This window comes from Bos mutus, chromosome 6 (genome assembly GCF_027580195.1).
Source record: "Bos mutus isolate GX-2022 chromosome 6, NWIPB_WYAK_1.1, whole genome shotgun sequence".
In the NCBI taxonomy this organism is placed as follows: Eukaryota; Metazoa; Chordata; class Mammalia; order Artiodactyla; family Bovidae; genus Bos; species Bos mutus.
Window position 1 is genome coordinate 71,167,835 of NC_091622.1, and position 125,966 is coordinate 71,293,800.

Sequence of the window (125,966 nt, forward strand, 5' to 3'; positions counted from 1 at the left end):
CTGTCCCCTTGTCCAAGGAAAAGTTCTGAAAATCATTCTCGACTTCTCCCCGTTTTCAGTTCCTCTCACATCCGTTCTTCCTGCAGCTACCAGAATGGTCTTTATAAAATGCAAATTTTTATCTATGTCCCACCTTTGCTAAAAACCCTTAAATGTTCCCTACTGGCCTGAAGATAAACACCTAACTTCCCTCCATAGACTTCCAAGGCTCTTTCATTTGCCCCCCACACTTTCCTCTAGCCTCTCTTCTCTTCACCAAGTCCATCTCTCTATCTCCAGCCATGGTCCTTGCTCAGTTACTCTGACTTCCCCCAGGTACGAGAATGTCTTTTGGCCCACTCCACCTGAAATGCTCTTTTGCTCTTTCATCCCTGGCTAGCTCCTACTGTCCCATCAGGCCTCTGATTTGATGACTTCCTCCAAGTAGTCCCACTGGCCCTCATAACACCTTACCATAACCCCACTACAGCCCTTAGCATACAGTATTGTAATAACCCATTTTCCTCCATTTGGCCACTAGACTAAGCTTCTCACCTGTGTACCCTGGAGGAAGCTGTGTGTAGTAAGAGCCCAAGCTTTCAAGTCAGAAAGACTAGTTCCTGCAAGTATAAGTTGTGTGTACCTCAACAAGTTTTTCAGAGAAGGCAATGGCAACCCACTCCAGTACTCTTGCCTGGAAAATCCCATGGAGAGAGGAGCCTGCTAGGCTGCAGTCCATGGGGTCGCTAAGAGTCGGACACGACTGCGCGAGTTCACTTTCCCTCTTCACTTTCCTGCATTGGAGAAGAAAATGGCAACCCACTCCAGTGTTCTTGCCTGGAGAATCCCAGGGACGGCAGAGCCTGGGGGGCTGCCGTCTATGGAGTCGCACAGAGTTGGACACGACTGAAGCGACTTAGCAGCAGCAGCAGCAGCAGCAAGTTTTTAACCTGTCTGGGTCTCAGTTTCCTATCTGTAAAGAAAGACCACTATAAAGATTAATGAGACATCATGTAAAGTATTTGCACACAGCCAAGCACTTTTTGGGCTTCCCAGGTGGGGCTAGTGGTAAAGAACCCACCTGCCAGTGCACGAAATGTAAGAGACACGGGTTCAATTCCTGTGTTAGGAAGAGCCTGGGAGGAGGGAATCCATGGACAGAGGGGAATGGTCCACTCCAGTATTCTAGCATGCCCTGGCACCTCCCATGGACAGATCGTGGGGAGAATCCCATGGACAGAGGGAGCCTGGAGGCAAAAACTATGATCCAATGCAGGGGCACAAAGAATCAGACATGACTGAAGCAGTTTACGGGCATGCAAAAGTGCAGTGGGGTGCCATTGCCTTCACCTATATAGATACTAAATAAATAGCAGTTACAGATGGTAACAATTCTGCTGCCAAATCTCCTCCATAAACTGGACTGCTCCAAGAGAATGAACACCCTCTTATCACTACCAAGCAGACATAGATGAAAGAGAAAAATGATTTTTCTGACTCTCTTCCAAAAAGATACTCATTAGCTATATATACTTAAGGAGGTTATCTGACTGGTTTTCATGCCTCCATTTATTTATTTGAAAATGCCTCATGTGATTGATCTAATCATATGATACACATGAAAATATTTTTAACAAACACAACATCTTGAAATTATACATTCCTTTGCTTATTATCAATTGAAAGAAAATTAATTTGGGGGGGCAAAATTTTTTGGTTTGCAGGATTTTAGTTCCCCAAACAGGGATTGAACTGGATCTCGACAATGAGAATGCAGAGTCCAAACCACTGGACTTCCAGGGTAATACCCTCAAAGAAATATGGTTTTTAAACATTAAAATATTGAATCTAATTGTAAGCTCAGTTCAGTTCAGTTCAATCGCTCGGTCGTGTCCGACTCTTTGTGACCCCATGAATCACAGCATGCCAGTAAGCTGCTGCTGCTGCTAAGTCGCTTCAGTCATGTCCGACTCTGTGCGACCCCATAGACGGCAGCCCACCAGGCTTCCCTGTCCCTGGGATTCTCCAGGCAAGAACACTGGAGTGGGTTGCCATTTCCTTCTCCAATGCATGAAAGTGAAAAGTGAAAGTGAAGTCGCTCAGTCGTGTCCAACTCTACCGACCCCATGGACTGCAGCCTACCAGGCTTCTCCATCCATGGGATTCTCCAGGTAAGAGTACTGGAGTGGGGTGCCATTGCCTTCTCCGGCCCCAGTAAGCTAAGAGACCATAAATAATGTAAAACAGTAAACCCTCACTTTCAGTCATGAGTCTTAATATTTTCCTTTCTGTAGTCTTTTTTGCCAGAAATGAAGTTGTAAAGCAGATTGTTGGGAATTTCACCATACCTTTTGCCCCTATGTGTTCTGACAGTAGGGAACCAAGCAAGTGAGCAGCTAGTAGAGGAAGCCCTAGTAGTTAGGGAGATCTATATTCTGTGCAGCACAGCCTTGCATAATTGAGATTAGATTTTTTACAATCTATCATCCATCTTAGATTCACAGACTATTAGAACTAAAAAATACATTAGCATACTGGAGAAAAATGTAAGATCAAGCACATATTATATATTTAATTTCCTTCCCTCCACATTCTTCCAAAATGACAGTAAAAAGATTGTGTTAAGATATACAAGATAAAAAGGATGGGAGAAGAAGCATAGCAACAAAATACTGTAAGCCTGAAAACAGTGAATGAGTGGTAATTAACTCAGATAGCTCACTTAGACCTAAATCCTGAAGCTGCAGAGGGAAAGCTGAGAAGCAATCCAGTTCCATTACAGAATCCCAGGAAGATCCAGATCAAGGTTGGCAGCACCAAGTGCCTCTGAAATAGGGGCAAACAGAGGACAATTGAGGGAATGAGTTGATTTCTGTTTAAGAAGCATTAGACCCTCAGATCCCTCTCTCCCATTCAATGCAGCAGATTAGATGTTTCTCCACCACCCCATACAAATTCTGGAAGTTTACTCTGTGGAGATAGAAAGCAGAGCTTCTGGACTAGGGGACGCTCAGCCCAGTTGAGAGTCCTTCAGTACTCAGAAATGTTAACAGAATGTATACTGAATGTTGACAAGACCCTACACACAACCCTCCCCAATGTTTTTTCTGAATGAGCTCCAGTTGAAGGGAATCAGGGCTATATCTTTGAACCAGGAAATTGGAAAATATTTCTCTAGAGAACCTGAGTAGTCCAAAATAATATCTATAGATTCAACAAATTTTTCCAGCCAGGTCATCCTTCAGTGAATCTCATAATCAACAAACCCAGACCTTCCAATCTGCTCAGAGCCCTTAAATATGAACAGATGACCAAGGATCACCAGATCTCCAAAGGAAAGTCTGTGGCACAAAAGACAGAAACTAAAACAAAGGAAGTGGTTGGGGGGAGCCAGCTTGGGGAAAAAAGAGACCATGGAGGCAAAATAATGCCTTAAATAGATGTAGTTAAAGTGCTCAGACAGAGAGGAAAATTTATTTCACCCCAGAAAAAGAACAAGGCACTATCCAACTTCAAGACTTACTATAAATTTACTTAGTAATCAAGACAGTAAGGTATTGGTGAAAGAATGAGCAAAAAGACCAATGGATCAGAATAGAGAGCCTAGAAATCGACCCCTATAAGTACACTCAACTGATCTCTGAAAAAGGAGTCAGTTCCATTCAGTTCAGTCGCTCAGTCATGTCCAACTGTTTGCGACCCCATGAACTGCAGCACACCAGGCCTCGCTGTACATCACCAACTCCTGGAGTTCACTCAAACTCACGTCCATCGAGTCGGTGATGCCATCCAGCCATCTCATCCTCTGTCGTCCCCTTCTCCTCCTGCCCCCAATCCCTCCCAGCATCAGAGTCTTTTCCAATGAGTCAACTCTTCGCATGAGGTAGCCAAAGTACTGGAGTTTCAGCTTTAGCGTCAGTCCTTCCAAAGAACACTTAGGACTGATCTCCTTTAGAATGGACCAGTTGGATCTCCTTGCAGTTCAAGAGACTATCAAGAGTCTTCTCCAGCACCACAGTTCAAAAGCATCAATTCTTCGGCGCTCAGTTTTCTTCACAGTCCAACTCTCACATCCATACACGACTACTGGAAAAACCATAGCCTTGACGAGACGGACCTTTGTCGGCAAAGTGATGTCTCTGCTTTTGAATATGCTATCTAGGTTGGTCATAACTTTCCTTCCAAGGAGTAAACGTCTTTTAATTTCATGGCTGCAATCACCATCTGCAGTGATTTTGGAGCCCAACAAAATAAAGTCTGACACTGCTTCCACTGTTTCCGCATCTATTTCCCATGAAGTGATGGGACCAGATGCCATGATCTTCATCTTCTGAATGTTGAGCTTTAAGCCAACTTTTTCACTCTCCACTTTCACCTTCATCAAGAGGCTTTTGAGTTCCTCTTCACTTTCTGCCCTAAGGGTGGTGTCATCTGCATATCTGAGGTTATTGATATTTCTCCCGGCAATCTTGATTCCAGCTCGTGTTTCTTCCAGTCCAGTGTTTCTCATGATGTACTCTGCATAGAAGTTAAATAAACAGGGTGACAATATACAGCCTTGACGTATTCCTTTTCCTATTTGGAACCAGTCTGTTGTTCCATGTCCAGTTCTAACTGTTGCTTCCTGACCTGCATACAGATTTCTCAAGAGGCAGGTCAGGTGGTCTGGTATTCCCATCTCTTTCAGAATTTTCCACAGTTTATTGTGATCCACACAGTCAAAGGCTTTGGCATAGTCAAGAAAGCAGAAATAGATGTTTTTCTGGAACTCTCTTGCTTTTTCCATGATCCAGCAGATGTTGGCAATTTGATCTCTGGTCCCTCTGCCTTTTCTAAAACCAGCAAAAGATGGTCTAATGGAGCAAAGCTGTTCACCTCAACAGATGGCGCTGGCACAACTAAACATCCACATGCAGAAAAGGCGTATAGACACAGACCTTACACCTTTCACAAAAACTAACCCAAAATGGATCATAACCTAAATGTAAAACACTGAACTATGAAACTCTTAGAAGATAACGTGGGAGAGAACCTAAGTGACCTTGGATACAGTGATGTCTCTTTAGATACAACATCAAAGACAAAATCCATGAAAGAAAGAATTGATCATCTGGACTTCATTAAGATTAAAAACTTCTGCTCTGTGAAAGACAATACCAAGAGAATGAGAAGACAAGCCACAAACTGCAAGAAAATACTTGCAAAAGCACATCTGATAAAGGACTGTTATGAAAAATATATGAAAACTCTTAAAGATCAACAATAAGAAAAAGACCAACTCAATTTAAAAATGGACAAAAGACCTTAACAGACACCTTACCAAAGAAGATATACAAGTGACTCATAAGTATATGAAAAGATACTCCACATCATATGTCACCAGGGAAGTGCAAATAAACAATGAGCTACTACTACACACTTATTAGTGTTGCTGAAATCCACAGCATTGAATGAGAACATGAAATGCGAACAAGAATGTGGAGTAACAGGAACTCTCATGTACTGCTAGTGGGAATGCAAAAGTGGCAAACCACTTTTGAAGACAGTTTTGTTTTCTTACAAGATTAAACATATTCTTACTATACAATCCAACAACAATGCTCCTTAGTATTTACCCAAAGCAGTGGAAAACTTACACCCACACAATAACCTGCATAAGGTGTTTATAGCAGCTTTGCTGATAATGGTCAAAATTTGGAATCAACTGCGATGTCCCTCAGTAGGTGAATAGATAAACTGTAGTGCATCCAGACAATTGAATATTATTCAGTGCCAAAAAGAAGTGAGCTATCAAGCCATGGAAAGACATAGAGACATAGAGTAATCAAAAAATGCATAATACTAAGTGAAAGAAGCCAATCTGAAAAGGCTCTATGATTCCAATTGTTAATATATGACATGACATTCTAAAAAAGATGAAACTATGAAGGTAATTGACCAGTGGCTACCAAGGGTAACGGTGGGTGGGAAGGGAAATGAATAAGCAGAACACAAAGGATTTTTAGGGCTGTGGAAATACTTTGGACAATATTACAGTGATGGGATTTGTCATTAAGCATTCGTCCTAACATAGGGTGTACAACACCAAGAGTGAACCATAATGTAAATTATGGACTTTGGGTGATTATGATGTCAACATAGGATTATCCTTGGTTACGCCAAGTACCACTCTGGTAATGTTGATGTGTGAGGGCAGGGAGTATATGGAAAATCTCAGTACTTCCCTCTCAGTTTTTTTGTAAACTTAAATCTGCTCTAAAAAATAAAGTCTTCTAAAAAATGCAATGTTAAAAAAAAAAAAGAAGTTCTTTTGAAAAAGAAACATGAATATTTGATACCATCGACCAAAATTTCTTGGAAATTACATGTATAGTAGCAGAAATTAAAGCTCAGTAGAAGGGCTAGAAGATAAAATTAAGGAAATTTTCCGGAAAGTAAAAAGCAAAAACATGCAAAGTGCTCACGTCAGCAGCACATTTATTAAATTGGAATGACATAGAGATCAGTATAGTCCCACACAAGGACAATGCGCAAATTGGTGACACTTCTAATGTTTTTTAAAAAGAAAGGAAGAACAAGTAAGGATGTGGAGAAATTGGAATTCTTGTGCATTGCTGGTAGCAATGTAAAATGGTCCAGCCCCTATGGAAAACAGGCTGTTAGGTCCTCAAAAAAAATTAAATTTAAGTGTTACCACTTAACACATACAATCCAGCAATTCCACTTTCACATTTATACTCAAAAGAATTGAGAACAGGACCTAAACCAGGTATTTGTATACTCATGTTCACAGCAATATTATTCACAATAACGAAAAGGTGGAAGCAACCCAAAAGTACACTGACAGATGAATGGGAAAACAAAACCCTGTATATACAAACAATGAAATTTTATTCAACCTTAAAAAGGAAGAAAATTCTGACACATACGACAGCAGGGATAAACCTTGAGGACATGGTATCAAGTGAAAGAAGCCAGACACTAAAGGACAAATATTGTGTGGTTCCACTCACATGAAGTTCCCAGAATAGTCAAATATGTAGGGACAGAAAGCAGAATGGAGATTTTACTAAGGACTGGGGGTCAAGGAAGCTTACACTCTAATGGGTACAGAGTTTCAGTTTGGGATGATGAAAAAAATTCCGGAGATGGGTACTGATAATGATTGCACAACAGTGTGAATATACTTAATTCCATTGAACTGTATGTTTAAAATGGTTAAAATCTCATGTATATTTTACCACAATTTTAAAAATGAGAAACTTAAGCATATAACATAGAGACACAGGGGCAAATATGAAAAGGAAGAGAAGTTGGAAGTGTTTTCCTTTGAATAACGGAAGTGGTGGGGAAGGGATGCTGTTTTCAAACAAGCTTTGTAAAACTACTTATCTTTAAACTATGTGCATGTAAGGTTTTGATAGTACTTTAAACAACAACCCTAACTAATTTGAAAAAAATTTTTAATCCTTCAATTTTACAGACAACCAAATCATAGAGAGAGTAGAGTCCTTGGCCAAGGTGATCTAAAACAGTGAGTAGCAGATTAAAGAGTTGAACCAACATGTTCTAAACCAAAGTTCAGCATCTCATCATCACAGCACAGTGCTCAATACTCAGTCATGTTAGACCCTGTGAGACCCTTTGGACTAGAGCCCACCAGGCTCCTCTGTCCATGGGATTTTTCAGGCAAGAATACTGAAGTGGGTTGCCATTACCTCCTCCAGGGGATCTTCCAGGCCCAGGGATCAAACCTGGGTCTCTTGCATCTACTGCATTATAGGCAGATTCTTTATCTGCTGAGCGGTCAGGAAGCCCATCACAACACATGGTACCTTATGATAGCATCTTCCTGAATTTCTAAGAAGAACTTCTGGGAGTCTTGACTTAAGCCTTCTTAAAATATTTTTCTGCATGTTTTGTTGAATGTACAATAATATTACAGATTTTCCTGTTTTTCCTAGCATTATGTGTTAAAAGTGAATTTTTTTCTAATCCAAACACACATTTGAAATAAAATACATTTCCAAATCTGCTCCTCTATCCTCATAATTCAAACTGAACAGGATTTTTTGAATCCTGCATTCAATGTTGTTCTGAATAGCCACAAAAGCTTTGCTATTGATTAAAAAACACCATCCTTTTTTGGTACTGAGTCTAAAACCTAACCATGGTGACCTTTCAGATCAGATCAGTCGCTCAGTTGTGTCTGACTCTTTGTGACCCCATGAATCGCAGCATGCCCGGCCTCCCTGTCCATCACCAACTCCCGGAGTTCACTCAGACTCATGTCCATCGAGTGAGTGATGCCATCCAGCCATCTCATCCTCTGTCGTCCCCTTCTCCTCCTGCCCCCAATCCCTCCCAGCATCAGGGTCTTTTCCAATGAGTCCACCCTTCGCATGAGGTAGCCAAAGTACTGGAGTTTCAGCTTTAGCATAATTCCTTCCAAAGAAATCCCAGGGCTGATCTCCTTTAGAACGGACTGGTTGGATGTCCTTGCAGTCCAAGAGACTCTCAAGAGTCTTCTCCAACACCACAGTTCAAAAGCATCAATTCTTCGGCACTCAGCCCTCTTCACAGTCCAACTCTCACATCCATACATGACCACAGGAAAAACCATAGCCTTGACTAGACAAACATTTGTTGGCAAAGTAATGTCTCTGCTTTTGAATATGCCTTCTAGGTTGGTCATAACTTTCCTTCCAAGGAGTAAGCATCTTTTAATTTCATGGCTGCAGTCATCATCTGCAGTGATTTGGGAGCCCAGAAAAATAAAGTCTGACACTGTTTCTACTGTTTCCCCATCTATTTCCCATGAAGTGATGGGACCAGATGCCATGATCTTCATTTTCTGAATGTTGAGCTTTAAGCCAACTTTTTCACTCTCCACTTTCACCTTCATCAAGAGGCTTTTTAGTTCTTCTTCATGTTCTGCCATAAGGGTGGTGTCATCTGCATATCTGAGGTTATTGATATTTCTCCCGGCAATCTTGATTCCAGCTTGTGTTTCTTCCAGTACAGCGTTTCTCATGATGTACTCTGCATAGAAGTTAAATAAACAGGGTGACAATATACAGCCTTGACATACTCCTTTTCCTATTTGGAACCAGTCTGTTGTTCATGTCCAGTTCTAACTGTTGCTTCCTGACCTGCATACAGATTTCTCAAGAGGCAGGTCAGGTGGTCTGGTATTCCCATCTCGTTCAGAATTTTCCACAGTTTATTGTGATCCACACAGTCAAAGGCTTTGGCATAGTCAATAAAGCAGAAATAGATCTTTTTCTGGAACTCTCTTGCTTTTTCCATGATCCAGCAGATGTTGGCAATTTGATCTCTGGTTCCTCTGCCTTTTCTAAAACCAGCTTGAACATCAGGAAGTTCATGGTTCACATATTGCTGAAGCCTGGCTTGGAGAATTTTAAGCATTACTTTACTAGCGTATGAAATGAGTGCAATTGTGCGGTAGTTTGAGCCTTCTTTGGCATTGCCTTTCTTTGGGATTGGAATGGAAACTGACCTTTTCCAGTCCTGTGGCCACTGCTGAGTTTTCCACATTTGCTGGCATATTGAGTGCAGCACTTTCACAGCATCATCTTTCAGGATTTGGAATAGCTCAACTGGAATTCTATCACCTCCACTAGTTTTGTTCATAGTGATGCTTCCTAAGGCCCACTTGACTTCACATTCCAGGATGTCTGGCTCTAGGTCAGTGATCACACCATCGTGATTATCTGGGTCGTGAAGATCTTTTTTGTACAGTTCTTCTGTGTATTCTTGCCACCTTTTCTTAATATCTTCTGCTTCTGTTAGGTCCATAGCATTTCTGTTCTTTATCGAGCCCATATTTGCATGAAATGTTCCTTTGGTATCTCTGATTTTCTTGAAGAGATCTCTAGTCTTTCTCATTCTGTTGTTTTCCTCTATATCTTTGCATTGATTGCTGAAGAAGCCTTTCTTATCTCTTCTTGCTATTCTTTGGAACTCTGCATTCAGATGTTTATATCTTTCCTTTTCTCCTTTGCTTTTCGCTTCTCTTCTTTTCACAGCCATTTGTAAGGCCCCCCCCAGACAGCCATTTTGCTTTTTTGCATTTCTTTTCCATGGGGATGGTCTTGATCCCTGTCTCCTGTACAATGTCACAAACCTCATTCCATAGTTCATCAGGCACTCATCTATCAGATCTAGGCCCTTAAATCTATTTCTCACTTCCACTGTATAATCATAAGGGATTTGATTTAGGTCATACCTGAATGGTCTAGTGGTTTTCCCTACTTTCTTCAATTTAAGCCTGAATTTGGCAATAAGGAGTTCATGGTCTGAGCCACAGTCAGCTCCTGGTCTTGTTTTTGCTGACTGTATAGGGCTTCTCCATCTTTTGCTGCAAAGAATATAATCAATCTGATTTCGGTGTTGACCATCTGGTGATGTCCATGTATAGAGTCTTCTCTTGTGTTGTTGGAAGAGGGTGTTTGTTATGACCAGTGCATTTTCTTGGCAAAACTCTATTAGTCTTTGCCCTGCTTCATTCCATATTCCAAGGCCAAATTTGCCTGTTACTCCAGGTGTTTCTTGACTTCCTACTTTTGCATTCCAGTCCCCTATAATGAAAAGGACAACTTTTGGGGGTGTTAGTTCTAAAAGGTCTTGTAGGTCTTCATAGAACTGTTCAGCTTCTTCAGCATTACTGGTTGGGGCATAGACTTGGATTACCGTGATGTTGAATGGTTTGCCTTGGAAACGAACAGAGATCATTCTGTCATTTTTGAGATTGCATCCAAGTGCTGCCTTTCGGACTCTTTTGTTGACCATGATGGCCACTCCATTTCTTCTGAGGGATTCCTGCCCGCAGTAGTAGATATAATGGTCATCTGAATTAAATTCACCCATTCCAGTCCATTTCAGTTCGCTGATTCCTAAAATGTCGACATTCACTCTTGCCATCTCTTGTTTGACCACTTCCAATTTGCCTTGATTCATGGACCTGACATTCCTGGTTCCTATGCAATATTGCTCTTTACAGCATCGGACCTTGCTTCTATCACCGGTCACATCCACAGCTGGGTATTCTTTTTGCTTTGGCTCCATCCCTTCATTCTGTCTGGAGTTATTTCTCCACTGATCTCCAGTAGCATATTGGGCACCTACTGACCTGGGGAGTTTCTCTTTCAGTATCCTATCATTTTGCCTTTTCATACTGTTCATGGGGTTCTCAAGACAAGAACACTGAAGTGGTTTGCCATTCCCTTCTCCAGTGGACCACATTCTGTCAGATCTCTCCACCATGACCCACCCGTCTTGGGTTGCCCCACAGGCATGGCTTAGTTTCACTGAGTTAGACAAGGCTGTGGTCCTAGTGTGATTAGATTGACCAGTTTTCTGTGAGTATGGTTTCAGTGTGTCTGCCCTCTGATGCCCTCTTGCAACACCTACCGTCTTACTCGGGTTTCTCTTACCTTGGGCGTGGGGTATCTCTTCACGGCTGCTCCAGCAAAGCGCAGCCAATGCTCCTTACCTTGGACGAGGGGTATATCCTCACCACCGCCCTTCCTGACCTTCAACGTAGGATAGCTCCTCTAGGCCCTCCTGTGCCCGCGCAGCCACGGTGTGGGGTTGGTCCTCCGGGCCACCGCCCCTGGCCTCGGGCATGGGGTAGCTCCTCCAGCCTGCCGCCCCTGGCCTCAGACACAGGGTAACTCCTCTCGTCGCAACCCCTGACCTTGGACGCTGGGTATCTCCTCTCGGCCGCACCCCCTGACCTGGATGTGGGGTACCTCCTCTCGGCCGTCAAATCACCTGTTTAATATTAATTTTAATGTTAATTTTTTCTCATTAGAAAAATGATATAATTAAAAAGAGTAGCTACACTAAGCACTGATATATAATTTACCAGGTTTAATTCACACTTTAGAATAAAACTCCATGTGGACACTTCTTCCAACAATAATCCATCAGTTATAAGTTGAACACATACAAATGAGTATGTTTAAAATAATATTTTAAAGAACTGTAAAGATCTGTCGTAAGCATGTCCTCCAACACTGACAAAAGTACCTTTTCCCAGAATAATGTATTTGATAGGTCATCAGTCTTAGAACTCTGTAAATAAAATGTATTATCATTTTAAGGTATCACTCCTTGTTACAGTAGTGTAAATTATTGTATGTGGTTTCTAATCTTATGTGACTGCCTCAACCAGGTTGGATGGGCCTGAAGGCAAGGTGGCCCAGACTGCATATGTAATAAATGCTCATTAAGCATTTCGAGTGGCTAAATAATGAATCAGAGTATGGAATCCTGGAATGTTAAAGTGGAATGTGTCCCAGGGATCTACAGATCTAACTTCCTCTTTTCACAATTAAGGAAATATTAAAGAAACCCTTGAGTGTGTACACTGAAGTCATACATTTCGTGTGCATTTGCTCATGGCAGCCCCACTAGACAGAGAAGGAGAAAGAGTCAGAGAAGTTCAGTAACGTGCCCCGGGTCACACAGGTAGTCAGTGCGAACACTGGGACTCTGACCAAGGTGATAGGAGACCGGAGCATGTGCTTTGATGAAGCACACAGACAAATGTCTACTGATTTATGGTGATCTTACAGCTTTGTCAGCAACTTTGGAAAACTCAGCAGTGGCCACAGGAATGGAAAAGGTCAGTTTTCATTCCAGTCCCAAAGAAAGGCGATGCCAGAGAATGCTCAAACTACCTCACAATTACTCATCTCACATGCTAGCAAAGTAATGCTCAAAATTCTCCAAGCCAGGCTTCAGCAATATGTAAACTGTGAACTTCCAGATGTTCAAGCTGGTTTTAGAAAAGGCAGGGGAACCAGAGATCAAATTGCCAACATCCGCTGGATCATGGAAAAAGCAAGAGAGTTCCAGAAAAAGATCTATTTCTGCTTTATTGACTATGCCAAAGCCTTTGACTGTGTGGATCACAATAAACTGTGGAAAATTCTGAACGAGATGGGAATACCAGACCACCTGACCTGCCTCTTGAGAAATCTGTATGCAGGTCAGGAAGCAACAGTTCGAACTGGACAGTTAGACCTGATTCCAAATAGGAAAAGGAGTATGTCAAGGCTGTATATTATCACCCTGCTTATTTAACTTAAATACAGAGTACATCATGAGAAACCCTGGGCTGGAGGAAGCACAAGCTGGAATCTAGATTGCCAGGAGAAATATCAATAACCTCAGATATGCAGATGACACCACCCTTATGGCAGAAAGTGAAGAAGAACTAAAGAGCCTCTTGATGAACATGAAAGAGGAGAGTGAAAAAGTTGGCTTAAAGCTCAACGTTCATAAAACTAAGATCATGGCACCTGGTCCCATCACTTCATGGCAGATAGATGGGGAAACAGTAGAAACAGTGGCTGACTTTATTTTTCTGGGCTCCAAAATCACTGCAGATGGTGACTGAAGCCATGAAATTAAAAGACACTTACTCCTTGGAAGGAAAGTTATGACCAACCTAGACAGCATATTAAAAAACAGAGACATCACTTTGTCATCAAAGGTCCATCTAGTCAAGGCTAGTTTTTCCAGTGGTCATGTATGGATGTGAGAGTTGGACTATAAAGAGGGCTGAGCGCAGAATTGATGCTTTTGAAATGTGGTGTTAGAGAAGACTCTTGAGAGTCCCTTGGACTGCAAGGAGATCCAACCAGTCCATCCTAAGGGAAATTGATCTTGGATGTTCATTGGAAGGACTGATGTTAAAGCTGAAACTCCAGTATTTTGGCCACCTGATGTGAAGAGCTGACTCATTTGAAAAGACCCTGATGTTGGGAAAGATTGAAGGCAGGAGGAGAAGGGGATGACAGAGGATAAGATGGTTGGATGGCATCACTGACTCAATAGACATGAGTTTGGGTGGGCTCTGGGAGTTGGTGATGTACAGGGAGGCCTGGTGTGCTATGGTTCATGGGGTCGCAGAGTCAGACACGACTGAGTGACTGAACTGAACTGAACTGATAGCTTTCTGCTGACAGAGTCAGATTGGCTGACTGCCCAGGGCAGTAGCTCATTGTCAGATCCATTAGTACATGTATTAAGTTTAAAATGAGTTTCTGTCTGGTGATGCTCTTAACTATAATTCCTCATTTTTATATAGTAAAATTTGAGAAGACTGTACTTGTAAATTACTCCTGCAAAATGGTTTCTCTGAAACACATATCTTGGAACTGAAAAGTGTCAGCTTTGATTCTCTTTCATTTCTTAAATAAGGCAACAGAGGCCCAGAGGGAAGAAACAAATTCAAGATCATGCCACAGCTAAGGGAAGATGTGGCACTGGGACTGGGTCTCCTGTCTCCTGAGGCAGGGCTGCCCTGCCCCTCCATGCCCCTTCCCCTAGCACAACACACTCTTGTTCCATGTGTTAATAGAGACCTCTGTCTCACATGCTATATAAATCCATGTTCCAGACATATAGTCCTGGAACTTTTCATCTCTCCAATTACTTTCATTTGTATTTACAAATATTTCCAACCTCTGATTTACTCCTTACCATTAATAGATGGAAAAGTGGAAACAGTGACAGATTTTATTTTCTTGGGCTCCAAAATCAGAACAGACAGTGACTGCAACCATGAAATTAAAAGATGTTTGCTCCTTGGAAGAAAGCTATGACAAACCTAGACAGCATATTAAAAAGCAGAGATATCACTTTGCTGACAAAGTTTAGTACAGTCAAAGCTATGGTTTTTCCAGTAGTCATGTAAGGATATGAGCGTTGTACCATAAAGAAGGCTGAGTGCCAAAGAACTGATTCTTTCAAATTGTGATGCTGGAGAAGACTCTTGAGAGTCCCTTGGACAACAAGGAGACCAAACCAGTCAATCCTAAAGGAAATCAACCCTGAATATTCATTGGAAGGGCTGATGCTGAAGCTGAAGCTCCAATAGTTTGGCCATCTCATGGGAAGAACTGACTTATTGGAAAAGACCCTGATGCTGGGAAAGATTGAAGGCAAAAGGAGAAAAAGGTGGCAGAAGATAAGATAGATAGCATCTCTGACTCATTAATAGCAAATTAATAGCACATTACTTTGAGCAAATTCCAGGAGATAGTGAAGGACAGTGAAGCCTGGCGTGCTGCAGTCCATGGGGTCACAAGGAGTCAGACATAGCTTAGTGACTGAACAGCCACATTACTTTCTACATCAGATGCAATTTATGGGCATCCTCACATGGTCTTTTTGCTACTTGTCACTTGAAAAATCTGGCCCCTGCCACCATTGCCTGTCCTCCAAGCACTGCTGAAGTCACGTCCTTCTAAGTGGAAGACTGGAGGCTAGTGTGACTTCCATCATAGCAGAGCCATGGCAGCTCTTACAGACTTACAGAGGCTCTGGGCTGCGAAGCATGGGATACAAATTTCCCATTGGATGTCCAATGGGGGTCAAATAACACAACAAAAATGGGGCAAATTTTGACCGATGAGAGTCATAAGGAGGAAACCAACAGATAAATTCACATCTTTCTCACAAAGAACTGCTTCAATGTGCAGGGGCTCCAGGCCCACCTGGAGACAGCTAATGGGACCATAGTTCCAGCTGTTTTCTTTTGAAGCCTGTGGCCCGGGCAGTAATTATCCACCCTCCCTCTCTGCCTCACACACCCTTTTCCCTCACTCTTGCTGTCCAGGGATTGCACTAGCCTCTCCCAACCGCGCCCCACAATAAAACATTCACATGAATGCTTTGTCTTGGGCTCTGTTTTTCATCCAACTCATGTCATAAGGGTTCAAATTCTGGAGAAGCAAAATTCTAGAAATTAAAAATATCCTTTCACAATGTCAGCTGGCAATTATTGTGGGTAAATGTTTTTTGCTTTTGCTTTTTTTTTTTCCTGAGATCTCCTGGTGGAGAGGCAATGGTGCGGGGAACAGAAGAGGCAGAGAAGAGTTCACAGGCCCCCACTTTTGTCTCCAGTTTAAAAAGTACTTTCATATCTTTGCTATCCACAGATATATGATATTTAATAATGAACCTAAAATCTAGAAGAGAAAGTCTTCAAGTGAGGTAAGGAGCTCCGTGTGTATATTCTCTTAGGATATCTAGAATATGTAAGCAATCACTTCTACTATAGAGTCTTTGAATTGTTATTAAGTTCAGTGAATAGGGCAGAAACTCTCTCCTTTTGAAAGGTATATGTTAGCTACCCTCTCTGACACCAAAGGAGGGAGGAGGTTTATTTATAGTTCAGAAAAGCAGCTTGAGGCCCTTGGAACTCAGAAATACCAGCCCAGTTATATTTTTTACCATTAAATTTTACACTTTATTATTTTTTTGATGGAGATTTGTATTTTGGAAGTACAGTTGACTTACGACCTTGTGCTTGTTTCTGGTGTATAGCAAAATGATTCAGTTATATATATTCTCATTCATATTCTTTTCCATTATGGTTTATTATAGGATATTGAGTATAATTCGCTGTGCTATACAGTAGGACTTTGTTATCTTTTTATATATGGTAGCTTGTATGTGCTAATCCCTAACTCCTAATTTATCCATCTCCCCCCTTCCCTTTAGGTTACCATAAGTTTGCTTTCTGTATCTGTGAGATTGTTTCTGCTTCATAAATAAGTTCATTTCTGTCATATTTTAGATTCCACATATAAGTGATATGAAATATGTTGTCTGACTTCCTTCACTCAGTATGATTATCTCTAGGTTCACGCATGTTGCTATAAATGGCATTATTTATTCTTTTTATGGCTGAGTAGTATTCTGCTGTATTCTGAGATGTGCACCACATCTTCTTCGTCCATTCAGGGACATTTAGGTTGTTTCTATGTCTTGGCAATTGTAATAGTGCTGCTATTGGGGTACATATATCTTTTTGAATTAAAGTTTTCTCTGGATATATGTCCAGGAGTGGGATCACAGAATCATGTGGCAACTCTACTTTTAGTTTTTTTAAGGAAACTCCATATTATTTTCCATAGTCAGCCCAGTTGTATTAATCATTATTTTTTATATTTTATGATGCTTTGACACTGGGGTGAAGGGATTGCAGACCCCAGAGGACTGCTCTTCCCAGTGTTAGCTAATTTCTAGAGATGGAGAACAACTTGCCAGGAACATATCTTTATATACAAAGCAATCAATCCAGAATCCACACCCCAACAACCTCCTTTATCAAACTCTCACACCCCAGCCAATATGCCCCCTGCCCCAACTCACTCCAGAGCCAGTACCTGATAGCTAGGAACCACTCCTATAGCCCAGGGCCTGAATAAATTATTCAAACTACTCAATCCTAAACTGTGCCCTGCCTTGCCTTTCCTGAAGAGATCACAATAAAAGCTTGTGCCCATGCTTTCTCCTCTTCCTCCGGTTTCCTGACCCACCCTGGTGCTTCCCTATGTGGCCCTGCATAGAATGTTGTGCTGTCTGTTCCCAGACATCTATAAGTATAAACTTCCTCCTGCATGAAAATCATTTCTGTCTGCATGTCTTACCGCACCCGATTCAAAACAACCCCAGATACACTTTTCAACACACAAGTCTAACAGCACCCCTCCTCAGAGACCGGACTTTCAGCTCCAGGGGCTTCTCCTCTAAGTTTAATAATTTCAAATTCTTAAATTTGCTCCCCTAGTCCTGAGGTAGCCATTGCTTTCCTGCTGCATCCATGATGCTGAGGGCTTCTTTTATCTTTTCAGGTAAAGATTCTTTATATCTAGTCAACTGGTGTTCATATTACATTTTTTGCCATCAGAATAACGTATTGTGTTTTCTGCCTCTTGACTAGACCCTGACGAACACACAGCTTTATGGTTAATCTTGGCACTTCAGTTTGCTTCAGAGCTTAATAATTTATCAATAGCTCATGAGATATTGCCAAGGTTGGAGGCAGGGTGGGGGAGGAATTATGGAATAAATCCAGCCAGTCAAAATTCTGGGAAATCAAAAAGATTCAGATCAACTTACAATATGTTATTCTCAAGGAAATAATGCTAAATTCTTCATAACTGCCAATTCCTCATCTTATGCAGAAATGCTATTCTAAATCTTCACTTTTTACTAGATCGATAATGGAGACGTATCAAAGTATCTGTTGTCAATAAAGGTCGTGATACATTTCTAATCTTATGAAAATCAAGAGGGTTTCAAAAACACATGTCATTGTTAGTTGGGGCCATTACAACAAAATGCCATAAATTAGGTGGCTTATCAACAAGCGTTTAACTCTCATCATCCTGGAGGCTGGAAGTCTGAGATCAAGGTGTCAGCGTGGTCAGTTCTAGTGAGAACCCTTATCTGGGTTAGAGACAAATGACTTCTCCTTGTGTCTTCAAATGATGGAAAGAGAGTAAGCTAGCTGTTCAGTTCAGTTCAGTTGCTCAGTCATGTCCGACTCTTTGCAACCTCATGGACTGCAGCACACCAGGCTTCCCTGTAGCCTCTTTTTGTAAAGTCACTAATCCATCATGAGGGCTTGTCTCTCATGACCCATTTACCTCCCAAAGACCCTACCTCCTAATAGGATTTAACGTAAGAATTTTGGGGCGACATAAACATTCAATCCACAAAAACATATATAATAGAGAATGAGATCTTGCCCCATGAAAGGACAGCCTTAACTCCTGCTGCTGCTGCTAAGTCACTTCAGTCATATCCGACTCTGTGCGACCCCATAGACAGCAGCCCACCAGGCTCGCCCATCCCTGGGATTCTCCAGGCAAGGACACTGGAGTGGGTTGCCATTTCCTTCTCCAATGCATGAGAGTGAAAAGTGAAAGTGAAGTCGCTCAGTCACGTCCAACTCTTCAAAACCCCATGGACTGTAGCCCACCAGGCTCCTCCGTCCATGGGATTTTCCAGGCAAGAGCACTGGAGTGGGGTGCCATTGCCTTAACTCCTAGGATGTAAGAATGACTCAGGAGTGCCAGCTATTACTGTGATGGTAGGTAGTGAGAAGTTCTGGTGGAGTAGGTGGCAAAGTGCCTGGTTCTAATCCAGCTACTTCACACTTCACACTAACTTGGTGATCTTGGAAAGAGCATTAACTTCCCTAAGTCTCAGTTTTGTTATCCTTCAAATGGGATTATTAATACAACCTATTCCACATCCCTTACCGGCTTACTCAACTCACTATTTATACATCAACTATAGGCAAGATCTTGTGGCAAGTATTCCAAGATAAACAAAGAGAGCTGAAACATGGTCCCTGACTTCAAGGAATTTATAGTCCAGTATTTTTCTATACTGCAGTCCATGGGGTGGCAACGAGTTGGACACGACTTAGGGACTGAACAACAACAACAGATTCTTCTGTGCGTTCAACAGTATGGAACACCTGCTACCAGGCACTGTGCTGGGAACTAAGAATGTGTGTTCAGTCACTCAGTAGTGTCTGACTCTTTGTGACCCTTTGGACTATAGCCCATTAGGTTCTTCTGTCCATGGGATTTTTCAGGCAAGAATGCTGGAGTGGGTTGCCATTTCCTCCTCCAGGGGATCTTCCTGACCCAGGGGTAGAACTCACTTTTCCTGTGGCTCCTGCATTGCAGGTGGATTCTTTACCACTGAGCCACTGGGGAAGCCCAGGAGCTAAGAATACAGAGGTGTTTATGGCTCTCTCCTTCAAGGGGTTCACAGTCTGATAGAGAGCTAAAACAAGGACACAGATGACTAGAACAAGAGGTTAAGTATGTGATTAAATTTGAAAAAAAGTCAGTGTGGCAGTTCATAAAAGGGAAGGCTTACACCCAGTTGGAGAAGACTCTTGAGAGTCCCTTGGATTGCAAGGAGATCCAACCAGTCCATTCTGAAGGAGATCAGCCCTGGGATTTCTTTGGAAGGAATGATGCTAAAGCTGAAACTCCAGTAATTTGGCCACCTCATGTGAAGAGCTGACTCATTGGAAAAGACTCTGATGCTAGGAGGGATTGGGGGCAGGAGGAGAAGGGGACGACAGAGGATGAGATGGCTGGATGGCATCACTGACTCGATGGACGTGAGTCTGAGTGAACTCCGGGAGTTGGTGATGGACAGGGAGGCCAGCATGCTGCGATTCATGGGGTCACAAAGAGTTGGACATGACTGAGCGATGAACTGAACTGAACACCTAGTTGAGAGGGTCAAGAGAAGCTTTGTGGGTCTGGTGGCATTTGAACTGACCATGAACAAAAACCTGAAACAAGGAAAAATGAACTGGGTGATCAGAAAAGTGAGCCTAGGTGACGGTCAGTAAGAGCCTGAAGTAGAGTGGAGTTGGTAGAACTCAAATAGAAGCAATTAATATAAGCGATATGAGATGAACACTGCTTGGAAATCCAGGGGGATAAACATCTAACAGTAACTGAGTTACTGATAAGGATACAGAGGTGAATAGGTGGGCATGGCCTCTTTTCCAATGATTAATTAAGACTGGGAAACATTTTTTAAAATTCCCCAATATGGTGTCTGTTTTTAAATATAGTATAGAAATAGTACTTTGGAGGTTCAGTAAGATCAGCAGGTCAGGAGATAATTGCCACCGAAGAGACAGTTTGTAATATTCACAGATCCCAAGAGGAGGGGTCATGCCATGCCACACCACAGGAGGCTATTCAGAGAAGCACCGAGCTCTGTCAGGAGGCAGAGGGGGAGGGAAAAACCATGAGCTAGGATGTTTACTGTAGTTTTCAAAGGAAGGAACAAAATAGGGTAAGCAGGCTTAAGATTGCCTGGCTTGATTACTTTCAGCAGACGCTGGGGCTAGCAGCTATTCCTGGTGGATCAGACAGTAAAGAATCTGCCCGCAGTGCAGAAGACCTGGGTTTGATCCCTGGGTGGAGAAGATCCCCTAAAGAAGGAAATAGCAACCCATCAGCATTCTCACCTGAAGAATTCCATGGACAGAGGAGCCCGGTGGGCTAGTCCATGGGGTCACAGTTGGACACGACTGAGTGACTGACAGCTATCCCTAGATGTCTGGCCCATGGCCTCAAACGATTATGCCAGGTGGGCCAGAGTATGAAAACCTGATAAGGAATGTGATGGAGGTGTGACCTTTCTAGGGTCAGCAAGGCCCCAGATGTCAAACCAAAAGAATACAGAAAATAAAGCACACCGTTAATACAGTCTCCTTTAAAATGTAGGAGTTTATTTAGTTTTGTGTCCCTAACATCCACCATGATCCTTCGTACATAATATGGAGAGATACTGTAAAGGTTTGTTAACACATCCCCTCTTTTGACTCTTAAACTTTGTTGGAGTTGGACAACTCCAATATATGATTGTGTGTCATTTGTGGTGGTCACTACGGAAGGTTCTCAGACTAAGGTAGGTGTCCCTGAGATGGACACTGCAATGCATGCCCCAGTCCCCCTTCAGTGAAGAAGGGCTCACAGCAGACACCTTCTGAGTCTGCCTTTGGGAGACTGTAAACAAGAGTTAAATAAGTGATCCTTTTAAAAATTAAAGATACTGTTAAAACCAAAAAATGAATGAATGAGTGCTTACTTCTTAAGTGGTAAAACTACTTTCTAACATAATTAGTGTTCTTTCAATTTCAAGAGACAGAAATCTAACTCAAACTTGCTTAAGAAAAATAAAGGGAGTTTACTGATAATATGACTGGAAAACTGTCTTCGGGCAAGGCTAGTTCTAAGGAATCAAATGACTTCATCAGAATTCTCTCCATCTTCGCTTGTCTCTCACATATATTTATCTCTATGCATGACCTCATCTTTGTGTTTGTGTGTGTGTGTTTTTCTTAACTCAAAATAGCTTCTCTGCATTTGGGAACCATGGCCTCCAGCTTACTTTGTGCTTACAGCTCTCAATTCTGTAAGGAGAGAACGATCTTTTTCCCCTAGAATCCCTATGTAAAATTTCAGAGAGGAAACTGATGGACCTTTTCATCAGTCAGTATCCAGTCTGGAGACAGAAACCACAACGGCTATTTGAACAGAGAACAGTTACAAAACAGCAGTTATTAACTTTAGATTAAGGATGGCTGAACAATAAAAGACCAAGGTTTACGGGAATTCCCTGGCAGTCCAGTGGTTAGGGGTAGAAGGCGATGGCAGCCCACTCCAGTGTTCTTGCCTGGAAAATCCCATGGACAGAGGAGCCTGACAGGCTACAGTCCCTGAGGGTCTTGAAGAGTCAGACCTGGCTGAGTGACTTCACTTTCACTTTTCACTTTCACACATTGGAGAAGTAAATGGCAACCCACTCCAGTATTCTTGCCTGGAGAATCCCAGGGACAGAGGTGCCTGATGGGCTACCGTCTCTGGGGTCGCACAGAGTCGGACACGACTGAAGTGACTTAGCAGCAGCAGCCAGTGGTTAGGACTGACACTTTCATTGTCAGGGGTGCAGTTCAATCCCTGATCAGGGAACTAAGATCCCAAAAGTCTACCAGGCTCCTCTGTCCATGGGATTCTCCAGGCAAGAACACTGGACTGGATTGCCATGGCCCCCTCCAGAGTATCTTCCTGACCCAGGGATCAAACCCAAGTCTCCTGCAGCTCCTGCATTGCAGGCAGGTTCTTTACCACTGAGCCACCAGAGATCCTGCATTCTAATTCATTTAAGAGACATTTATTAAGCACCTTCTATGAGAGGAGCTCATCCTTACTAGTCCTAACATCTTTGTGGACACAGGCTAAATTAAAAGGTCTAAAAATGAAAAGGCAGCTGGAAAAAAGACTGAGACAAGAAAATGATACCTTTATAGATTAAATGTCCTAAAAGATAGATCTACACCTTCATAGCAAAGTTTTAAAATACCGCTGCTGCTACTAAGTCGTGTCAGTCGTGTCCCACTCTGTGCGATCCCATAGACGGCAGCCCACCAGGCTCCCCCATCCCTGGGATTCTCCAGGCAAGAACACTTGAGTGGGTTGCCATTTCCTTCTCCAGTGCATGAAAGTGAAAAGTGAAAGTGAAGTCACTCAGTCGTGTCCTACTCTTAGCGACCCCATAGACTGCAGCCTACCAGGCTCCTCCATCCATGGGATTTTCCAGGCAAGAGTCCTGGAGTTAAAATACTACTCATGGTCAAATCAGAACAAGGCAGCGTGACCCCATGGTTCAGAGGATTAATCTTGAGCACAATTGTGGCCATACAAATCTAGTCTCATTAAAATGTGACATGAGACAGGTAAGCGGTTACTTATATGAAAACTTTCTTAAATCTAAAATTTGAATAACAATAATACCTACCTCGTAGGACTGGTGGGAAGATTACATAAGCTAACATCTGTAAAGCTCTTAGAATAGATCCTGACACTGAATAAATAACCAATATGCACGTGTGCTAAGTCACTTCCGTCGTGTCCAACTCTTTGGGACCCTATGGACTGTAGCCCACCAGGCTTCTCTGTCCCTGGAATTCTCCAGCCAAGAATACTGGAGTGAGTTGCCATGTCGTCCTTCAGGGGATCTTCCCAACCCAGGATCAAAACTGCGTCTCTTTTGTCTTCTGCATTGGCAGGCAGGTTCCTTACCACTAGCCCCACCTGGGAAGCCCTAGGAATCACTATATGTTAGCTCTTACTATGAAGTTGCTATTACTAGTTGGATATCAAGTAAATGCGACTTTCTCTCTGTTAACTAATTTGAAATTCCTTTATCTCCAAAATTAAAAAAAAACTTCTTTGGAAGCATCTAACTGCTATATCTATTTTAGCACTCACAAAAGAGGCCATTCTATAAAAAATAAGTTTATTATATTCATTACCTCTAACATTAAAGTAGTCTTTTTATGAACATAAATCATGTATTCCATGGAACCAAATTTAAACAAAACAAAAACTGGTTCCTCATGTTATTCTATAGACTATGGAAGAAAATACAAACCTTCCCTTTTTCTTCTTTCTTTAAATGTTTGTGCAATTGTATGAAAATACAAACTCTTTCCTGAAAATCGATCTGTATGTATATCTTGTCAAAAGAAAATTTTTTTCACAGAGTACTTTTAGAACTTCTTTTTCATTTCTAAAAGCAAACTGCCTCTGTAAATCCAATGCTTTATAAAATGACACTAGAGTATTTCGAGCAAGAAATGTACTCCCTCTCTGGCTGAGTCAGAGAAGCCCTTTCCTAATGAATACTCTGGCACTGATTGTGAACTGCCGAAGCCTTCCTACTCTAACACATTTTGCAATATTAGTAATAAACCAAAGTCCAAGGTACCGAGACCCTCAGAGAGTCCTCATCGCAGAATGTTAAGAGGTCAGGGAAGAATGGGCATGAAAGGAAGGAATTACATTGCTTTTCTTCTCAGGGACAGGGCTATGCTCTCTAGTAACTCTTATAACAGACAGAGTTAGGGGACTATATGGAGGATCCATAACCAGAAAAAAAGCAAATAGAAACAAAAGAAAATATCTTACAAAGCACATCCATTTAGAATCTATCCTAAGTCATCAAAGCATGTACACACACACACACACACACATACACAGACACACACACACACTCACTCACTTCCTGTGCAGGCTGCCATAACAATACCACAGATTGAATGGCTGAAACAACAGAAATTTATTTCTCATAGTTCTGGAGGCTGGGAAGTTTAAGTTCAAGCCAACAGATTCAGTTTCTGGTGAGGAACTGCTTCCTGGTTCTTTTCCTTCATCCTCCTCACAGAAAGGGCAAGGGAGCCCTCTGGGGTCTCTTTTTTTAAGGACACTAATCACATTCATGAGAGCTCCACTCATGACTGAATCACCTCCCAAAGACCTCAGTACCATCACACTGGGGGTTAGAGTTTCGACATATGAATCTGGGGACATAATAAACATTCAGTCCATTGTACAAACTCATGTACACACACATGCACACACACATACAATATTCCTAAACTAGAATTACCAAGCAATACCTTGATTAAAGAGCAAATATTTGCTGGATTAAAAAAAATATACTATGGTATAGTAATAGAGTTTTTGTGTATAAAAAGGTTAAATATTTTAGTACCAACATGATCCTCATTCCTTCAAATAAAAGTTTAAGAAATATAACATAAAAGATTGGCATTTTCCAATCTGGTATATAATCACACACAGGAAGGTATTAAGTTCAGGGTCTATGAATGCATATTTGGTTGCAATAACATTTTACTACTAAAGATATTCTTACCAAAGATAGAAGCAATAAATAAGTATGAGACAGAGATGCATCATCTTCCTCATCAAACTTTGAGGAGGCTACCATGCTTCCACAGAGTACTCTGCTTTCAAAGAGGAAAACATGGGGACAATCACATCTCTCTCTTAGTTTTTTTTTTTTTTTTTCTTATTTTTGTTTTTCTTAGCTTTCTTGAAAGGTTAAATGACATAAGCCAACACACAGGGTCCGGCATTTATTCCTGCCAATTAACAGTATTTTGTCTCCTCTCCCAAAGGCTACTCCAAGGCCTCCTTGTATGAGGATGGACAAAACCACGACATTTTGCTGAAGCAAAAGGGCTGTGGGACGTGAATCTGATGAAGACACAGAGTTAGGGCCCAGCCTGTATTCATAGTGTTTACCACTACCTCCTCCAGCACCCACAGAGAAGTCCTGAGAAGAGCAGAACTTTTGTCAGTATTCTCCCAACTAGTTCAGGCCTGTAATTCCAGAAACCAATGAGTTACCTTAGCCCTGAACTCTGTGGAGACCTACCCTCCTATAATGTGCCAAAGGGAAAAATCCGGGTATCATTTGAACATTGTGATCCTGTTACTTATGGACAGATAGGCACTTACTCCCTGATTTCTTCAGCAGATAAATAATTCTGTGGTTGCAAGAGAATGTAAGAATTTTAATGACTGTGTAGGGAAGTGATTGAAGCAAGATACCAAAACTGAAAATTAAAAGAAAAAGAGTTCCTTGGTCTATGAAAAAGAATCATAAGAATAAAATAGATCCGGACAGTTCATAGACTTAGAAATTAGAGTCCACTCTTGTGGGTCTTTTAGAATCCAAGCTACAGTTCCTCAGTTAACACAGAAGTTCATTAATCTATGAGTTATAGGCAAGGAAGTCTTTTCTTCTGAGTAATTCGCCTCCCTGTGTACCCGCTGGGTTATATCTACATGGACAGAGCTTCACAACATTCTTTCCACAGAATATGTTCCTCCATTTAAATACTTCCCTCTCCAGATCTTCCGCCCATAGCACTCTCTGATATTCTCCAGGTACAAATATCTTTTCTGTATTCCTTTTCCTCTTGTGTCATCTATCACTTTTACATATTTACAATTATTTGGTGTGCTCCTCTCTTATTAAATTACAAACGTCTCAAGGATAGGAAATTCAGCCTCCCAAGAAACAGATACCATGTTTTGCCCCAGTAGGCACCTAGGGAATTCTTTGGGAGTAATGAAATGAATAACATTACAGGGAGCCCATTTTAAAAATAATTTGGACCCAGGAATTGATGGTGACTCTCCTGAAACAAAGGTCTAGATGAATTGCAGAAGAGGGAAGAGAGGAGGGAAAAAGACTTGTTGGAAGTGTCAGGAGCAAGCACAGAGGCATTTTCTCTCACGGGTGATAGCAAATTTCTTAATGGAAGATGATCCCAATCAATAGAGCCAGACAGCTGATTTATGTAATGGAATCACACTGAAGGAGTGGTCTTCCCCTGCAGAGCCATGTGAAAGGGGAAAAGGGTTACTAGGCTAGGGAGACCAGCGGACTCCACAAGTGTATCTGCTGGTGTTCATAAATATGTTGCCCATCAACAAACCACAGGAGAGCTCTAGAGAGCAGCCTCCTTGAGCCTGGATGCTGGAGAGTGACGGTGGGGCTGGTGCGGCTGCTGTATTTTGGCTGCTGCTGCCGCTGCTGCCACTGGGCAGATACCGCAGTGAGGGGTCTGACCGCGCTGAGTGCTCTCAAGAGCCTGGGTCTGGCCAGGAGCGAGAAGTTGAGAGTGAGGGTTGGGAGGTGGGCAGGACTCACCGAGGAGCTGCAAACCAAAATAAGAAATCTAGGGAGCAGAAGGAGAAAAGAGAGTGCGCTGGAGCCAAGACCTCAGGCCAAGTGGAACTGGAGGAAATGTCATCATTGGTAAAGGAGGACTTGGAGAAGAAACTGTTTAAGCCACTCTCACAGAATCTGTACGAGTTTATTGAAATAGAGTTCTCGGTCCAGGACAGGTATTACCTCTGTGTGTCAGGTAATCTGTTCTTTCTGTTATCATTTCAAAATGTAAATAACCCTGAGAGGCTTAGGTGATAGAGGGGCATTTGAGGGTGTTTACTTTCTACACAGTAACAGCACATGTACCTTCTTGTGATAGAATTTAACTATGCCAAGGTAAAGAATTTGGATTTTACAGCATTTTTGTAAGTGCTAAAATGTAAGGCAAAATGTATTGTATTAGTATTTTGGTTAATTGTTCAGAAATGAAACTGGGTATGTGCTTTTTCTGATCTGATTAGTCTCCAATCTTTTATTCAATTCACTTGCATGGCAAACAGTTTTATTTGTGTATGAGCTCATTTTAAAAAATTCAACAGAAAGCTCTCTGAATATTTTTAAACATATTGGATAACTGAGTTATACGGCTCTATTTCCAACCAGTCTGGAAACCAGCGTTCTCTCTTTTCATGCTGGGAAAGAAAAAAAAAGACCCAAGATTTTCTTCTGAGGTTTATTTAGACTTCCTGGTGGCTTATTTTGAAAAGAGAAATGATCTTTTAAAAATTCTTTCTCACAGTATGCTCACAGAAACAATATTTTAATGGTAGAAATTAGTTCATGAAGATGAAACTTTAAGGAAATGTTCTCTAAACTATTCAACTAAAATATTTTTCCTCGTGTTTTAAACATTCATGAAAATTGTCCAAAGGTAGGTATAAGCTTTTTCACTTAATTATGATTTACTTAACCTGTAATTATTGTGCTGAACTTAGACAAAAATGTTTGTGCCACTATTGAATTTAATATACAGCATTTTCTCTTTTTAATCCATGATTTTTAACAGTTTTCAGGGGCTTAAGGAAAGAGATTAGAAAATCTAACTTTCATTGTACACTTTGCTTTTTAAGGCACACAGTTCAACATTTTCAGAAAGTCTATTATACTTCCCTTCCTGAAACTTTGCTTAAAAGAACTTGCAAAAGTTGTCAAGAGAGAGTACTGTAAGAAAAGTAGAACATCTTTAAAGAAAGTGCTAAGAACACTTTAAAATCCTATCATTTCTAACAGGTATACTAATATTTACTTAATAATAAGAATAATAAGATTTATCTTATACTTTACCTAGCATATTTTGCCAAATAAAAAGTGTGAGGCTTGGCATACCAGGCAGGTATGCCTGTTTCCTCAGTCCAGGAAAAAGAAAGTCAAATTATGGAAAAAGATCAAATGAAAAAATTTTAGAAACTGCATTATATTCAAACCGTCAGATCACTATATCTTAAAATATTTTGACTTAATGTATTAGAGAAAATGCTTATTCCAACATTAAAATTTAATAGTTAATTTTATTCCTATTGAAATTCTTTATAAAGCTAATTACTCATCATGTAACATTATAGTATATACACATTGTTTTAAATCCTATGAAAATAAAGCAATCATAATCATGTTTATGTATTTACCAGGAATGATTTAAATCTAATTTACTAGATGTATTTTAATGCCCCCCTCCAACAATATAATTAACTAAACTTGTTCTATCTGGCATGGGGGAAAAAAACACTCCTAGAATTAAATTTTTGGAAATGGATGTAATTTTTCTCCCCAATGTCCTCAAGTTCTGAGAAAGACACTGTGGGCTGGGGTCACCTGCTGTCTTTTTTCATAAATAACATGAATCCTTTTAATCAAGATTGGTTAAAAGGTGTTGGCGTTGTTAACATGTGCGAAGGAAACCTCTTTAGGGGTCAAAGTTTTCACCTGAAAAATAATCAAATAAAGTAAGCGATCACTTTCATTAGTAAAATTCAATGATTCTCTTATGTAAGAAGGGAAAACCAAGATTGTCTCAGAGGTGAGGAAGAGGAGATGGTTTTGTGATATTCCAGGTAAAAGTTAACATTAAAATTAATTTTCATTCATCAGCTTCATGACTCTCCTCTGTATCACGTCCATCAATTTGAGAGCACTTTTCCAAATGTAGCATCTCTTTATGACCATCTCAAATGCATTTAGACAGAACAGTAATTTAAAGTCAGAGTGATGCTTGCTAGAGCTAAACCTTTGGCTGTGCTTTACTCAGAAAATAACTCCATTGAGAGGAATCAGACAGGCCATATCTCAGTTGTGGAGGCAGATAACTCCAGATTTTGAAAGTTGGCCACCTTCTGGGAGTAGAGAGACACATAGTTATGATTTCCTCTTTATAGCCTCTAATCCAGCAGTTCTAAATTTGTGAGAGCCAAGAGTCTAGGGTAGTTAAATCCCATTATACATTTCTCAGATTAAAGAAGGTATGTTTAAATAAATTACACTTTCTGTTTATCTGATCTGAGTCTGTCTTTTGCAGGGGTCTCCCAGCCAGGTGATTGTAATTTACTGTTACCTGGATACTTTACTTCGTCAAGGTCAAAAAACAAACATTACCAATTTCTCTCCCTCTCTGTAGTTTGCTAGTACTTACCTTGGGAATTTCATGGCACCTCAGGGTTTACATGGTCATTTTCCCTTGGAATTGGCTTCACCTAACCCAGAATGTCATTATCCTTGGAGTTAAAAGCAGCGTTTTCTTATGAAGGAGGGAGGGGCTCTATCATGTGCGAGAACAAAAAGAGACAGGTCACTTGTGCCATGATGAGAATGCAAATGAGTTAAGGAAATTCTGAAAGATTTGAAATTGCATAGAAAGCATTACCCATAATTGGATGGGAAGTAGCATTGCATGGTGGGATAGACCATGGAAGGCTAGGAGTCAGACAGAGCTGGAGTGAAATGACTGAACTTTGCCTACCTGCCAGCTACGAAATAGGGGGCAACACTATTACTTATTCAATTTAATATTCAGTTAATATTCAATAATACCTACATTTGCACATGGACTTTCCTAGTGGCTCAGTGGTATAGAACCCACCTGCCAATGTAGAAGATGGGTTCGATACCTGGGTTAGGAAGATCCCCCGAAGGAGGAAATGGCAACTCACTCCAGTATTCTTGGGAAAATCCATGGACAGACAAGACTGGCAGGCTGCAGTTCACAGGGTCGCAAAAGAATTGGACACAACGTAACAATTAAACAACAACATTTGCACATAGTGTTCTCTCTTTTTAAAAATTTTATTTTTAATTAGAAGATAATTACTTTACAATGTTGTATTGGTTTCTGCTATACAACAATGTGCGGAGAAGGCGATGGCACCCCACTCCAGTACTCTTGCCTGGAAAATCCCATGGACAGAGGAGCCTGGTGGGGAGTCCATGGGGTCGCTGAGAGTCGGACACGACTGAGCGACTTCACTTTCACTTTTCACTTTCATGCATTGGAGAAGGAAATGGCAACCCACTCCAGTGTTCTTGCCTGGAGAATCCCAGGGATGGGGGAGCCTGGTGGGCTGCCATCTATGGGGTCTCACAGAGTCGAACACGACTGAAGTGACTTAGCAGCAGCATACAACAATGTGAATCAGCCATAAGTATACATGTATCCCCTCCCTTGTGAACCTCCCTCCCACCCCCCTATTCCACCCCTCTAGGTCCTCACAGAGCATGGAAGTGATGCTCTCTTCTTAAATCCTAACTAGGAAAAAAGCAAACTTGATAAATTATATTCCAAATAAATAAAAGGTAGGGTTATATTGTTAAAATATATAGAAAAAAATGTATTGTGAAAACATATGCTTAGATGTAGAAATATAGTATATACTGTAAATAAATATTTATAATAAAAACAAAATATAAAGTAAATACATATATATTTATGTTATATAGTTTATAAATAAATTATATACATATTGCAATACAGAGTATTTTTAAGTATTCACATATATTTTGAAAAATATTCTCCATAGATAATTAATTTGAAAATAAACAGTATTTGCTAGAATTATGAAAACAGTACACATAAATTCTCCATACATATTACATTTTGATGTCAAAAAGAACTTCTCTGTGCATCAGAGAATTGAATAATTTTGTCAAATCATTTATAATATTAACAACAAGAGTGTCAAATAAGAATGTCAACAGGAAAAGTAAACAAAATACTAAAGACTAGGTGTTTTATGAAGCACAAACATTAATTTCTCATATTCCTGGAGGCTGGGAAATCCAAGAACATGGTGCTTGCAGATTCAGTGTCTGGTGAGGATCTTTGTCCTCATAGACCACTGTCTTCTCCCTGTGACCTTGCAGGGCAGAAAGGTCAAGAGAGCTCTCTGGGGTCTTTTTATAAGGGTATTAATCCCAATAATACCTTCCAAAGACCCCACCTCCTAATACCATAGACTTGACTTAAGGGTTAGATTTCAACATAGGAATTAGAGGAAATAAACATTAAATCTGTAGTACCCAGTTATTGCCCCCAAATCAATCTGATTAAAATATTTCTAGATAATTTTTTTGAAAGCTATCTTTTGATTAAATCAATAATAACATTCTCAACAATCCCAAGACATAACTAATACATTAAAACATTTTCAGTGAGGCTTCTTGTCTTTAATATCTCATGGTAATTTCCCCCTATTACTTAATTTCAATGATGAAAGCAGTTATATAACTCTAGGATTATGAAATGATGGTAGTTTATGTGTTTAAAATATTTCTGTGCAGCTTACTTACAAGCTGCTTTTTTTCCTCTTATCTGCCAAATTATATTGGATCATTGGCTAATTTCTTTCCACTTAGCCTCCTGAATGACACTTTTACCATGAGTGACTATTTTACTATGATAATAGAGGCAATTATTAACAACAATGTTTATTACAAAATTAAAATTGAAAATCAATGGTTGGCATGAGGTTAAGATGGTTATTCTGAAAATGCTAACTAAAATAATGACATTGAAGTAGGTTCATTCTGAAATTCCCTGGGTTTATAGATATCACTAAATCATAAGTGGACAGTAATACATCTGATGTCACTAAAACCAACTGTGCAACATTCTAACTACACAAACACCTTTCTGTTTTAAGACCATGTGATAAGTTGCCACTTTGCCACCGCATTAATGTGGATATGGCCACTTAATTTTAGCTGGCAGCAGAGCTCAAGCATGGAGATGAGGCGTTGGGTCCACTCCAACCTGAGCAGACTTCTTCAGCTCTTGGCTAAAGACAATTCTTGGAACCTCCTTGACTACAGAGGAGATTGTTTTGCCAAATCAAGGAGGATGTACTATCTCTGTGCTGCATCATTGTATCAAAAAGTTAACTTTTAAAGCATGATTGCTGTTTTCTTAGTTTGTAGTTAGTGAGACAATGATCACTAATGTAAGAAAACTTGATAACTAGTAGATCCTACCTTCTTATCTCTTTCTTCACTCCCTCCCTTAGACCCATCTTTGCAGCGGTCCCCAACCTTTTTGCCACCAGGGATCATTTCGTGGAAGACACTTTTTCCACAGACCAGAGCAAAAGAGGGATGGTTTAGGGATGATTCAAGCACATCATATTTATTGTGCATGTTATTTCTTATTACGACATCAGATCCAACCTCACATCATCAGGCATTAGATCCCAGGGGTTGGGGACCCCTGCTTTATAGAACTGCTGAAGAAAACTTTCTAAAATGTAAAGTTCAGCTTGACTGTTTACTTAAAGTCTTCAGTGACAACACAACCACCTGTAAATCTCCCCACATATATAAGTTTCAGGATGATATTTGAACTCCTTAGCCTAGCATTCTAGACCATTCAGGAACCAGGTCTGGCCTCCCCGTTTCCTATCACCTATTCCCCCTACACGTCATGCCAACAGTGGTAAATGCCTGTGAGGACTAGAAGATTCGAGGATCTTACGCTTTTGTGCACATGTTGTTTCAGCACTCCCTGTACCCCTTTATTCATTCTGCTAACTCCCATGGTCCTTTGCAACTCAGAAAACCTGTCAAGAAGCTCTGTCAGGCCTCCAGTGGGATGCAGATATCCCTTCCCCATGGTCCTATAAGACCTGTTCATTCCTCGTTCACAGGACTGTAATCATGTGTTTTCTTTCTGAAGTCCCACACTTTGTAATCTCAGTGGGAACATGATGGTGCAGCAGAGGAATACATTTTTTCAATGCCTAGCCCAGGACTTTGTACAAAAGGGGAACTCAGATATCAAATTAATGAAACAAATCAGTGGGTCTGCAGTTAACGAGCTGGTTATCCTAACAGGCTGATGAGGCCGTGAATTTGCTTCAAATGACATTTTTATACAGTATCCAGTTATTTCTCCCCATCCCCATCCTCTCCCACTTCCTAAGTAGCCAGTGAGACAGCTAGTGAGAACAAGAGTGTCATCATTTGATTCTGAGGTAGAGCCTTTGTCTGGACAGACAACAGCCTCTGAGAGCTTGTCCTTAGCAAGTATGACAGAGGCTACCATGCTTCCACGTCAACTCACCAACCAAATGGCTTCTTTTCTCCTCTCTTCCTTTCCTCTTCCCAAAGCTAACATCTACAACAATGGAAGTAGATCTCTTTTAGGGCTGGAAAAGTAACACGAGCAGAAATCCACCAAGTTTTCATACAATTTCAGGAGACTCACAGATTCTGAGTCACTTTTCTTACCCAGGGTTAAAAACTTCCACTTAAAACCTTCCACTCTAGGTCCCCTCAGGACATGCCCCTCAATCACTCCTTTGCCCTCAAAATATGCAATCCCTCCTCTTCCAAACTCTTGGAATATGTGCTCTAAATCATAGTCTTTATTCTCCTCCTATTTCTTGTTCTAAACCCTACATAACATAGGAACTGGTACACAGTAGGCACTCAGTGTTAGCCAGTCCAGGAAGGAGGCTTCTGCAAGCTGTCTTCTACGCTCCCCGTTATAGAGGAATTGCCCTCAGGGAGGAAATCAATGATCTTCCCCAAGTCAGATTGAGTGCCAGGACTGAACTCTGCTTTTTATCCAACAAAGTGACTTCACGGGATTGTCTCCAAATCTTTGAAATTCTCTGTCCTTTTCATTTCTGTAGCATCACACTGTTGGGCTTATCTCTTTTTTGATGGCTCCTTCTTAGGCCTCTTGGCTGGCACATTTTTTTTGTTTTTTCTCTAATCCATCTCACCTTTTTCCTCTGCTTTTTTCCCTATAAACCTTGTCTTGGAAAACTGTCTACACAGAAAAGTCCTGAGTCCATATCTCCATTCCTAACTATCTCCATCTCCATATCTTCATCTCCTTCTCTTCCCAGATACTTTATGGATCTCATCTGTATGTCAAAAACTAAACTCACTATTCTGCCCAACCAGTCCACCCTCCATACTTTTGTATTTTGATTTCCATCAAGTGTTGTCAATGCCTCATTTAAAATCTTAATTAGATTTGCTACTTCTCTTTTTACTGCTCATGTCTTATGCCTAGATTCTAACAACCTCATAAAACAAAACAAAACAAAGACAAAAACAATTACTATAAACTAGGCTCTATCCTACATCATTTACATACTTTAATCTTTACACCCTGTGAGTTTGTATCACTCTGATGTTCACTTTACAACATGAGACAGCTGAGGTTTAATCTCTCTATGATTAATATGCTCAGACCACAGTGTAAGAAGTGATGTCATGATTTGAATCCAGAATGTCTAATGCCAGAGCCCACTAAGATTTACTGCCTCTTCTACCAACCTCTAGTTCCTCTTTCTTTTCTTCTTCAATGTTCTTTGGCATCACTGATTCCAGAAAAATACTCCTCTAATGAGGTGCCACTGTATTAGTCTCTTGCTCAAGAAGGAAAGAGACTTATTGAATGTGTGTTACTATATGACCTTTCACTGAACTCCTGACACAGTGCCCCCTTAGATTTGTCAACCTGCTCAGACTCTCTTCTCTAGGAGACTGAGTTCAGGTCCATTGTGAACTCAAAGCTCAACTGATTGCCTTAATTTCAGTATCACCTGCACTTTCAGGGGATAACTAATCTCTTCACCAGCCCCAACTCTAGAGCCCCCAGTGTCCAGGCCAGACTCCCATCCTTCCCACCAGAGGGGGGACTCAACACCACAAGTCTACAATGGTTTCTGTCACTTTTCAAAACATTTTCACAACCTGGTTAACCTTATCCTTCATCATGTCCTAACACCAATTAATCTATACAATCCACTGTCTCTAATCCTACCTGGTGAAGTTCAGGGTCAATTGTCCTCTCAGTTGGTCATACTGTCCTTCAACTAGAAATGCCTTCAGTATCATCCCTGCCTTTCTGAAACTGGACTAATTTAAAAGCTCTATCTCCAACTCTATTTCTTCCATAATTCTTTCCTTAACTTTTCCAATCCTCTTTCTTCTAAGAACTCCTGTTGAGCATATACTCTGTTCCAAATTGCTGATCTATTACTGTGACTATATTGTAATATACTGTTTTCATCTTAACTAGGAAGCAATGCCAAAGTGATACTTTCTAGAACCAAAAGACAGTCTTCCTCAAAGACAAATTCCAGTCTCACTCTGAGGAGACAGAACCAGCCTGCAACACTCCAAGTGACATCAACCATCTTGAAAGCTTAAGATATTCAATTCCTACTGCCACTCCTCTATGATATAATTGTGTACCTTCATAATACATATTTTATATGACATGTCTGTTAGCCTTTTCTTTTCAACAAAACCATAAGTTGCCAGAGGGCAGGCAATCATTTACCCTCACTGGCAATCGTAACAGTTCTATCCGGCAAATTGTGGATACCTAGGATACCCTTGATAACTCACTGAGAACTTTCAATTCAGGAGTTCTAACACCAAATGCTGATTTTCCTAGTGTGTTCGTATGAGACCAAACTCAATGATTTTAAGGCCAGAAAATTATTTCCCTTATGTCGTTCATATAAAGTAAGCAATGCTTTTCCCCACACCCTTCAAAGTATAGTACTAAAGTTTTTGCCTCAATGGCACATTTCAAATACTAGAAGTTTAGATACACTCTGGAGAAGATTAAAAACCTCAAACAATACCAAATAGGTTAGTAAAAGCTGTGTTGCCAGCAATCCTACATTCAAAATCTCAGAGCAACTTTAAAAGAAAGTGTGCATAATATTATTTGCATGCTCTCTCTTCCACAGTTGGTTGCTGGGTGAGCAGAATGATATACTTTCCTGACCTCATTTTCTTATATTGTCATAAATTAAAATTCCAACTTGTTCTGGTAAACACTTTGGCACTGACTGTATGCTCACGCTAAGCCTCTTATTTCCTGCCCTGAGTTGAACTCCATCCTCCACCACAAAGCTCAGAGCTGAAAGCACAGAGCTCGGTGTTCTATCTGACAGACATTACCGCGGCTGTATGTGACCACAACTGTAGCAAAAATAAAGTTAACACACTGATAGAACAGTGAGCAAATTTGAGGGAACATTCATGAAGCTTCAGATACCTCAGAGTTCACAACCAGGGTGCAGATAAAATGTATGTTCAAGTTCATTATATGAAAAGGAGATACATAAATACAGAAAACTATGACTTGGTGAATAATTTATTATCTTGCAAGAGTCTATGTAAACGAAGTCTTTTTCTGTCCCACAGTGACCAAAAATGAAGAAGTAAAAATAATTATGGTGAAACACTACAGAATAGGTTTAGATGAAAAATATGAAGTAACCAAAAAGTGGTCTTTGAATGATCTGCAGATGATCGATGGAAAAGAAGCAGATACAGTAAGTGTTATGTTTTGTAAGGGAGCTATGGAATCAATATGCTGGAGATCTTGATGGTCAATATCCTACTTCATACATTTTTGACATATACTGAGTGTTAAGATGACATATTGTTCTTAAGTAGTACGGTTTAATCTACTGGGATGATCTACTGGTTTGTTTTTTCTGTTTCTATGAGTTTAAATTTGAATTTTGTCTATTAGATTTAAAAGCGTCTTTCCCAAGTGGTTCCTAACAGGTAAAACACACTCTTCTAGTCTGTTTTGAAACTTTAAATATCTGACACTTTCACACCACTCTCTCCCCATCCCAACTTCCTCCACAAGTTGTGGGAATTCCTTTCCTCACCTTCTTCAGATTTTTCTGCCAGTTAGCCACTTGATCCTCCAGAAGGACTGATAACTCTAGGAAATCCTACAGCCTCAGTGTTGAAAGTAGGGAAAGAAAGTGTAATCTCTCACATGACCACTTTAAAGTGGTTCTCCCAGTCTCTCCTTAAATTCTACTGATGGAAAACTCATTACCACATGAAGAAGTCCATTCTATTTCTGAATTGCCATCCTTTATTTTTTACATGTCCTACTTATGTTTTATTATTTGTTATATTTATTTGGCTGTGCCAGGGCTTAGTTGCAGCATGTGGGATCTAGCTCCCTGACGAGGGATGGAACCCGGGCCCCCTGTGTTGGGAGCATGGAGTCTTAGCCACTGGACCACCAGGGAAGAAGTCCCTCCTACTTATATCTAACCCAAATCTGCTTCACTATGACATCCACCCATCAGTTCTAGTTTTGCCATTTGGTACAACCAGAACAAACCAACCCTGCTTTCACATAGCAGCCTTTCCAATATTTGAAGCCAATTACAAGGTTTCCTCAAGTTTTCTCTTTTCTGGGTTAAATGTAACCATTCATTCTTTAAATGATGTTCATATGAAGATTAAATAAGATAATATGACAGGACCATACAAACACTAAGAGGGAATAGCACTGTTGTTATTTTATGCAGTGACATTGCTACAACACCTTCCACTATGCTATTTTCTCTCCTCTGAAATGCTTGTTTCTCCAGAATTAAATACAAAACTTTGGAGTTAGTGTGACCTGTTTATAATTCCTTTGATCTGAATTCTTATTTCTATTAAACACTCAACTGAGCCTTTGGATCTTTTGGGCATGAATTGCCTTTTAACCTGATCTGCCATACCCTCTATGTACCTAGGATAAAATGTAAATAAAAGCCCTTGATCATCTGGCTCCTTCATCTCTGGTTATTCTCCCTAAAACTTTATAGAGTGAAAGTACTTAACTACTGACTCTCAGGGCTTAGAATGCCAGTCACCTCCATCCCTCACCCCATTCTTAGATTCTCCTTGAAGTAAAGTCCTACTCACGTCCCCCAGCCCTACAACCCCATTGCGTTATGGATGTAAATAATCCAACAAATTGCAGTTGTTGGCTTACTCTGTCTCCCCTCTGAATAAAAAACTGCAACTCTTACTTTTCATCTTCTGTTGTAGCCTTCTGCCTAACAGATATTAGGGACTCAAATACTTCTGATATTGTTGGATGAATTAGAATTTAAACTCACTTATTCTTCATCCTATTCAATGTCTTACTCTTAGTTTGGTCTATTGTTCCCACCTATCAAACCTTCTAATATTTTGATTCGTTAACATTCACTGTAGTATGGTGCAGGTTTAATTTGAACAACATTTAGCACTTCATTCAAGTCAGTAATAAAAATGATGAAGCAGGCACACCTAAGAATACCTTTGGGTAACTGATGGGTTATCATGACTACTACTATTATTACCATTACTAGTAGTACTGCTACATACTACCATCTCACACTTAGTAAACGGTTATCAGATGACAGGTACCAAAAAAGCTCTTTCTAGACATAATTTCATATAATTGTCACAACCCATGAACTAGATTCTAGCATTACTCCTGATTTACAGATGAGGAACATGAGACATAAAGAGATTAACTGACTTGCCCAAGGTCAAATAACTACTTTAGTGATGGAGGTAGATTTTACCTCCAAATCTATTAATTCATCTTCTTTGGACTTGTTGTTTACCATTTATACAAATTTTTATATTTGTTCATTCACTGAGAATTTATGGTATATTAGGTCTTGCTAGGCTCTGATGGTAAGTGGTAAGTTAGATGGACACAAGCACTTAATTCTGCCTCACTTATCTAGTCTGAATATCGAAATTTTACCCTTAAGATCTTTACTGAAATCAATACATGTTATCTGCTGTTATCTTCCAGGAATCCTGTTTTTAAAATTTGGTATATTTGACAGGACTTCTTGGTGAAAGTATGCTGAATTTCATTACTTTCTTTCCTAAGTAATCACATAGCATTTTTTTCTGGCAAGACATTCTACCTAAACATTCAACACTTTAGGAAATAAATATTCTTGGCATGTCAATATGCTGGAACATTACATGGCCATTAAAAATCATGTTTCCAAAAGAATACCTCAGAACACAATTGTTCATCATTTAATACGTTTTGTAAAAGTCACCTGATACAAAACTCTTCTATAGTATTATCTTGTTTTACATATTTAATCTATCATAGTATCAAAAACTTCAAAGCTGAACCTCAAATTTTAACACAAAAATATATAGATGTGTGTATATGCATATTTGAAACTAACCAGTACTTTAGCAATAATTATCTTTGTGTGAAAAGATTATTATAAGTTTTAAATTATTATCTTCTTTCTACTTTTATATATTTGCCAAAAGTTCTGTGTTGCATTGAATTTTATCAGAAATCAATGTCAATTTCATTAATATGTAGTTTTATGAATTAACCATTCCCATTTCTTTTTTTTTTTTTTTTTTTACCATTTTCTTCTTTTGTTATAAGTCCTCAAATATTTACTGATGTCATAACTATTTTCTATGAGCTTGGTCAGTGCCCAGGAATGTATTAATCAAGCCTGTCAACTCAGATACACTGGAAGCAGCTAACTCTGCTCTATTTTATGCTCACCTTTCTGGCATTTAATTTCATCCCTATGTTGTTGATTCTTCCCTTTCACATTTGAAGATCATTATCTTTCATAGTGAACTAGATAGATACAAAAGAGAAGTTGAACATTTTTAATTTTCTCATCTCTTCAGGACCTAAATATTAAACTGTCAGAAGAAAACCTGTAATATCCAAAGTGTAGTTCTTTTAAATATTTCTTTCCTGTGGATGAAGTAAAAATATCTCAATTGTTCTGGGAATTTCCACTTCTCTTCCCTCTTGTAATTGAATCCTCAGGAGTCAGCATTTATTATATTTTTCTCAATAGCAATGATACAGTTTTAAAGAGAGCTAGTTCAAGCCAGAAAGTTGTCAACTTTAAAATGGAATGGAATTGAAACTGAAGTCAATTTATATTGCAGAAATCAAAATGATGGGGAACTTGGAGCCTGTTGTGGTGCAACAGGAGAGAGGATGATGTAGCAAGAAATGGGGCTGGGCTGATTGAGAGCTTGGTTCTCATCTTGGCTCTGCCGATAGCTACATGTGTTACCTGGGCTATAACCCTCTGGAAACTATCATTCACAAGAAGAATTGATGCTTTTGAACTGTGGTGTTGGAGAAGACTCTTGAGAGTCCCTTGGACTGCAAGGAGATCCAACCAGTCCATTCTGAAGGAGATCAGCCCTGGGATTTCTTTGGAAGGAATGATGCTAAAGCTGAAACTCCAATACTTTGGCCACCTCATGCGAAGAGTTGACTCATTGGAAAAGACTCTGATGCTGGGAGGGATTGGGGGCAAGAGGAGAAGGGGACGACAGAGGATGAGATGGCTAGATGGCATCACTGACTCGATGAACATGAGTCTGAGTGAACTCCGGGAGTTGGTGATGGACAGGGAGGCCTAGCGTGCTGCGATTCATGGGGTCGCAAAGAGTCGGACAGGACTGAGCGACTGATCTGATCTGATATTATAATCTATTATAAACAAGAGATTACAGGATGAACTATGAGATTCCCTTTTAGCTCTATCAAAAGAAAGAAAGAGAGAGAAAGGGGAAGAGGCAGAGAGGAAGGAAGGAAGCAGGGAAGGAGAGGGAGGGATGGACAGATGTGTATTCTGTGTTCATGCCTGCTTGAAGTGAAGTTGCTTAGTCGTGTCCAACTCTCTGCGACCCCGTGGACTGTAGCCTACCAGGCTCCTCAGTTCATGGGATTTTGCAGGCAAGAATACTGGAGTGGGTTGCCATTTCCTTCTCCAGGGGATCTTTCCAACCCAGGGATCGAACCCAGGTCTCCTGCATTGTAGGCAGACGCTTTACCGTCTGAGCTAGCAGGAAAGCCCCATTATTAGGCTAATGGAAAAACGTAATCCTCGCCAAGTATTTCAAAAACATAAAGCATATTTTCTACATGACAAGGAGCAAATGGTTCTGTGAGGAAACCTACATAAGAAGTGTGATTAGTATCTGGTGATGGAATGGGTGTGATTTCCTTTTGTTGAGATTCTCTGCACAAGTGTCTTTCAACTGGCAATTATGACAGTTAGGAAACATTTTGCAAGATGTGAGTTGGGGAAATGCGCTTAAAATCACATCACTCTTGTACATTCTTTAAATATTGCTTTGTTTTTAAAAAATTGTAATAGTGCAAAGCAAGGTGGTATTACCACCAGTATCATAATATCTGGCGGCAGATCTGGGAAAAGGAACTATCATTCATTAAGCTCATTAAGCTCCATCCTAGTGTCACAGTTTATATGATTAACCTCATGTACACTTCATAGCAATCCTATCTAAAAGTGAAGGCCCAGTCTGATAAGGATCTTGCCCATGGTTATATCAGTGTCAAAACAGTGGTCTAACTTTAAAACCTTTGTTCTTTTTCCTGCCTGCTGCAAGAATTTTCCTATTTAAAAAAAAAAAAATTGCAATATATAAGTTGTTTATAAACTTTACACACTATACAGTAACACATTATTAATACTGTTGTTTGGTTTTGTCTCTGCTTCCTTATCATTTAGGACAATGTTTACCTCCACTTCACTTTTTCCCTTGTGTTCAATTAGTAAAGAATTTGCCTGCTATGTGCAAGACCTGGGTTCAATCCCCAGGTTGGGAAGATACCCTGGAGAAGGGAACAGCTACCCAATCCAGTATTCTGGCCTGGAGAATTCCATAGAATGTATAGTCCATGGGGTCCCAAAGAGTCAAACACGACTGAGAGAACTTCACTTTCACTTCACTTTCAGCTCAGTTCAACACGTGTTTGTTGAGAAATTCATTGTTGCCATGGATAAGCACCAGGAACACAAAAGATAAATGATTTAAAACCTCTGCCCTCAAGGAGAGTTAGAAGTTAGGCAGATAGTGAATTTGAAAGCATTTTGTAAATTGAAAAAGCACTTCATAAATGCAAGGTATTGTTGTTACTACTATTAGTAACAGTAGCAGTTATTAGTATTTTACCATGTAGACCTAGATCAGATTTGATGCCTACTTTTTCCCAAAACATCTCCACTAGAAGTACAGAGCCTAACTCAATCCAATGAGTCAGTGTCAAATTGTCAGTTTCAGTCAAATGATTTAATGAACCTTGTCATTAACTTTAAAAGTAATTCCTAGCTATTAACTTCAAAGCCAGCAAGTTGGTGACCTTGCCTACCTGCTGCCTGCCTGCTAAGTCGCTCCAGTTGTTTCTGACTCTGTGCAACCCTATGGACTGTAGCCTGCCAGGCTCCTCTGTCCATGGGATTCTCCAGGCAAGAATACTGGAGTGGGTTGCCATTTCCTGCTCCAGAGGATCTTCCTGACCCAGGGATCGAACCGCGTCTCTTGCATCTCCTGCTTTCACAGGCGGGCTCTTTACCACTAGCACCACCTGGAAAGTTAGAGACTTAGCAAGTATGCGTGCATGTATGCCAAATGCTAATTCTGTATTTCCCCCTTCTACCACTGAAATAGCAAAAAGGACCAAATTGCTAGTTGAGAAAAGATTTCTCCTTTTCTCCCCTGTGGAAGTCTGCTAAGTGGGTTTATTCTTCTCCAGCCCCTCCATCCTCTCCAATTTACTACCCTGGAAAGATTTGATAACTACACATTCTAACATATGTTTTATTTGCATATTGAAAAATCAAAGATGCTTCAAAATGATCTTTCTTATTATTATTCTTTTTAGAAGCAATATGTTTGAACCAGGTAGCTTTGGAAAGCTCATTTCTAGACTTTTTGAAATATGTTTGATATCTTACAATCAATAAGCATACAAAAGAATATGAGAGAATCAAGGAAATCGAGCTACTTTCTTAGCTACAAACAAAATCTTGCCTCTCTTTTTCTTCTAGGACAATCCATTCTTTGATCTGCACTTCAAGAAAGTGTACAGTTTGGAAGCATATAGTTGTGCTTCGAAATATGCCTTTGCTCGGACTGTAAACAAGCTGAATCATGCATATCTCAAGAAGGACTTACAGATCGTGAACTTTGATTCTACTTACATTAATGATGATTCCATTTGGTCCTCCAACAACAAGGATTGCTTGGTCCTTATGAGAATATGCTTCTATGCCTTCAATTTAGTGTGCTTGTCCCTGTGTCCTCTGCCACTCTGAATACATATACTATGTTCCTTCATCAGTGTTCTATGAAAATGGTTCCCTAAGTAAATATTGATAGTCATAATTTTGTTTTTTCCCTTTATCGGTGACTATTATTTATATGAAAATAAAGTGATGCTTTGTGAATTGTCTTGAAATGTGCTTTAATGCAGTCATTCAATATTTGGGACTCTTGCCTATGTGTTCTTTGGTAACTTTGGAAGGAGTTAGATGGTGTTGCCTAAATTAGTATTCTACGAAGGGGTATCAAGAAGTATCTTGAAAGACCAAAATAAGTAGAAATGCATTCCATGTTAGTGGATAGGAAGATTTAATATTGTCAAGATGTCAATACTACCCAAAGCAACCTGCAGATCACTATAATCCCTATCAAAATTTCAATGATTATTTTTGCAGAAATGGAAAAGTCAATCCTCAAATTCATATGGAGTTACAAGGGGCCCAACATATCCAAACAATCTTGAAAAAGAAGTACAAAGTTAAAGGACTTACCTCTCCCAGTTTCAAAACTTGCTACAAGGGTACAATGATTGAAGCAATATAGTACTGGCATAAGGACAGATATATAGACCAATGGAATAGAATTGAGAGTTCAGAAAAACTCTTACCTCCATGGTCAACTGAATTTTGACTAGGGTATCAAGTTCATTCAAAGGAGCAAAAAACAAATCTCTTCAACAAATGGTGCTGAGACAAAACTGGTTATCTACATGCAAAAGAAAGAAACTAAACTCCTATCTTACACTTTAAACATCCTTAAAATGGATTAAAGATTTGACTGTAAAACATGAGAGCATAAAACTTCTAGAAGAAAACATAGGAGTAAAACTTTAGAACCTTGGATTTGGCAATGGATTTTATGACGTCAAAATGAACAACAAAAGAAAACAGATAAATTGGACTTCAACAGATTTCCTTTTTTATTAAAGAACATTATTAAGAGTGTGAAAAACAAACCTACAGAATGAAAGAAATTATTTACAAGTTATATATCTGATAAGGATCTAATACAAAGAACTCCTACAACTCAGTAACAAAAAGACAAATAACCCAATTTAAAAATAGACAGGAAATGTGAATAGATATTTCTGCAAAGAGGTAAAATAAGCACAAGAAAAAAAAACTCAGCATTATTATTCATTAGAGAAATGTAAATAAAAACCAAAATGAGATACCACTTCACCACTACTAGAATACCTATTAAAAAAAAAATACAGAAAACAAGAAGTGTTGGGAAAGGTGTGGAGAAATTGAAATTCTCTTACATTGCTTGTGGGAACGTAAAATGCTATAGCCATGGTGGAAAACAATTTGCCTTTTCCTCAAAAAGCAAAACACATAATTACTAAACAACCCAGCAATTTTTCTCGTATTTTCCTAGGTATATACCCAGAGGAATTGAAAGCAGGGATTTGAATAGATGTCTCTACACCAATGTTCATTGCAGCATTATTCACAGTAGCCAAAAGATGAAAACAACCCAAGTATCCGTCAACAAATGAATGGATAAACAAAATGTGGTATATTCATACCATGGAATATTATTTAGCCATACAACATGGATTAATACTGAAAATATGTGAAGTGAAATAAGCCAGTCACAAAATGACAAATATTACATGATTCTACTTATATAAAATACCTAGAATAGGCAAAATTAGAGAAAGAAATTAGATTAGAGATTGCCAGGGGCTGGGAGAAAGAAGGAATGGGATGTTACTACTGAATAGTTACAGTGTTTCTTTTTGTGATGATGAAAAAGTTTTGGAGATATATGGTGGTAAGGATTACACAACATTGTAAATGTAGTTAATGTTGCTGAATTATATATTTTTAAATGGTTAAAATGGCTAAGTTAATGTTATAAATATACTCTAGTTTAAAAAAATAACAATGTAATATGCTAAAAAAATCCAATTATATACTTTAAATGGGTGAGTTGTATGGTGTGTGAATTACACATCAATAAAACTGTTAGAAAAAAGAGCTACTTTAAGTCTACTAGAAGAAAACATGGGTGAATTTTTTTTATAAACTAAGAGTAGGGAAAACTCCTAGCTATCAGTCAAATTCAGAAAAAAAAAAAAAAGAAAAAATGATAAACTACATAAATCAAAACCACATTGAGATGTCACTTCCCACCAGTTAGGATGACTACCAAAAAGACAAGAAATAGCAAGTGTTGAGTAGGATATGAAGAAAAGGTAACCCTCATGCACTGTTGGTGGGAATGTAAATTGGTGCAAACATTATGGAAGTTTCTCAAAAAGCTAAAAATATAACCAACATATGATCCAGCAATTCCACTTCTGGACATTTAAATACCCAGAAAATGAAAACACGATCACAAAAAGATATATATACCCCCATGTTCACTGCAGCATTATTTACAATAGTCAAGATATGAAAACAACTATCAATAAATGAATGGATAAAGAAAATGTGACATACAGGCACACACACACACACACACACACAAAGTGGACTATTATTCACGTAAAAAAAAGAGATGAAATCTTGCCATTTGCTACAACATGGATGGTTCTCAAGGGCATTATTCTAACTGAAATAAATCAGACACAGAAAGACAGATAACAGATGATCTCTCTTATATGCAGAATCTTAAAAAAGGAAGAAAGAAGATAGAGATAACAGACTGATGGTTGCCAGTGGTGTAGAGTGGCTGGTAGTGGGAGAAATGCGTGAAGGGGGTCAAAGGTAAAAAGAAAAAATAATTACAATAAAGTAAATAAAAATGAAAAGTTTATAAAATAAGATCAGCTTCCTGAGTTAGGTAAAGGGAAGGAAAACAAAGGGAAAAAATTTAAGGTATCTATGAAAGTGAAAGTGTTAGTTGCTGCTCATTTGTGTCTGACTCTTTTGAGACCCCGTTTTATACAATTGCTTGCCTTAATTAACTTTTTCAATTATCTGGAGAGCTGTGAGGAAAGGATCTATCCCAGGCACCTCTCTTTGGCTTGTAGATAGCTGTCTTCTTCTGGTGTCTTCACATAATCGTCCCTCTTTGCAAGTAACTCCATCCAAATTTCCTCTTTTTATGAGGATAACAGTCATACCAGGTTAGAGCCCACATTAATGATCTCATTTTAATTTGATTACCTCTATGAAGAGTTTGGGCTTCCCTGGTGGCTCAGATGGTAAAGCGTCTGCCTGCAATGCTAGAGACCTGGGTTTGATCCCTGGGTTGGGAAGATCCCCTGGAGAAGGGAATGGCAATCCACTGCAGTATTCTTGCCTGGAAAATCCCATGGACAGAGGACCCCGGTAGGCTACAGTCCATGGGGTCGCAAAGAGTTGGACACGACTGAGTGACTTCACTTATGAAGAGTTTATCTCCAAGTAAGTCACTTTCTGAGATATCGGGGGTTGGAACTTCAACACATGAATTGGAGAAGGTGGAAGCAGGTGGGGGTAGTCTGGGGCACAATTCAACCCGTAACACTGAGGAGCTGACTGGAATACACCTAAATGCAGTGTGGGGTCCTGGATTGGAAACTACAACAGAAAAAGGTTATTGGTGGGAAAACTGAAGAAATCTAAATCAGATCTGTAATTTAGTTAGTGATATTATACTAAAGTACATGCCTTCAGTTTTGATAATTGGCCATGGTTGTGCTTATTTAACTTCTATGCAGAGTACATCATGAGAAACGCTGGGCTGGAAGAAGCACAAGCTGGAATCAAGATTGCTGGGAGAAATATCAATAACCTCAGATACGCAGATGACACCACCCTTATGGCAGAAAGTGAAGAGGAACTAAAAAGCCTCTTGATGAAAGTGAAAGAGGAGAGTGAAAAGTTGGCTTAAAGCTCAACATTCAGAAAACGAAGATCATGGCATCTGGTCCCATCCCTTCATGGGAAATAGATGGGGAAACAGTGGAAACAGTGTCAGACTTTATTTTGGGGGGCTCCAAAATCACTGCAGATGGTGACTGCAGCCATGAAATTAAAAGACGGTTACTCCTTGGAAGAAAATTATGACCAACCTAGATAGCATATTCAAAAGCAGAGACATTACTTTGCCAACAAAGGTCCTTCTAGTTAAGGCTATGGTTTTTCCAGTGTCCGTGTATGGATGTGAGAGTTGGACTGTGAAGAAGGCTGAGCACTGAAGAATTGATGCTTTTGAACTGTGGTGTTGGAGAAGACTCTTGAGAGTCCCTTGGACTGCAAGGAGATCCAACCAGTCCATTCTAAAGGAGATCAGCCCTGGGTGTTCTTTGGAAGGAATGATGCTAAAGCTGAAACTCCAGTACTTTGGCCACCTCATGCAAAGAGTTGACTCATTGGAAAAGATTCTGATGCTGGGAGGGATTGGGGGCAGGAGGAAAAGGGGACAACAGAGGATGAGATGGCTGGATGGCATCACTGACTCGAGGGATGTGAGTCTGAGTGAACTCCGGGAGTTAGTGATGGACAGGGAGGCCTGGCGTGCTGCAGTTCATGGGGTCACAAAGAGTCGGACACGACTGAGTGATTGAACTGAACTGAACCATTATGTTATGTTTCTTCTCTCTCTGCCTTTGCCTTCTTTTTTTTTCCCCCTGTTCTTTTAAAGTTTAATTCATCTTCAAGCCAAATGTCTTTAATTCTCTAGTCTCTGTCTTATATTTTTTCTTTATTCCTCTTTACCTAAGCTACTGCAGTGTGAAATTCCTAGCACCTAGTTGCCAATATTCGGAGAAGGCAATGGCACCCCACTCCAGTACTCTTGCCTGGAAAATCCCATGGATGGAGGAGCCTGGTAGGCTCCAGTCCATGCTAAGGGTCGGACACGACTGAGCAACTTCACTTTCATTTTTCACTTTCATGCATTGGAGAAAGAAATGGCAACCCACTCCAGTGTTCTTGCCTGGAGAATCCCAGGGATCGGAAGCCTGGTGGGCTGCCATCTATGGAGTCGCACAGAGTTGGATACGACTGAAGTGACTTAGCAGCAGTTGCCAATACTAGCAGAATCATGCATCCAGGCATACAGGTTGTATACTACACAAGAGGATCATATCTAAAAGATAAACCTTGAAAAACCTAATTGAGATGACACTTTACAGGTGAAATCCATAATTTGAGGCCACTCAGTTGTGGAATGACTGAGAGAGCTCCCTCCTTCATGAACTCCTGTCTGCACTCATGGAGAGTACCAATGAACTAGCATACACTCTAACAATTGTCTGCCCTCTCACTTGACTACAGTCTGAGCATGTCTTTGTATCAGCTGCCTATTTTCACAAAATGCCATGTAACAAACAACTCTGAGTGGCTTATTAACAACAAGCTTTTAGCTCTTGCTCAGGCATCTTTAGGTTTGCTGGAATATGATTGATCTAGGCTGAGCTGGGCTAGGCTCCAAGCTTCAGATTGAATTCAGGTTTGCTCCACATTTCCACCTTTAACCAGTTACTACTCAAATTCATCATTCTTATGGTCAAATACAGGAACACAAAGGGCAAATCCAACTGTGCAAGCATATTTCAAACATCTGCCCACATCATGTTCACTAACAACCCACTGGTCAAAGGAAGTCACTACGCCAAGTCCAAAGGCAAAGTGCAGGGAAGTAGATTCCATGCAGTGTGAGGTCTTATCAAGGACGAGAATGTATAATAGGAACACAAGGGAATGACAGAGACCAACAACTCAGTCTGTTAACAACAAACTCCTCATGTTGCTTTTCTTGCTCCCCTGCTACTCTCAGAAGTCTGAGCCCTCTGACTTTGTCTCCTTACCTAGATGGAGTTGGGAGTTTGGCTGTCTGCCTGGGCTGTGGAAATCTCCCTTAGGGGGAGTTATTCAGGTTGTGTAATAATATACTACCAACTTTTTTTTAACTTTAAAAAAGGCATGCTTCTTTACAATTCATATCCAGGTATTGCATAAGCAAGGAATTGACAGCCCCACAGAGGGGATATGTCCACAGTCACCAGCTTTCATTCCAAGGTCCTCAATTGGATATTTTCAACCATAAAAGAGAATGAAATATTGCCATTTGCAGCAACATAGATGGACCTAGAGAATACTATACTAAGTAAATTAGAAAAAGAAAGACAAATACTACATCACTTGTATGTGGAATCTAAAAAATAATACAAACGAATCTATGTACAAAACAGAAACAAATTCAGACATAGAAAAAATGTATGGTTTCCAAAGGGAAAAGGGAGAAGGGGAGGAATAAATCAGAAGTATGGGATTAACAGAAACAAACTACTGTACGTAAAATAGATTAGCAACAAGGATTTACTGTATAGCACAGGGGACTATACTCAAAATCTTGTAATAAACTACAATGGGGAAAATCTAAAGATATTTATACACACACACACACACACATATATATATATGAAAAAAAACTTTCATCTTTCAGTTCCTTGTAGCACATAGTATAGTACTTGCCCTAATAGATGTCTTATAAATATAAAATGAGATGTTTAGTAGACCAGATTTTTTTTGTAACAAAGAGAACTTTTAAGCAAGTAGCAAATGTGTCTATGATCCATAAGCCCACTGACTCGTTGACCATGAAGTCTGGTTGTGGGAGAAGCTTGCAAGCTTTCAACCTGGGGATAAGCAGAGCCCAGTACTGACAAAGGAGAACTGTTGGAACACAGTCTAATATTTTTCCACAACCTCTGAGAAAAGCTTATTTATGAGCCAAGAGCAACCATTTGTCTCTTCTTGGGGAAATTTGAGCCAAGAAGTTATAAATTCATTATTTCCCAGATACTATAGGGATGCTTAAAAACAATTTTTAAAAATCTTATGTAATATCTTTTAATCATCTCATTCTCTACCCCTACAATCCTACTTAAAGAAAACTTCACTGCAAGTAGTGTGGTAATTGTCAGGGACTGGGAGAGGGGAAATGAGGATTTATTGTTGAACGAGTTTCAGTTTTGCAAGTTTTAATATTTTGTCTGAAGATTCTAGGGAAAAACAGGTAACAGGCTTATTGCAGAAGTACCAGAGTTAATGCACAATTCTAGGGGGGAAAACAGTCTTGGGGACTCTCCTAGAAAGCCCTTGACCCTCAAGGGCCTTCATCAGTGGTACAAATTACTTATCTATACTGCTCGTCACTAAGTAACAATAATACCAACAAAACCTTATCTTTGTACAGTCTAAATGCCACTTATCAGAAAGTTACTTACTGACTGGTGTTTAAACATTGATTTTCCATAAAAACAAACACAGTCAAGCTATTTAGTATTTATCTTGATTTGCTTACACTTGTAGGGTGCATGTCTAGGCTTGCCAACAGCATTGCTCCTAAATTCCTCAAGAGCAAAGAGGAGAAAAATATTGTGTCCAGGACCTGACCTGAGTGTATTAACGAAGTCACCCTGAGAATCATTAACCTCTACTTCAAGCCAAAACATGTGGTGTATTTTTGTCCATAAAAGTGGTCAATTTCCAGAAGAGATTCCAAATTAGGTAAGAGATATCTCTGCACTTCTGAGAGAATCTCTGCAAATATAAATAGGGAGCTTAGCCCTGTGCCTTTTATTATAATATCACCCTATAATACATACATTGAATAAGGCAACTGCATAGAAAAAGCTTGACAATACAATGTGATTCTGCAAGTCAACTTCTGCCTTCCTTATGGTATTTGTATGTCTTTTTTATTATTTTTCTATCTTGTTCAAATGTGCATCTATATCTGGTTAATACCTATTTTTAGTATTTATTTAATGAATAGCAATATAGATACTTACCATCCTCATTGTCTACCTGACTTCCTTCTACAAGGCCGTAAAGAAATGGAAAGTATCCTGTGGGGATATTTACATCTGTTTCTAATTAAAAAAAAAAGCACTGACTGCTTTTTGTGTATTACAGCAGATGCTCTTCTCTCATGCTGTCACTGTTGAGGCCATTTATAAAGAAAGAATCTGGAAACTGGAGCACTATAATCCTCATTGCCCCAAAATAATTTTCTTGGTGTTCTTTGTGTCAATACCAATGGTCTGACATCTCTGAAAAATTGTTCTTCCTTCATTAGACAGGTAATGTGCATAATGAGCTATAAGAAAACAAAGCTAAGAAATAGAAAAGAGAAATATCAAAGTAGCTGATGTAATAAAAAGTCCCCAAAATTAGGAATAAGAAAAAAATGAGATTACATAAACCCATATGATTTCTTCAAATGTATAAAGACTCCTTAACCTAATACCCAAAGTCAATAACTCAAATTAAGGGTCAGTGAGGACTGCAAAAGTGTATTATCCCTCAATCTGCTTCTGTGAGATCTATGGAGTTTTCCACCAAAGTCCACAAAGCCCACCCATTTGAACTTCACCAGGCAGAGTCCTGGGTTTAGCAGGACATGTCTTTCCTTCTTCCTCAGGGTTTTCAATCTGAGAAAAAGGGACTCCCCTTCTCCCACCCAAAGCCAGCTTCCCTGGTGGCTCAGATGGTAAAGCATATGCCTGCAATGTGGGAGACCCAGGTTCGATCCCTGAGTTGGGACAATCCCCTGGAGGAGGAAATGGCAACCCACTCCAGTATTCTTGCCTGGAAAATCCCATGGACAGAGAAGCCTGGTAGGCTACAGTCCATGGGGTCACAGAGTCAGACACGACTGAGTGACCTCACTTTCACTTTCCTCTCCCACCAAAATGGATGAAATGAGTGCAGGTTACTCTGAGGGCTCTGAAATCAAGTCTCCACAAGCTTCATACGTCTGCTTTATTGGTGCAGATATTGAGAGTGATTTCTCTGAGGAAACAAGTTTCTGCCAACATTATTAGGTAATTTTGCCTATATTGTTCAAATATCAATATTCACTTTTCTCAGAGACTTCCCTAGTAGTACAGTAGCCAAGACTCTGCTCCTGATGCAGAGGGCCCACGTTCCATCCCTGGTGGGGAACTAGAACCTGCATGCTATAACAGAGGTCGAAGTTCCTGCATGCTATAACTAAGACCGGGTGCCGCCAAATAAATAAATACTTAAAAAATAATAATAATAAACTTGTAAAAAATATTTGCTACTCTTGGTCATTTATAATAAACTTTTCCCTTGGAACTCATTAACAATGAAAAGTTTATTTCATGCTATCCAAATACAAGATTGCATCCTACATGATGATATTAATATACATGGCCTTCGGCCTATGAAAGGGAAGCAGGACCTCAGGGCCTGAGGAACTATTTTTTGTCTTTTGAGAACATAAAGCTACCCAATTTAGTTTTCTGAACAACCTGTATGTAAATAATAGCTACCATTTATTATGTGCCAAGTAAAGTGCAAGAGCTTTACATGAAATATATCTCAGAAAATTGTAGGACAGTCCCAAAAGATGGTGATTATTATCTTAAACTTACAGATAGCAAACTAAAGCTCAGAAGAGTTATTTGCCTGTTGTCATTAAGCTAATAAAGACTGACTGGAGCCCAGGTCTGCATTACCCCCACAACCGTGTACTTTCCACTATCTTATGCTGCTTCCCAAGTCTACTTTATGCAGAGGACTATAGTAATATGAAGAGACATTCATTGAAATATTACTATGTGTCCATGGGCTAAATAATTAATCTTTGTCTTCATTTTCTAATCTTTAAAATAAGGATAATAAAGATTCATACCTCATTAGTTATTAGTAGTTATTACATGTAAAGTGAGATGAGTGCAATTATGCAGTAGTTTGAGCATTCTTTGGCATTGCCTTTCTTTGGGATTGGAATGAAAACCAACCTTTTCCAGTCCTGTGGCCACTGCTGAGTTTTCCACATTTGCTGGCATATTGAGTGCAGCACTTTCACAGCATCATCTTTCAGGATTTGGAATAGCTCAACTGTAATTGCATCACTTCCACTAGCTTTGTTGGCAGTGATGCTTCCTAAGGCCCACTTGACTTCACATTCCAGGATATCGGGCTTTAGGTGAGTGATCACACCATCATGATTAACTGGGTTGTGAAGATCTTTTTTGTACAGTTCTTCTGTGTATTCTTGCCACCTCCTCTTAATATCTTCTGCTTCTGTTAGGTCCATACCATGTCTGTCCTTTATTGAGCCCATTTTGCATGAAATGTTCCCTTGGTATCTCTAATTTTCTTGAAGGGATTTCTAGGCTTTCCCATTCTACTGTCTTCCTCTATTTCTTTGCATTGGTTGCTGAGGAAGGCTTTCTTATCTCTCCTTGCTATTCTTTGGAACTCTGCATTCAAATGGGTATATCTTTCCTTACCTCCTTGGCTTTTCACTTCTCCTCTTTTCACAGCTATTTGTAAGGCCTCCCCAGACAGCCATTTTGCTTTTTTGCATTTCTTTTCCATGGGGATGGTCTTGATCCCTGTCTGCTGTACCATGTCACGAACCTCCATCCATAGTTCATCAGGCACTCTATCAGATATAGTTCCTTAAATCTATTTCTCACTTCTACTGTATAATCATAAGGGCTTTGATTTAGGTCATACCTGAATGGACGAGTGGTTTTCCCTGCTTTCTTCAATTTAAGTCTGAATTTGGCAATAAGGAGTTCATGATCTGAGCCACAGTCAGCTTCAGGTCTTGTTTTTTGCTGACTGTAGAGAGCTTCTCAACCTTTGGCTGCAAAGAATTTAATCAATCTGATTTCAGTGTTGGCCATCTGGTGATGTCTATGTGTAGAGTCTTCTCTTGTGTTGTTGGAAGAGGGTGTTTGTTATGACCAGTGAGTTCTCTTGCACTTACCTCACATGCTAGTAAAGTAATGCTCAAAATTCTCCAAGCCAGGCTTCAACAATATGTGAACCATGAACTCCCAGATGTTCAAGCTGGTTTTAGCAAAGGCAGAGGAACCAGAGATCAAATTGCCAACATCTGTTGAATCATCAAAAAAGCAAGAGAATTCCAGAAAAACATCTATTTTTGCTTTATTGACTATGCCAAAGCCTTTGACTGTGTGGATCACAATAAACTGTGGAAAATTCTTCGAGAGCTGGGAATACCAGACTACCTCACCTGCCTTTTGAGAAATCTGTATGCAGGTCAGGAAGCAACAGTTAGAACTGAATACAGTTAGAACTGAAACAACAGACTGGTTCCAAATAGGAAAAGGAGTACATCAAGGCTGTATACTGTCACCCTGCTTATTTAACTTCTATGCAGAGTACATCATGAGAAATGCTGGGCTGGATGAAGCACAAGCTGGAATCTAGTTTGCTGGGAGAAATATCAATAATCTCAGATATGCAGATGACACCACCCTTATGGCAGAAAGTGAAGAACTAAAGGGCCTCTTGATGAAAGTGAAAGAGGAGAGTGAAAAAGTTGGCTTAAAGCTCTACATTCAGAAAACTAAGATCATGGCATTTGGTCCCATCACTTCATGGCATATAGATAGGCAAACAGTGGAAACTGTGGCTGACTTTATTTTTGGGGGCTCCAAAATCACTGCAGACGGTGATTGCAGCCATGAAATTAAAAGACGTTTACTCCTTGGAAGGAAAGTTATGACCAAATTAGACAGCATATTAAAAAGCAGAGACATCACTTTGTCAACAAGGTCCGTCTAGTCAAGGCTGTGGTTTTTCCAGTGGTCCTGTGCAGATGTAAGAGTTGAACAATAAAGAAAGCTGAGCACCAAAGACTTGATGCTTTTGAACTGTGGTGTTGGAGAAGACTCTTGAGAGTCCCTTGGACTACAAGGTGATCCAACCAGTTCATTCTAAAGGAGATCAGTCCTAGGTGTTCATTGGAAGGACTGATGTTGAAGCTGAAACTCCAATACTTTGGCCACCTGATGCGAAGAACTGACTCCTTTGAAAAGACCCTGATGCTGGGAAAGATTGACAGCAGAAGGAGAAGGGGACAACAGAGGATGAGATGGTTGGATGGCATCACCGACTCAAAGGACATAGGTTTGGGTGGACTTGGTGATGGACAGGGAGGCCTGGCATGCTGCAGTTCATGGGGTCCCAAAGAGTTGGACACGACTGAGCAACTGAACTGAACTGATGCAGATGACACCACCCTTATGCCAGAAAATGAAGAAGAACTAAAGAGTCTCTTGATGAAAGTGAAAGAGGAGAGAGAAGAAAGTTGGCTTAAAGCTCTACATTCAGAAAACTAAGATCATGTCATCTGGTCCCATCTGCTGCTGCTACTGTGCTCAGTAGCTTCAGTCGTGTCTGACTCTGTGTGACCCCAGAGACTGCAGCCCACCAGCCCCCTCATCCCTGGGATTCTCCAGGCAAGAACACTGGAGTGGGTTGCCATTTCCCTCTCCAATGCATGAAAGTGAAAAGTGAAATTGAAGTCACTCAGTCGTGTCCAACTCTTCACGACTCCATAGACTGCAGCCTACCAGGCTCCTCCATCCATGGGATTTTCTAGGCAAGAGTCCTGGAGCGGGATGCCATTGCCTTCTCCATCCGGTCCCATCACTTGATAGCAAATAGATGGGAAAACAGTAGAAACAGTGGCTGACTTTATTTTTGGGGGGCTCCAAAATCACTGCAGATGGTGACTGCAGCCATGAAATTAAAAGACACTTACTCCTTGGAAGGATAGTTATGACTAACCTAGAAAGCATATTAAAAAGCAGAGACATTACTTTGCCAACAAAGATCCATCTTGTCAAGGCTATGGGTTTTCCACTAGTCTTGTATGGATGTTAGAATTGGATGATAAAGAAAGCTGAGCACCAAAGAATTGATGCTTTTGAACTGTGGTGTTGGAGAAGATTCTTGGGTGCCTTGGACTGCAAGGAGATCCAACCAGTCCATTCTAATGGAGATCAGTCCTGAGTGTTCATTGGAAGGACTAATGCTGAAGCTGAAACTCCAATACTTCGGGTACCTGATGTAAAGAGCTGACTCATTTGAAAAGACCCTGATGTTGGGAAAGATTGAAGGTAGGAGGAGAAGAGGATGACAGAGGATAAGATAGTTGGATGGCATCACTGACTCAATGGACGTGAGTTTAAGTAAACTCCGGGAGTTCGTGATGGAGAGGGAAGCCTGGTGTGCTGCAGTCCACGGAGTCACAAAGAGTAGGACACGACTGAGTGAATGAACTGAACCGAATGTAACATGTAAAGTACATATAATACTACATAGAAGATAATAAGTGAGTTGATATGTTACTAGGAACTGGAAATATATCAGCAAACAAGACATAAGCCCTTGTCTTCATAAAATTTCATTCTGGAGAAAAGGAAAGAACAAGTAGACAAATCAGCAAATAATGTGTATATCAGTTCAGTTCAGTTCAGTTGCTCAGTTGTGTCAGACTCTTTGAGACCCCATGAACCGTAGCACACCAGTCCTCCCTGTCCATCACCAACTCCCAGAGTCCACCCAAACTCATGTCCATCAAGTTGATGATGCCATCCAACCATCTCATCTTTTGTTGTCCCCTTCTCCTCCTGCCTTCAATCTTTCCTAGCATCAGGGTCTTTTCAAATGAGTCAGCTCTTCATCAGCATCAGGTGGCCAAAGTATTGGAGTTTCAGCCTCAACATCAGTCCTTCCAATGAACACCCAGGACTGGTCTCCTTTAGGATGGACTGGTTGGATCTCCTTGCAGTCGAAGGAACTCTAAAGAAGTCTTCTCCAACATCACAATTCAAAGGCATCAATTCTTCGGTGCTCAGCTTTCTTTTTAGTCCAACTCTCACATGCATACATGACCACTGGAAAAACCATAGCCTTGACTAGAGGGACCTTTGTTGGCAAAGTAATGTCTCTGCTTCTCAATATGCTGTCTAGGTTGGTCATAACTTTCCTTCCAAGGAGTAAACGTCTTTTAATTTCATGGCTGCAGTCACCATCTGCAGTGATTTTGGAGCCCAGAAAAATAAAGTCAGCCACTGTTTCCACTGTTTCCCCACCTATCTGCCATGAAGTGATGGGACTGGATGCCATAATCTTAGTTTTCTGAATGTTGAGCTTTAAGCCAACTTTTTCACTCTCCTCTTTCACTTTCATCAAGAGGCTCTTTAGTTCTTCTTCACTTTTTGCCATAAGGGTGGTGTCATCTGCATATCTGAGATTATTGATATTTCTCCCGGGAATCTTGATTCCAGCTTGTGTTTCCTCCAGTCCAGTGTTTCTCATGATGTACTCTGCATATAAGTTAAATAAGCAGGGTGACAATATACAGCCTTGACGTACTCCTTTTCCTATTTGGAACCAGTCTGTTGTTCTATGTCCAGTTCTAACTGTTGCTTCCTGATCTGCATACAGATTTCTCAGGTCAGGTGGTCTGGTATGCCCATCTCTTTTAGAATTTTCCACTGTTTATTGTGATCCACACAGTCAGTCTTTGGCATAGTCAATAAGGCAGAAACAGATGTATATACTTGATGTAATGCCATAGTATTTCAGGATGTAATAAGAACTGCGAAGAAATACAAAGGAAAAATAGGAGATAAAAAATGCTAGATTGGGGTACTATTTTAAATAGGACCTTCATGGGAGGCTTCGTTGAGGTAACCTTAAGCAGTGACATGAAAGGGATACAGTAGTGAGCCATGCATATATTTAATGGTAAAATTTCCAAGCAAGGGAAAAGCAAGAACAAAGGATCAGTTTGCCTGAACCTTTTTTTAACTTTTTATTTTATTTATTCTTAAAAATTTTTACTTTGTATTGGGGTATAGCTGAATAAGAATGTTGTGATAGTTTCAGGTGGACAGCAAATGGATTCAGCCACACTGATACATGTATCCATTCTTCCCCAAACTCCCCTCCCATTGCCTGGACTTTTCAAGGAACAACAAAGAACTAGAGTAGAGTGACCAAGGAGAGTGGTAGAAGATGACGTCCTGGTGAGTGGGGAAAGGGGGAGATTGTGCAGGATTTCATAGGTCATTGTAAGACATCTGAGGGTTCTGAGCAAGGGGTAACATTATATGGCTCATGTTTTTTTTTTTTTTTTTAAGAACAAAGACTTTATTTCAAACAGATTCAGTGGTATGTCTACTACAGCAAAGTCTGGTTGTAGCAAACAGTTTCCTTTCAAATCTGCACTGATGTATAAATTAGACATTATTTGGTAAAATGGTTAATTTCTGATGCTAATTTCTATATTTAAAATGTAGATTCAATCCAAAATGATGCTAATTTCTATATTTATTACTGGCTCTATTTTCAGTACTAGAGGTTAAATTTTCATCACCAAAAAATGAGAATAATCTTACAGCTACTACAAAGGTAATGAGCTGTGAAATTATTTTCCCACTACTGTTCTGAAAATATACCCCTAGATTGTTAAGAGAAATTCCAGCTTCATTCAGATCTGTTAGTTAACTCTTCAGTCATCATCATATACCCCTAGATTGTTAAGAGAAATTCCAGCTTCATTCAGATCTGTTAGTTAACTCTTCAGTCATCATCATATACCCCTAGATTGTTAAGAGAAATTCCAGCTTCATTCAGATCTGTTAGTTAACTCTTCAGTCATCATCTACCCTAGATTGTTAAGAGTCAGCTTCATTCAGATTGTCACTCCTCTTCTTATTTGACCCCAACCAATTTAAGCTTCATTCAGTGTTTCTCAACTCTTCAGTCATCATCTACTGTCGGCTAAGTGCAATCTTTTTCTCCTACCAATTAAATGCCAGTGTTTCTCAACAGGATTAGTCAATCTTTTCTCCGATTTTACCCAAATCAGCAATTTTACCCAAATCAGCCTTGACTGCACTAACTCTTCCTCCTGTCGACAGGGATCCTATATTCACCATAAGCACTTCATTCTTAGACAGCTTTTGTACTTTCGCTGCTTTCTTGTCTCCTTCAGTGCGAACACCTAGAAGCCTTCTAAGCAGGAAATAGGAAATTTCCAATTCTGTGAAGATCTCAGGTAAAGCTCCAACCGCACCAAGTACTTGCCCCACCATTCTGTCAGCCCGGCACAAAGTGGGGTCAATTTTTGTTCCAACTCCAATAAGACCTCCTGGGGCAGCATACTGAAGATCATTATGCTCTGCGAAAAGCGATACAATTTTGGAAAAGATAGGTTTACACATGAGTTTTCCTTCACTGTCTTTGGAAACAATACCAGGTCTGACTTCTATCTCCTCGCCCACCTTTAATACTCCTTTTAGAATACTACCACCAGCTACACCCCCCTTAAGGTCATCAACTTCACAGCCAGGTTTGTCGACATCAAAGGATCTAATAACAATAAGTCTGGGTTCTGAAGTAAAGTCTCTTGGGGGTACTGGAATTTTCTTTACTATGTACTCACAGACAACTTCAATATTGTATTTTAGCTGAGCAGAAATTGGGATAATAGGAGCGCCTTCTGCTACTGTACCTTGAACAAATGCAAGGATCTGTTCATACTGTTCTTTAGCCTGGCTTTCTTTTACCAAATCAATTTTATTTTGTAGAATCAAAATATGCTTCAGTTTCATGATTTCTACAGCAGCCAAGTGTTCAGATGTCTGAGGCTGAGGACAAGACTCGTTACCCGCTATCAACAGAAGAGCGGCATCCATCACTGCGACACCGTTCAGCATAGTAGCCATCAGAATATCATGGCCAGGACAGTCAACAAAGGAAACATGCCTGACTAATTTGAAGTTCCCTTTGGTCCCTGGAATGTCTGTAGGAAACTCATCAGGTGTGCTACTTCCACAGGATCTATAACATTCTGGCCGAGGACAACTTGGGTCATCAAGTTTATAAATCTTAGCATTAGCATAGCCAAGTTTGATTGTAATATTTCTTTCCAGTTCATTTTTGAAATGGACAGTGTGGACTCCAGAAATAGCTTTTACAACTGTAGATTTCCCATGAGCTACGTGACCAATTGTACCTATATTAATTGTGGCTTGTCTGCTGATAACTTCATGTGAAAGTGGCGTCAACTTGGAAACATCCAAAGTGGCGAGATCTTGCCGAGAAAGGTGCGGCTGCCCTAAAGTCACACCAGCCTCGCCCCCCCGCCATCTTGCCTGGAGAGGTGGCTCATGTTTTTAAAAGGATCTCTCTGGCAACTGTGTTAGGAATCCATGGTAGAGAGAGCATCAGTAATTCAGGAGAGACAAGATCTTGGCAATAATCAAGGAAAGAGTAGCAATGGAGATGGTAAGCAGTGGCCAGATTCTGGAAATACTCTAAATGTAGAACCCCGAAGATTTCTTGAGAGATTGGATGTAGAATGTGAGTGGAAGACAGGAGTTAAGGACTGGCCTGAGCTGCTGAGATGACAGAGATAACATTAACTCAAATGGAGAAAACTCAGGGAGAAACTGTGTTTAGAAATCTTCTGCATATCATTTAAAATCCTTTCAGCCTCCCATAGTCCAGGTGTTGCTGCAGTGATCAATTTTGTGCAGGCATCAATCTGAAGATCATCTCTCAAGAGCAATATTCCATCCAGCATCTTCCCTCCCTCTCTTCCTGCCTCTAACGTGGGATACTGCAGAAACTAGCCCTCCATACACATGTGTAGTTAGAAGCATGTGGTGCTTCTGACCAATGGCAGACAGGAGCCACTGGATAAATGCCTCCTCTTTGTTCTTCTTCACTATAGTAAAGAATATAAGACACGTTTCATAAGTATTCTCAGAAAGTTCCACAGTATCAATCAACACATGGCATTTGTTAACTCAATAATGCATCCTTGTATTGGGCTTTTGTGACTTCTTTGTTTCCCCTGAGCCCCTATTCTATTCCCTGAACTCATATTCTCAAACCAACCACCAGCATATAAGCCTTTGTTTGGGGCTCTGCTTTCAGGGGAGGGCTTCTCTTGTGGCTCAGCTGGTAAAGAATCCACCTGCAATGCGGGACACCTGGGTTTGATCCCTGGATTGGGAAGATCCCCTGGAGAAGGGAAAGGGTACCCACTCCAGTATTCTGGCCTGGAGAATTCTATGGACTGTATAGTCCATGGGGTTGCAAAGAGTCAGACACGACTGAGAGACTTTCACTTTCACTTTCAGGGGAACTCTGGTCATCGAAAGTGACTCCAAAAAGCAAAGCCTCGGTATGAAATTTTGGAGGCAGTTCTTACAACACTGATTACAAGACAATAAGGACCCCTGCTGGTGGTTAAGTGGTTGTTGATAAATTGCAAGTGGTGACAACTCCTGCATACAGTAGTAGCAAAGCTAATTATCAAGACTTTACTGTAGTAGATTAGAATGAAGAGCAGATAGAAAATGAAGCATTGAATTACACAGTGGCTATGGTACTTGAGCATTGTGGAAGCAATGATACTGTGGGCTAACAATGACAGGGCTAACAATAATCAAATCATGGCCCATTGTGAAAGCCAGAAGCCTTTAGCGCACAGTAACCACCGAGCAGACTGTGCTAAAAATCAGCTTCAGTATATAGTCATAAGGGTGGCAGGGCTGCAAAGCAGTCTAAATGCACAGCCTTGAAATATCACCCATGTCAAAACTACAGCCCTCGTAGGAAAACAATGAAATCTTGAGATCTAGAATGGGGATATTTGTGTGCCCATGTCTTATAATCTTAAATGCTCAGATTTTTTTGTCATCCTCTCTGTCAACAGTCTTTCTTTTAATAAAGGAAAGCAGCCTCTCTTTGTCCAGAAATACGGCAAAGAGTATATCGGAGGCAAGTGCCTTATTTATGGCCTTATTTTCCCCAATATCCTCCCAACTGCCACTGCTTCAAGCCTGTAACCAGCGTCAGATCTCAGCCCAATCTACATGGAGATTGCAATCCCTGCTCCAGGGGGAATTGGACCAGAATTATTCAATCTCAGTTCTAGTGACATTTGGGGCTGGATAATTCTTTGCTGCGGAGGCTGTCCTGTGTATTGTAGGTGTTTAGCTATATCCCTGGCCTCTACTCATTAGATGTCAGTAGAACTCTCTCAGTAATGACAATCAAAAATGTTTCTAGACAGTACCAAACGTCTCCTTGGCTTCAAAATCACCCATTGAGAATCACTGACCTATAGATAAAGAACTGCAAAACTGTCTAACATAACCAATAGAAACCAGGGGATTATATGCAGGAGTAAATATTTAGAGTGTTAAAACGCGGGAATGAAGTTGTAAGGCTAGGTAACAAAGAATTTATGACATGGCACCATTTACTTGTGATTCTGGATTTAAAGTTTGACAAGGATACCTGGAATCAGTCCTAATACAAACCCTTCATGCCTCCTTAAAGCTTGGCTATGCTGATGGCCCGTGCTAAATGAGATGTTAGAACAACTCTGAATGAGTATTGAGAAAGGAATCAGAAGACTCAGGGGAGCAGGAGTGTTAGAATGATTTTATTATGTGAGACAAAAGAACCACCAGAATATGTTTCCCAGAAGTAAGGATGTTGAAACAAACTTATTGTAAAACTAAAGTACCTATCAGCTAGCTATGTTACCCAGAAGGGCCATGATGCACGTTGCCTAATGTTCAGACTATTTGTTCCTGCAGATCTAATGGTACTTGAGGGATCTGTGATGGATAAGAGCCCTGTGTGAAATTTCTGGAAAGCTCCCAGTAAAAGAGTTGCAGCACAGATCCTGAGTATTCTGCAAGGCCATGCCTGAGCCAGAAAACTATTCTCCACTGGGAACACTAGCGCTATCTATCATGAGCTGGATTTTATCAGATCCACTAAGTCATAAGTGCATGAATACAGCAGCAATTGGTTGAAGAATATAAACAGTGTAGGGCTGAGCCTGAACAGGTCCAGAAGACACAAGTAAATTACACGAAAGGGTGACTCAGACTTCCATGGAACATCCATAGCACTGGCACCTCTTCCTCAACTCACTCCTCTGCCCTCCTGGGGCTCCCTACAACTACCAATCTCAGAATAAAAAGCTTAAGTGTGGTTCACAGATGTGTTGGTGTGTAGGAAAAACTGAACTGTGGCTGTGCAAAGCCCTACTCAGGGATGGCTTTAAAGAACAAAGGTGAAGGGAAATCTTGCCAGTTGGCAGAGCTTGGGGCAGTATTCTTCATCGCATGCTTTTAGAGAGAAGTGGCCTGATGTACAAACATCCAGAGACTCCTAGGTTTGTCTTTCTTGCCTGAAGTGACTCTGCCAACATTCAAAATCACCAGAATTATAGCATTCCTGATTGTTACCCTAACCGAGGAATATATTTTACAGCCAAAACAAAAAGTGACAATACACACATGACCATAGACTCCACTGAGATGGTCATATCCCTCATCACTCAGAAGCAGCCAGCTTCTGATGTGGCAAATGCTTCCAATCAACCAATAAAGACAGAGCTAAAGACATAGCTCTGGAAAGCCCGGAATGGGAGCAGGATTAGCCCATTTTATCATCACTCTCAGTGACTCACAGAATTTGTGTTTCCTGCCTCTCAAATCCAGGCTTTGCTGGATTATAATAATTAGCTCTCCAGGGGTTGGGTGGGGGCTTCCCTGCTGGCTCAGTGGTAAAGAATTCTCCTGCCAATGCAGGAGAGGTGGGTTTGATCCCTGGGTTGGTAAGATCCCCTGGAGAAGAAAATGGCAACTTGTTCTAGTATTCTTGCCAAGGAAATCCCACGAACAGAGGAGCCTGGTGGGCTACAGTTTGCAAAAGAGTCACAAAACATTGGACACGACTTAGCAATTGAACACCAATACAAGCACGAGGGGTTGGGTGGAGGAGGCTTCACTGAACGTGAAACTCCCTCACTATCATTTGGTTGCTTTGAGTTTCTCATGATAGTAGTCCAGCCAGCAAAGGGAGGAGTGACTGCATTGGTGGGAGTAATCAACTGTGATTAGCAAAGGATCTGGGATTGTTGCTGTACAATAGCAATAGGGAGGGTAAATCTAGAATCCAAAGAATTCAACAGAGGCTTATCTTGGGATAAGTTGAACAGGCAATCACACAATCATGGCCCAATCAGAGGGAGGGAAACAAAAGCTGAAGGTTCCAGTTGCCTCACTGAGCCAACAACCTAGATCAGGTGATGCGCTGGCCAAGGGTGAAGGGAGGTAAGGATGGGGAGTAGAGCGGGGAGCTCAAGAGAACAAGTACAGTCTTGGCATCAGTGTAGCAGCAAGGACTGAAGCTTATTGCATCAACTCTTATATTAAGTCTTTGCAATGATTGCAGGTATCCATCATCTTGAAGGGGACTGTAAAGGACTAGACTTAAATGGCCAAACAGATATGAGTGGTACAAAGACTGGACTAATGGACACCATCTGTGTATCTTCTGTCACCATTTCAAATCCTTCAGCCTCTTATTCCAACCACTGCTGCAGAAACCTGTTCTAAACAATCCGATAAACTGTGGGCAAGTACAACATGGTAGGCCTCTCCTCTTCCTTCCTGCCTCAGGACTTCTCCGATGTGGCAGTCAGCTTGGCATTCACAACTGTGCATTTGGGAAGTGTGGAGTAGTTAATGGCTAGGGGCCTTAACGTTTGATCAAAGGTAGACCGGAGCTAACAGATAAATGCTTTTCCCACTCTTGGTTTCAGTGGACAGTTTTGAGCCTCACCTCATGACTTTTCCAGAAGGTATTAAGGGATCAAGAAAACAGACATGGTGGCAACCAACTGAACAACACATCCTTATACTGCCTCTCTCTCTTCCTTGTTTTACTTCCCCTCCCTCATCTCTCACTCTTGCTGCCTGGGATCAAAACCCCAGATGAAATACTGTGCCTCCACTTTGAGAGGAATCCAGGAGAGGAAGTGAGAAATGGCAATTCACTTCTCAACTCTGAAGCAGGCTGTAAACATACAAGTTAAAATAATAATAATAATACGACAAAATAGCATGTGCAGTTGTCATATAAAAAGTGAATACAGTAAGTGTTCTGGGACTGAACAAGAAGGACCCAAGAGGCCTGTTTAAAGATCAGATCAGATCCTGCTCTTAAAAGGGAAGTCATTCAATGAAACTGAAAAGCATTTCAAGTAGTATTGACCAGAGTATATTGATTTCAGTAGCAAACAGGTCCCTACTATTTCTGCAGATTTTTCCACCAAATTATATCTTCAGATACACATTGAAAGATACTTTGCATATCTCATTTTGTCCCTTTCTCAGTGAACCCATCTTGAAAGAGTGAGTTACACATTCTTTTGCATTTCCATGGTCTTTCATCTCTTTTTTTTCTTTTATTGTTTGGTTCACCACACTAGACTGTAATTTATCCATCTATTTAATTCTGTCTCTCCAATGACCGTGGGAGAGACAGACCCCCTTCTCAGTGGGATCCCTGTCTTTGTATCTCCAGTCCCTGGCACTTAGGTGGCTCTGTTTCTCAAATAAACAAATGCTTGCACCAAAGGGTTCCTGCAGAACCCTTGCAAAGGATGGTATTGAGCTGAAGTAAAGAAACCACTCCTTTGAAATACCAACATATTTATCTGGCCTGTATCTCTCTTTGGCCATTTATTTTGTCTTATTTTATATGTATTTATACGCACCCCACTCCAGCACTCTTGCCTGGAAAATCCCATGGACGGAAGAGCCTGATGGGCTGCAGTCCATGGGGTCGCTAAAAGTCGGACACGACTGAGCGACTTTACTTTCACTTTTCACTTTTCACTTTCATGCACTGGAGAAGGAAATGGCAAACCATTCCAGTGTTCTTGCCTGGAGAATCCCAGGGACGGGGGAGCCTGGTGGGCTGCCGTCTATGGGGTCACACAGAGTCGGACACGACTGAAGCGATTTAGCAGCAGCAGCATACGTATATCTTATTTGGCCCTACCATACCATGAACTTCTTCAGGGTAAGAGTCATATCAAATCACCTCCACACCTCCATCAAAGTATCTGGCATAAAACAGGTGCTAAGAATATGGACTTAATAAATCACTTGCCTTGCAACCAACAACACTGGCATTATCTGTGCTTCCTAAATTTACACCTGCATAGGTGTCATCCTGTTAAGACATAGATTACCATTCAGTAGCTCTGAAGTAAGCCTGAGGGCTGCATTTTCTAAAGAACTTTCAGATGATCCTCAAGAAGCTGCTCTACAGAACAATTTTTAAATGTCAGTGTCACTACATCAGTGGACCTCTACAGCATATGAGACTCTTCCTGCTGCTGCTGCTGCTGCTGCTAAGTTGCTTCAGTCGTGTCTGACTCCGTTCGACCCCATAGACGGCAGCCCATCAGGCTCCCCCATCCCTGGGATTCTCCAGGCAAGAACACTGGAGTGGGTTGCCATTTCCTTCTCCGGAGACTCTTCCTGGAAGATATTAAATGTGCTGGTGGGGACTTCCCTGGTGATCCAGTGGTTAAGACTCCATGCTTCCACTCCAGGGGGTACAGGTTCCTTCCCTGATTGGAGAAGGAAGATTCTTCATACTGTGGGGCCTAAAAAAATTAAGAAAGAAAGAAGAAGAAAAAAGTGCTGTTATCTTGGCCCCAGCAAGATACCTCCTGCCCCCTCCCCCATTCTGATTTAACTCATTTAAACTCTCCATGCTACAACCTGTAAGTATCTAGATTTAGATTTAAAGCAAGAGAGTTTGAGAAAAATATCTACTTCTGCTTTATTGACTACAACACCTTTGACTGTGTGGATCACAAAAAACTGTGGAAAATTCTTTGAGAGATGTGAGTACCAGACCATGTTACCTGACTCCTGAGAAATCTGTATACGGGTCAAGAAGCAACAGTTAGAACTGGACGTAGAACAACAGACTGTTTCCAAATTGGAAAAGGAGTATGTCAAGGCTGTATATTGTCACCCTGCTTGTTTAACTTATATGCAGAGTATATCATGTGAAATGCTGCGCTGGATGAAGCACAAGGTGGAATCAAGAGTGCCGGGAGAAATATCAATAACCTCAGACACGCAGATGACAGCACCCTTATGGCAGAAAGCGAAGAGGAACTAAAGAGCCTCTTGATGAATGTGAAAGAGGAGAATGAAAAAGCTGGCTTAAAGCTCAACACTCAGAAAACTAAGATCATGGCATCCGGTCCCATCACTTGATGGCAAACAGATGGGGAAACAGTGGAAACAGTGGCTGACTTTATTTTGGGGAGGCTCCAAAATCACTGCAGATGGTGATTGCAGCCATGAAATTAAAAGATGGTTACTCCTTGGAAGAAAAGTTATGACCAACCTAGATAGCATATTCAAAAGCAGAGACATTACTTTGCCAACAAAGGTTCATCTAGTCAAGGCTATGGTTTTTTCAGTGGTCTTGTATGGATGTGAGGGCTGGACTATAAATAAAACTGAGTGCCCCAAAATTGATGCTTTTGAACTGCGCTGTTGGAGAAGACTCTTGAGAGTACCTTGGACTGCAAGGAGATCGCACCAGTCAATCCTAAAGGAAACCAGTGCTGAATGTTCAGTGGAAGGACTGATGTTGAAGCTGAAACTCCAGTACTTTGGCACCTGATACAAAGAACTGACTCACTGGAAAAGACCCTGATGCTGGGAAAGATTGAAGGTAGGAGGAGAAGGGGATGAGAGAGGATTAGATGGTTGGATGACATCACCGACTCGAAGTACATATGTTTGAGCAAGCTCATGGCGGTTGGTGATGGACAGGGAAGCCTGGCGAGCTGCAGTCCATGGGGTCGCCAAGTCCATAGGGACACGACTGAGCGACTGAACTGAACTGATCTAGATTTAACTGAACTTTAGGCGTGCAAAAAAGAAAACATTTGATCAGATCTCTTCGTAAGTGAACTGTTGAAAACAGCTGAATAAATAAGTCTTCTAGAGAAAGGAATACGCACACCAAATCCCCCAGGTCCGCAGTCAGTCTCCAGCGACAGGGGCCGCTCCTGCAAGTCCTAGACACGCCCCCTCCGGAGAAACCTGACCCCACCCCCTCACCAAGGCCAAAGCCGCGACTGCTTCCTTCTCAACCCAACAGACTTCCGGCGAGGAGGTGTGTCACGTGCCCGGATATAGGAAGTTGTGGCCGGACGGCTGCTTCCAGTTCACTGCTTAATTGAGCGGTTCATCCTAGTAACGGTGGCCGCCCCAGTCCTGTCCGGTCTCCGTGTTGGAGGACCCGCCTCGGCACAGCCGGGCTCGGTCCGGCCTTGCGGTAAGCCTTCGGCCGCGGCTGCCGGGCGGTCCTGGCGGCAGCGGACAAATGAACGGAGGGGTGGACGCCAAGGTCTCAGGCGGCTCCTCAGTCCTGGTGCTGGTCCAGCGCCGGGGGTTGGGTACTGCTCCCTCCGCCGTCAAAGCCCCCCTCTCTTCCCAGCCTTTCTGGGTAAGGCGGAGAGGCCGGTGGGAGGATCCCGTTACCCCTTGTTATCCTGGGGGACTGGGAGGGCAGCCCAGACATCCTTTTCCGGTTCCGCCCATGAAAATCAGATTTCATCGTAAAAAACGGTCTTAAACAGTTTCTTCTTTGGCTTGGACCAGGAGGGGAGGGCGTGGCAGTACCTTCCCCTTCTTTGTCCAAATCCTCATTTTCTTCTAAATCTCATAAGTGCATTTCCCTGTTGCCATGCATGGCGTGTTCTCTTCAGTGCTCCATGCACTAAGGTGTCTGGATAGCAGACAGGGTACTTACCCACACGCACTCACTCTCATGACAGTACTGCTTACAAGTTATCTGTCACATCCTGTAGATCTGGCTGAATTTAAGGAAACAACGACCAACATAGAGTATTGTGGCTGACTGCCTCTGGAACGTGGTCAGACATGGGTTCTTATACCTGGAAAATAGTTTTAAAGAACCTCTAATGACTTATTCACTGATTTACCAAAAGAGTATTATAAACACTGGAGAGTTTCTCACGCCATGTTCATAAAGTAGATGCCGTTGGAGGCAAGAATCTTCCTGTCTTCGTGGATATGTCTGTCATATTCACCATGGTAACCTAAAATTTTGCCTGGCACTTAGTGGGCATCCGGAGAAGGCAGTGGCACCCCACTCCAGTACTCTTGCCTGGAAAATCCCATGGACGGAGGAGCCTGGTGGGCTGCAGTCCATGGAGTCGCTAAGAGTTGGACACGACTGAGCGACTTCACTTTCACTTTTCACTTTCATGCATTGGAGAAGGAAATGGCAACCCACTCCAGTGTTCTTGCCTGGAGAATCCCAGGGACGGGGGAGCCTGGTGGGCTGCCGCCTATGGGGTCACAGACTGAAGCGACTTAGTAACAGCAGCAGCAGCAGCAGTAGTAGGCATCAGTGTTTGCTGAATGTGTAGTGCTTTTCATTCTGCCTAACTCCTTTATCAACTGTGCCTATTTCCTCTCTTGTTTTTACCACTTACCATATCGTCCTTGCTTTTGACCAAAGAGGGATTGGGTGATAGATGCTGACCACTAATAGTCATTCATTCATTTAACCAGTTTTTATAATTCAGCTTAGATTTCCTCAAGAGGTATTTGTTTAGTACCTACAAAGACAGAATATGAAACTGCTAAAACACCTCCTCCCCCAGCCATCCCCCCTGCTCCTTGAAGAGAGTTCTTGAGATCCAGGAACTTGTGACTTAATGAACCAGTTGGACAGCAAGTACTGGATGTTTAACAAATACAGTAAGTGGTATAGCAGTTGAGAGGAGAAATCAATTTGGATTAAGGTCTGTATTGAATCAGTTCAGTTGATTCGCTCAGTCATGTCCGACTCTGTGACCCCCATGGACTGCAGCGTGCCAGGATTCCATGTCCATCACCAACTCCCAGAGCTTGCTCAAACTTATCTCCATCAAGTCAGTGATGCCATCTAACCATCTCATCCTCTGTCATCCGCTTCTCCCTTCAACCTTTCCCAGCATCAGGGTCTTTTTCAAGGAGTCAGTTCCTTGCATCAGATGGCCAAAGTATTGGAGTTTCAGCTTCAGCATCAGCCCTTGCACTGAACATTCAGGACTGATTTCCTTTAGGAATGAAAGTGATGAATCAAGTTGATGTAAATTATGGAATGTAGTTAGGATTTGTGTAGATGATACCCTCTGCATGGAAAATCTCCTGAGCAAAGATTTAAAGGCTAGAATGATCAGAGGGCTTGGAGTGAAAGGTTTGTCTTTGGGAGCATTAGAAAAGTGTTGAGCAAGGGCATATTATGATGAAAGATATGTTTTAATATTATTTGTTGAGAGTTTTGGGGTTATGGAAGCTTGCAAAGAGGTAACCAGATGCTATGATGTTAAATAGATGTAGTTGGTGTGAACCTGGATTGTACCTTGGCAGTAGGACCAGAAAGGATAAATTATGTGTAGATGAAGGAAAATTAGCAAAATGCTTTAGCTGTCAGGTTATTTGGTACCTTCATTTTGGTGAATTTATTAACTGTCTGCTATGTCTTTGCCAAGTTCTGGGAATATAAGGATGAATAAGACACAGGCCTTGCCTGCAAGGAAATACTCTTAATGGGAAAAGAATACAACTAGCTGGACAATATGGTTTGTAAGTACTGTGTTAGCAGAATAGAGGGGAAATGTTAGAGAAGAAGGAAAGGAATTTTTGGTTTTTTTTGCGTGTGTGACTTTCACAAAAGAGGTCTTATTTTAGCAGATTGAATTGGAATTTCCCGGGGAGAAAAGAATTTGAGAAAAAAGAAATTACACGAACAAGAGCCTGGAGATAGAAAAGCAAACTGCCCAGTATCCAGGGTGGCTTCAGCAAAGGATAGAGTTGAGCTTTTAGCATATGTGTAGGATCTAGAACATATGAAGAGATAGTAACATAGACATTTTATAATGGGTGGAATGGAGGTTAAAATGGAATGTAGAAAGATGAAGAAAGCAGTTGGGGAAACTTGCTCTTCATGATTTTATATTCTTTCCAGGGTAGATGGTGAAGTCATTTGCAGAGAGGGAGTAGACTGACAGAATTGGGGGTTGAAGGAGAGAAATAAGGATTTGCAACACCGATGGAGTAGGACGAGGGAATCAAAGAAGTGTTAAGGAATGGCTGAGCAACACTGAAAGTTTAGCATTGATTGGATTTAAAAGTTGTAATGAGTACAATGGACATGGATATGAGACCTTCTTAAGTGCCATATGGTAGCCCAGGAGAAGGAGAGAAAAAAAGACAGTTTATAGAGATTGATGAGCAGGGTGAACTGGTCTACACGTGGAACATATCATTGAAAGGAATGGTGTGGGTGTATGGAAATAAACACTGCCTCCAGGCTAGACTGGGAAAGAAATTAAGCTTGGAGAGGCCAGATGTTCTAAGAGAACAGGATGGAAGGGGAGGTCAGAAGACCGGAGGCTGAGATGAGGGGGAATAGGGATGGAAGTGGGAAGATGTGGTTTTTCTGAGAAAAGCAATTTTTTTGAGTTGGAGCAGAGATAAAAATGTTACAGATTGAGTAAAATTGAGGAGTTTTCAAAAGAGTCATTGTTGTATAATACAATGTTGTATTATGTAATACAATGACAAAAGAGTCATTGTATTATAAAAATACATTAAAAGTCATTTATTTAAAACTCATAATTCCTTCATTGTCCCATAGAAACAGTATTAGGAGTATAAATTAATTTCCTAAACCAGCTCACATGTATTAAATACTATACACCTGCATTGGAAATAGTAATACACACACACACACAAATATGTATTCGGTATATTTAACAAATAAAATTGAAAAGAGATGTTTAAAAAATATTTAAGTTGATATTTGAAAAAAGACGTTGAATTAGATGAGAAAAGGAAGACGAGTGGAAAACTATTTTCTAATAACAGCTTTTTTGAGATATAATTAATATACCATAAAATTCACCCTTTTCAAATATATAATTCAGTGCTTTTCAATATATTCACAGGGTTATACACCCATCAATACTGTCTCATTGAAGGACATATTCATCATCCCCAGAAGAAGCCCCATACACATTAGCAGTCACTCCTCACGCCTGCTTGCCCCCGACCCCTGGCAACCAGAAATCAGTCTGTCTGTGTGGATTTGTCTGCTCTGGACATTTCATATAAACAGAATCATGAAATATGTGGCCCATGGCAACTGACTTCTTTCACTTAACATAATGTCTTTAGGATTCATGTGTGTGTCAGTAGTATGTATCAGTACTTTGCTCCTTTTTATGGCCAAATAATATGCCACTGTATGGGTACATTTCATTTTGTTGTTCCCCAGGACATTTGAGATGTTTCCACTTTTGGCTATTGTGAATAATGCTGCAGTGGACGTTTATGGGCATACATAAACGTTTGTGTGGACATACATTTTCAGTTTTCTTAAGTATATACCTAGGAATGGAATTGCTGGATCATGTGGTAAATTCACATTTAACTGTTTGAAACCACCAAATTATTTTCCAGAGCAGCCGCAGTATTTTACAATCATCAGGAGTACATGAGACTTCCCTTACCAACACTTGTCTTTCTAATTTTAGCCATCCTAGCAGGTGTAAAGTGGTGGGTATCTCATTATTTTAATTTATGATTCCCTAATGGCTAATGATGTTGAGCATCTTTCCATGTCATTTTTAACCATTCATATGTCTTCCTTGGAGAGATGTCTCCCAAATCCTTTTCTCAATTTTTAATTGGGTTATTTGTTTTTTTGTTGTTGAGTTGTAAAAGTTATTTATATAGAAATTTATATTTAAATATTGGGAATGGGCCTTTTAATTTTTCTTAAATCTTTTAAAAAATATTTAGTATTTGGTGAGCACTTCAAAAGATCTTCAGTTCAGTTCAGTCGCTCAGTCGTGTCCAACTCTTTGCGACCCCATGAATTGCAGTACGCCAGGCCTCCCTATCCATCGCCAACTCCCGGAGTTCACTCAGACTCACGTCCATCAAGTTAGTGATGCCATCCAGCCATCTCATCCTCTGTCGTCCCCTTCTCCTCCTGTCCCCAATCCCTCCCAGCAACAGAATCTTTTCCAATGAGTCAACTCTTCGCATGAGGTGGCCAAAGTACTGGAGTTTCAGCTTTAGCATCATTCCTTCCAAAGAACACCCAGGGCTGATCTCCTTCAGAATGGACTGGTTGGATCTCCTTGCAGTCCAAGGGACTCTCAAGAGTCTTCTCCAACACCACAGTTCAAAAGCATCAATTCTTCGGCGCTCAGCTTTCTTCACGGTCCAACTTTCACAGCCATACATGACCACAGGAAAAACCATAGCCTTGACTAGACGGACATTTGTTGGCAAAGTAACGTCTCTGATCTTAGAGTTTGATAATACTGGTTCTCTAATTTCTTTTCCAAACACACAGCTTTTTATCTTTTATGATGTAGGTGTACAAATGTATGAAATTATTTCCCCATGCTTATTAACCATAAATAAGGTCTTTTCCTAATCCTAAATGGAACAATATAAGAAGAATGATTTTGACAAATGTAATATCTATACTCTGAATTTTTCAGCTGAGTAAAGATGACAGCAATCAAGCATGCATTACAAAGAGACATTTTTACTCCAAATGACGAACGCCTGCTGAGTATTGTCAATGTCTGCAAGGCAGGAAAAAAGAAAAAGAACTGTTTTTTGTGTGCCACAGGTGAGTATTTAATAAGGAAAGATTTCTTTTATTCCTTGGAGACATTTCCTGGTTGTTTATAAAATATTCTTATTGTCTCTATGATTGGAAAAACTGTTGGGCCAGCACATTCATTTTTTTCAGTTGTCTTTAATTAAATCTTAAAAAGATACAAAAGCACTTCCATAATATATAAAGGTATGAACACTTGTGTAGCCACCACCCAGGATAAAAGGAATATTACCATTACCTTTGAAGTCTCTTGTGTGCCCTGCCCTGCTCCCATTCCCTTCCCTCCCTCATTAAGAAGTAATGAGTATCCTGAGTTTTGATTTACTATTTCCTTGCTTTTCTTTATCATTTTGCCATATATGTTTGTAATCTCAAATAATGTATTGTTAGATTTGCTTTAAACTGAGCATAAATTGGATTGTAACACATGTATTCATTTGTGACTTCCACTCATCAGTAGGTTCCTGTTAGTGAGTGTTACGTCTGTTTTTCTCCCATGCCTATTGAGTCTTTTATTTCCACTGCTCTGTAGTGTTCTATTCTGAGAGTACAACTGTTTACTTACCCATCCTACTAGTGATGACCAGGAGATTTGTCTCCAGGTTTTGCTATTCAGGCAACAAAACATGCTTGTCCTTGTCTGCCAGTGTATAGGCAAGAATTTTCTGGGGTAGATAGCTAAGTATGAGATTGCTGGGTCACAGGCATGTGAATGATCAACACTATAATAACAAATTATTTTCAAAAGTAGTTGTATTGATTGCACTCCCACAGGCAGTGTGTATTTTGGGTTCTCCACATCTTAGTCTAAACTTGGTTTTGACGCTGGGTTTTGACAGACTATCAGTTGTTTCCAATCTGGCGAGTGTGAAATAGAATCTCATTGTGGTTTTAAACTGTATTTCCCTAAATAAAAATGAGACTAAGTCTCTGTTCATGATTTTATTAGCCATTTATTGCCTAAAGTTGCCTGTTTAAGCCTTCTATTCATTTTTCTACTGTGTTGCTTGTCCTTTTTGGTTGGTTGATTCTTTGAGGTCTTTATATAATGTGGGTGCTAATTTGTTGGTTATATGCATCCTGGTTTGTGGCTTGTGGTTTCACTTGTTATGATGCCTTTTGATGACATTTATAATTTAAATGAAATCAGATTAATCAGTCTGATCGTTTATCTGACCATTTATGGCCTTTTGTCTCTTGTTTGAGATGTCCTTCCCTACCCTGTCATGTGTCATGTCGTGTGTTGGTTGTTCAGTCATGTCTCACTCTTTGTGACCCCATGCGTTGTAGCTCACTAGGGTCCTCTGTCCATGGAATTCTCCAGGCAAGAATACTGGAGTGGGTTGCCACTCCCTTCTCCAGTGGATCTTCCCTACTGAGGGATGAAATCCAGGTCACCTGCATTGCAGGCGGATTCTTTACCATCTTAGCCACCAGGAAAGCCCTTAAAAGTATTCTCCTGTATTACCTTCTACAAGTTTTATAATTTTACCTTTCATATTTCAGTCTTTGATTTACCTGTATCCATGTTTGTAGTGATAAGTGTTTGTTTTTTTCTGGTCACTTTCTTATATCTGGTTTTTATGTTGTTTTGTGGGTATTTTGTTGTTTTATCTAAATTTTATAATCAACCTGTCATGTTCCAAATTTTGTTAGGATTTTTATTGGAGTTGTTTTAAATCTATAGTTCACTTTGGAGAGAACGTGCATTTCTATATAAAATCTTGTTCATGAATATGGTGTGGTTTTCTTGGTCTTCTTTAATGCCTTTCAACAAGGATTATAGTTTTAAAGACTTTCAGTATGTTTTATAATTTTAAAGGCTTTTGCACATGTGTTGTATTTACTCCTAGGTATTTATTTATTCCTAGATTTTTTTATACCATCATAAATGATAATTCTTATTAGCATTAATACATTTTAAGACTTTATTATATTTTTAGAGCAGTTTTAGGTTTACAAGAATATTGAGAGGAAAGTACAGAGAATTCCCATATATACCTTTACCCTTACATGCATAGCCTTTCTCTACCACTCACCACAATGATACATTTGTTACCAAGAATAAATCTACATTAACAAATTGTAATCACCCAAAATCCATAGTTTACCTTAGGGGTCAGTCTTGGTGTTGGTTTGGACAAATGGATAATGACATATATCTGTCATTATAATGTCATACAGTATTGTCACTGCCCTAAAAATTCTCTCTGCTCTGCACGTTCATCTCTTCCCCAATTCCTGGTGACCACTCATTTTTTTACTGTCCCCATAGTTTTGCCTTTTTCAGAAGACCAAATAGTAATTGGAATCAAATAGTATGTAGCCTTCTCAGATTGGTTTCTTTCATTTAGTAATATGCATTTAAGTTACCTCCAGTGGTTTTCATGGCTTACAGCTTACTTGTTTTTAGCATTACATAACATTCCATTGTCCAGATACACCACAATTTATTTATCCATTCACCTACTGAAGGACATCTTGGTTGCTTCCAAGTTGTCAGTTTTGAGTAAAGCAGCTATAAACATCTGTGTGCAGGTTTTTGTGTGGACATGTTTTCAGATTCTTTTAGTAAATACTGTGGAACATGATTGCTAGACTGTATGGCATGAGTATATTTAGTTTTGTTAGGAAATTGCCAGACTTGTCTTCCAAAGTGACTATACCATTTTTAGTTCCCACCATCAGTGAATGACAGTACAAGTTGCTGTACATCCTCACATGTGTTTGGTATTGTCAGTGCTCTGGATTTTGGCCATTAAGAAGGAAATGACCACCCACTCCAGTATTCTTGCCTGGGAAATCCCATGGACAGAGGAGCCTGGCGGGCTACGGGCTGTGGGGTCACAAAAGAGTCAGACACGACTTAGTGACTAAGCAACAGTAGGTGTGTAGTGGCATCTCACTTGTTTCCATTTGCATTTTCCCCATGAGAAATGATGTGGAGCACTTTTCATACATGTATGTACCATCTGTATATTTTCTTTGGTTGGATGTCTGTCAAGGTCTTTGGCCCATTTTTTAATCAGAATATTTTGTCTTATTGTTGAGTTTTAAGAGTTTTACTTATTAAGGAATCTGCCTCTGACCCTCTAGTCTGATTTAGATTCTTCTTTTAGTAATCTGTGTATTCCTCAGTCATAGCGTTTGTTATGAAATACTATTCCTGCTTTAGTATCGTGTGGTGGCAGTGAAGAATCTGCCTGCCAATGCAGGAGACACGGATTCAATCCCTGCATCAGGAAGATCCCCTGGAGAAAGAAATGGCAACCCACTCAAGTATTCTTGCCCAGGACATCCCATGGACAGAGGAGCCTGGCAGGCTACAGTCCATGAGAGTCAGAAACCGCTAAAAGGGTCAGAGACCACTTAGCAACTAAACAACAATAGGCATCTGACAGCTGTTTGCAGTGAATGAATGAATGAAGAATGAGGAAATGAATAATGTCTCTAATGAAAGTGTATGTTTTATTCAACAGTGACAACTGAACGCCCTGTACAGGTGAAGGTGGTCAAAGTCAAGAAATCTGATAAAGGAGATTTCTACAAAAGGCAGATTGCTTGGGCCCTTCGAGACCTGGCTGTGGTAGATGCCAAGGATGCTATTAAAGTATGTTTTTCTTTTTTTCTTTGACGTGTCTTTCATTTTATAACATAGTATGTTGACTTCTAAGATGATCTAAATTTATTTTCTGACCCAGTGGTTCACCACCTAACCTTGAATTAGTCTACAGTGTATTGTCCAGCCTTCCATTCTCCCACTTCTCAGTCTTAGGCTACTAAAAATAAGTAAATATGTAAGCTTGTTTCATTGTTGGTGGGTTTTTTTTGAGCTGCAATTATGTTTGTTCACAAGCTACATAATTAGAGCAAAATAACCTTGACTGTACATTTCTTTGTTTAGATTAGGTATACTTAGTATAGAATCCATGAATAAGTATGGATTTTAAGGTGGTTTGTAGTGTGAGTTTTTAAAAAAATCATTGTTTTGGTAAAACCTCATTCAAAATCACATAAAATATAATAAAAGTGAATCTTCCTCAGGTAGCCCTCACAAATTAATGCAGAATCATCAGCTGAGGCAGCTGAGCTGGCCCTGTGAAGCCATGGTTTGAATATTGTGGCTCAAGTGATGGCACTGAGTTACACCCCTTATTCTAAGGACTTTAAAGAATACGATTGTTGTTGTTAAGTCACTAAGTCGTGCCCAACTCTTCTGCGACCCCACGGACTGTAGCCCACCAGGCTCCTCTGTCCGTGGGATTTTCCAGGCAACAATACTGAAGTGGGCTGCCATTTCCTTCTCCAGAAAGAATAAAATATAAGATATTAAAGAATAAGATATCACACCTTCTGCTTAAGTCACTCTCAAATTCCAAGAAGGTTGAATAATATGATAATCATGATAAAGGGGCACCTTTATTCCTGACAGTTCAAGGCTTTTCACAGCAGTACCCCTTAAATAAAAAAAAGGAAATCAAGTAGAGCTCTTCAGGTTAAAGCATGTGCCTCCTCCTCCTCAGCCTCTCTAACCCTGCCCTCATCTTCCTTCATAGCCCAGGGGCCCTTCCAGAGCTCTCGGGGGTGCTTTGCAGCATATCCTCTATACTGTGGATGGGGCTGTAAGCAAGGCTTATAGTACCGTAACTGCAGGTGCCCTGTGAGTGAGCTCTTCAAGTCTTTACACTGATTCAAAAGGCACAGAGAAGTGAAAATTACCTTTGTAGAGCAGTCTGATAAAATAAAAGTCTGGTTTTAGGCTGACCCTGATTCAGACCTCTGAGGATCTAAAAGCTGTTCAGAATGACAAGTAGTTGAGTCAGGTGCAAACAGAAATTTTTTAAAGAAACAAAAACAAGTTTAGGAGAGTTCTGCATATCTGTAGAGTTGTGATTTCTTTCAAAGTGGAGAGAATGCCTTTTCTGTAAGTATTTTAGGGAAAACTGGGCCTTTGTTGATTTCTACAAAGCACCCAATTTTTAGAAAAATGTGGAATGTGGAAAATGGGGTCTAACAGGTGCTTTGAGTGTGGGTGCATGTGTATGTATTTGAAAAGAACACAAAAATGAGATTTTAAAAAACACTTTGCATTATATAATAATTTCTGTTATTCTGGGAAGGATCAAGAGGAAAGATTTTCTGTTTAAGACAAAATACTTTAAGGCCTTTTTAGAAACTCGCCTTTATTAAAAAGCTTTCTTCTCTTTAGTAGTTTTACATTTCATAAGCCCATTGACTTGTGTAATTCACTAACATTGCTAAATGCTTATTTGAATGCATTCCTCAGCTGACACCTCATTGCTGACTTGCTTAATGGATTTTTTTTTCATTTTATGCAAGCACCTTGGTGTGTGTATGCTATATATGGATATAAAACATAAAATTTTTATACATAGTCTAACAGCCATTTAGCATCACACATTGATTTGTGTGAGTGTTGCTGCTGGAGCACTCAGCTTCTTTTATGGCATTATGGGAAATATTCCCAAGGAGGAGATCATTTCCCATCAAGTTTCATGTTGGTTGCCAAGACTGTTAGATTTCTTTATAGATACTAATGCGATTACCTTTTTTTTAAGTGTATTTTACTGAAGTACAGTTGATTTACAATGTTGTGTTAATTTCTGCTGTACAGCAAAGGGATTCAGTTAGACATATACATACATTCTTTTTCATTTTCTTTTCCACTATAGTTAAGCATAGGATATTGAATATAGCTCCCTGTGCATACAGTTGGACCTTGTTTATTCATTCTCTCTCTCTATATATATAGTTTGCATCTGCTAGTCCCAGACTCCCAACATACCCCTTCTCCCCTTTTCCTCCCCCTTGGCAGCCCCAAGTTTGTTCTCTGCATCTGTGAGTCTGTTTCTCTTTTGCAGATAAGTTCATTTGTGTCATGTTTTATAGTCCATATATAAGTGCTACACGGTATTTGTCCTTCTCTTTCTTCACTTAGTGTGATAATCTCTAGTTGCATCCATTTGTTGTAAATAGCATTATTTCTTTCTTTTTATGGCTGAGTAGTATTTCGATCAGAGAAGGCAGTGGCACCCCACTCCAGTACTCTTGCCTGGAAAATCCCACGGACAGAGGAGCCTGGAAGGCTGCAGTCCATGGGGTCGCTGAGGGTCGGACACGACTGGGCGACTTCACTTTCACTTTTCACTTCCATGCATTGGAGAAGGAAATGGCAGCCCACTCCAGTGTTCTTGCCTGGAGAATCCCAGGGACGGGGGAGCCTGGTGGGCTGCAGTCTATGGGGTCGCACAGAGTCGGACATGACTGAAGTGACTTAGCAGTATTTCAGTGTATATATGTACCATATCATCTTTATCCATTCATTTGTTGGTGGACATTTAGGTTGTTTCTATGTCTTGACTATTGAAATAGTGCTGCAGTGAACATTGGGGTGCATGTATCTTTTCATACTATAGTTTTGTCCAATACGTGCCCAGGAATGAGATTGCCAGATCATATAGCAACTCTGTTTTTAGTCTTTTGAGGAACCTCCATACTGTTTTTCATAGTGACTGCAGCAATTTAATGCAACTACTTTTTCATTGTAAATGAAAGTTTTTAATCGCTTGTCATTTTAGTTCTGCTTATTGAGCTATAAATTAATTAATACAACCATCCTAGTGTAGTATGTCAAGTCTTAATCCTTAAATTATCTCAGATCTTCATAATAAAAGTCTGGTATCACTTTTCTTCCATGTTTGTGGTCTTTATTTACATTTTATCCCCCTAAACAACACTTTAAACTAATTGAATGTATGATTAGCCTTCTATAGAACATTAAAAACATTTGAGACTATTTTTTAATTCCTTAGATGTAAAGAAAAGTGTACATCTATATGTTTTCATTTTTTATATAGTAATCAAGTAGTTCTGCATTCAAGGGAGAATATCAAGGCATGAAATTATTGCTGTAATTTGACTTAAGAGACATGTAGAGAGCATACTGCAGTTCTGTCACATCAGTTGAACTTCTTTTTCATTAAAATAAGGCCACCAGTATTTTCTACTTTTGAAACACTCTTAATTATTCTGTGTTTTCAGAATTGAAAACAGGAGCAGTCCCTGCTTTCCACCTCATGTGTTCTTAGAAACCACACTCAGGTATAGGTTGTATTTTTTCTCATATGTTATAAGGAATTAGTGTCAAATCACAGTTATGAATAATAGCACATTATTAAAGAAAAAGTGTAACTCTGAAACCCCCAAAGGCAATTTAAAAAGAAAAATCAAAACTCAAGACCACTGTCATCTTACAAAGTAGGAAGCTGAAACACATGCCGTTAAGTAGACATCCTGTACTTTCACGTATAGACCTAACGGATATAGAAGGGAAATTGCCAACTATGTTGTTTTTAATCCAGCTTCTTTTGGGAAGCAAATAAATTTTTGCTATAAATTGAATTTTCTGAACCATTTTCTACAGGTCACTTAGTTGATTTTTAATGGTGATTTTAGCTTTTTGTTTTGTTGAAATATAGATATCTATTATGTGTTTTTATTGCAGGAAAATCCTGAATTTGATTTACATTTTGAAAAAATATATAAATGGGTTGCCAGCAGCACTGCTGAAAAGAATGCATTTATTTCATGCATTTGGAAATTGAATCAGCGATATCTTCGGAAGAAAATTGATTTTGTCAATGTCAGCTCACAACTTTTGGAAGGTAAAGTTAAATAAAAGTGTATATGTAAAATAAAATATATCTGTAAGTGAATATATAATTTGGCATTCTTCAAAGTAATTAAAACTCTGAAAGATCTTTTTTAAAAAATAATTTTCCTTATTGCAGAAGTGATGCTTATTTGTTATAGAAAATTGATTCAGTCACTTAATAAACTTAATCCTGAAATATAACTACTGTTAACATTTTGTTAGATGTTCTTCTGGTCTTTTTTTCTATGCATATTTAAATACTTGTTTTTAAATAAATTTATGTTGTTACCTCCCATTCTTTTTCATATAATGTATCGTGAACATTTTCCTTATTAAACATTTACTCAATAGTATTTTTAATGGCACCATAGTATTCCATTGTATTAGATATTTTTTAAGTAGTCACTTTTTAAAAGTTTTCCAGTCTTTGCTTGTTTTAAACAACTCTGAGATGAATATCTTTATAGCTGTATTTTTGTGTAGTGTATTGGTGTAGTATTTAAGAATACAAGTCTGGAGTCAGACTGCCTGGATTCAAATCTTGGTTTTGTCCCTTACTATAGTTTTGTGACCTTGGTTTACTCTTTGTTTCAATTTCTCTTATCTCAGAAACAGAGATAATAGTATCAACTCCATAAGATTATTGTAGGGATTAAATTACTTAATATATGAACATGATGAGAACAATGCCAAAGCTGTAGTAAGTACTGTTGTATATTAGCGATTATTATTCTTTTATCCAGGGTAAAGTCCTTAGACATGAAGTAAATTAAGGTATTTTAGATCATACATCTTCAGGAATATTACTAGGGATTATTTTCTGTTATAAGACAAAAAATCTACTGTTATTGAAAATGTACAATGAGGTTTTTTTTAACTTGAAAATTTCTTTTATAAGGGCACACATGTTGTGAGAAGATGGTTCTGTGCGCCTTGCAGATACAATTTGTTGTATTCCTCATCTCAAAGAAAGTAATTGAAGTGGCAGCAGATGGACAGAGTTGTAGCCCCTCTTTACTAAGGGGAAAAAAAATAAGTAGATTTGTCCTAAGTTGTATATTAGCATTTAAAAATAGAATCTTCTGTTCTGTCAAGTTGAAATATCTGAAATTGCCAATATTCAACCGTTTTGACCTATAAAAATGTCAACTTCAGGTGCTTCAGACTGTTCTTTGGCTTAGCTACTGGCCTCTGTCCTTTCTCCATTTTGTTTTACTTAATTCCTTTGCTGTTCGGCCGCCTGTCTTTCTCTCCTTAAATGTAGTGTCCTTGTCCATCACTTATTAATTAGTGAGCCCGTTACTGGTTTCAGGCTTGATGCTTGGAACTGGCAGGGGCATCTCTCAGGCCCTGTGCTCCTCCCTACAGTGGGGCTGGCCTTGTGTCTGAGGCCTCAGGGCTTCCATCTCGCCAACATTCACCTCCGATGACCGTTAAGAAATTTATGGTAATTTTCCGAGCCTTGAATATTAGCTTAATGTGCTCTGACTGAAGTGAAAGTCATTTAGTTGTGTCCAACTCTTTGCAACCCCATGGACTATACAGTCCAGAATTCTCCAGGCCAGAATACTGAAGTGGTTAGCCGTTCACTTCTCCAGGGGATCTTGCCAACCCAGGGATTGAACCCAGGTCTCCCGCATTGCAGGCAGATTCTTTACTAGCTGAGCCACCAAGGAAGCCCAAGAATACTTAAGTGGGTAGCCTATCCCTTCTCCAGTGGATCTTGCTGACCCAGGAATCAAACTGGGGTCTCTGGCATTGCAGGCAGATTCTTTACCAGCTGAGCTATTTAATTTTTTTTTTTCAGCATTTCAGGATTGAACATTCTGGTCAGTGAATGATTCATAAGCTTTCTGTTCTGTTTTCAAATATTATATATATTTCAAGATGTTATTTATTGCCTAAAATATATTTTAAACCAGTATATTTTGTTCAGTCAACAATATGGGAAAATACATACCCTACCTGTATTTCTCTCATTGAGGAATAGCACCAAAATCAATAAGAGTATTGCTGTTTTTTGAGAATAAGGTGACTAGCTTTAAAAAAAGAAAAGACATTTAATTTTTTAGAGCCTTAAGCAAAGGTGTAGACATTTTTATAAACATTAACCTAATTGAGATCAATTTTAAGAATACTAAGATCCTTAAGGATCTCATTTTGAAAATCACTTTCTATAAATCAGTAACTATTGCTTTGTTTTAATGGAGTTTATATAGTAGCTTTATTAATAATTATAAACTAGTTTAATGTCTTACTGGACTTTAAAAACATGGCCACTAATTGGTTTTTTTTTTAAGTCTCTAAGCTTTGGGTTATGTTAGAAAACAAATGCGAAATTATCACCATTTCCTTTTAAGAGCTAAATAATCATTCAAGTAAGACTGTTCATTGCAGTAACAGCTTTAGTAGTTTTCGTTGGTGACAACTGAATGTTCATGCTGGTAACTGGGGCTTCTTGGTAGAATAATATTTTTAAAACAGAGCTTTGTTAACAGGTTAAGTCAGAAAATTTTGTTTGGCCTTTTCTTTTTCATTCTTACAGCCTGATTTTTTTTTTTTTAATCTTTGACTTGAATTCTTAAAAGCCAACTTGAACTGATATCTTGTGTGTGTTTTAAATTGGTTCCATCTTGTCCTTTCTAACAATTTTTATGACTAATCCATTGTGAGGGAGTGTCTGGGTAAAAGTTTTGGGTCTTGAGTGAAAATAACTAGACTAAATGCATGAGTCACAATTGACCTAAAAATAATCCCCAGGGAGTAATCTGTTTTCCAGTTTTCTCCTCCAAGGTCTCAGCAGTACTGTATGTTACTAAGAGAAAATAGAAAGATAAATGTATTTTTAGTCACTGTCAGAAAATGAATAAGAAAAATGAACTCTGGAAATTTAGCTTCTTATGAATATTTCCAGTTGGTAGTTGTATTTGCCACTGTCTTTTAAGCTTTAATTTAGCATGAAGTTCAAATGAGATGTGGGTAGTATTTTTAATATTTAAACCTGTGTACATTTCTACCCAGCTAATATTCTTTGCTTACTTTCCTCTGCTTTTTTCATACCTTTTACTCTCCAGAACTGCCTAAAGTTACAGAAGGTGCGTAACACCTTTTCTTCTTATTCTATTCCATATATTATATTCCATAATATTTTATTACTTGCCATTGTTCTTTACTATTGGTTGCATATTTTATGAAATTGTGTGCAGGGAAAGATGTATTACAACAAAATCCATATGGTAATAAAAATTAATGATAGTATTCATTATTGACTTCCAAAGAACTGTTTATGGAAGAGAAAATACTTCTGAAATAATTACGATCATTTAAAATATTTATTTATTTAAAATATTTACTTGTGTAAGGAGTGTATAGAATGATTTGGGCATTCCCTGCCCCTAGTGGCTAAAAGGCTGCACACAGGACACTAACATTTCCAGAGGGACTGTTTCGAAGGGCCAGGAGCTTGGTGATGCTGTCTAAGGAGCTTATATTTGTGTACTGCAATCTGTAATTTCCTGTACCAAAAGTTTCAGCCCCTCCTTTTTTTTCTGGTATGTTATCTAAACCTGCCTAATTAACATTCTTAAGAGTAAATCATTTTTACTTTGAATTAGGTGTATTTTGTTCAAGGACAAGTTAACATATGTCAAGTCATGCTGAATGAAGATTCTCATTTTCATACAAAATAATGAATATTTAAAACACTTGGAATTTGTGTTTTAAATGGTGTCCCATGAATTATTGAAAATCAGTAACTTTGTTTCGAGGTTTATTTAAGGGTAAAATTATTTTTTTCATTTTATGTCTCTTAACCTCAAGATTTATATAAAATCCCGTATGCTGAGTGTTCTTTCCAGAAAGTGAACTGAGACATTTATGTAGAAAACATCTCAGTTCTGACCTCATGGTCTTTTGTTTTGAAGCAGGAAGACAGTTGAAATTTTTGTAGTCTTACATGGCCATGTTGTTGTTCTTACTATAGAGATATTGAGAAAGTTTCTATTAGCTGATCCTTAGAAATTTTATAAATGCATGTGAAAATTTTTTAAAGAAAGAAATGGAAAGTTCAGTTAATATTTTCATTGCCCAAAATAAATTATGAATTGTAGATACATTTTTAAAATTTCAATTGAAAGTTATTTGGAGGAAAACACAAAACATAACAAAGACAAAAAGAACAAAAATAACGGAAGAAGATGTTACCTGGGAAAAAAAGGAAAGCAAATTGTTTCTCATGTGTCCTGAATTCATAAGCATTATTGTATTAGAGCAACAGTTACCTCAGGTAGGAAAACAAAAAGCTAGGTTTGTGCATGTGTTTCGTTTCTGGTTTTATATTTGTTTTATAGTTTAATTATGTTTTGGGAAAGTGTGACTAAGGCCTGTTTTAACACAAGTCAATAAATTAGACTGCATGCTTTTGTTATACTAGACATTATGTTAACGTAAGCAGTTCTTCATAAAAACAAGTCTTTTTTTCATATACTTTGAATCATTTTTTTCCTATTTTTCAGCCACTAAATGTGACCTGTGCTTATAACTGACCTTATGTAGAAGTACAATGCTGTTACCCTTCCTAGTTTTTTACTACTTTATTTTTAATTTTTACCCTCTTTTAAGAATCTGTTCCAAGTGGAGAAAATCAGAGTGTGACAGGAGGTGATGAAGAGGCAGTCGATGAATACCAAGAGTTAAATGCAAGAGAAGAGCAGGATATTGAAATAATGATGGAAGGCTGTGAATATGCAATTTCCAATGCCGAGGCCTTTGCAGAAAGGTTGTCCAGAGAGCTGCAGGTGCTAGATGGGGTAAGCCTCTGTTGTAACGTGTGACTAGTGATGTGTGGTGAACTGAGGAGACTGGTGATGTTCATATTCTACGGCCTCTGCGCTTAAGCCTGGATAGTGTGATTACTGCTGTTTTTCCCTGGAAGCGCATTACCAGCTGCCCTCCCTCCATCTTTCATTGTTCTTGTTCCAAAGACAGAACCATTTCTGTTAGGCCAGTGAAGGCAGTTAGCTGAGGTTCTGAATTTGGGGAGGTTCTTGATATGAAGTGATGGAAATAGAAAGTAGCCAACCTGAAACCACCCTGGGGGTTGAATCCCCTGCCTCTGAAACACTTCAGAATAGTTCAGGGCAAGAGAAAAGCATTTTTGTGGTTTGGGGGGAAAAAAATAGGTAAAAGTTAGAAAGAGAGAGAGTGAGCTGAAAGAAGTGAATCCTTTACCCAAAGAGAGCAAAATAGTGTAGTGAAAACAGGAGAACCAGGGCAAGAGGATGTTTGACTCCTCTGAACTACTTTGGAATAGATCCTGTTCATTTGTATGCAGGTATATGAGCTTGTATCTAAATGTACATCTTTAGGAAGTAAAAAGCTACAAGTGGCACCTCTCGTGAGAAAAATCTAAAATGAGAATGTTTTGGTGGGGGGTGGAGTGTGGTTTTGTTAGGCAAAGTATGCATTTAAGAAGAACTCTCAGAAAATAAGGAATGTTTTGAAGACTTTAAAGAGTGTTGGCATTTTATACAAGAAAGGTACAGAAGTTGTAAGGTTGAACTGAGGTCCAGAGATTACAATAGTCCAAGCTTACAAATTTGTAAAACTCTCAGGAAGTAAAGCCTAGAAGAGACTTCAAGATGTTGAAGTGAAAATTGTCCTGAATCAGTTCAAGTTCCAGCTCTGCTGTGTAAGATGTCAGTGGGTCTGAGCTCTGCTGCCTTTACAGTTGGGCTGCACCTACAAGTGAGTTATTATGAATAGTATATAAAATAACATGTGACATTTTAGCATCACTCATACAATGACATTATTTTAATTCTTTATCCAAATTTTTTCCCCATATCATGTTATATGCCTTCTTAATGTGGCTTTGTGGTTTGTGTTTTCTAGTTAATGTTGCATCTGTGTTCCAAGTCATCATATTACTTTGCAGTTTAATTTTGGATTTGAAAGCTTCCGTATTTCAGGGAATTCAGAATCAATAGTCAGAATCTTTAGAAAATATTAATAAGGGGTTGGTGGTTTGTTGCTGCTTTGGGGAAAGAAAGTAGTTGCAAATGAAAGAGAAAAGAAAGAATACTGTAAAAGGAGCTATCTTATGGCAATAGGCTCTTCCACATCCTATTAGTACAAATCATGCTACAGTTATAAATTAGTTCTATGTATCCATTAAAGACTGGCATGCTTCTGCTACCCTCTTAACTAAGGTAGTAAGACAGATGGTTATTATGCTTTTGTTTACCCACTCCAGTGTTCTTGCCTGGAGAATCCCAGGGACGGGAGCCTGGTGGGCTGCCGTCTATGGGGTCGCACAGAGTCGGACACAACTGAAGCAACTTAGCAACAGCAGCAGCATGCTTTTGTTTAGGGTTTTATGTAAATAGTGCAGATTATAGAAAATGTTTATAGTTGATAGAGCTAAAAGAAGTGTCAGAGATGGTATAACCTAATGCCAGTTAGTTTACAGAAATGAGAGTACACCATTACTGATGATACATCATGGGGCATACCCTAAATAGGCAGTATTGAGGTCTGGTCCCTAACCTCCATATAAGGGAAAGTGTGCTTCCCTGAAATACTATGTACAAAAGTGGAATGCAAACACAAAGTAGCAAATTAAAGTAGAGGTGTAGGTGTGTATGTCAACCTTTGTGGCTGCTGCTAAGTCATTCTGCTGTCAAAGAGATTAACGGATATTTCATTTAAAGCATATGAAGTATTACTTCTCTTTTTTAACTTTGTAGGCCAACATCCAGTCAATCATGGCCTCCGAAAAGCAAGTCAACATCTTAATGAAGTTACTGGATGAGGCTCTCAAGGAGGTGGATCAGATTGAATTGAAACTGAGCAGTTATGAGGAAATGCTCCAAAGTGTAAAAGAACAAATGGATCAGATCTCGGAAAGCAACCACCTAATTCATCTTAGTAACACTAATAATGTAAAACTCCTATCTGAGATTGAGTTCCTTGTGGTAAGCATGATTATAAACTATTAACAACAATTAAAAAAAAAAAACAACTAATGATCTCTAAAGCCCATTTGTAAATATTTTCTAATTTCCTTAGGAGAGCAAGATTTAAAAATACTGAAGTTTCAAAGACCCAGTAATAGGATTGAGTAGCATCTTACCTGTAAACTTCCTAAGAGTAAACAGACAAATGGTGTGTTTATTTACATTCCAGAACCACATGGACCTGGCCAAAGGTCATATAAAGGCACTTCAGGAAGGAGATCTTTCTTCTTCCAGGGGCATTGAGGCCTGCACCAACGCCGCAGATGCCCTGCTGCAGTGCATGAATGTGGCTCTTCGACCAGGTATGACCATAAAATCTGCCCAAGAACCTGGAACTAAGCTTCTGCCTTAGTGTAAAGCTGTTGGCAAGAAGTCCACAAGGCAAGTGGTTTAGGGTTAGATTATTAGCTATTGAAACAAGTTTCACTTACTATCAAACATAATTTATATTGGCACGAAGAACTTTTTAGTTTCAGTACCTTCTGATTGACCATCAGTGACTAAGTTAACACCAGGATTTTTCTTCAGTGCTGTTCACAGGACCTAGGACAAAGTAGATGCCATAAGGGTTTGCTAGACCAGCGGTTCCTAAACTTGAGCTTGCAGCAGGATCACCTAGAGGGCTTTTTAAGACACAAATTGCCAGGTGCCACCACAGAATCAGTAGGTCTGGTCGGAGGCCTTAGAATCTATGTTTCTGACTGTTCCCAAGTGATGCTGAGGCAGGACCACAGTGTGAGGATCGCTGAGTTACACTGTTTTTTCCCCCTTACCTTTCTTTTATAAACACATGAATAAACCAGTAAAACTTTGAGTTCTTCAAAACTGAAATATGGCTTCTGTTATAAATGTACTCATTAGACAACCAGGAGCTCTTTAACCCATTAAATAAGTTGTTACAATTTCAGGCCATGACATGCTTCTGGCAGTTGAACAGCAGCAGCAGCGTTTCAGTGATTTGCGAGAGAATTTTGCCCGGAGACTGGCCAGTCACCTCAACAATGTTTTTGTTCAACAGGTAATTTTATTTTATTATATTACTGTCATGTTCCTGTAGCTTAAAAAGAAATTGTCACGGAAGAAATTTTAATGTATTTAATTGGGAGCACAGTATGTTCCTTTATATATTTATTTGATTTTAATATTTTTAGATATATATGTATTTGCTCATAGATGTATTTGGAGCCTCAGTGGTCTCCTATGAAGACAGTTCCTTTTAGCTAAAATTCCCTAAGTTTTAAATAATTATGCTTACATATTACATATACCCCATTTAGACAATCTTGTTTACAAAAATAAGTCCAAACTTGTTATGTGTTTAATGTTTGGCCTGTTTTATTTTTCAATATTTTCAAGTGAGAACAGGGACTTGATTCCATGTTTTAAGTGTTTCATTGGCTCCATGTACTTATAAATATGAGAAAAATGACTAACTCAATTATAAATTCTAGTTGATTTAATCTTATATAAAACCTTTGTCTCTATTTTTATGTGGAAAGGGTGTTATAATTAAGGTTGTGGCAATGCTATAAATGTTACTATTAAGTATACCTTAGAAGGATTTGAATAGAAGGTGTTTTATTTAATAAATAATAAATTAGACAATATTTATCAAATAAATTAGGTGTAATAAATTAGATTTTGTGTATTTATCATCTCTTTAATAGGGATTTGGGGCAAAAAAAGAAAGTTGAGTGAAATTTTGTTCATCAGAAATTCTGTCTGAAATTCTAGGTTCTTATTTGTTTTCACTTTGTAGTATTCTGAAACAATTGTGTTTATTTTATCTCTGACTAGTTTACTCAGGCCCTCCTTCAGCTCTATAACAGGTCCTACTTTCTTTCGGTGCCTGTGAGTACATCAACTTTGGCTCCAGCTTCTCTGATTCTTTTTGTTTTTTTCCTGTGAAGTTTACTAAGCTTAATAGCAGCAGAATCTTTATAGTTATAATTTACTGATTTAAGCTACCTGTTAACCATATTTGTGGCAGTTTTTTTAATGTCCCATAACAGAAAGTTTATTTAGATGCAAAAGGCATTTAATCTCATTCTGCTTGCCTTTCTTTCTGTCGTTCTTTTATTCACTCACTCATTCCTTTATTTGGAAGTCATTTGCCCAGTGATTAAAGATGCATTCCAGACATTTCACTGGAACAGATGAGAGGCTGATTCTTTCCTCTAGTTGCTCATGGTCTAGAGAAGGGACACAAACAGACTGAGGGAGAGTATATATTATGGTGGTACCATGGGAGCATAAAGGAAGATCAGCTAACTAAGCGGGCAGGGGGGAAATGGGAAGACTCTCTTAACATTCCACTTGACTTAAAAAGCATGAGGAAAAAAGTAAACCTAGGAATTACATAAGAAATACTAACGCACATTTTTCTTACACTATTATTTCAATAATATCTATTTCTACACAACTCCCTAGTTTTTAAAAATAATCTTGTTGGCAGGGGTGTAGTCCACATTTGTAGATGGTACTGAAAATACCAGTCAGCAAGTGATAATCTTTTCTCCACCCTTAATTGTTATAACATGCTATTATTTGTGATTTTGCTTCCTTGCCTTATAAACTAATGGCTTTGTTTAAAATGACTGCTTCCCAGTTCTGAAAATCTAATATGCATTGTTACACGTGAGTAATGCATGTTAAAAACCAGAATGTTGCAACAACCTGGAATGTGCTGAAGAAGATGAAAGATGATGTCCCAAGTACAGAAAAGAGATTTTCTTTGTGTTAAATTTAATACTTCGTGTCACCTAGCAAAGAGTTGGGAAACAAGGGTATTTCTATTCCTGGTTGTGGGGCACACTGTCCGGGAAGATTTGATTACCTCATTGTGTCACATGTCTTTGTCTGTCATCAAATTTTGATTGTGTGTCTGACTTGTGTGTCACATGGTGTGACAGTACTCACTGTCCTCCATATGTAAGAATAAGAAATGGTTCCTACCCTCAAGATGCTTGTGTGGATGTGTTAAAAGGAATGTACTTAAAACTCTACAGCAGTGTGTACGGGATACCTTGGAGACACCACAGTAAAGTGAATATGTCAGTAAAGCAAGTCACATAAATTTGTTGGTTTCCCAGTGCATAGAAGAGTTATGTTTACACAGTATTGTAGCCTGTTGTGTGCGATATCATTATGTCTAACAAAAGAATGTACACACTTATTTAAAAAATACTAAAAATTGCTAACCACCATCTGAGCCTACCATCTGAGTCATAATCTTTTTGCTGGTATAGGGTCTTTCCTCAATGTTGATGGTGCTGGGGGACCAAGGGAGTGATTACTGAAGATTGGGGTGGCTATGGCAATTTTTTAAAATAAGACAACAGTGAAGTTTGCTGTAATGATCAACTTTTCCTTTCTCAGACAGTTTCTGTATAGTATGCAATGCTGTTTGATAGCATTTTACCCACAGTAGAACTTCTTTCAGAATTGGCGTCAGTCTTCTCAAATCCTGCCACTTGCTTTATCAACTAAGTTTATATATTACTTATAGACTAAATCCTTTGTTGTCATTTCAGTAGCCTTCACAGCATCTTCACCAGGAGTAGATTCTATTTCAAGAGACCAGTTTCTTTGTTCATCCATAAGAAGCTACTTCTCATCCATTAAAAAATCTGTTAAATGAGATTATAACAGTTCAGTCACATCTTTAGACTCCACTTCTAATTGGAGTCTCCAATTAGAGAACTCCACTGGTTCTCCTGCTTTCTACCACATCTATAGTTACTTCCTGTACTGAAGTCTTAAACCTCAAAGTCATTCATGAGGGTTGGAATCAGCTTCTTCCAAAACTCCTGTTAATGTTCATTTTGACCTCTTCTCATGAATCACAGTGTTCTTAATGGCATCTAGAATGGCCAGTCCTTTTCAAAAGGTTTTCACTTATCGTTACTAATTTATTTATCTATAATAAGAAATTTTAAACAATGTCTTAATTTTTAAAGTATATAAAGAGTCAAATTCTTAGCACAACTGAGTTCTAGGATAGTTATCTATATTATTGATTGAATTAAGCAATTTATGTATTTGATTTTCCTTCTTCCTATATATATTTTGGAACCAGTTTCTCTAAAATCTTTCTGTTAACACTAACAATATTTAATATATCTTAATAGTCTGAAGGTAATGATGTTCTTTATATCAGTGAATTTTCAGATGATGGTGATCTGAAAATGCTACTTGAAGTAGAAAGCTTCGAATAATAATATATGTAAAAGAGCTTTGTTAAACTGTAAAATTCTTTATAAATTTTGATTCTTCCATTTTGCAGAAGAGGTGAAGGTTTTTAATTGAAGAGCTTTCCTGACATTAAATAATATAACTTAACATGCAGTGACCTGAGTAAACACCTATTGAAGAACATAAACCATGATTTTGAGTCTTGAATCATTGAAAAAATTAATGAGGAAGAGTGGGATAATGGAAATATATCTAATATTATTATTAATAAGGGCAGAATATTTGAAAAACATTTATCAGCAATAATAAGTTTGTCAAATACTCCTTCCTTTTAGTCAGTGTAACTTAGTTAAGACACAATTTGGAGACATTAGCAGACTTAAAACTAATCTCTATCTGTGTACAGTATCTAATATCTGTGATTCAGTGGAATCTCAGTCATCCTGATGTGGCAAACATTTCTGAAATGTAATGTTTGTATTGACCTTCAGCAATTTTTGAGTCTGGTTAAAATGATTTTGTTTGGCATGTTTTTAAAAGAAAACAAGTGAGACTCACGTGACTAAGGTTCAGATTCTAGCCTTCCTCCTGTGTGACCTGTGTAAATCACTTAACTCTTTGAATTTCAGTTTGTTCTATTGGATAAACTGATCTACTGGATCCATATACTCTAAAACAAAGTCAGGATGCATCGTCTGTCTCAGGCTGTTTGAAAACTTACTAATTTATATAAGTCATGTCAAGGATTAAAAACAAAATTATATAGTTGCTTGTTTAGCAAATTAATGGAAAAATTAAAATTACATTAATATTAGGGATTATCCTGGAAAGGGCTTCCCAGGTGGCTCAGTGGTAAAGAATCCACCTGCAGTGCAGAAGACATAGGTTCGGTCCCTGGGTGGGGAAGATCCCCTGGAGGAGGAAATGGCAACCTACACCAGTATTCTTGCTGGGAAATCCCATGGACAAGAGGAGCCTGGCAGGCTTACAGTCTATAGGGTTCTCAAAGAATAGGACATGACCCAGCAACTGAGCACCAAGCGCTATCCTGGAAGGCCCAGGAAACAGTCATCTATAGTCCTTCCTAGTTCTGAAATTCTGTATCCTGTGTATTTTCATCTGCTGTTTTAAATATTGTAGACTCTAATGGAAATATCATAGATGTAGACAATTTGTTCTGAATGACTTCCCCTGTTTGGTGTGTGTTTCTTAGTAACAGTTTATATCATGATATTTATTTGCTTAGTAAATTGTAAAATGATAGGGGAGAGGTAAACTTAATTAAAACATTCATTCTTAGCTACTTTAAAAGATAAAATGAGTCGATTTATCAGAGAGTCATTCTTGTGTGTTTATGACTGTTTTATGGTGGTGGTGTTCAGTTTGTATACACACATGATAAAGACAAGTAAGTACTCAGTTCTTCTATTTCTATGTTGTTTTTGCTTGGCCATGCTTGATCATTATTAAGGATGTTTAGTTACAACAATGTTTCTTTATACTGTCAGTGATATTTATGTACTTATTTATTCACTCTAGGGTCATGATCAGAGTTCAACTCTTGCTCAGCACTCTGTTGAACTGACTTTACCTAATCATCATCCATTTCATAGAGACTTACTGCGATATGCCAAGCTGATGGAGTGGCTAAAGAGTACCGATTATCGAAAATATGAGGGACTAACAAAGGTATGGATTTGACGTCAGTTACTCACTGAGTATAGAGCATTATCTTTTAGAATCGAGAGGTCATGTGTTCAGTTCCGCAAGTGACATGAAACACTGTTGTATATTCTTAGAAAAGCAGCAAGTAGTTGAATTTCTGAGCGCTCATTAGCTAGGGAGAACATTTATTTTATTTACTTGAATGGAGAATAGCTATATTTTGAACTTCAATATAGTATTAGGCCATACTGCAGCTTGAAGCATCATTCAGTTTAAATAATTATTTCCTGAGTTTCTTTATGTGCAATATAAAAACTAGAGAGTATGAAGATATTTTCAGTGAGGCATTTGCTTTCTAAGAATCTGTAATCTATTCTTTTAAGCACGTGCAGTATGCCTCTTTATTAAACAAACACTCCACTGTTCCAGGCACATAGAAACATAGGTATTTCTGTTCCTGACTGTGGAACACACTAGCTGGAAAAATTGGATTATCATATTATGGTACATCTCTTTGTCAGTCACCAGATTTTCACTGTGTGCCTCTTTTGTACTCACTGTAATCCATATGTAAGAATAAGAAGTGGCTCCCACATATGCTCCTACTTCCAGAGAGCATCAGGTCTGCCAGGGAAGAACAATTATACTTAAAACAGCTGGCCATAGTTAAGTGCTAAACTGGAAATGAGTTTAAATGTATGGCAGTTTAGAGAAAGGAAATTCATGACCCGAAGCCACAGGAGAAAACTTCATAGAAAACATTGGATTTGACCCTTTTCCCAGGACTTTAAGAAGGCCAGGCTGACTGAAGCTGAAATTCCATATTCTAGAAGAATGAGAAGTTAGGTTAAAAAATCTGAGCTGTGAGTCCTAACAGCATTCTTCACACATAGGAAAAGACTTGATAGGGGAAACTAATTAAGAACCTAATATAATAATGAACTGAAATGAAATCTTGAATGAGGAAGATGATAATAGGAATAGAGATTATAAATCACAAGAGAGAATCCAAAAACAAGGGACAGGACGGTGCCAGACTTGTGAGACGTAGAGGTTAGAACAGTGATAAATACCACTTGGGCTTCCCAGGTGGCGCAATGATTAAAAAAAATCCACCTGTCAATGTAGGAGATGCAGGTTTGATCCCTGGGTTGGAAAGATCCCCTGGAGAAGGAAATGGCAACCGACTCCAGTATTCTTGCCTGGAGAATCCCATGGACGGAGGAGCCTGGTGGCCACAGTCTACTGGGTCACAAAGAGTTGGACATGACTGAGTGACTGAGCACACACATACACACAGATGTCTGCAGTTGGACAAGAGAAGAGTCATTCATACATTCACTTAGCAAATGAATTGAGCATCTATTGTGTGCTAACACTGTTGTATGCGCTAAAGATAACAGCACTGAAGAAAATAGGCGAACGCTTGACTGTTGAGAGTACGTATTCTAGTGGAGAAGGGCCAACACAAAAGGCAGTTTGTAGTCTGCTGGAAGGTACTGCTGAGAGCTCTAGAGAAAATAAAGCAGGGAATGCTGGGACATCAGAAAGGTTGCAGTTTCAAAAAGGATGGTCAGAGAAGGCAACATTTGAGGACACATTTTAAAGGTAAGCAGGGGTGAGCAGTGGGAATTACCGAGGAAAGCTTTCCCAGCACAGCACAAGTGCCCCAAGGCAAGAGCAACCTGGAGCACTGGAGGAGCAACCAGGAGGCCGTTGTGGAGGGAGCACAGTGAGCCAAGTTCAGGATTAGAAGGGCGGGCGTGAGAGGTGAGGTGGGCAGGGCAGATCTGGAAGGCACTGTGCACCATTGTTAAGAATTTGGTTTTTACTTTCAGAGAGATGAGAGGGGGAGGGTGTTGATGGGCTTTGAGTAGCAGAATGACATGATCTCACTCATTTATATAAATGGCCATTGTAGCAGGAACCCATGGGTTCAGTACTCTACTGTTGTGTTGTATTCTGATTTGTTTTGAGTCAGCAGAATTCTGATTTGGAGATAGCTTACAGAATAATATTTGTGTGACTGGAATCTTTGCCTTCTGAAGTTTTAAGGATTAATACTGTATTTTGAATAATTAAATATTGTTACATCTTAAGAGTTTTGTGCCAACAAGCGCTTTGTCCCCTAGTGAATATTCAAATGAGTAAAATAATCAATAAGCTTTTTGCCTGATTGTGTTCTCAGTGAATATTATTGCCCTATCTTTATATATATATGTATCATTCATGAATGTAATATAAAGTGAAGAAGCAAGACAGTAGCCAATCTAGCACTGAATTATGGAATCATTCTCTGCTCACAGTATATTTTAAATTGACAATATTGATGTGCTTTTTTAAATGAAATTATCTTATTTCCAAGGAATCTTACTTTATCTTGTGGTTGAACTTGTGACAGACCATGCAGTTTTATGCCTGATACTCTAATTTGGTTGCTCAAGTGTTTTCAAAAATAGGAATTTTATTAATATGACAAAGAAAGGAATGAAAGGAAATGGAAAGAAAGGAATGAAAAAAGGAACCTGACAAATCAGTGTTTCTTTGGTAAGAAATAGTAATTAAATCCAGATACTGTTTATACATCATACTTCCCAGGTAGTGTGCTAGTGGTAAATAACTCACCTGCCCGCACAGGAGACATAGGAGACCCAGGTTCAGTCCCTGGTTCGGGACGGTCCCCTTGAGAAGGAAATGGCAACCCACTCCAATATTCTTGCCCGGAGAATTCCATGGACAGAGGAGCCTGGTGAGCTATATAGTCCATAGGGTTGCAGAGAGTTGAACCCAGTTGAAGTGACTTACACTCACCTTTGTACTTGGTTAGTTGTACCCAGCTCACACTTTTTGGCAGGACTAGGAAAAGCTTGTCTTCATTTCTTTAGGGATAAGAATAACTAGGCTCTGCCCCAACTCTACTTATGGCTGAATCTAAGCAAACCCCTGATCTGGGGTATATGTAATTAGAGCCTAAGGAAAATACAGGTGTGTTGGACATGTAATGAGCTTGGCTGCCCAGAATCCCTTCTCCCTAGCTGGGGCTCTGAATTATGCATGTAGAGCGGTTGATCAGGTCCATCCATGTTTAGGTAGGAACGATCTTTCCTCTCCTAATAGTCCCCTGCGGCCAACAGTCTTGAAGACTGCTCAGACATCGTCTCTCAGCCTCAGTCCTATATTTGTAAATATAGAAAATAAAACATGGTGTTATCCGTAAGACTCTACAGTGAGCACAAAGTAAAGTTGGAAATACTGCCTGAGATAACAGTATTTAAACTCAAGATAGTTGGATTTTAAGTTAGGTGCTGTATACAGGGTGCTAAGAAAAATACGTACAGTGAGAAACATCTTTCTGAATTTAGTAAATGAATGAACTGAGAGTCACACCTGTCTGTGGCCTTTCCCACCCCTGAGTTCTGTTGAGAACCTGGGGGAAGGTATTCAGTCATTTGAATTGTATTGAAAAAGAAGGTGATTTTCGGTAGTCTGCTCAAATCACTGTTTTCAAAATAGCAAAATAGCTGTTTTGAGACTGTTTAAATTGCTTGGGTAGTAGTGTGCATTTAATTTGGGTATTGGAATGCAGTCTGTTATATTGAGTGAGTTGAGTAGAAATCTAATGATTTTATGAATTATAGGTTGATCAGTCATTTACATTGATTTCCAGTGATCAGTGTTTTTGTGAGAATTTAAAATTCAAAGAATGAGATGCAGAAAAAGTGAAATAGGAATAATTTTAGGGTCTGTTTAACTTTAGATTTGCTTTTGAAGTTACACACAAAGAACACAGGAAAAAATTTCCTATTTAACTTTACTTACGGAGAATCTGTGGGAAATGTATGTGGCATACAAATTGGAATAAGCAGGCTTTATATTATGTTTCATCCAAAAATTTTTTATAAGGACATATCTATCTATAAAATATCTAAATATATCTAATATATATTTATATATTTATAAAATATCTTAAAAATCAATGATGAACTATGAATCAGTATACAGATAATTTAAATGATATACCTTTGAAAGTTACATCTGATGTTTAAAGCAAAGTAAACTGTTCTAAAACTGGATGTGTTTGAAATTGAAGTGTAGATTCCGTGATAAATTTAAAAGAATAACTAGGCATAGAAGTTTTTCTGCTGTGGATTTATTTAAATTTAGTGAAACTCTACATAAGGCATTTAACATAGGATTTGGAAAAATACATGGTCTCCCACTGTTGAATCTTTTGTAAGGGTATAAAATATTTTTGTATGACAGTAAGCATATATGATGAGGGAATGAGTTTGCCTATTAAATAATAGATGTTTTCATTTGAACTAGAATAAATTTTGTTTTTTAAAAATAAATTATTTGATTATGAAAACTGTAAGATGTAGTAATTAAATTCTTATGAAAGTAACCTATTTTGGGTTAATTTAATACCCCATGCTGGCAAGGTATGGTAAAACTCAGTGTACTGCTTCAATGTCATTGATACTGTCTGTTGGTATAATAATTTTTAAAACAGCATGGCAACATGGAGGAAGAGTTAAAAGATCCCTTACTCTTTGGCACTGTAATTTTACCCTTAGGAAATTATTCCAAGGAAGCAGTTCATTAGAGATGAAAAGCTTATTGTAACATTGTCCATCACAGCAAAACATCGAAACCACTTAAGTAGTCTATATTAGGAGGATGGTTTACTAAATTGAGAACATCAACAGAGCGTAATACTGTGCAGTCATTAGTGTATGACACTGGAAAAGCCTGATTGTGCTGACCCAAATACCCTATATAGTATGAATGCAGCTATATTTAAAATACATGAAAGGTAATGTGTAAATTACCATTGGATCATTGAAAAAACAAGAGAGTTCAGAAAAACATCTAATGCTGCTTTATTGACTACGCCAAAGCCTTTGACTGTGTGGCTCACCACAAACTGTGGAAAATTCTTCAAGAGATAGGAATAGCAGACCACCTTATTTGCCTCCTGAGAAATCTGTATGCAGGTCAAGAAGCAACAGTTAGAACTGGACATGGAACGACAGACTGGTTCCAAATCAGGAAAGGAGTATGTCAAGGTTGTATATTGTCACCCAGCTTATTTAACTTATATGCAGAGTACATCATGTAAAATGCCGGGCTGGATGAAACACAAGCTGGAATCAGGATTGCTGGGAGAAATATCAATAACCTCAGATATGCAGATGACACCATCCTTATGGCAGAAAGCAAAGAAAAACTAAAGAGCCTCTTGATGAACGTGAAAGAAGAGAGTGAAAAATTTGGCTTAAAACTCAATATTCAGAAAACTAAGATCGTGGCATCCAGTCCCATCACTTCATGGCAAATAGATGGGGAGACAGTGGAAACAGTGAGAGACTTTATTTTTGGGGGGGCTCTAAAATCACTCCAGATGGTGACTGCAGCCATGAAATTAAAAGAGGCTTGCTCCTTGAGAGAAAAGCTATGACCAACCTAGACAGCCTATTAAAAAACTGAGACATTACTTTGCCAACAAAGGTCCATCTAGTCAAAGGTATGGTTTTTCCAATAGTCGTGTACAGATGTGAGAATTGGACTATAAAGAAAGCTGATCACCAAAGAATTGATGCTTTTGAAGTGTGGTGTTGGAGAAGACTCTTGAGAGTCCCTTGGACAGCAAGTAGATCCAACCAGTCAATCCTAAAGGAAATCAGTCCTGAATATTCATCAGAAGGACTGATGCTAAAACTGAAACTCCCAATATTTTGGCCACCTGATGCGAAGAAGTGACTCACTGGAAAAGACCCTGATGCTGGGAAAGATTGAAGGTGGGAGGAGAAGGGGACGACGGAAGATGAGATGGTTGGATGGCCTCACCAACTCAATGGACATGAATTTGAGCAGGCTTTGGGAGTTGGTGATGGACAGGGAAGCCTGGCGTGCTGCAGTCCATGGGGTTGCAAAGAGTTGGACATGACTGAGCAATTGAACTGAACTGAATGTATAAAAGTGAAAATGTGAGTTTGATTATTCAACTTCATATTTTTATAAATTGTTAATATTATGATGCCAGTTCAGTTTTTTAAAAGATGGAAAATAGCCTTCTTATGTCCTCTGAAATGCATCAAATATTTTAAGACCACAAATTCAAAATAAGCACAAAGGATATGGGGGGATTGAGAAATGGAAATTGTCATATTTGTTTTATTAATGAGTATGTGTTGTTTTCACTTTTAAGAATTACATGGATTATTTATCACGACTCTATGAGAGAGAAATTAAAGATTTCTTTGAAGTTGCAAAGATCAAGATGACTGGCACAACTAAAGAAAGCAAGAAGTTTGGTAAGCTTAGGCATCTCAGTCCCCTTGTTTGTTTTCTATTCTATTAAAAATTGCTTTATTTGTGACAAATAATTTTAAGACTTTTTAGACAAGATGGAAGGAGATACAATAGAATTAGTAAAAGAATAAATCTAATGCATTGGTTTATAGGTTTTTCATGGAAAAAGTATGTCTCTAAATAGTTACTTTTACTGATTAAAATTCTGCAGTATGTGAATTTGACAGCAATTGTAAATACATGCCATGTCTCATAAAAGTACAGTGCACCTCATATCCGCAGATGCGGAACCCGTAAATGTGGAGGACCACCTATGGGACTTGAGCGTCCATGGATCTTGATATCCACGACAGGTGCTGGAACCAACCCTGCACAGATACCAGGGACAACTGTATATAGTCACAGAAGAAGCAGTTGGCCAGAAAATGAAGTGCAGTCTGGTAGAGAAAGTACTAGATTAAGAGACATATGTTGAAAGTTCAGTTTCTGATTTCCTAAAAGACCTTTTATAACAGTTGGAGGCAAGTCTGTGATCTCTTAAGTCATTGCACTCCACAAGGAGGTGAAAGTGATTCCTAGCTTCTTACTTCTCACTGGCTATTTTGAATCAAAAAGAAAGTTTCTAAGTGTTTTCTCCCCTGTGAAGGGGCTATACAAATGTCACCAAAGTTTCTCCTGTAATTATACTTTATTTTTCTGAAGAGTTATTTTTGAAACAAGAAGTTTTTTTGTTGCTTCTAAATATGTTAAATAAACAAAAAACTTGATTTAAAAGGATAACCAGTGAAAGTATCAAGTTGCAAGGAAATGATTTGCCGAGGCCACATTCTGCTCTTGCATGTACCCATCTCTGGACTTCTTTTTGGATGGAGTTCTGTGCCTATTGGAGTCAAAACCTGGCCTTAAAGGGCTACAGTGTGTCCTCTGTGTCTGCATAGTTCCCCTTTAGAACCATGAGTTTAGCATTTGCTTGTTGAAAGGAGCCTGTGCCCTGATTGAAATTGATAGTTCATCTTTCCATTCTTTTCTTTAGGACAAAGAAGACTATCTTTAGTAGTGGGTAATTATTTTGTGATTCACTGGTTTGTGGTTTTTTTTTTTTAATACAACACTAATATATTGGTGATACTAGTTCAGATTTTTTAAATGGTTTGAATCTGTGTATTATACTTTGGTAAAGATACTGATAAAAATATTGGGACAATAGGCTTTTGGAAACAGAAATGCTAACTCATCCTAAAGGTTAATTGTTCTTAAACAGTGTGTTTATATCCTTGTTAATGTTTCACCATGGATATGTTAAATCAATTTTTCTTTTTAGTAAACAACATATTAATACAGTTACGTGTTTAATGTTTTCATTTAGTATATTTGTCATCACTTGTTACTGCAATAAAAGGGAAATCTTTCTAAAACTACCTCCTTGGGAGGTTATTAATGGCCACTATCATAATATTAATTTATCAAGCCTAAGATTCTCATTGAGATAAATGACATAATTGAAATATAATTTAAATCAAGTACAATAGTATCTTAATGGTATCATTGCATTAACCTAAAACCTTGATTTTTTTTCTTATCCCTTGAAGTTCTTAAATTATCTTGTTAAAAAAATTTTAATTAACCTAAGACAAGTTTAGAAGATACTTTTAAAACAGGGTTAAAATTACATCTCTTGTATGTATCTATTAAGCAATAAGGAATAGGAGAGTAACCAAAAAATTACAGTTTCTATTACTTTGATGTTATCAGTTACAAGAAAAGAAAAACTAAATAATAAACAGAATTCAGAGGATAAAAACTATTTTGTTCATCTTTGAAAATGTAACTTGTTGGTCAACATTTAAAAATAAATTTCAAGTAAATACAAATGACTTCAGAAGTTCTAAATAGGTAGAATGTAAACTTTTTAAAGATACCTTTTCAAGGATTCAAATTATGTTTAAATCAGTTCTTAATAGTAATTACAATTAAAAGGGAAACCTAAAATTTGGGGAAGATAACTTTTCAGTGGATCAAAATTAAGTAATTATGAATAAAATTTAAATTTGTTTTGTTTTTTCCTTGCTCTGAAAACGCTGCATCGTAGATACTAATAAGAATAGAAAGTCAGATTGAATGTGTTTTACAAAAGGAAATTGTGTAGACAAAATATAATCGTAGAGATTTAGGGGAATTCTCTCTTTTTGAACCATTCTTTACTCAAGTCTTTAACATTTACTTAGTTCAGATAATTTAAAATAATGTTAAAATGCCAGTAAACTACTTTTTCTTTGTGGTAAGGTTTTTATAAAGTCTTTGCCTTTTTTAGATCTGAAGGTTTACCCTGATATCTTCAGAGGTGTGAGATTGTCCCCCCAAGATTGATACTTTGGTGTTTTTTCTTTTGTGCTCCTCAGATGTACTTAATGAAAAGACAGGCAAAGGATATTTAGTAATAATTTTTTAAATCGCTCATTTTTTTCTTTCTACTACTAAGATAAGACACACATGTGTTAGTTGAGCCCATTTACATAATAACTTCCTTATCTTTATTAACCCAAAACTTAAAAAATGATATGCCAGAAACTTTTTTTTTCAGTGTTTCTCCACTAAATTAAGAAATCTTGTTGATTCCAAAGAGAGTCTTGAACACAAGACTAAATTCAGTCCTGACTGGAAGATTCATTCAGTAAATATTTATTAATTACCTATTATATGATAAGCCGGAGAAGGCAATGGCACCCCACTCCAGTATTCTTGCCTGGAAAATCCCATGGATGGAGGAGCCTGGTAGGCTGCAGTCCATGGGGTCTCTACGAGTCGGACACGACTGAGGACTTCACTTTCACTTTTCACTTTCATGCATTGGAGAGGAAAATGGCAACCCACTCCAGTGTTCTTGCCTGGAGAATCCCAGGGACGGGGGAGGCTGGTGGGCTGCTGTCTATGGGGTCACACAGAGTCGGACACAACTGAAGTGACTTAGCATAGCATAGCATTATATGATAAGCACTGCTCGGTACTGAGAATGCAGCATAAGCAAAGACCCTACCCTCTTGATGCTTATACTCTAGCAGAAATTGTTTAAGGATATTTAAAATTTATTGGAATATTGTTACTTCTTGCTGATAAATAATACAGACTTTTTTATGAGTCCAAATAGGGCACTAGTAGTATTTATTAACTACTTTAAAAAAGAAAAATATATGCAGCATTAGGCTTTGCTCTGAAACTGGTGAGCTTAGTAGAGTGACACCTTAAGGCCACCAGAAGGTACTGTTCAGATTGACCAGCTAGTGGCTCCAGCGCATCCCTCCCTACTGGTCGCTGTAATGTCCAGCCTTATCATTTCATATTCCTTTAAACTTCAGGCAGACAAGGCTGGGAAGATTTACATGTTTTTTGCTGTGGCAAATTAGTAGTTTATACTCGAGCTTTTGCCTAGCGATAGCAGCTATCACTATCCCTGTTTGGCAGGAGTTGACACATTGTTTTCTATTTCTTAAATATTTCTAGAGTTATATTCATTAATTTTCTGTTTTATTCTGTAATTTCTTTCTTTGCCTTTCAAATTAGCTTCTCATTTGGGTTTAGAATGTTTCACAAGATGATCTCTACAATTGATCTAACAAATACTAAAGAGAGGTTTTAGATAAAGGAAATACCAGATGACTCTGAAAGAGCTCCAGTTCCCACATTAGACCTGTTGGCTCAGCTTTACCCTTCTACCTACCCATCTCCCAATAATTAGTATTTTGATACATATGTTTTATTCTGTGTTCACAGAGCCAGTTAAGTTACTAAATAGTTTAGCTTATTATCCTAAAATGGTTTTAAAACCCCACTCATAATTTTTTTATCAGAGGGAGTATAAAATTATTTAGTACAGTGGAGATTCCTTCCAAGAGCTTTCAGTGAATACAGGATTGTTAATGCATTTAATGTTTAAATGTGCAACTTCATTCTACTAAATTTTCACTGTATTAAATTATTTACTTGAACTCTGTTTTCTTCAGAAATCAGAACTTGCAAGTATAGTCTTTAAATTTAAGTACATCAGCTTAGGAGATTTAAAAACATCATTTAAAAGTGTGGGGGAGGTTTACAAATGTAGATATTTTTACCTGAATATTTGCATAAAATAGTACATTAAAAGACTAGTAAAGTCTTTTCTCTCATGTAATTTCTCAAGCAGTAGCTGACCAACTAAACATACGTTGCATCTCTCGTTACTTGATGCTCATGGTTCTTTGCATGTGTCTTTTAAACTAGAGCTTTAACTTCCTCTTGTGCATGGTTTGTGCAAATTGCAGTTTATTAACTTGTCTTTGTCTTTGATGCTTGCAACCTAATCCATCACAGCTACACTGCCTCGAAAAGAAAGTGCTGTCAAACAGGAAACAGAGAGTGAGTATGCTTAGTGTATTAGTAGGTATTCTCAATGCATGTTTGTTTAATGTCTAGAAATTAGTTACTTATCTTGAAAAAAGTTACACCAGAAATATTGATTGCTCTGGGTTGCCAGGTATTGATGAAAGAAAACCAACAGAAAGGAAGTGGTATGACTACATCCAAGAAATATGTAATATGGTTAAACATGTATGGTGGGTAGTCAGAAATTTATATAAAGTCTTAACCATTATACTTTTGTTTTCAGGCTGTGTTTAGAAACTATAAAATTTCTTGTATGTGTGGTCAGATTTTGCATAATGAAGCCAAAGTTTGTCTCTAACTAACTATATATCATATTTTTTATCACTTATTTTATTATTTGTCCCTTCTGACCATTAGCAAATAATACAGGTTAGCTGAGAAATAGTCAAGAAGAATAAAAATGTTTTACTGTTTAAATTTAATTCTGAATAAAAATATCACATTTGCTTGTAAAAATAAAATCCTTTAATTATTTGATGTATGTAGGATATTGTCCAGACATATTGTTCTCATTTTTCCTCATGGCTATTATGGATACCTGTGTTTATACCTAAACTCAGATGTCCCTTATTAATATAGTTAATACCGTATGTGTTATATTTTAGTTGTATTTTAAATACAACAAATATTCAGGGTTTTTTTTTTTTTTTTTTCTTTTCATTTTGTTTAGTTTTTAAAAGAACTTTAATCAGTTCACTTGCTGAAAAAACAAGTGTCTGAGTTCAGGAATGTATTGAGTCATGTGTAATTGACATTTTTAGTAGGGCAAAAATAATTGAGTGTTGGTAGTTTCATATGGTTCAGCCTAATATGTTGATTTAATGTAGAGGCAAATAACATTGGAATATGGCAGTTTTTTTCTAGAAATACAATCATCATGTTAGCTAGTATTCTAGGGGATCAGTGACTTTCATCCATAGTCATATCTTCTGAGTGGAAAAGAAATCCTCATCTACTTTAGAAAAATCATCAGGCAACTGTAATGAGACTGGGCAGGGTACAGTGTGATCTTTAAGATCCCTTTCAGTCTTATTCTGTGATTCTGTATGATTTCACCTATCTTTACATATGCTCAGAAGTAGAACACAAATCTTAGTGAAAGAGAAAGACACTCTACATCCTTTTCATATGGTAGAGTTGTGCCCTAACTAATATGAGCCCTGGAAGACCAGGACAGTAGAAGAGAGCCCTGATTTATGCCATGGATCTTTTATTCATGAAGGTCACAACTTTTAAAGTTTTATCATTTCTTAGGTCTTCATGGAAGTTCCGGGAAATTAACTGGATCTACTTCTAGTCTAAATAAACTCAGTGTTCAGAGTTCAGGGAATCGCAGATCGCAGTCATCTTCCTTGTTGGATATGGGAAACATGTCAGCCTCTGATCTCGATGTTGCAGACAGAACCAAATTTGATAAGGTAAAATAAAATAACACATGTTTCTTAAACATTACTGTCAGTTTTCTAGCACCAGTTTGTTATTGCTTTCATTGTGTTAAAAGATTTGGGCTATATTGACTCTTTTAATTATCCATGTCTTACTTTCCATTTCTGAATCTAAAAAAAAAAAAAAAAATACTGGTCAAATGGCAACTGAAATGTGATTCATCAATTAAATGACATAACAGCTTTATTAAAATTTGTTATAAATCATAAAGAGCTTGCATTGTCAATCCAGTTATTTGAGTGACTACAAAGAGGAAACAACTTTTATGAAGCTAAATTGTTTATAAATAGTTTTATCTCTATGTTCCTCTTTTCAGATTCCAAGTGAATAATTGTTGTCAGTTTTGTTTTAGGTATGTTCTGACCCTGTTATGCCTCATTAATACTGCGTTGTCCTGTCAATCTTGGAAGTATTTGTTTGGGGGATTCCATTAAGATTATAGATAAAGCTTCCCTGGTTGCTGGAGAAAAGTAAATGGGGAATGTTATTTTAAGCATTTTGTTCAGTTCTTTGTAGGATCATTTTGGTTTTCTTCAGATCTTTGAACAGGTACTGAGTGAACTGGAGCCCCTGTGTCTGGCAGAACAAGACTTCATAAGTAAATTTTTCAAACTACAGCAACATCAGAGTATGCCTGGAACTGTGGTATGGGTGACATTTATTTATTAGCTCATATTTATGCTCTGTATCATAATTAGCTTAATCAATATGTTGTCATAATTTCAATATCAGAACAGAAAACATTTACATTGTAAGGATATTTAAAATAATTTTTATCATACAAGATAATAAAAAAAGGGATAGGGTTTGGGCATCTAATCTAATATTCTAGACTATCTTAGGCCTAAACATTCTCCAAATTGATGAGTGGGGGAAATGTCTAAGTTTACTTGGCAAAATATATTTTTAAAGAGCGAATGTATTGTTTTAGTGATCAAGAAAAAGTAAATAGAATTTAAAAAATTAAAAAATTATGTTTTAATGTATATTTGTTGTTATTTAGTCGCTAAGTTGTGTCCAACTGTTTGCGACCCCGTGGACTATATAGCCCACCAGGTTTCTCTATCCATGGGATTTCCCAGGCAAGAATACTAGAGTGGATTGCCAGTTCCTTCACCAGGGGATCTTCCCAACCCAGGAATTGAACCCGTGGCTCCTGCATTGGCAGGCAGATTTCTTTACCGCTGAGCCACCAGGGAAGCCCCCGTGGTCTTAAAAAAATAAATGAAAGCAAGAAAGAAAAAAATGGTGAGGCCTCAAATCAGAATCTTTCTTACGGCTTTCTTACTATGAGACCTTAAACTAATTATTTAATCCCTATTTTTCCTCATCTGTGTAATGGGTATAATAATGCCTATTGAACATGGCTCTCTGGTAGCATAATGTAAGAAAATAAAATGAGACATTTGCTAGAGTATTTTAAAGAACTTAAAAGCACAATGCAAATCGAGTGGTTTTTTAAAAATTAAGATGATCTTTAAAAGAACCAACATATAAAAACAGTCCTCAAATGACTGAGAAATTAAGTCTTTCAAATGGTTAAGGGATTTGTTCTTATAGATGGTATTGCTAGTAAATTTGTTAGTTTCTATAAGAACTTCTGGCAGCATTTTTTATGCTCGAGTTTTATTAGAATGATTTTAATTTTCAAAATTCTCCCTTGAACACGTTCCTAGATGTTTTCAGCTCTTTATTAAGTTGCCCTCTCATTCCTACACTCCCTCTGAGTCTCCTCTACCTTTCTCTCCCACCCCCCTCCCCCCCCCCCCGAAATGTGCTCACACACAAACACAACTTCTCATTCTCGGGTAAAATCTAAAAACAAAGCTTTTCCTGAACATTCTGAAACAACATATTAAATTATATAATTTCATTGATAATACTACCTTTAAAAATCATTATTTCTCATAATATATTCTCTCCTAAGAATTTTAAGACTGAGCAGGCTATTGCTATATAAACTAAACTCGTCAATTTGTTAGTCTTTTATTATGTAAAGTACCTGAATAATTTTTGCAGACTGAAGCAGAGGACACAGATGGAGGAACTTTGTCACGGCAACATAATGCTGGCACACCACTGCCTGTTTCATCTGAGTATGTGTTTGTTACTATCTGTTATTTATTGTAAAAAAAAATAAACTTTCAATTGAGCAGAAAGGAATACTGCCCAGTGAGGAGTCCAGATTTCTGTCCATAACTGACAACACTCGGAGCACCGATCTGTGTGCCCAGTGTCTTACAGAACATCTCAGTGAAGTAAAATTGGTGCTATTTATGGCTCTTCGGCTTTTCTTTGCTCTTGTAATCACACAAATGCAGTCAATTTTGATGTTTGCTGGTAGGAAGTAGCATTTGAATTGTAGTGTATTTCTCAGAAATCACAAAGCACATTTCAGGACCCATTTCTACAAAGGACAACGTTATTTTGAGTGATAAAATGCAACCTCAAAAAAATATGTTTATATTGGAAACCATTCTAGAATAATTAACTATTTGGACAGTGTTAGTTGAAATATCAAATTTTAGTCATTTGTGTATACTGAGGGGATTAAAGTTAAAGGTGAATACACCTGAAGCTTGTAATAACTTTTCTGTTTTGTATTTCTGAACAGGAAAGATATGATCCGCCAAATGATGATTAAAATATTTCGCTGCATTGAGCCAGAACTGAACAACTTGATTGCATTAGGAGACAAAATCGATAGCTTTAACTCCCTTTACATGCTAGTCAAAATGAGTCATCATGTGTGGACTGCACAAAACGTGGATCCTGCTTCTTTTCTGAGTACTACATTGGGAAATGTTTTGGTGACTGTCAAAAGGAACTTTGACAAATGTATTGTAAGTTGAGTTTTTTTTTTTTCCCCAATAACTTAGAACTCTTAACCATTGTAAAATATCTGTGTGTGTGTGTGTGCGTATGTATATATATATATATATATTTAAAAGATTTCCAGCTTTCCACCAGGGGATCTACTGTTCATATCCCCCAAGCCTTGAAGCAAGGTATTGGCTGCAATATACAGGAGCAGGGTTAGTTGGATGGTGCTGTGCCAAGTAGTATCCCATCTACACTGTGAATCATGGCAAGTTCTGGAGTAGCTGACATAGAGGCAGCAGTTGTTACACTTGAGATCCACTAAGTAACTGAAATCCCAGTTGACTGATTAGTGACCATAGATTTAATGAAACAACTGAAACTTGAATTTATTGTTTTTCTTCTTTTAACATATTACAATAGGATAATTAATATTTGGATTATTTAAGTTGATTAAAGTATTTTTTTTAGTTTAATAGCTTTAGTCATATTGCTTTAAGAATAAATTGTTCTTATGACAACTTTTGGCAGTTATCATTTTTCTCCTTCTAATAGGAAAAAAATCATTAACTTTATTTTTTCTGTTAGGTTTTGGTAAGCTCATAGATATGAACAGGATTGGGCCAGGTTCTAAAAAGAGTTTCATTTTACTAATATATTTAGTATTAATATGTGAAAGTAGGTATTTATCATCTGAATTATTCTACTATGTAACCTCTAAATTAAATCCAGTGCTTGAATAGCCAGAGAATAATGAGTGAGTGAAAGTCGCTTAGTCATGTTTGAGTCTTTGTGACTCCATGGTCTGTAGCTTGCCAAACTCCTCTGTCCATGGAATTAACCAGGCAAGAATACTGGAGTGGGTAGCCATTCCCTCCAGGGGATCTTCCCAACTCAGGGATCGAACCCAGGTCTCTCTCTTTGCAGGCGGATTCTTTACCAGCTGAGCCACCAGGGAAGCCCATAGAATAATGAGAGAATAATAAAAATATTAAGGGTAATTAAAATCCACATCATCTTTTATACTTTTTAAAAATAATATTTACTGATTTCTGAAAGTTTAAAAGCCATCCGTAGAAACTTAAATGTCACCTCAACAGACTTGTTAACCCTCCTTCCCCTCCAAATGATTACACTGGCATTTGAAATATTATGAAATTTGGCCACTTATCCTCTTCCCTACTCAGCTTTCTTCAGAAGTGATGATAAACCTGTAAGGTCTGATTGTAAGCTGATAGCCAAAAGGAACATAAAGAATTACTAAAGTCTAAGATACTGAGTCCCATGTGACATAGAATAAGAATAGCTAGGACACTAATCATGAGAACACTATACATTTTTAGACTATGAAGATTTTGTTGCTCTTATCAGTGAAATAAAACTATTATATGAAACTTGAATATAATATATCTCAATCCAGTTGAATGTAATTATTAAAAGTGTAAGATATAATAGTGTCAGGTAGATGTAGACATGGGTTCAGATGAAGTGCTTAGCACATTGCCTGGTACAGAACAAGAGCTCGTAACTGACCGCTTGTAATGGTGATGATGGTGACAGTAGTGAAAGTGAGGTCGCTCAGTCGTGTCTGACTCTTTGCGACCCTATAGACTGTAGCCTACCATGGTCCTCCATCCATGGGATTTTCCAGGCAACAGTACTGGAGTGGGGTGCCATTTCCTTCTCCAAAGGATCATCCCGACCCAGGGATCGAACCCAGGTTTCCCACATTGTAGGCAGATGCTTTACCATCTGAGTTACCAGGGAATAACAGTAGTAATAATAGTTTGCTGAAGAATATTCATGTTACTCTCAAAACTGGGAAGTGAAGAAATTTAGTAAAATTAACCTAGACAAAGGTATAAAGTCATCTTTTTTTCCTAAATTGCATGTATTCCTGAAAGATTTTGGAGAAGGCAATGGCACCCCACTCTAGTACTCTTGCCTGGAAAATCCCATGGACGGAGGAGCCTGGTAGGCTGCAGTCCATGGGGTTGCTAAGAGTTGAGTACGACTGAACGACTTCACTTTCACTTTTCACTTTCATGCATTGGAGAAGGAAATGGCAACCCACTCCAGGGTTCTTGCCTGGAGAATCCCAGGAACGGGAGAGCCTGGTGGGCTGTCGTCTATGGGGTTGCACAGAGTCGGACACGACTGAAGTGACTTAGCAGCTGAAAGATTTACCTTTTGTCACTAAAGGGAGAAGGATGGTTCCTTCTGTTGGTTGTCATCAATCTGTTTCTTATTTTAACTCAAGTCTTTTCACAGTGTCCAGTCAGTTGTGTGTGCTCAGTAAGTGTTACATGTTTTGGTACTTGGGACAAGATCTGGACCTGAGGCATACGTTGAAAAAGTAGTGAATGGTTCTGTGTGTATTGAGCCAAAGAATGAATGTCAGACAACTGCAGAAAGTGGAATAGATAGCATCTGAATTTAGTACTTTCATCTGGTGGCCAAGCCCAAAGTGTTCTTCAAGGAACAGGGCTAAAAAGATTAGCCTACCAAGAACTAGAGATAAAATTAGAAACATATCAAGTAGTACCAGGCTGGACACTGCACTCCAGTGCATTTCTTACCTGCATTTACTTTTCTTTTTAGGATTCCTCACACTATAGTGATGTGGTTTTGTACTCTTTAACCTTTGTAAATGATATGATGTGGGTGTCTCTTCCTTATTGTATATTCTTGCCTTTTTTGTCGTAGATTAATTAACCATAGAAGGATGGGTTTATTTCTGGGCACTCTGTTCCATTGATCTACATGTCTGTTTTTGTACCAGTACCATATTGTTTGATGACTATAACTTTGTAGTATAGTTTGAAATCAGGGAGCATAATACCTCTGATTTTGTTCTTCTTTCCTGAGCTTGCTTTGGCTATTATGATCTTTTGTGTTTCCGTACAGGTTTTAGAATTATTTGTCCAACTTGGATTCCTTTTATTTATTTTTCCTGTCTGATTGTTCTGTCTAGGACTTCCAATACCATATTGAACAAAAGAACAATTACTTTTCTAATCTCTACATGTCATATGGTTTTCAGGTTATACCCCCAGAATCTCAGCACAATGAAATTTTAGGTAGGAGTTGAAAATGATTCAACACTTTGGCAATGTACTTCTTACTGGGGATAGAACTAGATTCCCTGGAAGTACACAGAATCGTAATTGATTATTTTGAACCAAAGTGTCTATTCTGTCTATGTGTCTATTTGTAACTTGTATCCATCTTACACAAGTACTTTGCTATACAGATTTAGAGTAAACAACTAATAGATACATGGAAAACTATATAATGCAAATCCACAGTAGAAATACCTATTCTCCTTCTCTGTTCTTATACCCCCAAAATATAGAACTTCTCTATCCAAACGAATTTTAGGCTGTTGAGATTTGGAAATGGTTGTGGTTCTCAACTTGACTATATAGCCACCAACCAGAAATAATCTTGAGAGATCCTGTGTGTGCTCTGGTATCTGCTCTGCCCCAAAATGGGCAATCACTATATACTTACCTTTTATAAATGGTAGAAGTGTTCATTGGTTGTTTTTACTTTAAACAAAGACCTGATGTTCACAAGCTTTGAGTGCATTTTGTTTTGAATAATTTGGATTTTTTTCCTTGATTTTAGTTTCTTAAATAATATATATGTACTTTTTAATCTCTAGAAATAGTTTTTCTTAGTTATCCATATTGTATTAATCTTTGATTAGTAAATGTCCAAAATGTTCTAGGTATTACATCATGCCTTTGTGGTATATATATTTGCTTTTAATTGTATGTTCTTTCTAGGTTGCTTAGCTATTTTTCTCCCTTGTTTTCTGCCTAACTTTAGAGTAACCAAATAAGGCAAATGGAAGAAGTAAAGATCTCAAAGAAGAGTAAAGTAGGAATTCTCCCATTTGTTGCTGAATTTGAAGAATTTGCTGGACTTGCAGAATCAATCTTTAAAAATGCTGAGCGTCGTGGAGATCTAGATAAAGCATATACTAAACTTATCAGAGGAGTATTTGTTAATGGTAAGCTTTTGTTACATTATGAAGAAGTTTTTGGTGGTGGTTTTCTTTATTTCTGGTATTTTTGGTTGGTTGTTTTCATTATTTCTGATTAAGTTAGAAGTTGGGGGACAGATGTGTTCATTATTTTCCATAGTCTATAGTCTTTTTTGTTTTCTGAAATTAAAGATTTCTTAAATTTGAAAATCAAACAGTATGTAAAACCCATTTGTATTTACCAGGAACTACTCATATTTTAGGGTTCATATGGGCTATCACTATGTAAATTTTAAATTCATTTTTTAAACACAAAAATGACCTCGTGGATTACATTTGCATTTTAGCAAGAGTCTTCTCGAGATGATCAACAGTGATGTCTGTATGTGTGTGTGCTTAGTCACTCAGTCATGTCTGACTCTTTGCAACACCATGGACTATAGCCCACCAGGCTCCTCTGTCCATGGGATTTTCCAGTCGAGAATATTGGAATGGGTTGCAATGCAATCTGCCAGGGGATCTTCCCAACCCCAGGATCAAACCCAGGTCTCCCACATTGCAGGTGGATTCTTTACCATCTGAGCCACCAGGGAAGCTCAAGAATACTGAAATGGGTAGCCTATCTCTTTTCCAGGGCATCTTTCCGAGCCAGTAATTGAATCTGGGTCTCCTGCATTGCAGGCCAATTCTTTACCAGTCACTTCAGTCGTGTCCGACTCTGTGTGACCCCGTAGACGGCAGCCCACCAGGCTCCCCCATCCCTGGGATTCTCCAGGCAAGAACACCGGAGCGGGTTGCCATTTCCCTCTCCAATGCATGAAAGTGAAAAGTGAAAGTGAAGTCGCTCAGTCTTGTCCGACCCTCAGCGACCCCATGAACTGCAGCCCACCAGGCTCCTCTGTCCATGGGATTTTCCAGGCAGAAGTACTGGAGTGGGGTGCCATTGCCTTCTCTGAGCTGAGCTACCAGGGAAGCCCAAATTAATGCTAAAATAGTGTAATTCATCATCTATGTCACATCATACAGTTAAGTTACAGAAACAGTGTGGATGTGTTTAATTTGAAATAAATGATCTGACTGCATCAATTCAGGAATTTTTAAAGCTAAAAAAATGACAAAAATAGAATTATCTCAACAGTTACAGATAATACATTTTTGGTGGAAACAGATTTAGGGGAAAGATGATAAATTATATGATTGAATGTTTATATAGTTGATATTTCTTTTAAAATTCAAAGTAGCTTTGCTTTGTCTGATTATAAAGTAGTATATGCTCATTACATACCCCCCCAAATCAGCAAACTGACTTTAAAAATCAAGAAGAAAGTAAAGGTAATTTGTAATCTCATCATACAAAGGTAACATTTAATTTTTACCTGTCTAAACTTTTCAGTATATCTCTCTCCCTGGTATATATGCACATACGGTGTGTTCTCTAATTTTAAAATGTTTTATCATACCTTACACACTGTTTTGGAACCTGCTAGACTCTATGATTCTAGTGTCTTTCCTTGTCTACTAATGTAGATAACCATAATCACTTTTAATGATTACATAGAGTTACATCTTTCATTATTTACTTAGCAAATCTTCTGTTACCAGGCATTTGGTTTGTTTCCAGTTTTCTGTGTATTTCTGTATATTGTCCAATAATTTCCCTAGGATCAATTACTAGAAATAATTACTGGGTCGAAAGTTTTGTGTCTGTCTGTTGAGTTTCTGCCAAATAACCACACAGGAAGATTATACCTGTTTAGTCCTTTGAGCATTTGGTGAAAGTTTCTATCACATCTGCCTCGATACCCAGTATTTCTCAGTATTATCAGTCTTGTTATCCTTCATTAACCTAGAAGGATATAAATCAGTTTTGCTTATGGTATGTTTTACTGTGTAAGAGCTTCCAAATTATATGTCAAGTTTATTCATCTTTCTCTTTATGACTTCTAAGTTTTGGGCCATTCTTAGAGAGTTCATACTGTCACAGAATTATTTTTTTAATTAGGATTATTTTTCTTAATACTTAAGATTGCATTCATTTATTTGCTTTTAACATTTTAAGCACCTGAACAATTTAGAATTTGTTTGGCTAAAAGATGTGAAATAGGAATCTAAATTTATACATATATGTATATATATGACTGTTTTAGAATGATATTTTATTTAGGTTTAGGTTGATCCTTCAATACAGTATGTTTTATTTGATTAAGTCCAGAAATGTGCTTACTTCTTAAACTTATAAATGAAAAAAATCATGTAATTTTTCCATAGCTAAATGTGGTCATATTCATACCAGGGTATTGTTATATTTTTTTGCATTTTTGTTTTAGTGGAGAAAGTAGCAAACGAAAGCCAGAAGACCCCTAGGGATGTAGTCATGATGGAAAACTTCCACCATATTTTTGCAACACTTTCACGTTTGAAAATCTCATGTCTAGAAGCTGAAAAAAAAGAAGCCAAACAAAAATACACAGATCACCTTCAGTCTTATGTCATATACTCTTTAGGACAACCTCTTGAAAAACTAAATGTAAGCATATTTTCATTCAGTATATTTTTCCTGGTTTTGAACCTGTGTTTACATGTGAGTAACACAACAGACATTTGTTTTAAGTTTGCTCATTCATTGGTGCAGGAGGATAAGGAAGGATGGACTGAGATACTGAAGTTGCTCAGACACTGCTAGAGTTTTATATACATTATTTCTTTTAATTCTTGTAAACCATGATGTGGGGTAAGATAGCATTATCCTTGTTTTACAAATGAAGAAACTGAAAGTAAATAAAAGGTTAGCAAAGCAGGGGGATTAACCATAGATTTAGCCTTTTCCATTATACCAGTCTTCCATTTCTTACCTCATAAATGGCTAACCTTTATCCCTAGCTCAGATGAAGATTTTGAAAACTCTATCAAGATATAAAGAAAATAAAAAATTGTTTTATTCATTGCCTTTTCTTTATCCTTCCTTTCTTGATTTGTCATTTCCCAGAGCAAATCTGATCTTTAAACATGAGAAATGGTAGTTTTAGAGAACTTTGCAACATAGTAGAAGCTTAAATGGACCCTTCTAACAAATTATGTCCACAGTGTGATTAGTCATCTTCTATGTTTTGAAATTAGAGGCAAATAAAAATTGTCTATCTGTTGTCAAGCAATTCAAATGCAGAACCAGTGCCTTATAAACTGAAGAACAGACAGATATTCCTTTAGGGTAAAGGGTCTGTCTCACACCTAAAGCCTGCATGATAACGTAACTGCAACATAAAGGAACTTCCTTTGAAATCAAATTTAAAGCAGAAACATTGATAAATTCTTTATTATTTAACATTGTTATAGAAGCTCTAGCCAATGCAGTAAGATGGAAACATAAAGATATATAAAAAGAGAATCATACTGGAGTGGATTGCCATTTCCTCCTCCAGGGAATCTTACCAACCCAGGGATCGAATCCGTTTTTCTTGTGTCTCCTGCATCTGCAGGCAGAGTCTTTGTGACTGCGCCACCTGGGAAGCCTTCAGGGTTATAATTACCTGTATATAATATGTTGAGGTTATTTTATCTGGTAAAGTAAAATAGGTTTTTTAACCTAGTCAAGATATATATATATATCAAAAAACAATTTGTTTCCTATATGTTATAATAACCAATTAAAAATCTGTATAGAAAAATAAAAACAATCTGTGTAGAAAAAAATTTTTAAATATCCAGAACAGATTTGTCTAAAAAATTATTATTAAAAATGTAATAATTTAATGAAGAATAAATAAATAATTGCTAAGAAAATTTTAGAGAATAGTAGTGAGGGGATTTGACTTGTATTAAATCCTGTTGTACTCAAGTAAAGACTTGCCAATCAATATGCATGTTAAAAAACAAATTACACTTAAAAGGCAACCTGAGAAGAATATAACAGCACAATAGTCAGTATACTTAATATAAAAGACCTTTTTAAAATCAATCAGGAACCACTAAGATCCCAATATAGAAATGGTAAGAGTTCTGAATGTACTTACTGAGCATATGAAAAGCAGATAAACTTCATTTCTAGCTGAAGAATATTGAAATGAAATGCAAACCTTTCTTACTTTTTTTTTGGCTACACCACTTGGCATGTGGGATCTTAGTTCCCCCTCCCGTCTCTCCACCGGGGATCCAACTCATGCTGTCTGCATTGGAAGGGCAGAGTCTTAACCACTGGACTGCCAGGAAAGTCCTACTTTTCAAAATGACAAAGGTTTTTTTTAATTATGATAATGCTGATGATAGTATGATAAGATAAAATAGTCTCATATACTGCTGACAGAAGTATAAAGTGATTGAAGTTTCCTGGGAAGCAATTTGTGTATATGAAGAATCTCCAGAATACTTAACAATTACACTCCTCAACTGAGGAATTATAGTCCTAGAAATTTATGCTGGACAGTCATCAATAATGTGGGTAAATACCTATGTATGAAAGTTATTTATAACTGTGTTTATAATAGATTTTGTTTTTGATGAATAGATTTTGCCAACTTCAAGAAAAAAAGTAAAAAATATTAAATACTTAATACTGGAGGAATGAATAAACATAGTATAGTCATTGGATGGAACATGATGCAGCCATTGAAATATATACTTTGGGGAAAACATAAAATATTAAATGAAAAATGTAGCATACAAAATTATAATCTCATTTTCATACTCACACATCAAAAGACTAGAGGGAAATCTAGTCTTTTGACAGTGCTTATCTCTGAGTAGCTTGATAATAGCTGATTATTATTTTATCCTTTATATTTTCACACACTGATTTTTACACAGTGAATATATACTATTTTGTAATCAGATTTTTTTTTATTTAAGTGGTAATGAGAGCTGTTCTTAGCCATTGTTTCTTTTCATTTCCTTGAAGCATTTCTTTGAAGGTGTTGAAGCTCGGGTAGCACAGGGTATAAGAGAGGAGGAAGTGAGCTATCAACTTGCGTTTAACAAGCAAGAACTCCGAAAAGTTATTAAAGAGTATCCTGGAAAAGAAGTGAAAAAAGGTCTCGATAACCTCTACAAGAAGGTTGATAAACATTTATGTGAAGAGGAGAACTTACTTCAGGTATGCTTTAGTTCTTTTAACCTACCTAGATTGCACATCCTTATATATATCTATTTCCCCCAAAATATTCCTCTAGAAATGCTACACATTTTCTAATTTTAGTGCAGGAGAAAAGCGCCATATAAAATGCAGACAAGATTAATAAATTGTGAGGAAGAGAGGAATATTTATACAAGTTTATATGGCTATCTCTGTGTATTTTATATTTCTGTTGTATCGTTTTGAGACATTAAGTTGTTTTGCTTTTGTTTGGGGATGGGTTTTTCATTAACTTTTTGTGTTTTGTTTTACTTTGGAGGGTAGTAAGGGAATGGAATGATGTATGGTACGGTGGAGTGATTCTGAGCATAGGAGCCTAGATATGGGTTCATAATCTGCCTCCAGGTAAAGCTACCTGGTTTAGAGCAAGTTAGTTAACCTCTCTGAGCCTCAGTTTCCTTATTTGAAAAGCAGAAATAATACCTCTACTCTGTAGGTGGGCACTAATATTATTTCCATTGCCATTTTATACATGTGAAAATCAGAGCTTAGAGAGGTAGAGTAATGTGACCATGATCCCATACTTAATGTATGATAGAGTCAGATTTAAACCTCAGTTAGAAATGAGTAAGAATTACTCTGACTTTAGCATCATGGAAGGCTTCCTGAAGGAAAGCATTTATGTTAGTCTCTGGAAGTCAGATACTAACTTAACAGATAAAGTAGAAGTGGCATTCCCAGTGGAAGAAATACTGTGAGCTAAAAGAAGATAAGCAAAAAGTGTAAGTAAAGCTGTTTAGTAAAATAGTCTTAAGCTGACTATTAGGAATTTAAGATTTGTGACATTTAAGATTTACAAGGAAAAATCCTAGAAGGCACTCTTTGAACTGGCAGATAGAAATGGTGTTCGTTCATAGTACCCACCCTCACCAGGTTGTCATGAGACTTAATAGAATAATACATACATAAAGCACTTTGTACTGTGCTGATATGAAATAAGTCGAATAAATGTAAACTATTGATATTACTAATATGTCAGTGTGTGTGTGTCAAATTCTGTCTTGATAGTTGTCTAAAGTTTATTTTTTTATGGGACTCTTCATTCGTTTGCTTTTTTTTGACTGAAATATTTTTGATTTACAGTGTTGTTGATTTCTGCTTATATCTCTCGGCATTTTAGTTTCCACTTCCCGATTATAGAATCCTTTGATTGCTCATGATTAGTCTGACTCATCTTGGTGTCCTCCATGTCATCAAGAAGTGTTTTGCATCGTTAATTTTAGATAAAGAAATTAAACCCTTCATCTGATGTGAAATTTCATTTAATCCTTAGTCTTATTTCATACATAGTTGTACATAGCCACATCTGTGTTGGATATTGGAACAGATACAATAACAGCTAAAATGTAATAAACATTACTGTGTTGAACACTATTCTGAGCACTTTACATACATTCACTCATTTAATCTCATTTGAACCTGTGAGGAAGGTATTATTATCACTACCCAGTTTATAGATAAGGGGCTTGAGGCACAGAAGAGTGGTGTAATATACTCAAGGTCACTTGAGGAGTTAGGAATCTCGCTTCAGAATGTACATTCTTAACTGTTGTTGTTCAGTCACTTAGTCCTGACTCTGTGACCCTATGGACTGCCGCACACCAGGCTTCCCTGTCCTTCACTCTCTCCCAGTTCAATTCAACTCAGTCATATCTGACTCTTTGCGACCCCTTGGACTGCCCAGAGTTTGCTCAAATTCATGTCCATTGACTCAATGATGTTACCTAACCATCTTATCCTCTGCCACCATCTGTCTTCTCTTCCCACCCTTAATCTTTCCCAGCATCAGGGTCTTTTCCAGTGAGTCAGCTCTTCGCATCAGGTGGCCGAAATATTGGAGCTTCACCTTCAGCATCAATCCTTCCAATGAATATTCAGGGTTGATTTCCTTTAGGACTGACTGGTTGGATCTCCTTACAGTCCAAGGAACTCAAGAATCTTCTCTAGCAGTTCGAAAGCATCAATTTTTTGGCACTCAGCCCTCTCTATGGTCCAAGTCTCACATATGTACATGACTACTGGAAAAACCATAGTTTGACTCTATAGACCTTTGTCAGTGAAGTGAAGTATTTGCTTTTTAATATGCTTTCTGGGTTTGTCATAGCTTTTCTTCTAAGGAGCAAGCATCTTTTAATTTCATGGCTGCAGTCACCGTCCACAGTGATTAACTATTATGCTATCCTAAATGCTTAGAATATGTCTTGACAATATTTCTACATTCTTGTTTACGTATTATTTCCATTTGTAGTTTAGTGACTCTTACTTTCATTGTTTATAGGTGGTGTGGCACTCCATGCAGGATGAATTTATTCGCCAGTACAAGCATTTTGAAGGTTTGATAGCTCGCTGTTACCCTGGATCTGGTGTTACAATGGAATTCACTATTCAGGACATTCTGGACTATTGCTCCAGCATTGCACAGTCCCACTAAACCTTATAAAAGAAGAAAAGATAAACAAAAAGTAACACTCTGAATACACCAGACACTATTCAGAAATACCAAGCAACCATTTTGAGAACTCAGACTTGAAGTTTTACGTATCACTTAATGTCAAACAAATGGGTAATGCGTGCATGCTCAGTGTGTCTGACTCTTTGCAACCCCATGGACTGGAGCCCACCAGCTTCCTCTGTTCATGAAATTTTCCAGGCAAGAATACTGGGGTAGGTTGTCATTTTCTTCTCCAAAATGAATCATACCATACCACATATATTCAAGAGCAAAACTACCAACCTATGTGGCAGTTTTGTTCACCCAGTAGGTTGTGTACTAACAAAGCATTTATCTCATCATAAATGCCTTCATCATTTTTCTACTACTGAACAGAAAATTTTCCTTTATTGTCTTGCTTCTTGTATTTGGGAGTGGTCATCCTATGTAATTCATTGAGAATTCTTCAGCTTTCAGTAATTCAGTATTGGTTACAAATCATGTAACTACTAAAATACTGTATCGAATTTTTCCTTCTGAATAACTAATGTTTATATGGATAAGGCTCTTGTGAAGATCAGTTGTAAACTTGAATTTTGAGGATCACGTGATTCTGTGTAACAGTCCGAAATACATTTTCCAAAAAGTTGAAATGTGGTAATATTATTCTTAAATTTATCATGTGCTTCATTTGTATGAAAGCAAGTTCTTAAAATCAATATATAAGAATTATTACATGTCATTTACCGTAAAACATAGTCAGTGGTACTCAGGACTGAGAATCACTGCCATAAAGAGACTCGTGTCCTTAATGCATAAACACAAAGACCCTATCAATACATTGGCTTCATTTTTTTTTTTTAACATTTATTTTTGGTTACATCAGGATCTTCATTGTAGCCTGTGGGCTTCTCTCTAGTTATGGCGCTCAGGCTTAGTTGTCCCATGGCATATGGGATCCCAGTTCCTGGACCAGGGATCAACCCACATTCCCTGCATTGGAAGGCGGATTCTTAACCACTGGGCCACTAGGAAAGTCCCTCAGTACAGTTTTAATAGCAAAAAATTGCAAATAATCCAACTTCCCATTAATAATAGATGGATAAATTAAGGTATATTCATTATTTGCCAATACAGTAGTGAAAATTAGTGAATTTTGTCTACAAAAAATAGTGCAGATAAATACCAGGAAAATAATGTCAGGTTTAAATAAAAAGAAGTCAATCACGGAATGTATACCATATGATTCTAATAATATAAAAGTTCAAAATAAGTAGTATTTAGAGTTACAAGTGTGGTATAACTGAGAAAAAGCAAGGAAATGATCATAAAATTCTGGAGTGATTAGAGACCAGAAAGGGAAGATTATGGTATCTAGCAGGGGCAGGATTTTAAAGGTATATTATTTTACTTAAACTGGGCAGTGGCTACATAGATTTCATTGTACTATGATACTTTATACCTTACACATACCTTATAAATCTTATTTTATGTTAGCTCAACATTCAATTTAAAAGCAAAATCAAACTCATATATGTGTGTATATATTCTTTATTGACATAGGAAAAAACCTTAACATTTGTAGATGATCTGGAGCCAAAGAAGATCCAAGGTTGGTTGGATTGCTCAAGGTTCAAGCCAGGTATTATCAGAGCTGATATTCCACACAACGGTGACCTCCCTCTCAAGAATGTTACAGACATAAATATATTTAAACATCTAAAGACCAAACATTGTCTAGTATTTCTGTTAACAGGCCAAGGTTAATTTTACCTGACGTGGTATGGCTCTTATTTAAAGAAAAGGCAGATAGCAAAATACTTCTTAGAAAAGAATCCAAAAAAGTAAGCACCTCAAATAACAAAATTATCTAAATAACTGGATAGAAATTTTGAGAAAGTAAGATATACATGATTCCTATTAAAGATATACATTGGTTAATTAATATGTCTCAGTTCATATTTGTGTTAGTATCTGTTTATTCTAAGGAATTAGAAACTAACAAAGTTTAATACATACAGCTTTTCAAAATTAAATAATAAGATGTTTTGAATGAAAAAAGAAAAGGCAGTGGATGACTAATCAGCTACAATTTTTTAGATCTTAGAGATCTATAATATTGTATGCTACAGATGGGATAGGAAAAGAGCAACATATGATAACTTAGAGAATATAAAGAAATGAAAAAGTGCTGAGAAAGCAAAAATGGCTATGCCAAGAAGGTTAACTATACAGTGGTGTCTAAGAAGTAAGATTGTTAATTCTCATAACCCTGATGCTGGGAAGGATTGAGGGCAGGAGGAGAAGGGGATGTCGGAGGATGAGATGGTTAGATGGCATCACCAACTCAATGGACATGAGTTTGGGTGGACTCCGGGAGTTGGTGATAGACAGGGAGGCCTGGCGTGCTGCGGTTCATGGGGTCGCAAAGAGTCAGACATGACTGAGCAACTGAACTGAACTCTGTTCTGGGATCTTCTGCATCTGCAAGTCCCCAACTTTAATGTACATGTGAAACAACGAGGAATCTTGTTGAAATACAGGTTTTGTGTGATCTAAGACTCTGCATTTTTAGCAAGATCCCAGGTAATATCACTGCTACAGGTCTATAATTCACAGCTGAAGTTGCAAAGTTTTACAGTGGTGTCAGTTCAATTCAGTCGCTTAGTCATGTCCAACTTTTTGCAACCCCATGGACTGCAGCACACCAGGCCTCCCTGTCCATTGCCAACTGCTGGAGTTTACTCAAACTCATGTGCATTGAGTTGGTGATGCCATCCAACCATCTCATCCTCTGTCGTCCCCTTCTCCTCCTGCCTTCAATCTTTCCCAGCATCAGGGTCTTTTCAAATGAGTCAGCTTTTCGCATCAGGTGGCCAAAGTATTGGAGTTTCAGTTTCAACATCAGTCCTTACAATGAACACTCAGGACTGATCTTCTTTAGGAGGGACTGGTTGGATCTCCTTGCAGTCCAATGGACTCTCAAAAGTCGTTTCCAATAACACAGTTCAAAAGCATCAATTATTTGGCACTCAGCTTTCTTTAGAGTCCAAATCTCACATCCATACATGACCACTGGAAAAACCATAGCCTTGACTAGACAGACCTTTGTTGGCAAAGTAATGTCTCTGCTTTTTAATATGCTGTCTAGATTAGTCATAACTTTCCTTCCAAGGAGTAAGCGTCTTGTAATTTCATGGCTGCAATCACCATCTGCAGTGATTTTGGAGCCCCAAAAAATAAAGTCTGACACTGTTTCCCCATCTATTTCCCATGAAGTGATGGGACTGGATGCCATGATCTTTGTTTTCTGAATGCTGAGCTTTAAGCCAACTTTTTCACTCTTTCACTTCCATCAAGAGGCTCTTTAGTTCTTCTTCACTTTCTGCCATAAGGGTGGTGTCATCTGCATATCTGAGGTTATTGATATTTCTCCCAGCAATCTTGATTCCAGCTTGTGCTTCTTCCAGCCCAGTGTTTCTCATGATGTACTCTGCATATAAGTTAAATAAGCAGGGTAACAATATACAGCCTTGACGTACTCCTTTTCCTATTTGGAACCAGTCTGTTGTTCCATGTCCAGTTCTAACTGTTGCTTCCTGATCTGCATACAGGTTTCTCAAGAGGCAGGTCAGGTGGTCTGGTATTCCCATCTCTTTCAGAATTTTCCACAGTTTATTGTTAGCCACACAGTCAAAGGCTTTGGCATAGTCAATTACAGTGGTGTAGGCAACATCATTCATACCTCTGAACAAATTAGTATAATTTGGGGTTTTGTTTTTGTTGTTGTTGTTTTTTTTTTTTGGTCATTTGGAAGACAGCATGTGTGCTTGTGGTTTTGAGTTCTCAGTTTTTAATATTTGGCAGCACCATGATATGATATGCTGGTATGCACAGGTGCTTAGTTGTGTCCATCTCTTTGCAACCCCACGGGCTGTAGCCTACCAGACTTCTCTGTCCATCGGATTTTCTAGGCAAGAATACTAGAGTGAGTTTCCATTTCCTTCTCCAAGCATGGTATAATGCTAACTTAATTTCTGATTGAGTATAGGACTAAGTGCATTTAGGAGTAATTCATATTTTGAAAAAAGGAAGACAAAAGATAATGGAGCAGATGTAAAGGGGGAGAGGAATATATGAAGAGAAGGGAAATCAGGTGATAAGAAAAAATGGAGAATGTAGCAAGCAAGACAAAGAAACATCAGTCTATGAGCACATGTCTTGCCCAAAAATCTTGAGAAAGCAGCTTCTCTGAGATAACATCTCGATCAATTTCACTTGCAAGATGGTGAGTCTTTCAGGAGGTTCCATCATAGTCAGCTGGAGGAGAAGGTAGTGGAAAAGAAATTAAGAAATTGAAGGAATGTGCTTTAATCTGAATTTTATATTTGTCTCCATCTCACATTAAACAGTTAGTCTTTTGGATCTCCTTTGATTTCAATTATATTGCCCTGTAACTCTCTCATAAGAGCCTATTCTTTTCCTTCATGGCACTTAGTATAACATGAAATATGTTTGTCTTTCAACTTCTTTAGTATATCTCCCCTATATCTAAGCCTGCAGTCTTTATGACTAGAATCATTTTGTTTAACAGTATCTGTCTAAAACATGTATGTACTTAACAAATATTGAGTTTAAAAAGTGGAACGTGAACAGGCGGACTTGAATTGTTAATTCATGGAAGGAGGAAACCATCACATGTATTTCTTTACAATTCTCTTCAATGTTTAGAGCACAGCTGTATTCTTGAAAGTAAGTTGCATTAGGGCAGAGGCTCTGTTCTCTGCGCCTAATGTAACTACATGTGGATCTCATTCCAGGTGCTGAGTGAAGGTTGTTACAAAGAGATTGGACTTAAAAGATAAAGTGTGCTCTACTCCCAGTTTTTACCTTATACATATACAGGGTCTTCACAGTGGTATACATTCTATAAAGACTGATGAATTAAATTCATGGAGGGCCTAAATGAACAATGTCTTCTGTAGATTTCAGATATGCTGTCTTAGGGAGGTGGGTTTACTTGATCTACTATCAGTTCCTCTGGTAGACACTGAGCTGTGGGGTCTGCCTGCTCCTCCTTGCTAACAGAGCTCTGCTTTTTACAGAGTAGGAACAGGCCAGACAAAAGTGAAAAATCAAAGCTGGCATAGACCCTTGGATCCCAACCTGCTGCATATTAGAGGAGTTGGGGAAAGGTTTAAAAATCCTGATATCTGCACCCTACTCTAG

At 38.6% G+C, this 125,966-nt stretch overlaps 2 protein-coding genes, 1 non-coding gene and 1 pseudogene across 7 annotated transcripts; 2 read left to right on the plus strand and 2 right to left on the minus strand.

Moving 5' to 3' along the window:
• Window positions 1-26,970: 26,970 nt before the first annotated feature.
• EXOC1L (exocyst complex component 1 like) lies at window positions 26,971-43,357 on the plus strand. The gene is made up of 3 exons (XM_005899059.3): window positions 26,971-27,100; window positions 36,565-36,695; window positions 43,035-43,357. Exons 1-3 carry the CDS (start codon window positions 26,980-26,982, stop codon window positions 43,299-43,301), a joined length of 519 nt encoding a protein of 172 aa, XP_005899121.1. The 5' UTR covers window positions 26,971-26,979; the 3' UTR covers window positions 43,302-43,357.
• TRNAC-ACA (transfer RNA cysteine (anticodon ACA)) lies at window positions 40,960-41,031 on the minus strand. The gene has a single exon. It is a non-coding gene; the product is annotated as a tRNA-Cys (tRNA).
• A 15,473-nt stretch (window positions 43,358-58,830) lies between the features above and the next one.
• Window positions 58,831-61,537, minus strand: LOC138988191 (eukaryotic translation initiation factor 2 subunit 3 pseudogene; annotated as a pseudogene).
• A 6,559-nt stretch (window positions 61,538-68,096) lies between these two features.
• EXOC1 (exocyst complex component 1) lies at window positions 68,097-120,971 on the plus strand. 5 transcript variants are annotated; one of them, XM_070372436.1, is made up of 20 exons: window positions 68,097-68,261; window positions 73,519-73,652; window positions 77,123-77,253; window positions 81,169-81,328; window positions 85,939-86,126; window positions 88,065-88,292; window positions 88,504-88,636; window positions 89,243-89,352; window positions 90,132-90,185; window positions 94,068-94,217; window positions 100,405-100,510; window positions 101,542-101,568; window positions 106,179-106,342; window positions 106,908-107,015; window positions 108,390-108,466; window positions 108,985-109,213; window positions 113,025-113,208; window positions 115,509-115,708; window positions 118,073-118,267; window positions 120,585-120,971. In XM_070372436.1, exons 2-20 carry the CDS (start codon window positions 73,529-73,531, stop codon window positions 120,735-120,737), a joined length of 2,721 nt encoding a protein of 906 aa, XP_070228537.1. In that variant the 5' UTR covers window positions 68,097-68,261; window positions 73,519-73,528; the 3' UTR covers window positions 120,738-120,971. The 5 variants fall into 5 exon arrangements, with proteins under 5 accessions (XP_070228537.1, XP_070228536.1, XP_070228538.1 ...); XM_070372435.1 differs by lacking the exon at window positions 101,542-101,568 and adding an exon at window positions 104,853-104,897; XM_070372437.1 differs by lacking the exon at window positions 101,542-101,568 and having other exon boundaries at window positions 68,098-68,261.
• Window positions 120,972-125,966: the final 4,995 nt, after the last annotated feature.

Bases quoted from the DNA above. Each gene is read 5' to 3' on its own strand.
- EXOC1 (XM_070372435.1), top strand. From the start codon at position 73,529: ATGACAGCAATCAAGCATGCATTACAAAGAGACATTTTTACTCCAAAT. The intron at 81,329-85,938 runs GTAAAGTTAAAT...CCCTCTTTTAAG, and splicing joins CAGCTCACAACTTTTGGAAG to AATCTGTTCCAAGTGGAGAA. The intron at 86,127-88,064 runs GTAAGCCTCTGT...TTAACTTTGTAG, and splicing joins AGCTGCAGGTGCTAGATGGG to GCCAACATCCAGTCAATCAT.
- EXOC1L (XM_005899059.3), top strand. From the start codon at position 26,980: ATGTCATCATTGGTAAAGGAGGACTTGGAGAAGAAACTGTTTAAGCCA. The intron at 27,101-36,564 runs GTAATCTGTTCT...TCTGTCCCACAG, and splicing joins GTATTACCTCTGTGTGTCAG to TGACCAAAAATGAAGAAGTA. The intron at 36,696-43,034 runs GTAAGTGTTATG...TTTTTCTTCTAG, and splicing joins ATGGAAAAGAAGCAGATACA to GACAATCCATTCTTTGATCT.